Below are 102678 nucleotides of genomic sequence, written 5' to 3'. Positions count from 1 at the left end.
TGATGCTAAAATTCTAGTCATTTTACAGGTTAAGTTTCAACTAAGTCACATATGCATGCATGCTTTTTTTTAACAACACTATCGTCGTCTTGTCCTCCTCATCCTTCTCATCGTCCTTCTCCTTTTTCTTTGTGCTTCTTCTGCGCGCTTTTTCTTCAACAACGTTATTATTATTGTTATCATCGTCTTCTTTTTCGTGCTTTTCTTTCAACAGCGTTGTTGTCATCACCATCTCCTTCTTATTCTTCTTTTATTGTTCTTCTTCAACGTCGTCGTTTTCTTCTTCGTTTTTCTCCTCATCCTCTTTTATTATCGTCGTTCTTCATCTTCTTCTTTTATATATGTTCAAAAAATTAGAATTCAAAAATTTTAATTTCATTGCACATAAATTTCGATGCATAACACAAATTTTTTAAGGACAACATGTCCAAAACATTAATACTCAACCAACAAAATACATACAGGACATAAATTTTAGTATATGACACAATTTTTAAAGATCTGCATATGAAAAACATTAACACTACCCAACTAATAAAATACATACAACATAAAAAATTTTAAAGGGCCACAATTGACTCTCCAAGCTAAAAAAAATATATTTCCAACAAAAATTTATGTACCGCGGATAAAATTTTATGTATTATATGTAAAAAATTTTATGTTATAGATAAATTTGTGCTATATACAACTTTTTTGTGTTTTGTATAAGATTTGATGTGTTATGTCAATAAAATTTCATACTCTACATAAATTTTTTGTGCTGAAAGTGTGGAGAAGGAGAAATGATATGTATATGCGTGCCTTTTTTTGTTGGACTTAGAGTATGTTTGAATAGGTTTATAAATTATTATTTTTTTACTTTTAACTTATAAAAAAGTATAATATTAATATCGGGTACAAGTTTTAAAATTAAATTATAACTTTCTAAAAAATTATTTTAGCGCTTATGGAGAAGTTAAAAAAATGACTTCTCTCATAATAAAAAGTATTTTATCATTTTTTTTTAAATAAGCACTTTTAGAATTAAAAAATCAAATATAAAATAATTTATTTATAAGTTACTTTTGTAACATCCTACTACACAGAACTTTACGCTTAAGTCGTAGAACAGATGTAGTGTGGTGTTACAAACCTCTAAAATAAAATATATACGTATAATAATGGAAAAATATAATATATTATGAGTCTTGAAAAACGGGTAAAGCAAAATCGCAAAATAAAAAGCGCAACGCTCAAGAAACGGAATTATTTGCGTGCTAAGAAACATAAAGGTTATAGATATGAATAAGCGAAAGAGTGAATAGATAGCCAAGAATACAGCATAACTAGTCCCTGACTCAGCCTGCGAAGCCAAGGCTGGCCGGAGAATATTTACATACATATACAAGTATCCCAAAATACCCAAATTAAAATACAGAAATAAAGCCTTAACTCTCCTTAAAACTCATAAAAGGGGACAAAATAAACAAGTTTCTTGGAGAGAAAGCTAAGCACATATGTATATATACTGATAATCAAAAGAACCCAAGGACCACTCCGCTTCAGGAATCCAGACGCCTAGCGAGGAGCTTCTCGACCTGCATCTGAAAACAACAACACAGTATGGGGTGAGAACTGGAGGTTTTCAGCATGGTAAAGGTACCACGCATATAATATATAAAGTCCTCGGAATACCAAAGACAATCCTAGAATGCCAATACTCAGTTATAAAACTTACACTCTAAGCAGAAGCCATAAAAAGGGTAGGTGTTCTAATAAATTCTAAACTTATTTACTTAAACCTAACATTATCACCAAATCGATCCACCTTTCCTCCGCTCCTCCATCACCAATGATTTAGCAGAGACAAACAAGCAAACAATTTCATGCATAAGTAGGAAACAGGTAGTGCAGGTAGCAGATATAACAATTAGCAAAATATATATTCAGTTAGGCAATCCCAAGTAATGCATAGCAAACAAAACAAACAGAATACACATGATGTATGCATGTTCTATAACTGATGAGGCTCATCTTCGGTTATCCAGCCAACCCAACAAGTCCGAAACCCTTAGACTGTCCCTCGTCGCGCATCCCTATGAGTCTATGCATAGATTTCTCATTCATTCATTCATTTATATCTCACTCAATGAGGGATATCCATTTCCGAGAATTTATACTTGCCCGGTCACCCTTACGACGTAGGGTCAACAGAGTATCGAGTTTCAACATAGAACACGTAGTGGCAAGCCATGGTTCTGTTACCCAGGAAAACTCGTATTTCATATATCATTAAATTCATAAGCCGCATAATATTCAAAACCATTCACATTCATCATATAATCATTCATCTTAGCTATAGCAATATGTATTCATTTAGCTTTCACATCATTCTCTCATAATTCATCATGTTTACCATTTTTTTCATCTCCAAGTTACCACAATTTTCTACCTTCAACTAATTACTAAGTTTACTAATAATATCTAGGTTTAAAAGAATAAAAATAGAGGTTTAGAGGTTCAAAACCTTGTTTGAATCATAAAAATATACGTGCTGGAAAAATAGAGTGTGTGCAGACGCACACAAGTGTGCGTGCGCACAGTTTGTGAAAGGCAGAGCGTGTGTGTGCGCACACCAACTAGGAACTACGTAGTGTGCGTGCACCTCACCTATGCGAGCGCCACCAGCAGTAAGCATACCCCGGTGCGTGCGTGCGCACCATGGCGTGCGTACGCACGTTTTCTGTAAAACACAAGGTGTGCATGCGCACAAAGGCGTGCGTACACACAAGTAAAGTTGTTGATATTGTTGGGTTGCATGCGCACATCAGTGTGCGTAGACACACACAAGAAATTCTGATTCTGCTGTATTTTAAAAATTTTTAGTTTTTGCACCAGATTTTCGGTGTCCACAACTTCCTTTATAGAATTCGATTTTCCACAAAATTTATACTGTTCTCAAACTTATAAAACCCTCTTTGATTTGAAACAAATATCATCTTCTTCCAAAATTTGAGGTTCGAGTTATGAACTGCCAAAATTCGTAAAAATCAAGTTTTCATTCAAAACCCCAAACCTCCATTTTCTTTAAATTCAACTTACCATCAGCATAACCTATCTATATCATTACCACCACAGCCACCGTAATAACCATACCTTAAATCAACAACAACATACACACACTTCCCAAATGCATCAACCAAAATTATAATTCACCAATTCTAAGCTCATATGCTCATGTACTCAAGTCATTAGTTATCAATTCATCAAATCACCAACTAGTTAACAAGCACCAAAATCAACACAACCTCACTTTACCATTACCACAATAATTATTCCATAACTATCATAACCCAATTCCACAAGATCATATATCAACTTTGTAAATACATCAACAAATTGTCATCCACCTATCCAAGACATTCACATATCCCTTCAACAAGTTCTTATTCATAAATTCATCAATTCACATCTTGTTATCATTATCCACAACAATAACCTAGTACACAACTCATAGTACAATTCAACAACAAGGATACCAAACATTAAACGTTCATTTACATTCCAACTTATTCTAGGGTCGTCTATCCTAAATTTTCACAGAGTATTATATATTAAATACGCGAAATCTAAACCATACTTTGGCCATACACACAGCCCCACAATTCACAAAACCACCAAGACCTTGGCGCCAATCCTTCACCAAGCATTCAAATGTCCACAATTCAATCCCAATACATGTATATATATACCTAGTTCGTACCTATCATACATATATGATTCAAAATTCAGAATTCACATACTCAAAACCAAGAATTGACCAAGGCAAGAAACCTCACCGTACACACGGACCAAGAGAGCTAAAACCAACAAGCTCCACAAGCTAATTTGAACCTAGAGAATCAAAATGAACAAATTCTCAACCTGGGCACACATAATTTTTGAAAATTGAGGGGAAGGAGAGGCTGGAGTGCTAGAGTGACTTACCAAAAAAATTGTTCTGATAGAAGTGTAGAGCTCGACGCGCTAAACACGTAGCCGTAAACGGTGCGGCGATCTGAACTCGGATGAGGAAGTTATAGTGGTTTGATTATATGAATGAGGGTTAGGTTTGCTCTTGTTCTTCCCCCTCCTTGAAATGTTTCCCAATGTAAATGAGGAAGAGAAGGGAAAGAGAAGCTGGGTTCTCACTTAATGGATGGGCTCGGTTGGACTTTGGATCAATTTTGGATCTGGTTCAACCGATTTAGTCTCTCTGTCCAATTTTGTGCCAAATTATTTGAAATTAGTGTCAAAATTCTCGTTTTGAAGAGATCTATCCTATTTTAATATTAGATTTATATTTCTAATTTTTCTAATTAAAATTTAATTTATTAACTAATTATTTATTAATTTTAGCAGAATTTACAACTTTTAATATAAGTATTTATTATTTAAACTATTTTTTTTAAAATTTGATTAAACTGTTTATCCAAAACGATATTATAAAAACACTTAGGGTGTGTTTGGGAAACTCGTTGGAAGGGAAGAAGCACGCTTAAATTTCTTAAAAGCTTCAACTTTTGGTTTGGCAAATTTTTTTCTCATGAACGCAGAAGTGATTTTGTTGCCAAAACCACGTTTACAAGAAGCAACTATTTGTAACTTCTGCGTTTTCTTAACTAGCTTTTAGCCATAGATACTAACAATTTATTTACCTTTTACCAACTTTATCCTTTATATATGTTATTGTATTATTTATAAAATTCTTGTTATTTCTATTTATATGAGTTCTATTTTCTATTATTTATTTTTTTTCAACTATTTGTTTGACATTATACACTTTTATAATTGTGATTTTTGTGTATTATGTTTGTTATTATATTTTTATAATATAATTTATTAATTCTGTTAGGTAAAGTAAATTAAACAAAAAATTAATTGTAAATAATAATAATAGTAAAAAATTATAACATGCTAAAAAAAGAGTACCAAAATACTAAAAATATATTATATAAAAATATATTATTTTTGTTCATATAAATTCTTTTTTTTCTATCTTTTCCTGTAGTGTATTTATGTTGTGTATGAAATTTTTTATTTTTTAATTTGATTTTATTGTATTTTTTTGTTCATATGATATATATTGTTGATTTTATGAAATTTTTATTATTTTTTATCATTTTTTTATTCTTTGATGTACTCTATTATTGTTTTGTATTAAATTTATCTATTTATTCTTACTTTGTGTTCATACCCTGGCCCAATATCAAAGGCCCAGGTCCAAATAAAATGCCTAATCTGAAGGATTAAGCCTAGCTAAGTACCGACCTTCACGTAAGAAGTCGGTATCAACTACGACTTGCACTAAAGGAGTCGGACATGAGATTAGCTGGCAGATAAACACTCATTCAAATGAGTAACCTCCCCTAAAATCTCTCTAACCGCTTCATAAAGCCATATCTTAACCTCCCAAAGATAATGGGCGGTTAATACCCTAAAGATACGGCACTACTCCAACGGTGGTTATTGGCTCACCACTATAAATACACTGACACCCCTCAGGTATCTCTAAGCCCAATACTCTTTAGACCTGCTCACACTCTTGCTAACTTAGGCATCGGAGTGTCTTTGCAGGTACCACCCCCCATTCACTTACGAACACAAGTCAGACGGAGTCTCCCGAGTTGCCTACTCACACGAAAACCTCCTCCTCCACATATTTGGGCCAGCCAACGCCATCCATTCAGACAATCTCCGGTTACCCACCGTAACATTGGCGCCGTTGCCGGGGACCCGAGAGATCATCCATTGATGGCGGACAGATCCCACGAAGAAGGCCATGTGGAAACAGATTCCGAACAAGAGAATCTGGACATGAGTAATAACGATGCGGATCTAGCCCTACACCAGGAAGTTAACAATCAACACAGAGAGGGCACCTCCGGGGTAAAAAACCCGAAGGTAAATTCCTCAGATGGGCGCAAATCAGAAAAAGGCGGACCATCCCACGTAACTGAACTAATGGGGTTAGTCCACAGCCGCCTGGAACAGTTAGAACAAGAGCGGGAGAGGCAAAAAGAAACTGAAAAGTACCTCAAAGAGGAGATGGAACGGCGAAAAGAGTTAGAAAGAAAACTCTTAAAGCTAGAATCTTCCCTCAAGAGTCACAACTCCCGCGACGAACAAGAAGAACAACTATCGGGTGGAGAGGATCCTTTCAGCGAGGACATAATGAGGGCAAAGGTTCCGAGAAACTTCAAAAGCCCGGATATGGACCTCTACGATGGAACCACGGATCCAAAGCATCATCTGAGCAACTTCAAAAGTCGGATGTACCTAGCCGATGCTTCCGACGCGACGCGATGCAAAGCTTTTCCGACCACTTTATCGAAAGCAGCAATGAAGTGGTTCGATAGCCTTCCACCGAGATCGATCACCAGCTTTGAAGACCTCTCAAGGAAATTTTTGATGAGGTTCTCAATTCAGAAAGACAAGGTAAAACATGCGCCGAGCCTCCTGGGAATAAAACAGGAGGTCGGAGAGTCTTTGCGAGCCTATATGGAAAGGTTCAACAAAGCATGTCTGGAGATCCAAGACCTGCCCACAGAGGCAGTCATAATGGGGCTAGTCAATGGGCTCAGAGAAGGTCCCTTCTCACAGTCCATATCTAAAAGACACCCCGTTTCTCTAAGTGATGTACAAGAAAGAGCTGAAAAGTACATCAATATGGAGGAAAATGCCAAATTAAGGGACCTGAGTTGGCGACCTGGACCCCCTCCCTCAACTAAAGAGAAGGAAAGGGAAGCCAGGAAAAAGGAAGAACTCGGTCTCGAGAGGCCAAGAAAATATCACTCTTATACTCCCCTGAAAGTTTCTATAGTGGATGTATACAGAGAGATTTGCAACACTGAAAGACTGCCACCCCCTAGACCCATTAAAAACAAAAAAGGGGGAAGCCGCAGCGATTACTGCGAGTACCATAAAATATATGGTCACTCCACAAACGACTGCTACGACCTCAAGAATGTGATAGAAAAGCTGGCTAGAGAAGGTCGGCTTGATAGATATCTCATAGAAAGGTCGGACAGTCATGGAAAGAGAAAGCGAGACGATATGGATAGAAGAGACCCACCGCCGCAGACTCCAGAGAGGCATATCCATATGATCTCAGGAGGATTTGCGGGAGGGGGGCTTACTAAATCCTCTCGCAAAAGACATCTCAAAAGAGTCTACCAAGTCGGGGAAGAGTCACCCGACCTTCCTACTATTTCGTTCACAAAAGAAGATGGGCAAGGAATAACCCCTGGGCATGACGATCCAGTGGTAATAACTATGATCCTAGCAAACGCCCATCTCCACAGAACCCTAGTAGACCAAGGAAGCTCGGCGGATATTCTTTTCAAACCAGCTTTCGACAAGCTAGGGTTAGACGAGAAAGAGTTAAGAGCCTATCCCGACACCCTATACGGATTAGGGAACACGCCAATAAAACCACTATGATTTTTGCCCCTTCACACCACTTTCGGAAAAGGGGAAAAATCAAAGACTTTGAGTATAGACTTCATAGTCATTGATGAGGGGTCAGCTTATAATGCCTTAATCGGCAGAACTACCCTTAATCGGCTCGGAGCAGTGGTATCCACTCCCCACCTCTGCATGAAATTCCCGACCTCAGCGGGAATAGCAACGATGAGGGGAGATCAAAAATTGGCGAGAAAATGCTACAACGAAAGCCTAAATCTGAGAGGAAAGGGTAGAGAAGTTCATACAATAGAGCTCGGTGGCGCAAGGGCCAGAGAAGAGCTGCGACCACAACCGGGAGGAAAGACTGAGGAGATACAGATTGGTAAAGAGGAAGGAAAAAATACTTACATAGGAGCCAACCTAGGGGAAACTCTAAAACAAGGGTTGGCTGAGCTCCTAAGAGATAATTCCGACCTCTTCGCCTGGAAGGCCTCTGACATGCCTGGGATTGATCCCGAGCTCATGTCCCACAAACTCTCGGTCTATCCAGGGTCCCGACCTGTACAACAAAGAAGACGCAAGCTCGGCACGGAACGAGCCCTAATAGTAGAAGAGCAAGTACAGGCGCTCCTGGAAGCCAGCTTTATTAGAGAGGTCAAGTACCCAACATGGCTAGCCAATGTAGTGCTAGTCAAAAAACAGAATGGTAAATGGAGAATGTGCGTCGACTATACCGACTTAAATAAGGCATGTCCTAAGGACCCTTATCCCCTACCAAGTATTGATACCCTAGTGGACTCCAGCTCGGGGTACCAATACTTGTCATTCATGGACGCCTACTCGGGATATAATCAAATCCCGATGTATGAGCCCGACCAGGAGAAAACATCATTCATCACACCCAGAGCCAACTATTGCTACGTGGTCATGCCATTCGGATTGAAGAATGCAGGAGCCACATATCAAAGGTTGATGAATAAAGTGTTTTCCCCCCACCTGGGGAGCCTAATGGAAGTATACGTCGACGACATGCTAGTAAAAACCAAGAAGGAAGTCGACCTCTTGTCCGACCTCTCACAAGTCTTTGACACCATAAGGTTGCATGGGATGAGACTAAATCCTGCAAAATGCGCCTTCGCGGTAGAAGCAGGAAAATTTCTAGGAATTATGCTAACACAAAGAGGGATTGAGGCCAATCCCGACAAATGTAGAGCCATCCTAGAAATGAAAAGTCCGACTTGTTTGAGAGAAGTCCAGCAGCTCAATGGCCGACATGCAGCCCTCTCCAGATTTTTGGCAGGATCGGCACTAAAATCCCTTCCGCTATTTTCCTTATTAAGAAAGGGATGCCCATTCGAATGGACTCCGGAATGCGAGGAGGCGTTCCAAGAATTCAAAAAGTTTTTAAGCCAATCTCCTATCCTAGCCCGACCAGCACCAGGAAAGGACCTCGTCCTGTACTTATCCGTAGCAAACAGGGCTGTCTCGTCGGCCCTGATAAATGAAGACGAGGTCGGACAACATCCAGTATACTTCATCAGTAAGGTCCTACAAGGCCCTGAACTAAGGTACCACAAACTAGAAAAGTTTGCCTACTCCTTAGTGATAGCCTCACGAAGGCTACGACCTTACTTTCAAGCTCACACAATAAGAGTCCGTACAAACCAACCCATGAAGCAAATCCTCCAAAAGACGGATGTTGCGGGGAGAATGGTTCAATGGGCAATAGAGCTCTCCGAGTTCGATCTAAGATATGAAACTCGGACAGCAATTAAAGCCCAGTGCCTCGCCGACTTCGTGGCAGAATATGCAGGGGATCAAGAGGATAAGCCAACTACATGGGAACTCTATGTAGACGGATCCTCCAACAAAACAGGGAGCGGCGCAGGCATAATACTAGTAGATGAAAAAGGAACCCAGATAGAGATTTCCTTTAGGGGAAACAACAGAAGCCTGATTCAAGAAACCCTCCAAGAACCCTCGGTAGCAAAAACAGAAGATAAGCAAGAAGTGCTTGAGGTAATCGGTTTAAACCTCGGATGGATGAATCCCCTAGTCGAATACCTGAAATTCGACATCCTCCCTAAGGAGGAAAAAGAAGCCAAAAAGATCCGAAGGGAAGCACAACATTACACCTTGGTGAGAAATGTCCTCTACAGAAGAGGGATATCAACACCACTATTAAAGTGCGTACCGACCTCAAGAACCGCCGAGGTATTGAAGGAGGTACATAGCGGGATCTGCGGAAACCATCTCGGAGCAAGGTCGCTCGCTAGGAAAGTAATCCGAGCAGGATTCTATTGGCCGACCTTGCAGAGAGATGCCACAAAATTTGTGAAGAAATGCCAACAATGTCAGATGCACGCAAATTTCCACGTGGCTCCCCCAGAAGAGCTCATTAGTATCACTTCTCCGTGGCCTTTTGCAAAATGGGGAATGGATTTGTTAGGTTCTTTTTCCCAAGCGCCAGGACAAGTCAAATACTTGATCGTGGGAATAGATTACTTCACAAAGTGGATAGAAGCAGAACCATTAGCCACTATCACAGCTCAAAGAAGTCGCAGGTTCCTCTACAAAAATATCATCACAAGATATGGGATACCTTATTCCATTACTACGGGTAATGGAACCCAATTCACCGACGCTAACTTCAGAAGTTTAGTAGCCAGTATGAGAATTAAACATCAATTCACCTCAGTAGAACACCCACAAGCCAATGGGCAAGCCGAGGCAGCCAATAAAGTCATACTGGCAGGACTAAAGAAGAGACTACAGGAAGCAAAGGGAGCTTGGGCTGAAGAGCTCCCTCAGGTGTTATGGGCTTATAGGACAACCCCCCAATCTGCCACAGGAGAAACATCTTTCCGACTAGTCTATGGTGTAGAAGCCATGATTCCAATAGAAATCAATGAGTAAAGCCCAAGAGTAATTCTCCATGACGAGGTCGGAAATGTACGGGGACATAAAGAGGAGCTCGACTTGCTCCCCGAAGTCCGAGAAGGTGCCCAGATAAGAGAAGCGGCATTGAAACAAAGGATGACTACCAGGTACAACAAGAAAGTCATTCGAAGAACATTTGCCCCGGATGACTTGGTCCTAATCAGAAACGACATTAGAGTCAACAAATCAGGAGAAGGAAAGCTCGCCGCAAATTGGAAGGGACCATACAAAATCAAGGAAGTGTTAGGGAAAGGTTATTATAAAGTAACCGACCTGAACGGCACTGAGCTACCAAGGTCGTGGCATGCTTGTAATATGAAGAGGTACTACAGTTAAAAGCGAACTCTACTCCCTGATGTACTCTTTTCCCAACTTCATGATTTTTTTCCAAAAGGGTTTTTTCTGGAGAGGGGTTTTTAATGAGGCATCATAGTAGAGGCTAAGGGAAAATAGGCTATCAAGACCCTTAGTAGCAAGAAGGTACCTCCCCAATTAATAAAGATCTTTTCTATTTACAATATCTCTTATAATATCCTTCTTTATTTTTTCTAAGTCTTTCTACGAAACGCGCCGACTTAAGCTCGACAAAACGTGAAAATCCCATGAACCGACCTAGATGGTCGTCAGGATAAAACGACGAGGTACAAGTCGGCGTAAAGAGGTTGTATGAGTTGATCGTAAAAAACTCGGGGACAAGCCGACTCCTAAGTCGAAATAAGGACCCGAGTAAAATAAACTCGGAAATACTCCGAGTAGATGAAAAATGCATCATAAAAATAACCTAAGTCATAAAAACTCACTAAAGCAAAGTTGAGTATAAAGGATAACAAAAAGAGATTGGAAAACCTGAGAAAAGTTTAAAGGCTGCATAAAAGCCCTTAAACGAAAAGGCTCGAAAAAACAATACAAGCCAATAGAAAAGGTTTTCAGAAAAAGATCAAGAGGGTTTTGAAATATCGAAATTAGAAAAGCATACGCGCATAAGGTAACTTAAAACCCTTATCCAAAAAAGGGCATTTATTTTGTCAATCTAAACCCTTATTCAAAAAAGGGCACTTGCTGAAATATTTTGTTTGCGGCCTTAAAAGGCCAAAGAAAATTGTTCAAGCATCACCAAACAACATATAAATGAGTTTAAAAAAGGGGGGACTCACAGGCCGAGCCCTCATATAGCCATAAAAAAAAATCATTTTTTCAGAGGAGTAGAAGGATCACCACCACCAGACTCAGGAGGAGCGCCACCGGGACCAGGAAGAGAGGCTGAAGAGGAGGTCGGAAGAACAACAGAAGAACTCGGAGCGTCTTCAGGACGAGGAGGGGACTCAATAACCCTCTGCCCCCGAGTCTTCAACTCTGACTCGGAAACAACCACGGGGACAGGAGGATCCACGATAGCACCATCAATGACGACTTTATCAGGATGTAAAGGAGAAAGATCCAAGTCGGGAGCGATAACTCTGACTTGCTCCAGGAAAATTCTCCAAGACTCCTCGGCACCATCAGCAATAGAGTCCTCCAACTCGGCGTACGCATTCCGAGAATTCAGCAAATCTTTCCTCACAGACACAAGATCCTGAAATAAGCTCTGGTAACTATCCTGTGCTGTCTTCCTCAAGTTCGCCTCCATAGTACATTGGGCCCGCAGCTTGCTCTCCTTCTCCCGGAGGCTATCTCTCTCCTCCCTCAATTTAGCTACCTCCTCCCTCAACTCCCTCTCATGATCCTGGTAAGCAAGGAGCCTCCCCTCCAACTCTTCAACCTTCGAGGTTATCCCCAAAGAGCTGAGAGGAGTCTTCTCGAAGATGTCCAAAAGCTTGCCACAAATGCCCGCCGCCCGAAAACTCTCCTCAGCCAGGATGGTGAGGTGGTTTCGAACAGAAACATCATCCATACTTGTATGAGGATAGATGTTCTTTCGGACGAATGCAAGAGCATCCGCCTTAACCCACCATCAAAAGAAGAGCCAGACTCTAAAGTCTTACGCTTCTTCTTCTCTGGCTCAGAAAGAAGTCGGGCAGAAGGAAGTGGTCGGGACAAGCTGGAAGAAGAAATTACAATGGGCTGAGAGGGAGTCTCCACGTTTTGAGGAGGAGGAGGAGGAGGAGGAGAGACGATTGCCCTGGCACCACCAGCCCTGGCCCGAGATTTTGCCTTAGCCTCCTGAACTCTCTGGTAAGATTCCTGAGCATTCTTCCTTGCCATATCTGCAAAGAAATAATTAGCAAAATTTACAAGTCGAAAAAACTCAAGTCGACAAAAACAAGTCGGAAATAGGAAATGCTTTTACTACCTAGTTGCGACCGAACGAAGGTCGGCGTCCCCTGAAGGAATTTTCTAGTATCCAAGTATGGGGCCCTCCCCCACGCTTCTCGGAAAAACCCCACAATGGCCGCCTCCACCTCGTCCAGGTCATCTAGACCATACTTTTCACAAGGGGAGGCCTCCAGCCAATAAAGGGGAAAGCGGGGGGAAGAATGCTCATCCAGGAAAAAGGGGTGGTGACCCTCTACAGCTTGCACTTTGAAAAAATAATTTTTGAAGTCATGGAAGGATTCGTCAAAAAGAGTGAAAATCCTCCGACCTTGTATGGCTCGGAAGGATACCCATTGCTGTTTGTTGTTTAGCCCACTAAAGGGCTTAGTCATATGGAAAAGAAAGAAGAAAATCCTCAAAGAGGTCGGAAAGTCCAGAGCGTGACTAACAAACTGATAAATCTTCAAAAAACCCCAAGAATTGGGGTGAAGTTGAGTAGGGGCAACTCGACAGTGGTGCAAAACAGATATTTCAAAATCCGAGAAAGGAAGAAAAACACCCAAGCGGGTGATCATACATTCATACATAAAGAAAAAATGAGGGGCCGCCTCATTGACTCTCCCAAAACAAACCCGGTCTTCCGGACCCGGGGTTATCAACTCATATTTTGGCTCGTCCTCCTCCGAAGCACAAAGCCTGTGATGAGTACGAAGATGAGTGATAAACTCAGCGTCGACCAAGGGTTCCTCCCCAAGGACCGTGACATCAACCCACTGAGAAAGAACATCTACAGAAGCCATTTTTTCTTTATATAAAAGGTGACAGAAACCTACAAAAAGAAAAAAGAAAAAAGAAAATAAAAAAACACGGTCCCTAAAGAGAGGGGATACGAAGCCAAAACCTACAGACCAACCTATCCACCCACAAAACAAAGCATGCAAACATAAGGCATGACGTGAAAGAAGTAAAGCTAACCTTTATCCGAAAAGTGAAGGTTGGAAAAAGCAGAAATCTTCGAGCGCAAGAATGCAGCACGAGCAAGGAAAGAAGAAGTTTGAAAGATTGCAGAAACGGAAAAATGAAAGAAAGAGAAAGTATTTATAAACATGCTAAGGGGCATAATTGTAAAAGCGGAGCAGTCATTAATGAGATTGCACTGTTACCAAAGCCCCCAATGATTCCCCAACGGACACGACGCTTGAATTGACGTAACTGTCAGAAACAAAAGGTCGCGAAAATCACGTCGGTTTATAAGACCCATGTTTCCTCCAAACAAGTCGGCTACGAACCCGAGTTAAATACTTGAACCCAAGCTCTAAAGAGACTTTGGGCTCAAGTAGGGGCACTGTTCATACCCTGGCCCAATATCAAAGGCCCAGGTCCAAATAAAAGGCCTAATCTGAAGGATTAAGCCTAGCTAAGTACCGACCTTCACGTAAGAAGTCGGTATCAACTACGACTTGCACTAAAGGAGTCGGACATGAGATTAGCTGGCAGATAAACACTCATTCAAATGAGTAACCTCCCCTAAAATCTCTCTAACCGCTTCATAAAGCCATATCTTAACCTCCCCAAGATAATGGGGCGGTTAATACCCTAAAGATACGGCACTACTCCAACGGTGGTTATTGGCTCACCACTATAAATACACTGACACCCCTCAGGTATCTCTAAGCCCAATACTCTTTAGACCTGTTCACACTCTTGCTAACTTAGGCATCGGAGTGTCTTTGCAGGTACCACCCCCCATTCACTTACGAACACAAGTCGGACGGAGTCTCCCGAGTTGCCTACTCACACGGAAACCTCCTCCTCCACATATTTGGGCCAGCCAACGCCATCCATTCAGACAATCTCCGGTTACCCACCGTAACACTTTGTAATATTTGTAATTGTAATTATTATATACTACGTTTATTATCAAAATTTTGTATAATATAAATTATGATTCTATAAAAAAAGGAAAAATAAATAAAAAATTAATTATAAATAATAATAGAGTCATAAAGTCATAAAAAATAAATATAAATTAATTATTTTTACTTTGTTAATTTTCTGATTTTGCATGTATATAAAAAAATTATTTAGATGAATATCTCTTTTAGTAATTTTATATTTAAAAGTGATTTTTGAGTAGTATAATCTAAACAATATTTATTTTACTATAATCAATTTTGATATAAAGATTACCAAACATAAATCACGTTAACCCAAACTTACTTTTCATCAAAATTAATTTTACAAAATCAATTTGTGCAAACTCCCATTCCAAACACACATTTATATATGTAGCCTTGCCTAAGAATTAAGTTCCTATTTTTTTTTTTTCATCAGTCGTCACGGAAAAACTGCGCTTGGGCCTACAATATTAATATTAAGGTGTCTCTAAAAACTTGTCGATAGAAATGGGCCGAATCAGGCAGCCCAAGCAACAATAACCCAAACGGCACCCACGACCATGGCGGCACGTGCTACCGCCATAGCCATTCAATAAAAATGAATGAACATCTTCCAAGCGTTTTCTACTTCCACTCAGCTCACGCAGCTGTTTGTTCATTTTCTTCCTCCGGATTCGCTGATAAACCCTAGAACCTCGCTCTAGAGCCATCCAAGGCTCTGCGTTCAACTCACAAAGAGCATGAACTGAAACTCTTACAAGAGCTCACTATCCATATTCATTCGTTGAATTGCCTAGGGTTTTAGCTCCGACTACACTCCATTTCAACATGTGGAACAACGGCCAGATTGCCCCGCCCGGAACCACCGTTCCACCCATTCCTCCACCTCCTGCGCCTCAGCCTTCCTACACGGTGCTTCCGCCAGTGCCTCCAGCTCCTGCCCCACCGGAAACCGAGGCCGATGCGGAGGCGCGGCTCGAGGAGAAGGCCAGGAAATGGCAGCAGTTGAATTCGAAGCGCTACAGCGACAAGAGGAAGTTCGGTTTTGTGGAGACGCAGAAAGAGGACATGCCTCCCGAGCATGTCAGGAAAATCATCAGGCAAGTGTTCTTTATGCTAGCATCAGCTTAAATTTTCTTTTTGTGATTTGCTTCAACGGGTAGTGTTTTCTTTAGAATTTGAGTTCTATGGGCGTGGTTGAGCTTGTTTTATTGTACGGGAAAGCTATGAGACGATGTACTTGTCAGGATTGGTTAATTAGAATCTATGCTATTTTTGGATTGATGTAAGCTATGGAAGGAATGATCTTATTTCTGCATCATGTTCGTAGTTGGTTTCTTCTGCTTTTTATTATGAAGAAATGTTTTGTAACTAATATGACTATGGGCATAATTTTATAGGCTTTTGAGTTTTTTGTACATGTTTGAATGGGGTTTAAGGTTAGCCTGAAGAAAGGCGTAATAGAACACTGATGAAACCCTTTACATAAGGTGGCTGAGTACTGTGCGTGTAGTGTAGCATGATTTGTTCTCTTGGTCATCTCTATCTAATTATTCGGTTGTTTGATTGCCTAGAGATGTAATTTTGGTTGCTATTTTTTATTCCAGGGATCATGGTGATATGTCTTCAAAGAAATATCGTCATGATAAACGTGTTTATCTTGGAGCACTCAAATTCATCCCGCATGCCGTTTACAAGCTCCTGGAAAACATGCCTATGCCGTGGGAGCAGGTCCTTTGCATTTTCCATTTTGTTGTATTTGGTTAATTTTACGAAGTTCAATTTCGTCTCTAGCCTTTTTTATTTAATTGAATGTGCGGTGGTCTTCTGAAACCATATAAATAAACTTCTATGATTTCAGGTCCGTGATGTAAGGGTCTTGTATCATATTTCTGGGGCTATCACGTTTGTCAATGAAATACCCTGGGTTGTGGAGCCTATATATCTGGCACAGGTATGTGGTTGCCGGCTGTTCACAAAAGTTGTGTGTGTGATCATGATAGTTATTCTTAACTAAGAAATTTATTTTGCAGTGGGGTACAATGTGGATCATGATGAGAAGAGAGAAAAGGGATCGTCGCCATTTCAAGAGGATGCGGTTTCCCCCATTTGATGATGAAGAGCCTCCGTTAGACTATGCTGATAACATTTTAGATGTTGATCCTTTAGAGCCTATTCAGCTGGAGTTGGATGAAGAAGAAGATTCTGCTGTGTATACTTGGTTTTATGACCATAAGCCTCTTGTGAAAACAAAGCTCATTAATGGTCCTAGTTACCGCAGATGGCATCTTTCCCTTCCTATAATGGCAACCCTGCATCGCTTGGCTGGGCAGCTTCTTTCTGATTTAATTGATCGCAACTATTTCTATTTATTTGACATGGAATCATTCTTCACCGCAAAGGCTTTGAACATGTGCATACCTGGTACTGGATTTCTTTCTTGGATTTATTACTATCCATGTTTCCAAAGTGTTATTTCTTTTCTATGAATATATATATTGAATTTTGGACATTGACAAGCTATGTTTTGTCAATAATTATTTATGAAATTAGTAGCAATGCAGTGTTTAATGAGCTTTAGAAGTTGTAGAAAATTATGTTTCTTTTAATATTAGGCACTAGTAGTCTAATGTTGAAATCTAAAAGACATGCATTTATTTTTGTTGATATCTTACACAGGTGGCCCTAAATTTGAGCCTCTCTATCGTGACATGGAGAAGGGAGATGAGGACTGGAATGAGTTCAATGACATCAATAAACTCATTATAAGGTCCCCTTTGCGGACAGAGTACAGAATCGCCTTTCCTCATCTTTATAACAATAGGCCTCGCAAAGTAAAACTTTGCGTGTATCATACTCCCATGGTGATGTACATAAAAACTGAAGATCCTGATCTACCTGCTTTCTACTATGACCCCTTAATACACCCAATAACAAGTGCCAACAAGGAACGGCGGGACAAGAGAATTTATGATGAGGATGAGGACGATGATTGGACATTGCCAGATGGTGTTGAACCTTTGCTTAAAGATACCCAACTTTATACAGATACCACTGCTGCTGGAATCTCCTTGCTGTTTGCTCCCCGTCCTTTTAACATGAGGTCTGGTCGGATGAGGAGAGCTGAGGATATTCCTCTTGTATCAGATTGGTATAAGGAGCACTGGTGAGTTGTATCCTCCCACCCTGTTAATTTTTTGGACCTAACTTTTACATGTTTACTATGCATATGCCATGTGTCTCATTTCTCAAATAGTCTAATACTAATGATTTCCTGTTTTTCTTTGGACAGTCCTCCATCTTATCCAGTTAAAGTTCGGGTTAGTTATCAGAAGTTACTCAAGTGTTTTGTGTTGAATGAGCTGCATCATAGACCTCCTAAGGCTCAGAAAAAGAAACATTTATTCCGATCTCTTCAAGCAACCAAGTTTTTTCAAACTACGGAACTGGATTGGGTTGAAGCGGGTCTTCAAGTTTGTAGACAGGGGTATAACATGTTGAATCTCTTGATACACAGGAAAAATTTGAACTACCTTCACCTGGACTATAATTTCAATCTTAAGCCTGTCAAAACCTTGACAACAAAGGAAAGGAAGAAGTCACGGTTTGGTAATGCCTTTCATCTTTGTCGTGAGATCCTTCGTTTGACGAAACTTGTGGTTGATGCCAATGTTCAGTTCCGCTTGGGTAATGTTGATGCTTTCCAGCTGGCAGATGGCCTCCAATATACTTTTTCACATGTTGGTCAATTGACTGGTATGTATCGATATAAGTATAGGCTTATGCGACAAATAAGAATGTGCAAAGACTTGAAGCATTTGATCTACTACCGCTTTAACACTGGGCCAGTTGGGAAGGGACCTGGTTGTGGATTTTGGGCACCCATGTGGAGGGTATGGTTGTTCTTTCTTCGTGGTATTGTTCCCCTTCTTGAGAGATGGCTAGGCAATTTACTTGCACGGCAGTTTGAGGGTAGGCACTCAAAAGGTGTAGCGAAGACTGTCACCAAACAGCGTGTTGAGAGCCACTTTGACTTGGAGCTTCGAGCAGCCGTTATGCATGATGTGCTTGATGCCATGCCAGAAGGTATAAAACAAAATAAGGCAAGAACTATATTGCAACATTTGAGCGAGGCATGGCGTTGTTGGAAAGCAAATATTCCTTGGAAGGTAGGTGTCTATTTCGGTATAATTTGATACCTTATGAAAAAGCATGCTTGGTGTTTTGGTAATTTTAGATGTCTAGTCTCTTTGTTTACTATAAGTCTCTGAACATAGTTCAACACAGTTAGTAATATAACTTATTTCCAGATTTGTCTGGAAATGAATTAGAATGCACGTATAGATGGTCTAGTTGTATTCCAAAGTGAAATTATTGTAATAATTTGGAATTGGTTCTTGGACGACTTGTTGATTTCCTATGCATTGTATAGGTTCCTGGTCTGCCTGTTCCTATAGAGAACATGATCCTTCGATATGTGAAATCAAAAGCAGACTGGTGGACAAATGTTGCTCATTATAATCGTGAGCGTATAAGAAGAGGTGCAACTGTTGACAAGACTGTCTGTCGTAAGAATCTAGGAAGATTGACACGTCTCTGGCTTAAAGCAGAGCAGGTATGGTCTATGTTGTGTTCTATATGTAATTTTTTGGCCTCATTATTTTCAAAGAATTATTGTTTGGGTTAACTCTCTGCAGTTCTCTTTTCATTATTATCTATGAAGTCTCTTCCTGATCATTCATCCCTCTTGTAGGAGCGACAACACAATTATTTGAAAGATGGTCCATATGTCACTCCAGAAGAAGCTGTTGCTATATATACAACAACAGTTCATTGGTTGGAATCACGGAAGTTCTCCCCTATTCCATTTCCACCTCTATCATACAAGCATGACACAAAGTTGCTCATTCTTGCACTTGAGAGATTGAAAGAGTCCTATAGTGTTGCAGTGCGACTAAATCAACTGCAAAGAGAGGAGTTGGGGCTCATTGAGCAAGCTTATGACAATCCTCATGAAGCTTTGTCACGAATCAAGCGACACCTTTTGACACAGCGTGCATTCAAAGAAGTATGCCAATATGATCTAAAATTAACTAGCTTATGATCTTCATCCCATCAAAGAACTAATAGTATATATATAATTTTTAATATTTAACATCTATTTTTTTCAGGTTGGTATAGAGTTTATGGATTTATATAGCTACTTGATTCCAGTCTATGAGATAGAGCCTCTGGAGAAGATCACAGATGCATATCTTGATCAGTACCTGTGGTACGAAGGTGATAAGCGTCATCTCTTTCCAAACTGGATCAAGCCAGCAGATTCAGAGCCACCACCTCTTTTGGTTTACAAATGGTGTCAGGGTATAAATAATTTGCAAGGTATATGGGACACCGGTGATGGTCAGTGTGTTGTGATGCTGCAAACCAAGTTTGAGAAGTTCTTTGAAAAGATTGATTTAACAATGCTAAACAGGTACGCAATTTGGAAATCACTGAATATAATTTGTAATTTGAGCTAACTGAATTTCTGGTGTTGCAGACTTCTGCGACTGGTTCTGGACCATAATATTGCTGATTATGTCACTGCAAAGAACAATGTTGTGCTGTCATACAAGGATATGAGCCATACAAATTCATATGGTCTTATACGTGGTCTACAGTTTGCATCCTTTGTTGTCCAATATTATGGGTTGGTATTGGATCTATTGCTTCTTGGACTGACTCGTGCTAGTGAGATTGCTGGCCCACCACAAATGCCAAATGAATTTATAACTTACTGGGACACAAAAGTTGAGACAAGGCATCCCATTAGGCTGTATTCTCGGTACATAGATCGGGTTCATATATTATTTCGCTTTACCCATGAGGAGGCTCGAGATCTTATTCAGCGATATCTCACCGAACACCCTGATCCCAACAATGAGAATATGGTGGGCTACAATAATAAGAAGTGCTGGCCAAGAGATGCAAGAATGAGGCTTATGAAACATGATGGTATATGTTTCTCTGTTAAGTTTGTGTGGTTTTTTGTTCATTTGTGTAATTAATTCTAATAAAATTTTCAATTGTGTGATTCCAGTTAATCTTGGGAGAAGTGTCTTTTGGGATATGAAGAATCGCCTTCCTCGTAGTATCACAACTTTAGAATGGGAGAATAGCTTTGTTTCTGTTTACAGCAAAGACAATCCGAACTTGCTCTTTAGCATGTATGTATTGATTTATTTTTAGATGTTTTATTGATGTCCATTTTTTTGGTTGTATAATGAACCGCTTATATAGTCAGTAATAATCACGTGCTTGTTGGAGGGTCCTGCTTTTTAGTTTTTGTATCATCCTTTGAAGTTTGAATGACTGGATACCTTCATGGCCTGCAGGTGCGGATTCGAAGTACGGATACTCCCAAAAATTAGAATGACACAAGAAGCATTTAGCAACACAAGAGATGGTGTCTGGAATCTACAGAATGAACAGACAAAAGAAAGGACAGCTGTGGCTTTCCTAAGGGTTGATGATGAGCACATGAAAGTGTTTGAGAACCGTGTTAGGCAGATTCTTATGTCTTCTGGTTCGACTACATTCACAAAAATTGTCAATAAGTGGAATACAGCTTTAATAGGTACGTGAATTTTGTATTTTAGGGGATCTCTGCCGAGGGAATTATTGGTTTTCTCATTTGTATTTGGTTTCTTTTAGGGCTCATGACCTACTTCCGAGAAGCTACTGTACATACTCAAGAGCTGTTAGATTTGCTTGTTAAATGTGAAAATAAAATTCAGACTCGTATTAAGATTGGGCTCAATTCAAAGATGCCTAGCAGGTATACTTGGTTATTGTTATTATTATTTCCTAATTTGGGATTTTAAATTTTAATTGCAAAATTCATATACTGCTGTAACTGTTGTCAGGTTTCCACCTGTCATCTTCTATACTCCCAAAGAAATTGGAGGGCTCGGAATGTTGTCCATGGGTCATATTTTGATTCCACAAAGTGACCTTCGGTATAGCCAACAGACAGATGTTGGTGTAACCCACTTCAGGAGTGGGATGAGCCATGAGGAGGACCAGTTGATTCCCAATCTTTATCGCTATATACAGGTGACTCGATTCTTACCCATTATATGTAATGATTTGTGTGTATTTCACACATGATGTAGGTCCTATAGTCCTTCTAGTTCAACTTCTAACATTCTTGTGGATTATGACAGCCTTGGGAGAGTGAATTCATTGATTCTCAGCGAGTCTGGGCAGAATATGCATTGAAAAGGCAGGAAGCACAAGCACAAAACAGACGTCTGACCCTTGAAGATTTGGAAGTGAGTTTCTTCATGTCCCCTTGTTCTGAATATTTGGATTTTGGAGTTTATTGTGTTATTCCTTCAACAAAAGTTTACTGATTTTCATGCAAGATGAACTAATATTCACTGTTGTTTTATTTGGCAGGATTCTTGGGATAGAGGAATACCACGTATTAACACACTGTTTCAGAAGGATAGACACACATTGGCTTATGATAAAGGATGGAGGGTGCGAACAGACTTCAAGCAATACCAAGTTCTGAAACAAAATCCCTTTTGGTGGACGCACCAAAGACATGATGGAAAGTTGTGGAACTTGAACAATTACCGAACCGATGTTATTCAAGCTCTTGGAGGTGTCGAAGGAATTCTCGAACATACTCTGTTCAAAGGAACATAGTAAGTTATATTTCCCTTTGAATCTCTTCTATTTCTTTTCCAAAAAAAAAAATATAAATAAAAATAAAAATTTGGAGCTGAGTTCTTGGTATGACTTTCCTTACCTTAACCACTGTGTAAAGCCCTTTAGGACTTCGTTTGCAATCATTTTGTCATCTGTCATTAGTTTTCGGCCTGTTATTCCCTAGATAGGGGTCTAGCAAGCGTAAAATTCAGTTTCATTTTTTGTATTAAGCATTTAGTTCTTGCTTTTTATCGAGTGGTAGAAGTTGCAATTGACCCCTTTTTCACTTCCAGTTTTCCCACTTGGGAAGGTCTCTTCTGGGAGAAGGCGTCAGGCTTCGAGGAATCTATGAAGTATAAGAAGCTCACCAATGCTCAGAGATCTGGTCTGAATCAAATCCCCAACCGTAGATTCACTCTTTGGTGGTCTCCAACCATAAATCGTGCCAATGTTTATGTGGGTTTCCAAGTGCAGCTAGATCTGACTGGTATTTTCATGCACGGGAAGATTCCTACCCTGAAGATCTCTCTTATTCAGATATTCAGAGCTCACTTGTGGCAGAAGATCCATGAAAGTGTTGTGATGGATCTCTGCCAGGTTTTGGATCAAGAGTTGGATGCTCTAGAGATTGAAACTGTCCAGAAGGAAACAATCCATCCAAGGAAGAGTTACAAAATGAACAGCTCTTGTGCAGACATTCTTCTTTTTGCTGCCCATAGGTGGCCAATGTCAAAGCCCAGCCTTGTGGCTGAATCTAAGGATGTCTTTGATCAGAAGGCAAGCAATAAGTACTGGATTGATGTCCAACTTCGGTGGGGTGATTATGACTCTCATGATATTGAGCGTTACACTCGGGCCAAATTCATGGATTACACGACGGATAATATGTCTATATATCCATCGCCTACTGGTATGTTTCTTATCAATCTTGTATTCTCTTTTTATTTATTTTGATTATGGAGCTGACTGGATCATTTGTTTCAATTCAGGGGTAATGATTGGCATCGATTTGGCATATAACTTGCACTCTGCATTTGGGAACTGGTTCCCTGGGTCGAAACCACTGCTTCAGCAGGCCATGAATAAGATCATGAAGGTAACAAATTATCATGCATAATAAATCTGTTATAAATTATGAATCAAGAAGTTTTTGCCGAGTATGTATGACTTGTTCTTGCCTATATGCCCTTTGCACCAACCATTCTGGTTTATGTCAAATCAAATTTATACTATTTCTTCTATGCAACATAATTCTTCCTCTAATACTAATCTTGTGTTGGTACCAGTCTAATCCTGCACTGTATGTGCTGAGGGAACGTATCAGGAAAGGTCTGCAGTTGTACTCTTCTGAGCCCACTGAACCATATCTGTCTTCTCAAAACTATGGAGAGATATTCAGCAACCAAATAATATGGTTTGTTGATGACACTAATGTGTATCGTGTTACAATCCACAAAACTTTTGAAGGAAATCTTACAACAAAACCTATCAATGGTGCCATATTTATTTTCAATCCGAGGACTGGACAACTGTTTTTGAAGGTTTGTTGGCTTCCTTTCCCTCTTTCCTCCTTTCCTCTTTCCTCTTCCCTTGGTCATCTCAAATCTGTCCAAACATTGATTTTTCACATTATACTTTCGCAGGTTATACATACAAGTGTATGGGCTGGTCAAAAGCGTCTTGGTCAGTTGGCAAAGTGGAAAACTGCGGAAGAAGTTGCTGCTCTTGTAAGGTCATTGCCAGTTGAAGAACAGCCTAAGCAAATCATAGTCACTCGTAAAGGAATGTTGGATCCATTGGAGGTTCATCTGCTGGACTTCCCCAACATTGTCATTAAAGGAAGTGAACTTCAGCTTCCTTTCCAGGCTTGTTTGAAGATCGAGAAATTTGGGGGTCTTATTTTGAAGGCCACAGAACCGCAAATGGTTTTGTTCAACATTTATGATGACTGGCTGAAGAGTATTTCGTCATATACTGCATTCTCCAGGCTGATTCTGATTCTGCGTGCTCTTCATGTGAATAATGAGAAGGCAAAAATGCTACTGAAACCTGACAAAACAATCATCACTGAACCTCATCATATCTGGCCGTCTCTAACTGATGACCAGTGGATGAAGGTAAGTTCAATTTGTGATTTTGTGATATTCTACTACTAGTTAAGTTTGAATTGTAAACTCCACCCCATGTAGGGTTTGTTTGTTAAACTATTGCGTCAAACTTCTTTACAAAAGATTTAGGTATTTGTTGATTTTGCTGTTCTGTTCGATCTTGGTATTTATAACTCGTATATATTGTGTATTGACAGGTGGAGGTTGCATTAAGAGATCTCATACTCTCAGATTATGCTAAGAAAAATAATGTGAATACTTCAGCTCTGACTCAGTCTGAAATCCGGGATATTATACTTGGTGCTGAGATTACCCCACCATCTCAACAGAGGCAACAGATTGCAGAGATTGAAAAACAGGTAATGAACTCAATGCTCTAATGCTTACAGATATCTAACTCAACTTCATTTTCTCTTCCCCATGCTTTGCTTATGTTGTTCTGTATGTACTATTGTGCAGGCACATGAAGCAAACCAGGTTACAGCTGTAACAACGAAGACCACAAATGTTCATGGTGAAGAACTTATAGTGACCACTACTAGTCCATATGAGCAAGCTGCTTTTGGTTCCAAGACTGACTGGCGTGTTAGAGCAATATCAGCCACCAACTTATACCTTCGTGTAAACCATATATATGTGAACTCAGAGGACATAAAGGTTTGCACTATTAATTTCTGGCGATCCTTCATCTTACAACTTGAAACTGCTTTTATATGCTAATACCTGGTTGTAATGCAGGAAACTGGATACACATACATTATGCCAAAGAACATTTTGAAGAAGTTCATATGCATAGCAGATCTTCGGACACAAATTGCTGGGTATCTGTATGGCATAAGTCCTCCAGACAACCCTCAGGTTAAGGAAATCCGTTGTATTGTGATGCCACCACAGTGGGGGACTCATCAACAAGTCCATCTCCCGGCGGCTCTTCCAGAGCACGATTTCTTGAATGACTTGGAGCCGTTGGGATGGATGCATACTCAACCAAATGAACTTCCTCAGCTGTCGCCACAGGATCTTACCTCACATGCTAAGATCCTAGAGAGCAATAAGCAATGGGACGGGGAGAAATGTATTATCTTGACATGCAGTTTTACTCCAGGTTCCTGTTCTTTAACTGCATACAAGCTCACTCCATCTGGTTATGAATGGGGACGTGTCAACAAGGACACAGGAAGCAATCCTCACGGTTACCTTCCCACTCACTATGAGAAGGTTCAGATGCTCCTCAGTGACCGCTTTCTTGGTTTCTACATGGTAAGCTTGCCTACCTGCCCTGAGATGTAATTTTATTATTTGTGCACCTATTTGTTAATTGTATTGACTGTTTTTTTTGGTGAATTGTTTAGACTCCTGATAATGGTCCATGGAATTACAACTTCATGGGGGTCAGACATGCATCCGGGATGAAGTATGGAGTGAAGCTTGGGACACCTAAGGAGTATTATCACGAGGACCACAGACCAACCCATTTCTTAGAGTTCAGTAATATGGAGGAAGGGGAGACAATTGCCGAGGGAGATCGAGAGGACACATTCTCTTAGTTTAAACTTGTCAGAGAATATGTTGTATTTTTTTGTTGGATAATCATTCTAGTTTTTTCTTGTAGAAACGATGTAACAGATTTGTAAATATGTCAACATAATAGCCTGACAGATGTAATCGAGCCTTGTATTTGCTTTCACAATTAGGTTTGAGGTTTTGGATTTAAATACTAAGTTGAGATTTTGTCCAAGCATAAACATCTACCTTAAATCAAAGCTTTTTATTAGGTTTTTGAGGCTGGGGACAACATTTGATAACTTATAGTACTGGATATTTGTGCGTTAATTTACACACACCTCTAAGAAATTAAAATCATTTATAGAGACGATACTTTGAACCGTTAGCCCGTTACAATGTGTTGTTACATGACTCGATCCCATTCCCAATATAAGACTTATTTGGGATTGAAAGTGAATCATTACGCGAACAATGAGTTACACCTCCTATCTTATATGACAAGTATGTATTTTGATTAATAAGGTTTAGTTTGGTAAAGCTTTTGCTTTTTAAAAGTAGTTTATGAAAGCTGTCTTTAAAAGACAGCTTTTTAAAAGCTGCAGCACTTACGTTTGGTAAAATCAAATTAAAAATGGCTTTTAATAAGTACAAGCACCATAATTGTGTTTGGTAAAACAGCTTTTAAAAGTTGAAAAAATTATAATAAACATGTTTATAACAAAAAAATAATTTTTTTTTTCAAATTCTTTAAAATTTTATATAATATTTTAAAATAAAATAATGTTAAAATAAAAAATTCATAATAAACATAAATATAATAAATAAATTCTTCTATTTTTTAACTTTAAAATTTTATATAAGTATCATAAAATTTGTATGTAATCCAATATTAGTACTGGGTACGTCCATTACCCACCTATGTATATTGGCTCACCTTTACAGATCATAAAAAATGGGACACATATCTCAAATAAACTACTCTTATGATTATATATCTATATTTACATATGTATATACATGTTGTTATTATAATTTGGACTAATGCTCATGCAAAAAAAATTTTATGATTGGTTTTCATCAACCTCTTCCCGTTTCAAAGAACAGAAAAAAACAAACAAAGATAATAGATCTACTGAAAAAATACAAAATTAACGCAAAAAAAAAATAATATAAATAGATAGAAATTCATACCTAATATGTGATAGAGATGTATTTGTGTTGAAATTTGTGAAGATTAGGTTGAAAAATAAAAAATATATGAAGATTGTGTTAGATTTTATGAAGGTTAGGAAGAGAAGTTAGAAATATATGAAGATTTTAATGGCAATATAATAGCGGGAAATATGTGCGGGAAAATGAAAAAAATTTGATAAGCATAAGCCAGCTTTGAAAAGCTCTCTCCTAGGTGCTTTCAAAAGCACCCCTAACTTTTAAAAGCCGCAAGCACAAGCACTTGAGCTTTTTAATTTACCAAACGCAAAATGACGTGCTTGTGCTTTTTAAAAGCACAAGCACCTCCTGAAAAAGCTTTACCAAACCCAGCCTAAAACTGGTCCATAGGGATTAGCAAACTACAATCCCATGAAATCCCGAAATTTCCGGAAGTTACAGTTTACAGCCACAAGCCCACAACCATATAAAATATTAAGAGGGTGTAGAAGTACATGGCCCCTGCCGCAGCTCAAATAAATGGGCACCCAGTTTCCAATGCAATATTAGGAGGGGAAAAGAAAAAGAAAAGTCCTGATAACTTTGACAAATCAAAATCCATAATTGTCTCCTATGCACTTTTCATGTGTTCCAATTGATGTTTTGATTGGTTCTCTTCTGAAATGATGTCTGAACTGCTTCCATGGTCATGTCCAACAGTTACAGAGCTGATAAAGAGTTCATTGGCTTCCAACTGAGAAATCTTATCTTTGGAGTCACCCTTGAGTAGCTCCACCACCTCAAGCATGGTTGGTCTTTTCTCAGCTTGACTCTGAGCACATATAAGAGCAATCAAAACAACTCTTCTAAGCTCTTCCTCCACATAGTCCCCATTAAGTCTTGAATCTGCAATTTCCCTGAATTTCTTCTCACAAGCCAAAGGCAGTGCCCAATCACTGATGGTGCGCTTCACCGCATTACTGAGTTTCTCAAGTGGTTTTCTGCCACTGGCAAGTTCTAGAAGAAGAACACCGAAACTATATACATCACAACTCTCATTTGCTTTACCTAACATAGCATATTCTGGTGCTAAGTAGCCAAGAGTGCCTTTAACTCTAGTAGTCACATGCGTTGCCCCATCCGGGATCAACTTGGCGAAACCAAAATCAGCAACCTGTGCTTGGAAATCTGAATCCAACAACACATTGCTTGCTTTGATATCTCTATGAATGATGTGTGGTGTTGCTTGGTGGTGAAGATATCTGAAAGGAAGTTTAATATTTATTACCACAACAACAGGAGATTAGTTCATAAGAAAAGGCCAGATAAGTACTCACGCAATTCCCTCGGCAGCGCCGATTGCAATAATCATCCGTCGCTTCCAATCAAGAAGGCTTTCAGCTGAGTGCTGCCCATGAAGATGAGAGACTAGGCTCAAGTTCGGCATGTAGTCATACACAATTAATCGTTCCTGACCTTCAGCGCAATAGCCACGCAGACTTAGAAGATTCTTGTGTCGAACCCTTGCCAATATCTCAACTTCAACAGCAAATTCCATGTCTGCTTTGCTGCTCCAAACTTTCAATCTTTTCACAGCAATCTGCATCTCACACATAGAATTGCATGGATCAGATGGCTATAATAATTGGCTACAAATCAGTACACAATATCATGTGAGGTTAAATTACCATTAAGAAAAATACATGAATCTAGCAAAAGCTTTAGCAAACATTACCAGAGAAACTGATATGAAAAGATGAAACAGGGAATACAAAAGAGGTGGTATTATCCTACCTGTGATCCATCCCAAAGCTGACCCCAGTAGACACTCCCAAATCCGCCTTCGCCAAGCTTGTTATCATAGTTGAAATTATTGGTAGCTGAATGTAATTCCTTCAGAGAAAACACCCGCCATGGAGGTTGTTTCTTCCCCCGTGCCTTGCTGCATTTGTAGAAGCAGCTCCAACATCAACGATCTGTTAATCAATTGGAACTAAAGTTCGAATCCAAAACTCTACTTCTACCTAAAGTCTCAAAGTATGGGATCAATAAAGTATGCATCTTGGTATATTATGTTAATTAAGTGATCTTCCCTTTCTGTTTTTTCAGTCTTCTAACAGTAACTTAGAGCAGTTTCAGTTATACAAGAAAACTGAGCTAAACCCAGAATCTAAACCTTGCCTATTATTCATTTTTTCCTCCAATTGATATGATCCAAAACAACAAAGTAATAGAACTTGAGACTAATGAAGTGATTGTCGTACCGATCGGAAACATTTCCGCAACAAAACATGGGGCAAAACGCCATAACCTTCTCACCAATCAGAGAAACGTAAACAAAAATCCAAACTTGAAATCGACCCACAAAAGCGAATCAGGTGCTGTTGCTGTTCCTTCACTCCAAGAGCATCAACTTTAAGATATTCTCCTCTCTGCCTGGCTAGCTAGCAGTTCGTTTGTGCTTGGAGCCGAATGAAGAGCTGTAACCGACAGAATAAGAAAAACTGAAGGCATGTTTTTTGGGCGGTGTTGTTGCAAAGTTATGAACTCTGTTGAAACTAAAAATAAAAAAAGAAAAAGAAAAAGGGGTGTTGGAAGTTATTAACGTTATTCGATGGAGCAGATGATGTGTACTGTGTAAGCTAAGTCTTCTTCTCCCTCCTTTCTTCCTCCTCTTTAAACTGAAACTCCAGCTGTTTCCATTTTTTCAAAAGAAAAGAAAAAAAAAAAAGAAGAAAAACACATACCCACACGTGGGGTCCATGATCCTGGTTTTTTTTTTAATAAGAAAATGATAAAAAAAATGTTTTTAGTTTTTGCTCCGTGAGAAATAAATTAATAAATAAATGTCATGTTGTGATAAGTAGTTGTGAATTGTGATGTTTCTTCACGCCAAATTAAAATGAAATCTCAAATCTGTAACCACAAAATTCAGAAGAATAACAAATTGCTTCAAATGATATAGTAAAAGAAAGCTCCTAAGGAAAGATTCTATTGTGTCAAAAGAATCTAGCAGATTAATAACTTAAATTTGCTTTCCATGAAGATGTCACTCAAGTGCAATGTATGTAAAATTAAGAGTTAAAATATAACCATCTGTTTTGAATTTACTATATAAATAAATTTCCAAAAGATTTTGGTGTTTTCTTTCCTTTGAATTTACTTCACCATGTGCATGTGCTGTGTACTGTTTTGCTGCTAAGTACAAACTTTCTATGCCAATCTAGCTTTTAAAGCGTCTGTTATATCTGTCTAAATCATTCTAGTACAAGTGTTAATAAGTACTCACTCATTGTGTGGTTACATATATTGATTGATGCAGAGGGTAGGTAGTTCAAAATCAATTGGTTCTTAGCAGGGTTTCTCTTACTTCTTAGCCTAGTTTTATATATAATAGTTTCTTAAGTTACGACAACACACTGAAACACAAAATTGTGTTTGGCAGAAGAGATATGGACAGAGACAATGTGTTTATAGAGACTGAATTAGTGTATTTTGTGTTAATCCTGACAGGAAGGACACAGAGACACTAATAAGAGACACAACTTATTTTTTATTTTTTCTTTCATTATTCTTGTTAATTTTTCATAATTATATTTTTCCTCTCAAAATTTTTTGAATGAAAAAAATGAGAACACAAGAATACAAAATTTTGTATCTCTATCCATCAATATCTTGTCCTGTCTTATTCTCGAAAATAAACACAGCCTTAGTTACAACAATAATGTCTAAGCGAACAATCATTCCCTTGTAAACTAGTTGAAATTTTTCATAAAATAATAAGGTGAGGTGACGAGAATATATATATATATATCGCGATGTTAGCTTTAAGATTAATTAATTATCACAAGTTGGAGAATAGACCATTGTGGTTTTTCCACTATTGACTGGTGAAGTCAAGTGATATATGATTGTTTTGTTGTGTGTTTTCGTAAAGATTCGTAAGCATAAAGAGACGGAAAATTATGGCAGCTTTATTAACTTCTTGCCACACTGTTTGTTAGTGAAAGAAAAGATTACCTAACATCTGTTTTGGACACACACTTTGGTTGAACATTATAGATTAACTTTTTCAGTCACATGCCACATGGACATGCATCTTCTTCGTAAACCCAAAAGTATAATATAATAAAGTAAAAAGATAGAAAAATTCATTCCTAATACTTTGTGACTAGTTTTCATTTGAGTAAATTATCGTTTTTGTCTTCAACGTTTGGAGTAAATCCTATTTGTATTCCTAACGTTTAAATCGTCCTATTTGTATTTTTAACGTTTGTAAAAGTAATTCAATGTTATCCTACCGTCAATTACACATCATGAACGCTTTAGTTTGAGTTTTAAAAATCTCTTCTTAAAGTTAGAATACAAATGTCTAGAATAGAATCGATGATCCACTTCAAAAAATAGCTCATCAAAAGTTGAAACTAATTCCTACAATATTTACATAATTCACTTTTCTAGGGACATAATTGAATCTAAACACAAATAGTAGGTTTAATATTAAAATCGAACACATTCAAGTGAAACCTAATTGAGAATAAATACAAATAGAACGATTTAAACGTTAGGAATATAAATAGGATTTACCCCAAACGTTGGGATAAAAGTAATACTTTACTCATTTTCATGGAAAAGTCTAGGGGGCCAGTAGTTTTATTGAATTTTGGCCAGCATGTAACCCGCAGAAGAAGGTGAGCCATTGGATGAAATTTTACACCAATCTCACACCAATCTCACACCATCAAATCATCATTGATGGCTAGTTGATGGCTAACAATCACAAAAATTGCTGGCCCCTAGCATTGCTCCGTTTTCATTTTTATGTTATGGGTAATTCAGAAGAAAAGCAAATAGAGGACCACCTTAACTAAAAAGTTTGCAATGATTTGGAATACGATCAGTATTTTAATTTCTAAAAGCCGGTGACAAGAAAAGTAGAAGTTTATCTGGTTAAAACGAAGTTTTGATTTGGTTATGTGTGGGTCTAGTGAAATTGGCATATTTTACTTGAGTATGATACAAAATTTCCTATTAGGTAGTACGGTCTGACAACTCAATGATTGATGTCAGGAGAGACTAGAGTCCTATAATCCTAATAGTTTTTGTCCTTTTAAGGCATATGCTACACTGAGCTGTTCTAAAATTCTTTCTGAGCTGTTTGCCTTCGCTTCTTATATAGAATCATTGCAACAAAAATAATTGTTATCTAAGGATTAGGATCCTGTTTTGTGTTCAATCTCTAACACTTCGCTGTTTGGTATGGAAAAGGAACATCAAAATAAACAATTAACTTGGTCCTTTCTAAAAATGGTTTTTACATATTAGGAAGGCTATGGTCTTAACATTTTGCTGACTACTAAAGCGAGTAATTGATGACAAATTTGTCGCTTTTTAATTTTATTGTAGAGAAGGTAATAGTGTAGGACATTGATATAGAGAAGTAGTGTATTTTATAATGGTATTAGAAAACTACAAATTAGATGGTGTTAGTGTTTCCAAATAAATTGGACGATCCAATTTTCGTTTTATTAAAAAAAACCTTTTTATATAACACGGACGATTCGATTTGTTTCTTCCAAAATTCAAAATGTCTCCCCCCATAATATTTTCTTTCCAAAACAACTCGCATGATCTGACTTGTTTATAGTACAAATCAAAAAAGACTACCCCACATCTTGGTCTAGCACCATTGTACCTATAATGCAACACATCACATACATGCCTCGAATAACAAAAAAAAATGAGGCCTCTCTTATTTACTTGCGTTTATGAATAATATTTATATTAGATTTACATACCACTACTATAAAAAGAAAAATAATAAACTAAAGAAGAGAGAGTAATACAAAGACAACTAATCGCAATGTGGTTGTAAGTGGCAGAGCAGTGTTAGCAGCATCCGATAATTGCACATTATTATTCATAGTAGTTGGCATATGCTTCTCGTTGGTTGAAAGATGCTCCACGCTCTTATCCAAACCCGGACTCGAAATCTCACACAGACTAATACCAAAATCAAAGGTGGAATCCGCACAATCAGAATCACAACAAAGCCCCGAATTGTTATAAAGCCTTAGCTTCCTTTTCATCCTCCAAATAATTTCCTTCCCAAATGGGACTTTCCCACTTAGCCTATTATCATTCAGCCTCATTTCACTAAGGTTTCTTAAATCTTTGAAGCTTTTGGGGATTGACCCATTAAGCTGGTTCCCATCAAGATGAACCACACGAAGGTTCGTTAATCTGCCTAGTGATTCTGGCACCGGACCATGCAAATTCATATTTGACATTATTAATATCATTAATCCAATCGTGCCTTCAAACACCTCATTGGGTATAATTGCTGGGCCCATTGGGTTTCCTTTCAAGATCAAGGCCTGAAGAGAAATCAGGCTTCTAAGTGAAACAGGAAATGGGCCTTGAATTCTATTGTAGCTCAAATCTAAAAGCATTAGATCTTTTAGGCCCTTGATTTTTTCCGGAATTGGGCCAACAAGCCTGTTTCGACTTAAATCCAATTTGATAATAGAGTGGCAGTCTCCAATAGTAGAAGGGATTGGGCCCATTAGAAGGTTCTGGCTGAGGTCCAAAACATTCAGACGGGGAAGAACTAAGCCTGGTATGGGACCGGTTAGTTTGTTGCCGCTCAAATCTAACGACCTCAGACCGGAGATCCGGCCCAATGAAACCGGAATAGAACCGTTGAGATTGTTTCTGTGAAGATCGAGGACTCTCAAACGGGTGAGGTTGCCCAAGTCGTTAGGTATTGGGCCGATATGGCCGTTATCCCTGAGCACCAATGTTTGAAGAGATGGGCCCAATAGGCCCAAGAAGGAGGGAATGGGTTGGGGGTTGTAACTGAAACAACGGTAAAAGAAGAGGGTCCTGAGGTGAGGGAGGTTGGTGATGGAAGGGGAAATGGAAGAGTTGGTTGGGTCGCAGGTTGGGAAAGCGGTGTCGTCGGAGAGAGCGCCGAAGGAGAGGGAGACAACGTGGTAGACATTGTCCTTGTCGGGCATGCACTCAATGCCGTGCCAGCGGCCGCGGCAGACGTCGGGGATGTCGGTGGCCCAGTGGTTTCCGGTGGCACGCATGATGTTGTAAACTGCCTCTTGTTCACGGGAATCGGTTCGAACAGCGTCTTGCTTCATGGAGAAGGCGGTTTGGGGGCCGTCTACTAGGGTTGATGGCACGGCAGAGTCAGACATGATGACTGTGTATGGCGCTGCATGTTGCAATAACAAGAACGTACACCATAGAAATAGAAGATGATGGAGCTTCATTGTGAAGTTTTTGGTTTGAAATTTGAATAATGATGGGGGTTGGGTTAATATAGCGGCTTGCATGCATTTAATGGATGGACCCATTTAGATTTAGTATTTGTTGTTGCTGCATGTGGGGATAGTCAGCTTATTTATGTATGCTCACGAGAATGGCCGGATTTTTATTTATTAATTCGGAATTGTGAGCTGAGGGGACCGGAACACGCATTTTTGCGCATTTATTTCTATCACGGGATTTACACCCGCCACTCTTTATCACTCATCTTTGGGCCACTCTCGCATGGGCTTTACTACTAACTTTCTTAACCATACTAAAGAAGGGAAACCCAAGATCAAAATACTCAAGGAGTCGATATGCATGATCAAAATACTTATCTCTGTGTGCCTCTACAGTCGAGGGATTAGTAATTGGCTTTTGGCCTGATGGATACCTAGTACAAACCAAAAAAAATATTTAAGAAAATATAAAGAGCCATCACAATTTAATATTTTTGATGAGAAATTATTTATTAATATTTAAAATTTTAAATTAAAATATATTGTTAAATTTATTAAATTAAAAAATTTATTAAAAATAATAATAAAAAATAATAAATTCTCTTCTTTAAGAAATTAATATAGCCTTTTGATATAAATTCTGCAAATGGATAAACATACAAGCATATTTAATATTGAGTATGTATCCTGACAAATGAAAGTAGAAATGGGGAATGGGGATGTTGCGCTAAGTGTCGCGGCACGGGGTGGTGTTTGGTGAGTCATCAGCTGCAGATAAAAACGCTTGTAAAGAGAAGAACGTGCATGCACAATATGGCAACACGTACTGTAAAACAGGGCATACATATCCAAAGGAAAAAGAAAATAAAAAAAGATTGTGTACTATCCTAATTAATAAATCGATTTTGATGCTAGCTCTGTATTTTCCAGCTACTAGTTGCAGCGGGAATAAGCACTTGTTGTTGTTAGTTTCATTGAGAGCAAGGAAAGATATTCAAGTTGAAAAGATGAAGCAGCAATCGAAGTCCGGTGGAGGGGGAGCCAGCATGCAACGCAGCGAAAGCATGAGACTACAAGAGAGGAAGGTGAAGGATCTGATGGTGGATAAGAGGCGGCTGGTGGAGGTGCCATACACGGCGTCCCTGGCTGACACCATGAACACGCTGGTGGCAAACAGGGTGTTGGCTGTGCCAGTGGCAGCCCCGCCGGGGCAGTGGATCGGCGCGGGGGGTTCGATGATCGTGGAGTCTGACAAACAAACAGGAGTGGTGAGAAAGCACTACATCGGGATGGTGACGATGCTTGATATAGTGGCCCACATAGCCGGCGAGGACCACTTGGATTTTGGTGGCGGCGGCGTTGAGATGACAAACAACCTCCATGAAAGGATGTCTGTCCCTATTTCTTCCATCATAGGCCACTCTTTTGAAGGGCTTAGCCTGTGGACTCTTAATCCCTACACCAGGTAGGTAACAAAAGGAAGAGTATTAAGGGCAGTAACTTTTGTGATTTGTAGTTATTAAGTAGTTATTAATGATAGATTTTAATTGTACGAGATTTTCATCTAATAGTATAAAATTATTCATTTTTTTTTCCTAATTAGATTACCAAAATTTAATAAAATTACTCGATTTTATTTTAAAAAATTATTAGATGATTTAATATACACTAATATTATTAGTATTATGTTATTGTAGCCTATTAGATTGCATGGAAGTGTTTAGCAAAGGAGTTCATCGTGCGATGGTGCCGGTGGACAGCCAGATGGAGAGTGGATGGTCACCAGGCGGTGGTGTTGAACTGGTGGAGTCTGCTTCCGGCTACCAAATGCTGACTCAGCTGGATGTTGTTAGGTTCTTGAGAGATCACGCATCTGATGAGTTACAGGCCATTCTGGCGCGCTCTGTTCAAGACTTGGGTGCCGACACGGAACAGATCTATGCCATCACTGACCGCACTATTCTCTTGGATGCCATCAAGTGCTTAAAGTCTGCCATGTTGAACGCTGTACCTATTGTTCAATCCTCTGATGACGTCATCGCTGATGATCTCAGGCAGCTCATAAATGGGAGATTTAGGAAGCTTCTTGGGACATTCTCTGCAACTGATTTAAGGGGATGTTACATAAACACGCTCAAGTCATGGTTCGGGATAAGCGCACTTGAATTCACCCAAAACATTTCGGCCAGTCCTTTGTTCGCGGCACCGGAATCACCCATCTCATGGAAGGAACTTGTGACTTGTCATCTTGAATCTCCTTTGTCGGAGGTGATTGACAAGGCGGTTACCAAGCATGTGCATCGAGTGTGGGTGGTGGATCAGCAGTGTTTGCTCGTTGGTGTTGTGTCTCTCACCGATGTAATTAGAGTTATAAGGCTTGCTCTCATCTCACCTCCCTCTTCACACCAATGATATATGCCACTAAATTTCAGTTCAAGATAGGTGATAGCTCTCTAAGCATGCATGTGTTTCATTTCATCATCATCATGTGTAAATGGGAATAATGTATGTTTATCCTTTTTTTTTTCCCTATCAAGTTTAAATCTCTACATTTCATTACTTTTTATATTATTGAGCTAATTAACCGCATAGACTATGTAGTAGCTAGCTTGTCTGGCTCTCAATGAGACAGAAAATTCTGACAGATTCTCATGAGAACAAAAGGAAAAGAAGGAAGAAGAATAATAATTAACAGACCCAACTAATAAGTTAAAAATGGAATAACATAATTAATTATAATTAATTTTATTAATTTAATTAATTATAATTAATTTTATTAATTTATAATTTAATTCGTTTGTTAAATTATTGTTGATTATGTTTAAAATATAAGAAAAAATACGTTAGTGTTAGGAAAGAATTATGGAATAGATATTTTGATTATTCATTAGTTGGTTTTATATAATTAATTATGTTTTATTAATGCGTAACATATAAAATATAGAAATTATATCCAAAATTATCTAATTTATAAGAAAAAGAAACATCCGTGTGTCTTTACAAGAAAAAGAAATATCTGTGTGTCTATCAGTAGTAACATTCGGTTAATCAGTTGACTGATTCTTAACTTATATAGAGTTAAGTTCTTAACATTGTTGTATTTATTAATGAAAAGTATCTATATATAGAGTATAGTAACCATGAAAAACCCAATAATGATGACCTCGTAGTTTTGCCAGTATTTGAAAATGAACACAATAAAATGGAAGAATAGGATGGCTTCTAAGTTCTAGCTAGCCATGTGAAAACCACAAAGCTCCAATATACTAATCTAGAAAAAAACAAATTATTTAGTATTACTTAGGAACTCATTGTATTCATCCCAGCCTTATCATTCGGAATTTCGAAGTCATACGAGGAGAAGACGAGAGAAATAAAGGCATTGTTTTTTGCAAAGGACGGAATGGAATAATGGCACGGCCAGCCACGATTTTGAACTCCACAAATTTGTTTAATATAATCATATAATAATTTCTTATATGTATTAACCACATTGCAGAATTGGTGTGGTCATCCAAAAGTGTTTTGAGTTTATCTTGAAAAGTGCTTTCTTTCAAATGCTTACGTCAATACAAAGCATGCTTCCTTTCTCTTTATTCTTTTGCTCTTTGCTCCGTCCCATTATAGAACACACACTTGTTATTAATAAAATTAAGAAGAGTGTTAAGAGTCAGTAACTTTTGTGATTTGTAGTCATTAAGTAGTCATTAATAATATTTTAAATGGTGTAAAATTTTATTCAATGATATAAAATTACTTATTTTTTTAATAGTTATATGTTAGACAGAATTTAATAAAGTTACCCTATACTTTTTCTAAAATTAAACTTAGATGTATAGTTATAGGATTTTCACCAATAAAAAGAAATATATTAGTCTGTCAGTAATAGTTATTACCATCATATTGTTATATATAATTAACACTTTTAGCAATATAATTAAACAGTTTGCTTACGTCAGTATATACTACTCTGTACAAAGCATGCCTTTGAAGCAAGGTTTTTAATTTAATTATTTACAAATTTAAAAATGCATGCTTCCCCTTTTTTTGAATAAAGTAAAGTAAAGTATACATTAACCCATGCTGTTGGGTTTGCATATTCACTGTACGGTTTAAAATGCGCATTTTAACGCTTATATATTATTGAATGTGTGTCAGACCAAAAAAAATTAACGACTACGTATACATGTAAGGGTGAGAATAATACACACATGAAAGTGTGCAATGCCTCTACCTCCGAGTGGATGATGGTGATGACTTAATTACCGGAGACGAGTGTGAATTTTTCTTCTTAAAGTCTCCCATTATCTTCTGATTTCTTACCTCCTTTTTGTTTTCCTCTTTTCTGTGAATAAAATCATGGTATAAAAAGTATGCATTTTCGATTATATCATAATGAGAAATGCTATTTGTACACTAAAATCAGTTACTAAAATCAACTACCAATATATTTATGTATAAATATATGTGTGGTTTAATTTATTTTCACTGTGTATTTGTATTTCAACATGTATTTTATACTGGTGGCTGACTTTAGTGAATAATTTTGGTGTACACGTAACATAACCCTACTATAATATATATTGTGTAATAATATATATACTGGCATATTCTCGCATGGGATTCACCCAAACTAATTTTAATGTAGGAAGAAGCACTAGATAGCAAGAGGCCAATGAAATTTAATTAATACGTGTGGTCTTAAGTTTAGCGCTCAAAAGTGGATGCTAAGTTTTAAGTGAGGAGTCCATTTTGTTGTTTGTGCCATCCCCAATTGAAAATGATACCCATCGTCACGTTCTGCAGTTTGTTTCTTGGTTTAATTAAAATTGCACAAAGAGACAAATGAACAATCTCCTCGTATTTTGCCATACTCTAAAGTCTAAACGTTTTCGTCACGGCCTGTTACTCAACTAACACTTGTCTTTTAAAAATAATCATGTTATAATAATATATGTGAAAAGAAGAATGATCATAAAAAATAAATATTTTAGGTTCATGCTTTCGTGCGTGCAGAATGTTTTTTGTTACAAGAGCATGTTGATAGTTAATTATGATAAAATGAGATTACACTCAACTCTAAAACTAAATAGCGACAATGGGAACATGAAAAAAGTTATTTCCTCACTCAAGGTTTGTTTAAGAATTACCCTTATATATTACCACAACCAGACTTCAATGCAGCATCAGAGTGAGTCCACAGAGATGTTGGTTCGAGGGTTTCTTTACCTTACCTATTTACTTTAATTTCCCCGAGAAAGTGAAAAGTTGACAGAAGACAGAGTAAAAAAATGGGGACTGAAAGATAAGAGAAAGGTGAATAAGGGAATGCATTCGGTTGCCAATTTGCCATAGCATACCCTAATAGAGTACTATATACTATACTACTATATGATATGAAATAGTTAGCTAAAAAGGAAGAAGTCAGGATATTTTAGAAAGAAAGATTTAAATTAGCTAGCATGCCTGCTTTTTTAAAACACATGTTTAGATTATTATTAGTAAAATTTTTTAATAAATACATAGAAAGCCACTCGAATAAAGATTAATAAAATGTCTTTTTTTAAATATATTTTTTAATAATTAAAATTTAATACATATAACTGATTAAATTGTGTTATTTTTATTAAAATTTGATCAGACGAATTAATTTAGCTAAAAAATCGATGAATTAAGTGTTAAACCAATCTAAATTAATATTTTTTATAAAAATAACTACAATATTCTAATTATAGAAAATAATTAAAATATTCTTATTATATATATATTTTAAAAATTTTAAATTCTAATAATTTTTTTCTCTCTGTGCCGTCATGTAATTAAGATTTAGGATTTTTAAAATATATATATATATATATATAAAATGAGTATTGTAGTCATTTTTTATATGGATATTTTAGTTATTTTTTATTAAAAAAATTTAGACTAAATTAAACTTTAGTTCATCAATTTTGTTGTCAAATTAGTTTGTCTAATTTAATTATGACAGAAATAATACAGTTAAATCGATTTACACATTAAATTTCAAATGTTAAAAAATATTTAAAAAAAATATTTTAACCATTCTTATTTAAGTGACTCTCATAAATATATTAAAAACTAAATTATATATCTTTTATAAAAAAAATTATAATTAATAACTTTATTTTGTGTCATAAAACTGAATATTAGTTAAACTCTAAGAATATTAAGGTCAGATTTCAACTTTAGAAAAGAAATTTACATTATTAACAAAGATTAATTAATCAAATCTTTTTTAATTTATTGTGGACTATGTTGGTTGATAAATTAACTGAGGTTATTATACTGTATCAGTACTGTTACGGCCTAGCCCACGGTCCGCGCGGGTCGACCCGACCCAAGTTCTACCCGACCCGGACACGCGCCCTCCAACCGACCCGGACACGCGTCTTGTACGGTCGGCACGCGGCTGCAGGACAATGTCCTTGGGGATATGGGCCTGTCCTCTCAAGGGGCCCACTGCTGACATGTATATAAGGGGAAGATTGGCTCTTCCCCCGAGGTACGTCACATCCTTTCACCCTATCATTCTGCCCGCCTGCACATTGCTGACTTGAGCGTCGGAGTGTCTTTGCAGGTGGCACCCCCCCTCATCATCTCTCCACGACCAGTGCTCGGCTACTCGACAACCCGCAAGCAGTGCGACCCAAGTTAAGGCGCCCTCACCCCTACATCCGTCCACCCGATCTGTTCGGAAACCGACTACTGAACATTGGCGCCGTCTGTGGGGAACGTCTAAATGGAAGTCGTACTGGGTCCCGGCGACCAAGCTCGGGCAGCCGGAGCGGAGGGGGCAGCCTCCGTCGCCTCGCAAGGGGGGCGGCGGAGGTCCCCCCATCGACACACGAGGACACGACCATTCGGAGGAACGGGCGGCGATAGCGCCATAATAATGCAAGAGCTACGCCACAGGGGAGGGGAACCGGTCTCTCATCCAAGGCATGACAAGAGAACCAGCAATCACACTGCACGTAACGAGCCTAGGTCCTTCATGGCTAGACCCCATCATCAACATCCTAGAACACGGCCAAGTCCCTGGTGATGAAAAGGATGCGGCGAAGTTAAGGAGAGAAGCGGCCAAATACGCCATCATTCAAGGACAGCTATTCAAGAAAGGGCTCAGCCAACCCCTACTGAAGTGCCTACGCCCCGACCAGACGGACTACGTCCTCAGGGAAGTCCATGAGGGCTGCTGTGGGCACCACATCGAAGGAAAAGCCCTAGCAAGGAAATTAATCCGAGCTGGATACTACTGGCCGTCGATGATGGCAGAATCCAAAGAGTTTGTCAAAAGGTGTGTAAAGTGCCAACAGAACGCCAACTTTGCCAGGGCGCCGGCCTCAGAGTTAAGCTTGCTAACGACCTCCCGGCCATTCGCTCAGTGGGGAGTTGACCTCTTAGGACCCTTCCCGGTCGGCCCTGGGCAGGTCAAATATCTCATAGTGGCAATTGATTACTATACCAAATGGATAGAAGCCGAGCCACTAGCTAGCATATCCTCGGCCAATTGCAGGAAATTCATGTGGAGGCAGGTGATAACACGATTCGGGATACCGGAAGTCGTCATCTCGGACAATGGTACACAGTTTACTGACAAAAAGTTCACAGAATTTCTCAGCGGCCTGGGTATAAGGCAAAGGTTCTCTTCGGTAGAACACCCTCAGACGAACGGACAGGTAGAGTCCGCCAACAAGGTTATCCTTTCAGGGCTAAAAAAGAGGTTGGACAACAAAAAGGGTGCTTGGGCCGACGAGCTAGCATCGGTCCTCTGGTCTTACCGAACAACCGAGCAATCCTCCACCAAGGAAACTCCTTTCCGACTAACGTACGGGGTGGATGCAGTAATACCCGTAGAGATCGGTGAACCGAGTCCGCGGTTGCTTTTGAAAGGAGTAGAGGAAACCGTGGAAAAGGACCTGATAGATGAAGCTCGGGCAATGGCCCATTTGACAGAAACGGCGTTGAAGCAAAGAATGGCTCTGCGCTACAACACCAAAGTGCTCAAAAGGGAGTTCGAGCCAAACGACCTCGTCTTAAGGCGAAATGATATCGGCCTGCCGACCCCCGGAGAGGGCAAGCTAGCGGCAAACTGGGAAGGCCCCTACAGAGTCAAAAAGGTGATGGGAAAAGGGGCCTTTAAGTTAGAAAAGCTTGATGGCAAGGAGGTCCCGAGGACATGGAACGCGGACAACCTTAGAAGATTCTACTCCTAGACGACGGAACGACATGCCGGCTAATCTAGCTAAGTAGTTAATTTGTCGTTTGAACTTTATAATAGCTTTCAAGTCCTTTATGTGGTTACCGAATAAGATATACTTGTGCAAATTCTCCACCCTATTTTATCTCCACTTTTCAGATAAACCATCTCGTCATAACTGACGACGACCTGCGACCCGGGACTGATCACCCCGGGAGATCACCAACTACTGTTGTAACAAATAACTACACGAAAGAACACGATCCGACGAATAAACGACAAACTATAAACCAAAAACGGTTAGAAACGATAACGCGATCAGACGAATAAGAAAAAGTTTATCGCGATAACACGAGCAAGCGACCAAAAAAGGTCATTGTTCACAAGCCAAAATAAAAACGGCAAACATCAAATTGTCCACAAGCCAAAACGGCTAAAATCAAGATTATTTACAAGCCAAAACAAGACGGCTAAACAAGAGCTTTAAAACGAAGAATTCATTTCTTGGGAACATCGACGACTTGGCCATCCTTAATGATTTTGCGAACGCCGATTGCCGATGTATCGAACTCAGGAGCAATGACTTTGACCTGAGCTTTAAGAGCCTCTTCGGTCGCCAGGATCGCACCTTTCCTCTGCTTCAAGACATCTTTATACTTAGCTTTCCACGTCGCCAATTCGGCCTCCACGGCCTGCTTTCCCCTCCCCATCTCGGCCACCCGTTTCTGTGCCGCGCCGACTTGACTCTCCAAAGTCATTTCGCACTCGACAAGACGAGAAACCGTGTCGCCGGACTCTTTCAACTTCTCTTCAGCCGTGGCGGCTTTCTTCTCGGCAGCAGTAGCCTTTTTCTCTGCGGCGTCGAGTTTCTCATTTGATTGAGTCAGCTGCTCCCGGAGAGTATCAACTTCACTTTTCAGTTCATTATTCGCTTTCCCAGCAGTTTCCAACCTCCTGCGGAGGGACTCCATCCCGGATAGCTCAAACTCCGCCTTCCGGGCTATCACGGCGCCGCGCAAGAGGGTACGGTACATCCACCTCGCTTGCCCGGCAAGGGAGGACTCCTGGAAGTGCTCCTCGGTACCAGGGATCAGCTGGGAATCAATAAAGTTCCCGGCGTCAAAGTTCCTCTCCATAACGGTAAGAGCCCCCTCGGGACTGGAGGACATCTTCCTCTTCCTCTTAAGCTTGGGGACCTCTTCCACCTCTTCATCATCATCCGGATTAGGCACAGAGCCTCCAGTTTCAATCACTTCGCGGAAAGGGGAGGCGTGTACTGCTGTGCCGCCTTCAACCGCGGCACCCTGGGCCGAGGTGCCGATGTCGTCGGTAGCGGCCTTCTGCTCGGGAGCATCCTTATCCTCCGGAGGAGCAACAGACCCCTCAGGAGCGGGTTGCTCATCACCCTCCTCGTCATCAGTGCCTAAAAAGGTTTGAAACAAGTCGGGAAGACCCGTAACCGACGCAGATATATCCACTGCAGGAAAACAAAGAAGGTCGGTTAATCGCCACACAATATCAATAAAAGGAAAAAAGGTAAAGGGCAAAGTAAAAAGCTTCTCACAAATATAATTACGGCCGGACTCCCGGTCACCCATGAGGAGGTGGGGATTTACCGGGTTCTTCCCAAAAACCACCATCAATACCTCGGCAATTTGCTTATCCACCTTCGACATACTCCTATAAGCTACCTTAATAAAACTATTGGACCCCGCCCCGAAACTCCAATAAGTCGGGATGAGCCGTACCCCCTCCAAAGACAACCAAAAGGGATGACGACCTTTGACAGGGCGGACCTTAAAATATTTGTCCTTGAACCCATGGTAAGAATCTTCAAACAACCCGAAAATCTTCCGACCCTGGGCAGACCGGAAGGACATGAACCCTTTTTTGTGTTTCCCCTCCTTGGAAGGGTTTGTGAGGGTGAAGAAGAAGAGGTAAACATCCACGGACACCGGCAGGTCGAGATATTCACAGACCATCTCGAAACAGCGGATCGAGGCCCAACTGTTCGGATGCAACTGCGACGGTGACACGGAAATTCGATTCAAAAGCGCCATTTGAAAGGCTGAAAATGGTATACGAACTCCGACTTGAGTGAACATGGCTTTGTAGAACCAGATCCAGTCGGCGACCTGGCGGGGTTGGAAGTTGATTTCGTACAATCGCTCGTGAGGAGCCGGGACGAAGACATCATAATTAGCCTCCTCGTCAGTCCCTCCACATAGGTACCCGGCTTGTCGGAACTCGGTGAGCTCCTCCTCGCCCATTTGATTGGGTGATTCCTTCACGTCGGAAACAACCCAGGCATACGGATCATACGCCGCGGGGTTAACGGAAGCCCGGGAGACCGTGCGAGCCATACCTACACGGGGGGATCATCCAGTTAGTCTAAGAGATCGGTAGATCGGTTGCTCAGTTCAAGCACACCACTACTCCCCAACTAAAGACAAAACACTAGAGGTGGACAGGGAAAAGCCTACCCTGGAATGGCTCCCCCCCTAACCCGTGTAACCGCCATTGGAAGGCCACACAACCGTAACAAAACCAAGCAACAAGCATACGAAAATAATGCATAAAAGGGAGAATGATTAGAAAGTTACCTTAATTGGTGAGAAGAAGATGAAGTTGCGAAACTGTAAAAACGCAAGGCACCACAACAATATACACAGAAATCTCGTAACGGAGGTGAAGAAGGAGAGGAATAGGAAGTGTGAAAAAGCGCAGAAGCACAAAACCAAACATTTAAAAACCGCCCTAGGAAGCGCGAAACGGCTGGGGGCAAGATAGTCTTTTCAAACAGGGTTTTTCACCCCATTATGAGCATTCAATGCTCGACGCAAGAAACGAAGCGATGAAACGGTTGCTTGAGCAACCAAGGGACACGCGCGTTGGGGGCATATCCCACCCACGAGCGGCCGACCAGACGAGATACGAGACGACACGCCACTGGTAGCTCCCACGACTACCATTGGCGCGTGGGGGCACTGTTACGGCCTGGCCCACGGTCCGCGCGGGTCGACCTGACCAAAGTTCTACCCGACCCGGACACGCGCCCTCCAACCGACCCGGACACGCGTCCTGTACGGTCGGCACGCGGCTGCAGGACAATGTCCTTGGGGATATGGGCCTGTCCTCTCAAGGGGCCCACTGCTGACATGTATATAAGGGGAAGATTGGCTCTTCCCCCGAGGTACGTCACATCCTTTCACCCTATCATTCTGCCCGCCTGCACATTGCTGACTTGAGCGTCGGAGTGTCTTTGCAGGTGGCACCCCCCCTCATCATCTCTCCACGACCAGTGCTCGGCTACTCGACAACCCGCAAGCAGTGCGACCCAAGTTAAGGCGCCCTCACCCCTACATCCGTCCACCCGATCTGTTCGGAAACCGACTACTGAACAAGTACAATAAGGTAGTGTTTGTTTGCAGAGACTAGAACTGATACTGGGGGACAGGGTCTTAGTATTGTGTTTGTTGAGGTAGAGACTAGCATTGAAAAATGTGTCTCTGTCTTAATAATTTGAGTATTTCAGTGCTTCAAAAAATTGGGAACACTAGAGACTGGGACAGAGACAGAACTTCAACTAATTATTTTATCACTAAAATACCCCTAATGTAATTATCTAATTCCAACATTACCCTTTCCCAATCTGAAATTAGGGCTTGAGTTTATAACAGCCCCTCGATACATCTTCTCCTTCTTGCTTGAAGGAGGTCCTGCACGGCGTCCATAGCCAAAGGTCCGTCCACCTCGCTGGCCTAACCAGTTGAAGGTAAGCGATTGGCACTTCCAACCTCCTCTTCCGAGGCCTCCATTTCTGACGTCTTCTCGCTTGCTCACAGATTTTGTGGTCCGACGAAGCTACAGGAGAGAACCTGCCGTGTCGGTGTGGAGGCCATCTGAGAGTTGTTGCGAGCACAGTTTCCGTTATCCAAGTTAGTAAAGCTCCCTGTCTGTGATATGGGTTCTTGTGACTTCATTTGGTGTGGGATGCAGTTTGTATGAAGAGGTTTGGGTGTAATTTATTTTGTGGATTATGCTCTGTTTTTGGTTTACTGGGTTTGGGAAGTGGGAGAAGAAAGTTGAAGTGAAATGTATGTTTTAGTTACTGTTAAGGGGTACTGAAAAAAGCAGATTAAGAATTGAACATAGAAGATTATACATTCAAACAAGATGTGTAGAAGGTTAACCACGACAAATTGCATGGTTTATTCGAATTTATTCATTTGTTGATTATTTATTTAATTCATGAATGCAGCTGAAAGACAGTCTACTTTGTGACTTTGTTACAGTTCTATATGACAAACAGAATCCATTTTTTATGTTGTAATTAAGGTATTCATAGTTTGTGACAGTTGATGTAACTGAATCTGATACAATGTTTGTAGTTGTGTCTATGTTTATAATGTGTTTATTTTTTCTGAATCTAATACTATGTTTGTAGTTTGGTACGAAATGAAATTAATTGTTGAATTGACAATGTTACTAAGCTTGAGCTTATGTTTTGTAATTGATACATACAGATTTAGATGATGCCTTGTTTCTGAATCCGCAAAGGGATTGCACGCTTGCATATTTCTGTTAACATTCTTGTCTTGTTATACTTTGCTACCGGAAATCAAATAACCACATCTTTAATTACTCTTTGACTCATTGTTAAATGATAACCTTACTTTTGAAAATGTCAAAATAAAATTTTCTTTTGTCACAGCTAAGTATAAGGATAAGCATAAGGTAAAAGGAGAAGGGAGTTAACCTAATTTAGAGACTTACACTACTTTGTTGTTAACCTTGGTTTTCATAAAAATGCCAAAGTCCAAACTCCATACTCCCTTTAAAGTTTTGTGTGTTTCATATTTTTTAAGTTAATAAAAATATATGGTAAGCATTTGTTTGGATGAAATAACGTTATTAATAAATAAATTGTAATGAAAATTCTGAAGTTGTGTAAGAGTTCTTTGGAAAGTTTATGTTTTTTCTTTTAAATGATTTTGCTAGGAAGAAATGGAGCTGTCGGAAATTATTAAGCGATGCGTATCTTTTTATGAAGAGATGAGATCCAATCATGAAGAAAGAATGTTGTTCTTTGTGCTTACGCTGTTTGTTTACTTTAGGGGTAGAACTAGTGGCCAACTATCGTTAGGCGGAAGAATGAATAGTAGAATTAGACGTGAGACTTTAGAGCGTATTGTTGGTGAGGGTGATAGGAATTGTATCTGGGAGTTGAGAATGAACACAAACGCCTTTGCTAACTTGTGTGAGTTGCTCCAAGTTCAGGGCGGACTTATAGAGGATGGTCATGTAAGCCTGCCGGAGCAGGTTGTGACCTTCTTAATTATTTTAGCGCATCACAAGAAAAACCGTAGTCTACAGGTTAGATTTTGTAGGTCCGGCGAGACAGTTAGTAAGTATTTTAATAAAGTTTTGAAGGCTGTAATACGGATTCAAGGGATGTTGTTCGCGAAGGCTACACCAGTTGCCGAGGACTGTGTTGACCCCACATGGCGAAGGTTTAAGGTAGAGCTTATTCGATGTTCTCTATGATTCACGTTTATCTGATGGATTCTCTATCTGAATATCATAGCTTTCTATGGATGGTAGGGTTGCTTAGGAGCATTAGATGGCACTTATATAGAGGTGACAGTCCCCGAGTCTGAGAAGGCAAGGTACCGCACAAGAAAGGGTAAAATCTGCACGAATGTCTTAGGAGTGTGCAACCGAGAGATGGGTTTTGTCTACGTACTCAGTGGATGGGAGGTTTCAGCATCTGATTCACGGGTACTTCGAGATGCAATAACTTGTCGTAATAGTCTTAAGATACCCCACGGTAATTCTGCCATCTCTAGAGTTAAGTATATACAACTAGATTGAGTTCATGATAGCCATCGTCTTACGTTGTTTGCGCTATTTGTGCATAGGTAATTACTATTTAGTTGTTTTCGGCTACACAAATGGTCCGGGGTTTCTTGCACCGTATAGAGGGACTCGATATCATGTAAGAGAGTGGGCCCAGGGAGCACGCGCACCGTGCAACTACCAAGAATATTTTAACCAGGTACACTCTTCTGCAAGGAATATCATTGAGCGATGCTTTGGTTTGCTGAAGAAGAGGTGGTCCATCTTAAGGAGCCCTAGCTTTTATCCCGTAATGACACAATTTTAGATAATTATTGCCTGTTGTTTGCTGCAAAATTTCATTAGAAAGAGTATGGAGATGGATCCGGAGGAGGAAGGTAGCATATTGGATGAATTTACGCCCGATGGAGACGAGGAACAACATGGATTGATCGAGGTGGTCGAAAACACGAACGAGTGGAGTCACTGGCGTGACAACATAGCAAATGAGATGTATGAAGAGTGGCGTGCAAGTCGTACGGAGTAGTGTTGTGTGGTTTAGGGATGTTGTAATGGCGGCAAGTTAATTTGTATGAATAGTAGAGTGTTGAGACATTATAACAGCACATCATTTAATTTTCGGCTACTGCGTATTTGTGATATTGTTTGCTGTTTTATTTCCATTTGTCGTGGCAACGACCAGTGTTTTAATAATTGAACTACTTGACTATTTTTTCCTTATTTCATCTCTTATGGTAAAGACCAGTTTTACTATATTTTGTTTGTAGTGTAATTCTTTGCTACTCCATTTGTAATTTTTGATGACCTACTTTATTACCTTGGCTAATTAATGTTATTGTAACTTACATCATTAATGTAGGGTTTTTATTATCTTAATGTTGGTAGCGAGAAATGGAGAACAAGCGAATGTGGAGTGATGAAGAGACACTGGCCTTTGTTGGCTTCATGGAGGAGTTTGTCGTTGACGGTCAGAGGGTTGACTGTGGGCAGTTTAAACCGGGAACATTCGAGAAGCTGGCTTTGAAAATGTTGGAGAATTTCCCCGGTTGTACACTAACCGCGAAGCATTGCAAGAATAAGCACAAGCGGCTCAAGGAGAAGTACCAGTACGCCGCTGATATGCTTGCTTGTAGCGGATTTGGATGGAACAACGAGAAAGAATGTGTAGAGGTTGACAGCAAAGACGTCCTTGATGCTTGGTTGAAGGTGCGTGTTTTTGAGGAATTTCATTGGGTGGTTGCCATTTTGTGCTACTTGATAAATCTATTTGAATAATTGGGTTATAATTTAATCAATCATGATTATTTGGGTGAAATTTTTCACCTTTAGGATTGCTTTGTTTTAGCATTTCGCTATTTGAATTGAAATTTGACATGATAGGATCCTAGTTACCAGTGAACTTAAGAGCATTACAATCTAGATTTTTTTTCTTTTTCTTTTAAAAAATGCTTCTTGAGCAATAGCATTGACTACAAAAGAATTAATCAGATAGCAGAACAGCAAGACATGATTATGATTTTTTTTATTCTAACATCGTAGTCTCTAAATAGGTTATGAAGCAAAGACCACTAATGACCACTAATTCAGATTTTTTTATTCTAACTACTCATGTATTGAACATCAAATCACCACTAATTCGGATTCGTTATTACTACGCATGTATTGTTTGACAAGTTTGATTATCTGGAATTGTGTTATTTTCTGAACATTACTGATTCCGTTGTACATGTTTCGCAGGCACATCCGACCAAGTTCTACACTCCTGGCAAGCCATTTCCTTTATTTCACCGGCTGGAAGGTATATTTGGCAGGGATAGAGCCACGGGAGCCGGGGCCGTTAGTGGCTTCGATGCGGAAGAACAGGTTAACGAGGAGACAGACGACACTGCTGCTGAATTTGATCAGTCTGAGATGTCTCCACCTCCAGACCAAGAGGGAGTTTCAGCAATGCAAGAACAAGCATCACATTCTGAGGCCGGTGCGACCGCGGGAGGAAGAGAAAACAAGTTGACGTACTCAAGAGGATGGCCGATCAGATTCAGCAATCATCGGCTGACCAGCGAAAGAATGCCCAGCTGATAGCTGATGCCATTGTTGGTGTGAACGAGAAGTGGAAGGTTGGCGAGAAGCTCACACAGCTTGGATTCGGTGATGACGATGTGGTGAGGACGATTCTAAAGTTTGCCGAGAGTCCTAATGTGTATGCACATTTCTGGGGCTTGTCAGATTCGCAAATGATTGCGCTTGTGCGTTCCATTATATGAAGTTCAAGGCTAGTTAAATTTATTAACATTGGGTTCTGGTATTAAGCTTGGTTAAGGGTGTTAAGTTTTTGGAGGTTGGGTCTTAGGATTTAAGAACATTGTTATGTTTATCACGGTAAAACTTTGGTACCCTCTGTGTGTTGCTATGTTTTGGTTCCTTAACTATGAAATTTCCTTTGTTTTGATCTTTTTTGGATGAATACTTTGGTGGTTGATTATCAAGCTTAACAAGTTCCTCCATTTTTTGGTTATATTAATTTGTATTATGATTTAACTTACAAAGATTTCTTCCTAGTAAGTCTAATAATTCTGTTTCAATTCTTTTTAACAAAAATAGTGTTTTATAACACACACATAGGCAACATGTTGATACATTTGGCAGCCAAATGACTTCATCAGAACTACATCATGAGTGTAAACATACATATCCACTTATACAAACAAAGGTGAAATTTCTCTCACAGGCAAAAATGGCCTTGAGACAATATTGGTTCAAAATATGAATTCCTTCCATCTTTTATACCAAATATGTGCTATTGTTATTCACATCTTGTTCAAAGGCCATACTACAACTTACACAACACAACAATGATCAACAAAACACAAAAAACGGAGACAACAAGTTGACCGCACATTAGAAACTTCAGATACACAACATCAGAATGAAATTTTTCCACTCGTTCGCTCGTCTTAAAATTAAAGTTAAGCTGAGAAGATCGATCATCTCCGGAGTCAGAAGGCTGGATATTTGGGCCTGCCCATCTAAACCATCCACATCGCCTTGTTGGACACGCATAATACTTTCTACCCGGGTTGGCCACGCTATTCGAAACTTATAACGGTGCTCTTAACCCACACTCACAAAAACAGTCTCCCATTATGTTCCCGCTGCCGTACGTACCACTTGTTGATCTTCGACTTGAGGAAGCCATTGTTAACCACCCTACAAATTTAACAGTAACTTAAACAATTTTAATGTAGTACACACAACACATAAAAGAAGAAGAGGATTCATATATGAAACAACCAATGATGATTCAACCGAAACAAATGCAGAAATGTAAAAAAAAATTTTGGTTGCAATCATGTCTCTGTACCAGTTCTTCTCATTTTTTTTAAAACAAAAGGAAAGTTTCTTAGAATAGTTTGAGCATCTAGACATAGTATATCATCAAGACTGCTGTAGACTTGTATTGCAGGTTACACTGATTCAGAAATTGTTAACTCATTCGCCATTCACAAACAGGAGGTTACATTATAACAATATTATAAACGGTCAACTAGTTAGGATGAATATCAGATAAGAAGAAATGAACAATTTCTGTGTAGGAGGATATGTCATTATTCCCCAAAAGATTTCCACTTTGCGCAATTACAACGTATATACATTTTGTATATATAATAGTTTGCATAAACCCTCTTAACCATATACAATAACAAATTAATACACAGGCAGACACAAAAAGCCTGTTTCTAACAACTGCACTACAAACCATTGTTAGGAAGCAAAATGGACAAATTCATTGAAACCACAAATTAGTTGATGCAGAGAGAAAATCAAGTGTGCTTAGTGCATTTGCTAGATAATAAAGTGTGCTTAGTGCATTTTCTAGGAACAAGTGTGCTTAGTGCATTTGCTAGCTAAATTAGTTGCTACTACACTTAGCAGTAGAGTATGGTCACAAAACAGCTCCTAATCTGAATTGCATTAAATTGCAAGACAATAAAATGAACCTAGAGAACTAACTATAGGATACATCTTAGGAGGATCTTTCAACTACAGCAAAACGGCCTTACAGCTAGTTTCGTGACAAACATCTCGCAAACAATTACCAGGAAAATTCTATGATAACTTGCATATCAAGTGTTAACTGTGTCACCTCTTATTTGACAAAGTTCAAATAACAAAATTTGAGTACATATAAACACTTTATTATGAGTGATTAAAGCAGAAAGATGGTTAAGTGGACAAATAAATGGATAACTCAAATTGAATAGGTTATTTAATTGATAAAAGGTTAAATTTTAGATAGTTGCTGGAACAGATACCTGCTTAATTAAGCTCACTTCTCTTTTCAGCAGAGCAAATATTCGTCAGCAAAATTACAATTTCACAATTGAACATACATAAACGAAATACCATTGGAAGACAAATATGAGCAATTATTGACAGCAATTCCTGAGAAATGCCTTCACTCAATATTTTAAATTCTAAATTCAATTCTATGTTCGGCAAACGGTTGAGAGGTCTGAACAGAGAAGCCGGAATTAAAGATGAACTAATTAAAGTTTTTGAGAAAGGAGCAAAACAAAAAAGACAGCAATGCAAACAAACGCTACCTCATAAACGGCGACGAACAGAGGCACAGATCCGGCACCGTGGCGACGCACACCCACAAAGATCGATTCCGCAGCAGCGTCACAAAACAGGGGTCACTAACGGGTCCACCAAGTCGAACCAGGGATCACTGCCGAGGGGCCTTCGTCGATCCGACCAAAAAAGACTGAAAACCTGAGGTCCAAGCGGCCGCGGGTCAGGCTCCAACCTACGTTGCCGGAAGAGGACAGCAGGAACGGTGGCTGAGAGGAGAAAGGGGGTGAGGGTTTGCCACTATCGAAAATAAAATTGTTTTTGGGGGGGTTAGGGTTCTTTGCTGAAATTAAAGGGGCATTTTAGTAAGTTCATAAATTTAGTCTTCATCTTTTACTTCAAACTAAACACGATACTGAGACATAACTCAGTCTTGTACACCATCACACCAAACACAATACTATACTTATTTCTGTCTCTGTCTCTTGGTCTCTGTCTCTCTATCTCTGTCTCTTGGTCTTTATCTCACAAACAAACGTTACCTAAAAAACTAAAGGAAAGCATAGCTTAATTAAGATGGTAAATTTTTCGCATAAAAGAAACCACTTTTGCTATAACTCAAATGATGGAGTATTCACATACTCACCTAAAAGTTTCGAATATTATTTCTAACTTAAAAAGGGAACACCTTTGCTACGAAATGTTATTGTAAGAGAGTTGTATATCTCATGAATTAAACTACGTGGCTACTTTACTATAAAGTATATGAAGGGGAAAGTGTGAACAGTGCAAAAGGGGGGCGAGGGGTGACTGACAAGTTACCGGGTGGAAGGAGTTGTGGGGGGCGGGGGTGAGGAAGGTGGAAAGGAGAGGCGCACGCGAAGTGACCGGGAACGGGAGGAAAAGGTGATGACCTGGCCTGGGGGTATGTAGTAGGTCTCTCTAGCATGGTCCGGTAGATACCCCACATTGATCTCGGTATTCCCCCTTCAATTTGCACGCCTTCCATTCATGCACAAGAGGAACCCTTCCCTTTCCTTTTGGAATATATAGCATGCTCCCCCGTGAATATTAGAGGCCAAAACAAAAGACAAGAAAAGGAAGTAGTAATTAATTAAGAGCGAGTCAAAACGGGTGTGCCAGTGTGGATGCTTGGTCTGGGTGCGGACCTCTTGTGGGCCGACATGAACCGCCTACTGGGCTTCCTCTTCCACCAGGGAGTGCTGGACGAGCACTTCTTGCAGCTTCACCACCTCCAGGACGAGTCCTCCCCAAGCTTCGTCTCCGAGGTGCTCAACATCTACTTCCACGAGTCTGAGAAGCTTCTCAACAATCTCAGATCATTGCTCATGGACAGGGACTTCTCCGACTACAACAAAATGGCAATTCATTTGAATCAATTCATGGGAAGCAGCTCCAGCATTGGTGCCAAGAGACTCACCACTGTCTGCCTTGCCTTTCGTGCCGCTACTCAACACAGTAACCGTCCTGGATGCCTTCGAGCCTTGGAGATGCTGCAACATGAATATTGCTATCTCAAGAACAAACTGCATGAACTATTCCAAGTAATTCAACTACTCTTCATTATTACATTATTCATTATTACATCATCATCAATTCATCATAATATAATGTTTGTGCAGATAGAGCAGCAACGTGCTTTGGCAGCAGCAGCCAGATACCCACTGCAGAATAACCAATAAAAAAAATCCATCTCCATCTGCATGGATTAATTGTTTTAACATATTCCTAATTAAGCTGGCTGGCGGTCATCGCCATTTTGAATTCTAATATATTAATTAATGTAAATATATAGAAGCCAGCGCTCATGCATGCTCGCTCGCGCTCTTCTAATCAAGTCTCTATTTCATTCAATATAATCTTCTTTCCAAGACAACTGCATGCCTGGGCATGAAACTCAGATTAACTATATACTCTTGTCAATACCTACTCAATCACTTCCACGATTTTAAAGCTACGCTTTATGTTTCCTAATTCCATTAACTAAAAGAGACACGCACCTAGGGAAAAAAATGAACCCGCTTGAAAATATTAGAATAGAAACAGTGATAAAGTTTGACTCTGACTAAATCTTGCACAACAAGTAAATTTTGTTAGGAGCCAATTGAAATATTTGTATAATTTATATAATGTGTATAATGTACGATTTATTTGATTCAATATGAGTTAAAACATCAATATTCAAGATAAAATATTACTAATTTTTCAAACACAATATACACATACTATCCAAAATAACCATCCGAATACCAGAAATAATAAATATTTAATATCCTCCTAAATCGAACATATTTATACCTGAATGTATAGATACTCCATTAATTTCTTATACTTTCTCAACATTTATACATTGTTTATAATTGTACGTATTTATGAAGAAAATAACGTATAAACAAGGAAAAAGGCTTTTTGGCACCCAACAATGACCCAATAGGAAGTAGAAGTAGGCCCATCTTTCACCATCTACTCCGCGTCTGGATTAAATCGCACATCTTATTTGGGTTCTGACTCTTTGGCACTTGCAGAGTTACCCCACCCAACCTTGCCAAAAATCATTATCGATGTATACCAAAAATAGAAAATCATTATCAATAAACCAACGTTCAACACTTAATCAGGCTCTAAACAGTAATATCTATTGATGTGTCAAAACATCCTCCACAACATAATCAAACATCTGGAATACTGAATACCACATAGCACTATTATTATCCTTTGAAGCGGACCAATGACATGTTCTCAATTAATTGAAATACAAAAGTTGGGTTATTCTGTCTTGTAAGGTAAGTTGGTGAAGAGATTGATCTCCGGAGCCAGCATGGGCGGTGAGGGTGGGTCAACATAAAAAAATAAATAAATAAATAATCAAAGTCCGTTATCTACTCTATCCACACCAATATTATTATTGACTAATTTATCCTCAACCCCAAGTAGGCAAGTACAAGTAAACTATAACAATGAACTCAAGTCAAAGATTGAATTCATTATTATATTACTTAAACTAGAAGCTACTTTTCTTATCTCTCCTTATTATCATCAAACTTTTTTCAATTAGACGTATATTTGCAGATGGGATTCTCGTGCGTTATATAGTTGTTGGAGTTGCACGAAAAATCATGAGATAGTGACACATCTGGTCAATTTGTGAGGTATGGACAGTATGGTGTATGGTGGTAGGAAATTGATGACCCCTCCACATTTCGTGGCTTTTGACTTTTACAAGTTTAATTTTTGTAGCCATACATATACAAGGAGCCATATTCCATGATGGTATATACTACTGTAGCCTCTATATATGTATGGAAGCATTTGAATTTGATTGGGACGGTACGGTACGGTGGGGTCTAAATATATGGGCAGAGTCTGGCATACAATCATGCATACAATAATCTTCTATTCCCCCTTCCACTCCATTCCAGTTGCTCTCACTCATTTTAGCTGGCAACTTCCAACATTCTTACGGTTGTTATTAGTTATATCATAATTTGATGATTTGGTTTTTAGTTTTGGAAAGTATGAGTTATTATTAGACAAATTCTGGGATGGGAGAATGGAGCCAAAACAAAAATAAATTGGGATATTTAATTTGTGGAGGAAATGGAGCAAGTGGCAGCGAAACCATATCTGAACTCTGCCACACCCTGCAAACTTATATATTCCAAGTCATCCATCCATAACCACACATGTATTTCACTAGTCATGAATAAGCCAAGTCTTTGAAGGAAAGTGATTGGCTATAACGTGTAGAAACTTTCGGCACAGATTTGAAAATTTTAAAAATAAACTATGAATAAATTATTATTTGTATCTGGATCAAACTTTTGACTTTTTAGATCTAGAATTTTAATATTATATCATGATACTATTTATTTCAAAAGTTTTAGCTGATAAAAAAAGATAACACTAATGATTATATTTCTAATACTCCATAAACTTCCATGGTGGCTCGTCATACTTTCCCTTATTACATGAATATATTTGTCCATCCGTAGAGTCACATCAGGTTCCTAGATATTTTAATTTTAAATTGTTGGTGTAGAAAGTAGAAACTATATATGATACCCCACAGGCCAGGCGAGACACACACTGACACCGCCATCTAATACACTCTGAATCTGTTCCTCCTCCCTTTACTTTCTTCCACATTATCAGTATAATATCAAGCTATCTAATTGCTCTCATCTCTCCAACTAACAATAATGAGCGACGTCGTCTTGAAGGAAGACACAGACACGGAGACGGAGACGCAGCTGACGGTGCTGAAGACGTCTCTGTTTTTCGCGGGAGATGGCTTCACCGTCTACGATTGCAAGGGTCAACTAGTATTCCGCGTTGACTCTTACGGACCCGACGCCCGCGACAGAGACGAGCTCGTTCTTATGGATGCAGACGGCCGTTGTCTCCTCACAGTTCGCCGGAAGAGGCCCAGTCTGCATCAACGGTGGGAAGGATTCAAAGGGGAGAGAAGGGAGGGGGACAAGCCCATCTTCAGCGTGAAGAGATCATCCATCATCGGACGCTCAAGCGTGACGGTGGAGGTCTACGATAACCCAGGTGAGGAGTACCACATCGAGGGATGCTTCTCCCACCGCTCCTGCACCGTCTTCAACGCTTCCAAGGAACCAGTTGCCGAGATCAGACGCAAGGTGGACCCCACCACAAGCGTTATGCTTGGCAAGGAAGTCTTCTCCCTCTGCGTCAAACCTCCTTTTGATTCCGCTTTCGCCATGGCCTTTGTTCTCGTTCTCGATCAGATCAACGGCGACGATCACGATCTTCTTAACACTGCTCCGGCCGACCACCCTGCTGTGCACCCTCTCCCTCAACACCAGCATTAATTAATTGCTCCATCTTTCTTTATTAATTACTTAACCAGACATTAATCGTCCTTTAATTTGGGTGTCACCCTCCAAGGGAACCTCTGCCCCGTCTTTTATGCTCCATCCCCTGCATTCTAAGATTATTAATAATAACGTCTCTCTTTTATGTGCTTCTGTAAATTTTATATTATTATCATTCATAATATATAAATATCAGCGATGAGTTGCAACGTACCTTTTGTTTATTTGTGGTTAATTAATTCAAGTCTCAGATTTGCCTTGCTAGCTGAAGAATTCAATTTGTTCACAATATTCGACGTATTCTATGGTCTTCTGGATACGTCATGGCTATGTAGCTATGGTGCCATTGCTACTTCGCTTTTAAAATGTTGATGTTTCTGAAAAAACAGAAGAGTAAAATCAACGTGTATAATCTTGAGAAACCATGTTGATGATGCACATTTCATGTTTCAATATTTTAATTAAGACCATCGTTATTGAACCTTTTCCATTCATATATACTAATCATAATTACTAACCTTGTACTTTCCTCTAGATTTTTGGTGTTGATATAAGGTCATTGGTAACAAGATAAGCTAAGATCCCAGCTAGTTCCTAGTCTTTAGTCTTTCACTATTTGCAACGGAATAAGGTTGATGTACGCACTATTGACTATATACACATTCAAATATTCAAAACGGTGTCGACCTCACATCTGGAGCTTCAAATATTCTCTTGATGAGTTGTACTTCCGTCTCTCGTATTGCCATTTTTATGATCCACAGATTCCATGAATAAATTCTACAGAGACTATATGATTGCGTCCCACACCGTTTTGACCTCAAAACAATCAATAAGGAATAGCTTGGTCATACTAATATATGTGGCCAAGAGTAAGGAATAACAGCCAATATAAAGATACTAGCTAGGACAACACCGGGAAGCAAAAAAAAAAAAAAAAAAAAAAAGCAACAAAAGAAAAAGTGGAAATTAAAAAAAGATGTGGAAAAGCTTTTTCACATGCATCAACCGTTGTTGCTGGCTCAATCAACTTAACTCGAATAATGAGAAAGGGTATTAGAATTTATTATTTTTAGTTATTAATTAGTTATTAATATTTAAAAATGTGAGTTTAAATATGTTATTGAATTATTAAACTAAAGGAATTGAGTTATGACTAAAAATAATGACAAATAAACAATAAAATTTTAATAATTCTCTGACATCTTTTTAAATAAAATAACGTGGGACCAAATTATAGCGACAAAATAGAGAAAAAAAATGATAATATCTTCTGAGTTCTGACCGCATGAACTAAATTACGACGGAATCGGATTCCACATTGCAAATCCTCATAAGCTGGGTGGACACTAAAAAATATTTAGCAATGTCTACAAATTAAAGCTCGGTTTTTAATTGTCGTATTTTACCTTTCTATCGTGTCTAAATCATTGTCGTCGGTCACATAGATTATAATATAGCGATTAGGTTGAGCATTAGTTGGCAAATCTATCTTCATCTTGATTTTGACAGTTACCCGAATTCAACATCATATATATTGAATTTTTAATACTTACTCGTCATCATATTCATAAATGTCTCATATTCATGCAACAAAATTAGTTAAAGTTTATTCATAAAAAAAAAGAATTAAAGCTTATCACACTTTATCTATGTTTAAGAGTTTAGTTGAACCTTTCACTTTTGTCGTGTGCATATAATTTATTTATTTGAATGGTCATATAAAATTGATTTCGATTTGGCTTATTTTAGCACTACCTAGCTACAAAGTAGAAGCACTAGATAGAAATCCTAAAGAAGATTAATTGGGGACAATAACGAGGACCAACTTTTTTTTTTTTTTGACGGAAACGAAGACCAACTTAAGGTTTATTATATAAAGGATAGTGACTCAAAAATAATAGTCTAATTAAGGTGATTAAGAACCGCGCATATCATAAATACGTTATATATTAAGAGTCGTTAATATCATTATTGGTCACTTAAAAGATCTGTACTCAAAGTATTGTCTCTTTTGTAGGACAAGAATTTTTAATAATGTGAACACTTATTTATTAAAAGAGTAAATTATGGTTTTTATTCCAACGATTTGGAATAACTTTTAAAGTTGTTTCTAACGTTTCAATCGTTTTATTTAAATCCTTAATGTTTTAAAATTGGCTCAATATTGTCCCGCCGTTAGGATCCGTTAACAGAATTGACGGTAGGACAAAATTAAAATGATTTTGAAACGTTTGAGACTTAAATAGAACGAAAACATTGAGAGTAAAAACGGTATATAGAAATAAATTTTAATTTTATCTTTCAATAATATCAATTTTTCACCGTATATAATATTCAATTATTTTTTCATCATATATAAGTAAACTTACTTAATCACACTACTTTCAATCTTTCATCCTAAAAAAATTAATATTATTGAAAAATAAAACTAAAATTGATTTTTATGAATCGTTTTTGTCCCCAACATTTTCGTCCTATTTGAGTTCTAACGTTTTAAAATCGTCTTAATTTTGTCCCGCCGTCAATTTTGTTAACGATCCCTAACGGCAGGATAACATTGAGTCAATTTTAAACGTTAGGGAGTTAAATAGAACGATTGAAACGTTAGGACTTACCCAAACGTTGAGTACAAAAACCATACTTTACTCTTATTAAAAAAAAATAACTTGATTTCGAAAAATGAACGAGTTCTAGATTGTGAGTATGTAACACTACCACTCCATCATATAGTGACAATATACAAATCCTGGAAGGAAGAAGTTGCTCTGTTTTTACATAGATATTCTGACATACATGTTGCACAAAACATGCTTTACACCGCTGAAACGTTGACAAAAACAACAAGTCAACAGCAATATATAGACAAGATTCAATGCCTAATCATCAAGCATATGACACATTTGTTGAGTGTTAATATAAGAAGAATACAAGGTTAAGTAGTCAGCTACAGATTTCTTCTTGTGATGAAAACTGTTAGAGGATCCAAAGAATCGCCAAATTTGCATGTCAATCACAATGCTAGAAGAAGAAGAATAGCAGCACAAGTTGTGAAAACCATTACGAAGAAAGATCCACTACCCTGCATGAGATCATAGTTAGTTAGAAACATGGAAATGGAATAAAGATTACAAGGAAAGCATGATGATGAAGATCCATATATACCTTATGTAAAGAAGTTGCGGAAGAAGGTTTGAGTCCGGTAAAGCCAATATCATATGCAATGCTTCCATCAGGCTTAAACAAGCCAAAGTTTCTCTCAGAGGTTGGGCCAGGCTTCAAATTCTCGTTGAACAAAGCAAATATATAAGCCCTCACCACCATCTTTGGCCTATAAGGAGTGCCCTTTTTCTTGAGCAGGCGCTTCCTCAAATTCTTGTTGTAAGTCCTGGCATTCTTCAGGGTTGCACCAGCCTCGTTCTCGTCGCCGCGAGAAGCCCAGCCGGTCTCAGAAACAATGACCTCCATCTTGGTATAGCCAACCTTCTCCAAAGCAGCATAAGCCGCATCAACTTGAGCATCAAACATGTTATCATAGTGCAGCTTTGTCTTAGCATCATAAATTCCGGGGCTCTTTTGGAATAGAGCATAGTTGATATCAATATGCTGAGGATCATTCTTGTAGGCCAAGAAAGGGTATGCATTTATGAAGAATGGGGAACCAATCTGCGAGAAGAATTGCAAGAGAGGCCTCATATATGGCATCACATCATCCTTGAAAGTGCAAGAAGATGGAGGGTATGAATTAGCAAACACTGCTTCTGAGTGTGGACTTGAAACTTGAATGTCTTTGGCTAAACCAAGCTTTTGAAGGGAACTATACACATTTCTAGCTGCTGGAAGCAGAGCTTCCCAGAGCTCAATATCTGTGCCTCCAAGGATTTCATTTCCCACCGCTATTCCACGGATTTTAGTCCCCGGAATGAATGGCTCTACATTTTCTTTGATCCAACTCATGGCGCGATCCTCGGCCACGCTCATGTCTTTAAGGAACTCATTGGGAAGTCCAACCACGATTTCAATTCCGGAACCTTTGAATGCAGTGAGGACTTGATGATCAGAATCATATATCCTTATGTTCTTGATCTTGGCGGCTTTGAGCAGCGTCACTACACTCTCCGGGGGAGGCAGATTGTCTGCTATCCTACCGTAGTTCACTCCGTATGTTCCTGTAAATGCTTTATCCGCTAATGCTGCATCAAAATGAATTAACACACTGTCAAAACTTGCTAAGAAATTCAACATAACAATGCATGTTTTGGAAAGGGATATACATTACCATGGGAAAATAATGCACTTGACAAGAGAAGCAGCCAGAGAAAGAATGGTGAAGAGAAGTTGGTGATCATATTTAGAAAGATGAAGGGATTCCAATTGTAGAAAAAACATGTAGGTGGATCCTTGTATTATATAATAACTGAATAAGGGAAACGAGGAATAGGGAAAAACCACAAAACTCCTGGGGGATGATTCAAAACTTTTCCCGCAGGCATTGCCATAAACACGAGATTCTTGGCCTTAAACCAAAGATGATTGGGGGCAGAGAGGTTGTTTTCCCCAGATAAGAATAGATTCTTCCTTTTCCTCATTCTTAAAGTAATCTTTTGCACTTCATGTTTTATGGTTTCCACTTGCTCTATGTATGTCATTGTCTCTATGGAGTTACGTGAAATATGTTATTGGTAATACCTTACGTGTCATCATAGGTAAGTGTGTTCAGAAACCTTGAGTCACAGTCACACCACCAGCGAATGAAAAATGCTCCACACTTTTTGGCCCCCAAAGGCAGCTCCATTTACCTTTTACTTGTAATTTTTTACAAGATTAAACGAATAAATTTGTTAAATTCGCAAGGAATCTTGCCTAAGGTTTTGTAGTGAAAAATTCACGTGGCTTGAGGAAGGATTTGAGTAAAAGGGTACAATAATATTGACTTTAATCCTACAAGAATTTCAGAAATACGGGGAAATGTAGAATTTAACTGACTACTAACACGATTTCGAGACAAGAGTCTACAATAATCTACATACTACTAAAACGAAGCAGAGACTAGAGTAGAGACTAGAGTCTACAATAATCTACATGGATGGACTAGGGAAAATAATAAGTCCTAATCTAAGATTAAAGATAGTTCTCCTACATAGCTACCACCAAATCATATATAGAATACTACAGTCATCCATTGAGGTCACAAAATAACTAAACAACTTCGACAGTATCACAGAAGTCACGGTCGCCTAAGGCAAAATAATACACAACATTTCAGCAGCTAACATGAATGGTTGCTTCACTGTGCACAGTTCCAAATAACATTTCCATTGTCAACTAGCTCGCCCTCCTTCTTCAGTTGCTCCTCGGCTTGAACGGGGTTACTTCTTTCATCAGTTACCGCGATATCTTGCTTTGCATTATTGATCTCTTCAGCAGATGCAGGTGGCACAGCAATCGGATCCTCCTCTTTCTCGGCACTGCCATTTGCATCAAGAATCACAGCATCTGATTTATCCTGCTTATTCTCAGTTGCACCATTTTCTTGGGATGCTTCAGTAACCATTTCTTGGTTTTGACCTTCTTCAACTGGAGGCTTGTCAGCAGTTACATTTCCACCTTCCGCATGACTATTCCCAATCTTCTCTGCATCATTCTCATTGTTCAGACCAGTCTCTTCCTTATCTACCTCTGCATCCTTGGTTTGTTCATTTTTTTCATTCTCATCTCCATTCTCAAGTTGCTTTTCTCCTTTAGCTTCTGGATCCTGGGGTTCTTCAGTAGTTACCTTCCCCTTGCCTTCCTCTGAAGCAGGTTCAGTTTCTTTGTTCTCCTTCTTTGATCCTGAAGATTTTCTAGATCTTTTCTTTGCAGGCTCGCTGTCTGTAGGTGGACTTGATTTCACCTTTTCGCTAATCCTTGCTGATCGTCGGGGGGTCTCACCAGTTCCCCAGTCAAACTCAGAGATTGCAGGGTTGCCTGGATGTGCCTTAAGGTATTGTTCCAATTGTTTTCTAGAACTGATCTCCTCCCCAGTTGGTGCAATGAATACAATTTCGCTTTTTCTTGGTGAGCCCACTTTCTTAGGGAAGTACTGTCCAATGGAACCAAAAATGGATTAGAGCAGTTTCCAAGCAGCATACAAGCAATCCACTGAGATTTGTTGTACAGCTCAGCAATGTAAGGTGGGTCATAGAGAAAGGAAATGGAGGCTACATGATAATAAAGTCTTGTAGAATAGTCTATTGATAATAACACAAAGGCCCACATCATCAACAAACCGTTAAGCATTAGGATACAATAGTTTAAAAAACAAGTATGTGTATGCGCAAGTGTGTGTGTGTTGGGGCGGGGGGAGAAGAGAGAGAGAGAGAATAAAACAAAGACCCACATCATGAATAAACCATTAAGCATTTTGGAACAGAACTGTGAAAACTCCTAGTGAAATTATATTGGTTTGCATATCATGCCAATCCATTACAAATAGTCTGCAACTTCGACAAAGGTAGAACAGCAAATGGCAAATCAAATCCATAGCTCAAATTATTCCAACAATGTTCTTCCATTGCAGCTATTCCAAATTTCACCTATACAGTGACTATAAACTCAACAAGGCAAAAAAAAAAAAAAAAGCAAAAGAATGCAACAACTCAAGACAAGATAGACAAAGGAAGGTAGTCCTGTTTGGAATATATATAATAGATATTACAACCATAAATGTTAACTGTATATAGTTCATTTGGTACATCCATAAATACATTCATAACTTGCACAGAATTTAATGTTAGGTGTGTTATGGGTTTGGTTTTGGATGATTTTAGAGGGGAGGGGAACAATAATGTTAGGGAGACAATAAAAATTCAGCCAAAATAGCCCAAACTTGCCTTATTTATATTTTTTGTCTTCCTAGCATTACCAAGAGAGAAAGCCTTTAGAGGGTTAAATCCTATTCACAAGTTTTATTATTAGAAAGTGCGAGGGTTTTGAAGGTTTTTGTTAATCTTTCAAACCCCTCATTTTCAAGTTCCCTCAAATTGGGAGTTTTATGAAATTTAAATTTAAATTACCTTTTTATTTTTATTCCTAATAAACTATTGTATTACAAGTTATTAGCATTTACTTTTTCTATTCCTAATAGTATAGTAAAACAAAAAAATTGCAAAAATAGATAATAAGACCTCCAAAGCCCTCTCCTCCCTTTCTTATTTCAAACTCAGAGAACACTGAACAAGATTATCTTAGGCCCGCCCTTCCCTTCTCTCCCCCTCCAAAACCTTCCCTTTCCTTTCCCTCCCTCCCAACTTGCGAACACACCTATATACTAAAGTCTAACTAATTTTCTTTCATTCCTTGAATATTTCCAACCCTAAAGAAACTGCAGAGTAAGCCAGAGTTTCCTACTAGTGAACTCCATTTCTACTACAATGAACAAAATTCTCCCCCTCTTTTCACAGTCAAGCACCAATGAAGAACAACCATTTATTGCAGAAATTCTTTCCGCATAAACATAACCTTCAGTTTTTAGCTGGTTATATCAAGTTGTAAATCACCTAGAGTCAAAGTCCTATGAAAAAATGTTAGCAGATAGTAAACAAAGAGAAGCTATAAATTCATTAAATTGTATCCTCCCTAATACTGATACGCATTCCACATGCACGAACGATAAACCAAAGCCTGAAAGATTCCACAATAGTCGGTTGAAAAAACTGAAAATCATAACATACTAAAGATTTGGTGTGAAATATTGCACCATTGCAACACGCTATGCAGAGTAAGACCTAACAAGCTTGTATGAAGAGCATAAATTTGAAATAATTTTGCAGAAACAGAGTCCAGAAACTGCATTTAGTGGGCTGAAAAACCTAATGAAGTAAGACAATCATCAAAGGAAGTGGGAAAATGGAAAACTGGAACCAGACAAAAACCCTAGAAAGGAATTGAGCAGTAAAGAAAGCAGAAGAAGAAAATTGGTATAGTAACAGAAATCCAGTAGGAGACATAAACAAGGGTAAGGTATCCTGTAAATTTAATTGTACAAGTAATTAACATATAACACAAGATAAGATACCGTAGATAATAGAAGATAAGAAATAAGATAAGGAGAAGAAAGAAACCATCTTGTTCCAAGAAGGGGGAGCTGGAAGCTCAACGGAGACAACCTCCTCCTGCAACTCCTTGGAAGCGTTGTTGGTGTCCATGAGTATGTTGTTGAAAAGGAGTTCCACCGACTTGGAAGGGGGAAAGAAAACCGTTGGTGCTGTGTTGTTTCTCTTTTGTCTCAAGTCTCTCAAACTCGACCCTCCACAGAGAATTTAAGTTGGGGGGGAAGTGGGATGTGATAAACTCACCTACCCACGACCCACCCTCAAGCTGCCACTTGTCCGTTAAACCCACACGACTCACACAACTTATCACCACTTCCATTTTAAAATCCAAATCTGAAATATCTTATCTTATTTTATTGATACAACAACAAGTACGTCTATGGGAAGCATTTTATCCAGTTAAAATAGGCACGTGCGACATGGAGATGCATCCGCGATCCGCCAATGGTGGCCTTCCTACTCCTAGTAACCACTATAGTAATTTGTTAGGTTAGTGGTGCTAATACCGAGGCCTGATTAGTGATTAGTGTGAATTAAGGTAAATGGAATCCAAGTCCATGGGAATACGGTAGAGACGCTCCATCCATGGACCATGGGGATGGGAAAGGACTCTTTGGGGTTGAGTGAGACTTCAGACACAGAGCGCCACCTGTCGCTCACAGGTATAAAGTTACTGGATAACGTTCCGTTTATAATTAACTGGATTTAAATCTGAGTTTCGGGTCCGATCCATGACCCTCACCGCTACCCAACGCTCCCCCTTGTTTCTTCTAACTTTCAAGTTCAACTGTATTATTGTATACTAATCGGTTTGGAAATTAATTTTTATTTTCTTTTTCTTTTTTGTATATATTTTTTTTCTTTTTATAATATAAAATATAAATTTATTTTTTTAGTTGTTATCGATTGTTTTCATTTTAAGCACCTTATTAATGAATGTCTTAAATATATTTATCATAGAAATATTTAATTAAAAGTTAAAACCATCTGGGATAGCAAAGTTACATGCTTTATGTTAAGGAGTTCAAAGTGTGTGTTTGGATTGTGTTGGTCAAATTGAAGTTTGAATAAGAGTGATTTTATAAAATTAATTTTGGGTAGAAGTAAATTTATGTCAACATAATTAATGTTTGGCAATTCTATACTAAAATTGATTTTGATAAAATAAATATTGTTTGGATAATATTAGTTAAAATCACTTTTAGATAGATAATTACTAAAAAGGACGTGACATTAAATTATAATATTATTTTTTATATATATTTAATTTTTTTATATTTTTTTATATGCTTTTATATAGTATATTTTTAATATTCTTAGTACTTTTTTTTAGTACACTATAATTTTTTACTATTGTTATTATTTATGGTTAATTTTTTTGTTTAATTTATTTTATCTAATGGAATCAATAAATTATATTATAAAAATATAATAATAAATATAATACACAAAAATTATCATTATAAAAATATATAATGTCAAATAAAAAATTAATAAAAATATAAATAATAAATAATAAAAAAAATTTATATAAAAAGAAATAATACAATATTATGTATAAAAGATAAAGTTGGTAAAAAAAATAATAGTTAAATGTGTTAAAAACTAGTTAGTGCAACACAAAAATTAAAAATTATTGCTTTTTATAAACGTAATTTTATAACTAAAATCACTTCTTAATAGATAGAAAAATTAGCCAAAAAACAAATTGAAGCGTTTAAGAACCTGTAACGTTCAAACACTATTATCTTTAAGTCCAGATTCAATCCAGTCATGTCTTTTGTTTTTTTTTTTTTTTAATTGCATCACGGTGTTCACGCATGTGGGAAGTCATACTGAAGAGTCGTGTCACGTGTGCACTGCCCTAGTAGTAGAAGTAGAACACAAGAGTTGAGAGGAATGGATTTCTACACACCCAATAGTTATGGGCTTTTTGAATCAAAACTGGCCAGAAGAATATGGGCTGAATTGGATCATAAACAGCCCAACATATGCAGAAAAATTCAAATTGGTACCAGGCCCGTTTTGACTTTGACCTTGAACTCCTTTTGGAGCTTATTCACATTCATAGCACTTGTTTTCACATTACTTTTTGCAGATTTGAAAAGCTTTCATGAACTCCACGCTGGCGCATTCATGATCTCGGACTTAAATGGATACAAATAAATAAGCCATGACTAATGCTTCACCATAATCAGCGCTTGTGCCTGCTGAATTCATGTGTCACTTCACACCTTTTGCTTAACTTTACTTCTCGCCAGAATCTTCCAAGTTTCCACACTACCTTAACCAACTTTAATTTGTCTAATATGTGCAGTCAATTGCTAAAAATAACAAGTCAATAAAGGATTCCACTATTTTGATTTCTTCTTTTCTGAGATAAAAACTAATCAAGTCACCATTAGTCCATAACTTTAGTGGTTATGACTTTTAAATCAAACGTTGACTTCCCGTCCCCCCACTCCGTTTATGAATAATGATATTTGCTTTCCTTCTTGTTTGAGTTAGTTGTGTGTAGTAAATAAAATAGTAAGTGAACCATGTAGTAATTGTATCAGTCTAAAATGTACTCTACTATAGTCCGTAGTCTGTAGTAGTAATTGAGAATGGGAGTAATTGATAATAAATATAGTTGGTGGAAAAAGGAAACTATTGTGACAGCTAGCATGATGAGAACCCCATATATAATGTCTAACTCAGACTTTTCATTTTTTTTTTTTCAGGTAGAACCATTTTTTATTTATCAAGATGAGAAGACATCACATCTAACTCAAAACCTTAAATGTAAAGTTAACGATCTTTCATTTTATAAATTTCTCACTTTTTCTTATTTTCTTTGATGTGAGAATAATTTCATACACTCCTCACACTCGCAACATTAACAATGTGGTTAAGACTTACGAGTGAATTTGCTAAAACATAACTGGACTTTAAAAGGTAGTTAATAAGACCCGAAAGAGACATGTTAATGTTAGTTACTTTGATTTTACCTCAAAAGCAGGGAAATTAAAGTCTTGCACCGTAATGCAACTATAGCGACCCTACTATCTTGATAACCATCACCTCACATGAACATATCAAGTCCTATACAACTTGTTCGGTCTCCTCCTTACAACTTCCATAACCTGTCAAGATCCACAAACCTTTCTTCCTTCATCCCCTTTGGTTTCATCCTGCTACAACAACTCTTCTTAAGGTAAGCATGCCTGCTTCATCGTTTCTGCCAGCTACTGCAAAATAAGGTTTGTCTTAGTCTCTCATTTTACGTGTATGCTAGTACTGCCAATGTAACGTATCTATGGCTTCCTGGATTGTTGTAGTGATTAAATTAAAACTAGTGTTTATTATTACAGCGATCAAATCATGGGGCTGTTGAAATGTGGAGCCTTGTTTTTGTGTGTGCTGCTTCTGTCCACAACCTGCTTGAGTAAAGAACAGCACATTCAGAAGATATATCCTGGCTTCAGTGCATCTAAGCTGGATTGGGACGATTATAATGGAATGTTCTTACTATCCAACAACTCGGCTTTCGCCTTCGGATTCTTTGGTACCCTTGATGTTTCCTTGTTTGTTCTAGTAGTCCTTCACCTGAGTAGCTACAAAGTGGTTTGGACTGCCAACAGAGGCTTACTTGTTAGGAATTCTAATAGATTTGTGTTAGAACATAGCGGGAATGCATATTTGGAGGGTGGGAACGGTGTGGTTTGGTCAACAAACACAACAGGACAAAGAGTAAGATCCATGGAGTTGCAGGATTCAGGGAATTTGGTGTTGATTGGGGAAAATGGGACATCCATTTGGCAGAGTTTTGACCATCCCACTGATACTCTTTTGCCTGGTCAAGCCTTTGTGGAAGGAATGACACTAAAAACCTTTCCCAACCGCAACAACTTGTTCCATTTTCTTGCTTACAAGGCAGGTGATTTGGTTCTCTATGCAGGATTTGAGCCTCCGCAACAATACTGGTCAAGCCAAAAGAATTTCAGTGGCAAGATTCATTCTGCTTCTCTGGTGTCCAATTCATGGAATTTCTATGACAAGAATGGGGATTTGCTGGGGAGAACTGTTTTCTCTGACTATTCAGATCCTGACTCATTTTGGGTTGCTATTTTGGACCCTACAGGTGCCATCTCTTTCTATGATCTTAGCAAAGGGAAGGGTGCTACATCTGAGGCAACAAAAATACCACAAGACCCTTGTGGCATTCCTGAGCCTTGTGATCCTTACAATGTTTGTTTCTTTGAGAACTGGTGTGAATGCCCTGCACTTCTCAAATCTCGCTTTAACTGCAAGCCTCCGAATGTCTCAACTTGTTCTAGGACTTCTACGGAACTTCTATATGTTGGTGAGAAGCTTGACTATTTTGCACTTGATTATGTTGCACCGGTTTCAAAATCAAACCTGAATGCCTGCAAAGAAGCTTGTTTGGGAAACTGCTCTTGCCTTGTGCTTTTCTTTGAAAACACCACCGGGAGATGCTTTCATTTTGATCAGACTGGAAGCTTCCAACGATTCAAGGGGGGTCCCGGCGGTTTTACTTCATATATGAAGGTGTCCATTGATGATGGAAATGACCACAAAAAGCAAAAGAATGGGATACTGCTAATTGTTGCCATAGTAGTCTTCACAGTTCTGGTCATTGTTAGTCTTGTGGCAGGGTTCTGGTACTATAACAAGAAGATGAATCTTGTTAAGCATGAACAGGACACATTGGAGGAGGATGATTTCTTGGATGGTCTCTCCGGAATGCCTACTCGGTTTACTTATGGTGCTCTCTCTACTGTGACAAAGAACTTCTCCACCAAAATTGGTGAAGGAGGTTTTGGCTCTGTGTATCTTGGTGTGCTTGAAGATGGAACTCAGTTGGCTGTGAAAAAATTGGAAGGTCTTGGACAAGGGACAAAAGAGTTCAAGGCTGAAGTGTCTATAATTGGAAGCATTCATCATGTTCATCTGGTGAAGCTTAAAGGCTTCTGCGCTGAGGGTCCTCATCGCCTTCTCGTCTATGAATACATGGGGAGGGGCTCTCTGGACAAATGGATCTTCAAGAACAGTGAAAACACTTTCTTGTTGACTTGGGATACAAGGTTCAACATTGCAATAGGCACAGCCAAGGGATTGGCCTATCTTCATGAAGAGTGTGAGGTGAAGATTGTTCATTGTGATATTAAGCCGCAGAATGTTCTTCTTGATGATAATTTCACTGCTAAAGTTTCAGATTTCGGACTGGCTAAGCTAATGAACCGCGAACAAAGCCATGTGGTTACAACTCTAAGGGGCACAAGAGGGTATCTAGCACCAGAATGGATCACTAACTATGCAATTTCTGAGAAGAGTGATGTGTTCAGCTATGGCATGGTCTTGCTGGAGATTATTGGAGGAAGGAAGAACTATGATCAGTGGGAAGGCCCGGAGAAAGTGCATTTTCCTTCTTATGTCTTCAGAATGATGGAGGAAGGGAGACTGAGAGAAGTTATTGACAAAAGGATAGACATTGATGATAAGGATGAAAGGGCTATGATTGCTCTCAAAGTTGCTCTATGGTGTATACAAGATGATGTCAGTTTGAGACCTTCCATGACAAAGGTAGTTCAAATGCTTGAAGGTCTCTGCCCTGTACCTGATCCACCATTATCTCAGTCTAGTTCTTTCACAGCCTTCCTGAAAATGAGTAGTGGAGAAGCTTCTTCTTCAGGACAGGGAAGCTTCTATAGTAACGTGCCACTTTCTTGTGTTCAATTATCTGGACCAAGATGATGATAAAGATGAGATGAATAGATACACTTTTCTTTTCTTTTTTTTTGGTAACACCATCATATTCAAGTCAACTTGCACTTTTGCTTGTTACTTTTGGCCTAGTAAGTAGCATCTTTTATGATGACAATGTTATTATATTGTAGCTTGGATTGCAAAGCCATCAATTTTGTTAAACTAGAATGCATTTTGTTGTATATAGACTATTGTGTTGCTTATTTCCTGCTTCGGATGAGAAATTTATTTGAGACAAACACAAATCTCAGTCTTGTTAGTTACAAACGTTGTTCTGCTTTGTTCTGTACTATAGTGTCCTCAAGATTTTTTGTCTCCATGGAGCATGTGTTTTTTTTTGTGTGTCTGTGGTCAGAAAGTAAACAATATCATATATGCCAGAAAAAGAAGGAAAATGAATAATGAAGGTGCAGATACACTAAAATATCATAAATGGAAAGAGACAAATCAGAGAGTAGTGTTGGAATCAGCATAGATTGCCGGCATTGAACAAATTGTAGCTGAATAATGAATTGTGAATGATACTATTTCTCATCACGTCCATGCCAAATGGTGAGAATAGACATTCTGAAAAGGACTCAGTCTCAAACAAGATGTCACCTCACCTTATCATTTTATCAATGAGCCTGACATGTGAAATAAATAAATAATACTAACAATGATAAAAAGGAAATTATGGAGGACTATTATTCATTATAGATAAACAAGCACCTAATACATTTGGAGCCGTTGTTTTATGCCATTATTAAAACCTGTCACCTATATTGGAAGAGTATCTTGTTGACTTTTATGTTTCTTTGTTTCCCTTTCTTTAGTTTTATCACTTGTTTTCATAGAATCAGACCAATGGATGTTCTTGATCAAAAGAACATTATCCATGGACTGTTCTTTATTCCTTAGCATCCACCAAAATTTCATATTACCAAAGGATACAAATTACAACAGTGCAAGCCTCATTGTCACATACACATAAAAAGTTGCCTTCTCTTATTTATGCCATAAGGTATTTACAACCAGACACTCATCTCAGCAAAGTCAACCCCACTTAGGTACTACATAGTATAATAGGAACATCACTCAGAGACAGAGAGGTATGCATTAAAATGAGGCTGGCCATTAGCTCCGTGAAAGACATTGCTGTGATCAGTTTGATGTTGGTGGTCTTTATCTTCCTCCTCTTCAGCATCCCAAAGGAATTTAGCATAAGAAGCCAGGACATAGCTGAAAAAAAGTTAAGGTTTACACATCAGATTCATCAACATATAAGAAATATCAGCATAAAAATGAAAACCATATAATATCTAACACTTTGCTAACAAAAGAAACAAAAACCAAATCTTGATCTGAGGAATTAGAAGAAAAACCATGATCCATGAATATATATTATATATCTTACCAATCATCAGGGGCGCTTTTAACAGCTTGATCAAAATATCCCTCAGCACGATCAGCATCCTTCTCTATTTGCCAAATTAAATCCGCATAGAGTGACAAAACAGTTGCATCACCAGGATTAGCCAAAATGGCTCTTTCAAGATATTCTTCGGCTTTAGGATAATCTCCACGAACCTATATTTGCAAATTGAATATCAGTAAACCATTCATAGAAACAGAGAAGACAGAGCACAATAGTTTTCTTAGATCTTCCATGTATTGATAAGTTTCAAAAAACAAGCTTTACCTCTTTTAAGAACTTAGCATAATTTCCAAGCAGAAGCGCATTGTTGGGGTTAGCTTGAATCATGGTTTGGTAATAAGCATCAGTCTTATCTGATTCCCAGCCACTTCCATCTGGGACTCTTCCACTGCCACCACATATCTTGCCACCATCACTCCCCATCCCACCACCAACAACTAAAGTCTGCAATCCCCTATTACCTCTCTTCTTCTCTTCACCACCATCTTCATCATATTCTACTAGGACTTGCCTATCTAAACCTGAGACTGAGAAGAGTTCTCTGATTGAAGGTTTCCCTTTTGTTGTGTGAATCACTTGGTCGCTTTCTTTGATCTTGGTACCATGCTGACTCTTGAGCACGTTACTACGTGGTATGCAACTCTTGTTGTCGTTGTGCTTTGTTGGGCTTTGATGATCTGATGAGTCAGGCAAGTTTTGTCTTGGACTGGCAAATGATCTTGTTCTAGAAAATTGAAGAAGCCTTTCTGCTTCAGGGGAGGATGGTTCCCTAGAATGGGGTATGAACGAGGTTGGTATTGGTGCGGAGGAGCTTCTTAGTAACATTGTTTTGCTGTTTAGAGAAACAAACACAGAAGACAATGAGAGAAAGAAGAAGTAGTTCAAGGTATATAATTGGAAGAGTGGAAGTGAGTGACAGAAATGAAGCATTACAAAAGCAGAATCATGCAGCATATATATTATTAGAAAAGTTTTAAGTATATCGAAAATATCGCTGTTCCAGTTGTTTTAACCGTTGATTTGAATTATAAAAAATATATATAATATATGGAAAAGTATAGGGAGTCAATGGTTTAAGCGTACAATGTGTACAATGGAGGTTTAGGAAGTATTAGAAATATGACCATTAGTTACATTATCCTGTCAAGTTATGTTTTTGGAATGAGTGGGTTCATGACATGGTATATGAAATGTTTATTTAGGCTATTGGCTCCCTAGCACTACCCATAATATATATTAATTAAAATCGATGATTAAAATTACTGAAATATCGGTATTTAGAGATACACTTAAAATTTTTCCTATATTATTAGCATAGGACAATACTAGTTGGAGAGCACAAACCTGTAAGAGAAGAACACGTTGAGAACAAGTTGTTGGGACCCTGTTCCCATGTACTGTGTTTTGTTTGAAGGCTGCTGAATTCTACGGCCAAGAATTGTTGTTGCATGTGACAGAAATGGAGTCAACATCATCACTCAATTCATTCCAATAGTGAATAACCATGCGGCAAAATCTGCTTGGCTATGCTCAAGTAACTGCATATATTTTGTTTGTATACGGCATTTGCTTATGATTGCAACATTCCACAGCTTTGATAGCCAAAGAGGCAAAGTGGAAACAGACACATGCGATATTTTTATATCTTATATATTGTTGTCTTGTCACTACTCACTAAGCGTGAATGCACGATCAACTCAGACTCAATGATAATAAATCCATGATTCTCTAGTTTGTATTGTTCATAATTCTGCATTGATGAATATATTATATAGTGGTGCCAATAAAGTAACACAATAACATTTCATTGTGTTGGTATTGAGTATTGATGGACACACTTTTACACTGGAGCGGAGTTATTATTATGATAATGATGAGTAATGAAAGAAAAGATAAGATAACAAGAACAGAACAAAACAAAACTCAAAAGAAAAATTAGAGGACAAAAGAAGCGTCTGGAGAAAAATAACGCGACAGAGACAGAGGCGTGGCACTAGCAAGTAAAATAAATATCTCAAGAGCAACATGGTGAGTTACCCACGTCAATCCCATAACGATGTTTTTTAATTACCAAAACTAAGAATAGAAAACACTGCGAATTTTTATTGATTGTTGATTGATTGAATTATGAAGGTAAAACTAAATATATATAGGAAAAGTATGAGGAATTAATGGAATTTTTATACAAATAGAGATTTATGGAGTATTAGAGATATAATCATTATTGTTACCTTTTTCCATTAGTTGAAGTTTTTGGGATAAATGGTATCATGACATGGTATTAGAGTGTTAGATTCGAAAACTCAAGAATTCGATCCTTAGTGAACTCCAAAATCGATTTAATTTTTCGGGAAGATGTTTACTATCCTTAGTATTCGGATGGTTATTGATGTTCATTTTGTAACTCTAGGATCTATATATATATATAGAGCATTAGCCTAAAAAAGATAAAAATAAATAAGCAACTAGAATTTATGTATGTTAAATTTGTAGGATACGAAATTTTTTATTGTTTTCATGAGTTAAGGTGAAAGAATAATTTAATAGTTACCATGTCATGTGACATCGTATAAATCCTTGTGTTCATGTGTTGGAGCAGTACTGTCTAAGAAAAAAAGGTGAGTGGTATATTCAATATTCATTGATAGGAATTGGTAGCTCCTGAGAGAAGTGACAGCCATGAAAATGATGGACTTCGAAATGGGAACCGTTCTCTTGGCACTCTCCCATCCTTATTTCTTCTTAAAAGCGTGAATGTTTTTTCACCAAACAAAAAATATCATTCCGATCCTTACGGTTTCAAAGCCCAGACAATACATAAACAAATAAAAGTTCGTACTTAACTATATTCACTAATAAGAAAGAGACATTTGACTGTCCATAAGCAACTAGATCTAGAAAATCATAAATATCAAATGTGCTTCATGCATGAATCAAATTCGCCACGTAGGACTCCACTAAATGGGTTCACCGAACCCAAGTTTATAATTGGGCCTCCATTAGCTTTCCATCTAGTGATCTAGCCCAATATCATCCACAATTACGTAAAAAGTGAAACAAAAATATACCCAAAAATAAAATGAAAAGAAAAAAAAAAAAGAGAAAAAGATGATTCAGACAAAAAAAATTCTGCGTGTTCTTTTGGATTAAATAAGTATCTTTGTCCTATATTATTTTTTAGAAAAAGTATAGGTAGAGAATAAAAATATTAAATAATATGAATAATAGATATATTTTAATATTAAAATTTAGATGAATAATTTAAAAGTATAGTATGTTTTTATTTGATTGGTGGTTGTTTATATTGTTTAAGAAAGTCATTCATTATCTAGTATAATATTTTTTATTCTATTTTAATGATATGAACTAAATTGACTTATTGAGATTAATTTTTATTTTATTATTTTTTAAATATAAATTAAAAATAATAATCAATTTAAAATAAAAACTAATTAAAGGATCAGGAAAAAAAAACCTCAGATACTCATAACACCTAAAAAATTTCTGGATTCTGACAATAGATAGTGGCATAAGAGGTATCACTGCATCATTAAGTATGGACTCACTCGGAATTGGATCAAACTCTATTCTCGATATGTAAATTAAATCATTAGTCTCAAATACAATTAAATCAAATAAACCTGCGAAATTACATCTAATCTAGACTTGAAACAGTGATGCAACATGCATGCATGCGAGTAGTGGAAATGAGAGTTGCTGAATCAGCTAGCTGGAATGAAGATATAGAAAACTAAGTAGCGCAGCATGAGTAACAAACTGGTGTAATTAGTTGACTAATCAAAATCATCATCACATTAATTTAATTGATTATATGGTCATGATATTCATATACACACACACAAGACATAGAGAGTGAGAGATGAGAGATGGATGAAGTGTGCGTAAGCAAGAACTAGTATTATATAGAATGAAGGTGCAGGAAATGGGGATTATTAAGGGTGAAAGAGCTTATTGCCGCATGTGCATCGCCATGAAAGGAGGTAATAGCTGTCATCCTTATTATCGTCGTGTTTGAAGAGACCCTTACTCCTTCTGTGGTTGGGAACGATGACCGTAGCCATGCATGGCCTGCACTTCATGCACTTGTCTACACATGCCGGAGGCCTTGACCCTATCACCGCCTTATTATTGCTTTCCTCCCCGCCCAACAATGATCTACCTCCTGCATCACCTGAATCAATGTAGAGACGCATGCACTAATATACATAATCATCAAATCAAAGGCTAGCTAGTTACATTTTCCATATATGGGTAGCTGGCTTTGAGGGAGGTTTTTTACCTGATATGGGAAGTAGAAGAGTGAGGGAAAGAATGAAAGCCACAGTGAAGAATATTGCAAGTTTGAATCCATGTGGAGCCATGTATTATGGAAGGGAATTGAAGGGAAGAGTGAGTGATGTAAGTCACAGTGGAAGGAAGGAGTATAGTGTGTGTATTTTAATTTGTGTTTGAGAAAGGAATAGAAAGTGATTCCTTTGGTTGAAAATAATAATAATTTTGGGGAGGGGCTTACTAGTATTAGGAGAGATGTTTCCTGTGAGAGAGACAATGATCTGCCTTCATAGTTTGTCAAACCAATAAAAATGGAATTCCACACACACAGTGAAATATGTGCTATTTTCTTTTATTTGCTTTCATTTTGGGGAATTGGTGAATCTGACTTTGGATTGTTGGTGAATAGTAGTGGTTCTGACTGGGGACACACCAAACCAGAGTATGTGATCCCAACCATCCCTATTTCCTTGGGAATCTCAGCCTATTGTTCTCATCCATAACCATTGCCCATCTTTAACTTTCCCTTTGCTTAATTAATTGCTGCATTCAATGCTTACAAACACTCTTTTCATTTTTGCTTTGCTCCGGTCAAATGAAGCCCAACATTTTACCATTTCATAGTACTGTACTTTGTTAGCAAAACTCTGCTGCACTCTGTAGCTAAATATATAACTTCCATAATAATACATCTTTCTCTATAATTGCATATCTATATCCTTGTTTTACCAGATTTCTAATTCTCATTTATAACTTTTATTCCGTTCACTACACTAATATTTAAGAAACATAACATCATTTTGCTTAAGAAATCGCATGGTCCGACTTATGGTTGGACAAATATGAATTTCGGAAGCTAAAAAACGGACCCTCCGAGTTATTTGTTGTTTTCAATTTTTTTACTAATGGAGAATTCGCATGGTCCGAGTTCTGTTCCACTAACACCACATGATTGTGAAGCACCTGTATTCCCTGTATTCGAGTCCAACACCACTTTTATTTCCATATTCAAATTAAAAAATGGCAATTTGCATGTACTTAGTTAAATATGAGAATAGTTTGATAGTAATAGAAAATGTGCTTCTAGATGTAACATGGTGATGAGATTCACTGTTGATCTGCGCTGACACAGGAAGGCTTTTCAGCAGATTAAGCCTTCAAAGTTAGCTTACTCTATCTACGCCATAACGCCAAGCCGAAAAGTTGAATCCATTTGCAGTTTTTAACTTCAACTTTTACCTAATTTCTCTTTATCATCACATGGGAAGGACATGCATCAGCACCACTCTTTTAGTCTTTTATTTTGTAGGTTTTTGGCTAAATAAATATAATTAGAGAAATTGCATTGCAATATGATGTTATGAGATGTATACTATTTTTGAATTTGGAGAATGTGGCAAAAGAGGGAGAGGGGGCCAATGTGACTGTGGTTTTCACCTTGGAGAGTTGATTACTATTTTGGTGAGATGCAAGATGCGCATGCATGGGGGGATGTACGGGAAAATAGAAATGGGCAATGATAAGACGTTAGCTTGGATTAGGAGAGATAAGAGAGTGCAGAGGAACGTAACTGTTTATATCATTACGGCAACGTCATCTGAGCCGTACACTTTTCAGATCTGAGATTGTCACTGATCTTCTCATTGTCCAGTCCATTTCCCCACCACCTACTGATAGTAAGTAGATCGAGTCTCATTCATATCTCTCACAACGAGGACGCTGTCTACCTTAGTGGGTCCCTTCCTTGTAAACTTTGCAAACAGTACACTCCACCTCTCATGTGGACAAACCCTACCTTTATTATCAATTGGGACAAACACTTTTAGTATACGTATTTAAATACAAGTTCTAATACTTCCTCTCCTTCTCAACACTTTGTAACTGCTATCTCCAATCGATGTTAGAATCATCTTATAGCCTTAAATCATTTCATTATACTTGCTCCTACGTTTAACTAACGCATTTCAAACATTCATTTTTGTTGAGCTTATTTCAACCATAATTTTGGTTGAACCAAACAACTACTTACGTCCGATTATTTTGCCGCTTAGCCAATTATATTTCAAGAGGTTCTGGTTCCAAGCAAATGTTGTTGCGGCAATTAATAAATATTACATAAAATAAATTTTGGTTGCTAAAATTTTTTGGTTACCAAATCTTTCCTTTTTTGTTGGGAGTATCAAAAGTCCTACTAGAATGAGCCTAAAATTCTTGGATCCCGGCTTCAAATTGCATCATGCTAATTTAGAAATAGATTCTCTTCATTTTTTTTCACTAGAGAAAATAAAGTGTGATATCTCACTTTTAATTCTATAAGTAGAACCAGAAATTAATAAGAGAGAGAGAACAATGAATAGTGAAATCAAACATTAGACACTATCTAGTTTTTTTTCCACCGGAGAAGATCCAATCCCTGCTAATTTCTAAATGAACTGCCAGTCCAAACACGTTAAAAAAAAGGTATTAAATATAAGCGAAAAAAAGAAGGCAGTATTTTCCCATTGAATAAATAATCGATAATACCCCGACAAGGCTTTGTTGCAGTACTTCTCTAAGCATGATTGAAATGAATGATCATACCCAAACATACGTGAAATCCCAAGTTTCATCATTTCTCAAGAAAAATAAAATAAAATTTGGCAAAACTAGCTTCTAGAGAGAAAGGGCCATCAATAAAATAAAATAAAATTATAATACAATTATGTCAAGGCTAGGCCTGCCGAGAGAAACTTTTCCTTCATTGTCAAGTGACACAAATAACGTTATAAATGATATACAAAGTGCAGTATGCCCAATCTTCTTCCTCTTACCAGAGAAGCAAGAACTAAAATTATTTCCGGTATCTAAGCAAATAGCAATCCTTCATCAACCTTGTAGGGGTCAGTCATAGAGGCCCTCTTGTTCCCAAATGTCCACAAGAAAATCTACCATTTCCTAACAACATTTTTTTAATATAAACAAATAATCAGATAACATGTTTTTCATCCGGACATGATCATATAACTATTTTTCGCTTCAACTTTGTGATGACCAGGAACTAAATGCTTACCGCAAGAGGGATAGGCTGGGGGAACGGCTTGTTACTCCCCAATAAACTTTCATACGTTGCATTCCAACTGTAACCCATGAATGGATATTCTCATCAGCAACAGATGGAAATGCATTGATCAGTTGATCAAACTCTACTAGTTTTCAGTCTAAAGAACCAAGATAAGAAGAAAACAAACCTTGGAACAAAACTAATCAAACAAGATAATTTACCTCAATTTGGGTTCTCGCAATTGTTGTGCTTGGTTCTCAGATTTCTTATTTCCAATCCAACGTTGTCGAGTCTGATTCCAGAGAATAAGACCTGCAAAATATTTCTCATATTAATTTCTTTTTCTTTCCCTTCTTAGCCAATTTGAGAATCACAGCTCCCACATCTTTCAAAACCCGATGTACTACAACTTAATATAGGGACTAGGGAGATGGAAAATCAAAATGAAAAAACCCAATGAAAAACTGGCCAAAATATCCATGAAGACCAGTTGCAGATGCAAAGACGACCCATCTATACCAGATAGAAGATTGGATTACCCAAAGAATCGCATCGAGAACATGCATAGAACCAGAAATCTGAGAGATTACTTCAAATTAAGTAAAAAATGTGTTATCTAATAATAAAATCCCCAAAAGGAAAGCGACCAAGGCATCTCAATAAAGTCAGAACAAGGAGAGAGCTCAACTGAATCACCATGAGCCTTGGTACTAAAAATGGCTCATATATTAGCTTCAAGATGGAGCAGATACAACTTGGCAACACCCAGGAGGATCAGCAAAATATAACAAAAAAGTGAGAAGTATGCAGTAGCTACTTACAGAGACATAGTTTTATATTACCATCATTATAGCCCCGTAAAGAGAGAACCACCCCTAAAATCATGTCGTGTTGTAAAGAAGGCCAATCAATCAACCCAGAATGCTTTAATTTTTTATTGTCCAAAGTCATATTATTCGTCTTAAATTTCAAATTCATAGTTAATCCAAAAAAAAAGTTTTCTGTTAATTATCTAAATACACAGTTTAAAAATAGAAGATACCATGATTCACAAATTCAGCAGGGTTGCCAGGATCTGCAGCTTGGTTTGTTACACTGGTTGATGAGATGCTTCCTTGTGACTGAACAGCACTGTTGTCCATATCATACGTGCTGGTGGTCCAGAAATCTTCTGATGTGCTAGGTTTCTTCACCGGCTTACCTTGCTTTGTCAATCCTTTTGGTGGCACATCCACAGAACTGATTAATGTGGGCTGCTTATATCGTCCAAGACAAGCACTGCTCTGTTACAATCGCATTAAATTCGATTATGCATCACAATATAATCATATGATTGTTAAACCAGCAACCGTGGATTCATATACAACAAATCAGTACCAACAAATAGATTGACGCACGCTTCAGCTGTAAGTTTTTGTTACATGATTAATTGGTTATCACACAATTTCTCCCCCAACAGATAAGCAACATAAACTACGGATATATCCAAGCTAACAAAAATGAAGTAACAATATTTTCCACTCGTAACATCAATTGCTATGCAATAATTAAATGAATCAGCCATGGACCCTTTTGATGTATTCCTCACTCCACTCCAGCAGAAAACTATGATTTCTAAATTTCAACAAATGACAAAAAGTAGTTTCGTTGTCACAACACTAGCAGAATGTAGCTCAAAGTGAGGAATGCCAATCAACACCAGGTCCAAGAGATTTTTTCCCCCAAGAACTAGCTAGAAGCAGAGTATACACGTCACCTCAATTTAGATTTTAGAAGATTAAGATAGTTGTATAATGATCGAATCTATTGGGGTAAAGAAAAGGAATATGAAGCGCTCCTCATATGCAACCTCACGGATATAGAGTAATGCTGTGCTCAATCCTGGTGATTCCTTTTTATCAATTTATTTTTTGCAGACAACAATATAGTATAAAACAAAGACAAATCACTGGGAAAAAGAAAGAAAGAAAGAAAGAAAGAAAGCTCAAAAACATTAATTTCAAAATTATCCTAAGTACCAAACTATCACCATACATGATTATGACTTATCGGTCCAAAAAAGCGAAATAAATCGCAAATATGCTAAAAAGTTAGAAATAGAAGGAGCTAAATTTCAGTGGATAGGATTGGATTCAGAAACATACCCCATATGCGTGCAGTGTCTTAAAGACCCCTCAAAAACCCTAGTGAGATCAGCTCAGCTGTGAAGAATTCGGCGGGAAATGGAGAAGTCGAACCCGAATAACTTTCAGGTAGCGAAAATCCGGAGAGCGATACTGAAAACTACGAAGGCAAAAGGTAAAACTAATATTAAAAAGAACGATCAACGATGAGGTAGAATCAAAGCAAGAGTGAAGAGAGAGGGAGAGAGAGAAGAAAAAGAATTGAACCTTTTTTTGTTTTGGTATATGTGTTCCCTTGTTTGCTGAAATTGATAGCCTCCTTTTCTGAAGTGGCGATTGGCGAAGGCGATAGCGTTTTGGATTCTTCTTTCTTCTCTCTTCTCTGCCAACGACGAAGAATTATTTGCCCATGCTCCGTCATTATTTATCCACCACCATCTAATAATTTTCAATTACTTCAATTTTCTTTTCCTTATTTTTTGTTGTTTAATATTTTTTTACTTGTATCATCTGTTTTACAGTTCCTAGCTTCCTTGCTTTTCTTTTCTTTTTGGGATGAAAATTTCTTTTGGTTATTTACTCTTTTTTTTAACAGTAGAGTATTCTTTTAAGCTAATGGATGTTAATTAATAATTATGATTCCACTTGACAAGTTGTGATCTAATTTCTGATTTTATTAGGTACAAGGCTTATAGGTGCTTATTGTGTATATCTGTTATTCTTAGAATTAAGTCAATTATTCTAGTTTTTATTAAGTTCCTAATATTATAGCATAGCATGAATATGCATGATTACATGTCACTTAGTAATTAGTAGAATGAACTAATAAATCGCATTAAAAAAAGCAGCCGAAATATAAAAAAAAAATTGATTAGCTAAGAGACTTGCTTGCTTCAGAGATGAGTAGGTAAGTCAAAATTGGTATGAAGATTATCTTATAAAAGTCAAAACTAAAGAAAATTTGGGAACCTTGTGTATTTGTGATGTTCATTAGATTTGGGCTTTGGTTTATACGGCCCATTGTAGCAACAGGGATTTAAAAGCCCGTGATGCCTAATCAATATGAAATGGGCCCATCAAACCCGACCCAATATTTCTCATCCCTTCTTTCGGGTCTACCACCACCTCCTTTGCCCTCGAAGAAGCAGTTGCCCTCGACGTCGTTCTGGTAAAAGGAAAGCCAAAACCCTAATCTGCTTAGTGAACGTCTCCTTCCTCTTCCTCTCGTCACGCTCTCACTGTCGCTCTCGCACTCAAGCTCTCTCGTCTCCGGTCTCGAGCTCCAGCTCGTCGTCGCTCTCTGTCTCGTCACCGTCTCGCAGTCAGCGCGCGCCTTCCCTGCTCTCGTCGTCGCCGGCGGCAGAAGCATCAGGTACCGGGGCACTCAGTCGCGTGCGTCGCCGGCGGCAGAAGCAGCAGGTCCGGGGGCACTAAGTCGCGTGCTTCGCCGGTGGAAGAAGCAGCACGTTCCGGGGCTGATCGTCGTTGTCGTCTGCTTGCTTCGAGCCTCGCGGTCAGCTTCCTCCTCGACGTCAGCAGCTGGTCCCCGATTTGGTGAGTTACAACAAATTCCCTGTTCTTTCTTGCTCAATTTTGTTCTGTAATTCATCTCTGCACCTTGATTTTGTTGCTGAAAGAAGTTAAATTTGTTGCCGAAAATATCACTGAGCTAGTTTTTTTTTTTTTTTGTTGCTGAAAATCATCACTGAGTTGAATTGTTTACTGATTATAACCTTGAATCTGTTGCTGGCTTGTTGAAAAAATCACCTAGCTAAATTTTTTGTTGCTGTAATTCATCACTGCACCTTGATTTTGTTGCTAAAAGTTGAATTTGTTGCTGAAAATATTACTGAACTAATTCTTTTGTTGCTGAAAATCATCAGGATTGAATTTGTTACTGATTATCATCACCGGAGTTTGAATCTGTTGTTGTCTTGCTGAAATAACCACTTAGCTAAATTTTTTGTTGCTGTGTTTATCTGTAAATCATCTTTTGAGCTAAATCTTTTGTTGCTAAAAACTATCATTGTTGAATTTGTTGTTGAACATGAGGTTCATGTTCCCTGTTCAGTTAAATTGTTGTTTCCATGCTCTTTTTTTTTTGTTTTGCTAGAATTTTAAAGATGTCTTTATCACAACTCAGTTGCTATTATGAATTATTCTTGGTATTGATTTGTGAAAAATAGACAAATGTAGATATAGATGCAAATCAAAATGAAGGAAATGTTGATCAAGCTTCAAATTTGTCCTAGGAAGATATAGATGCCGACTTTGAGATCACTCCTTGAATTTTATTTATTGATTGTGTTATTTTTTGCTCTCTCTCTTGTTCATCTAAATTGAGAAAGTATTTTGTACTAGTGACTAGTTTATTATCTCTTTTTGCATAATTAGTTATGTCTAAAAATTGATACTTGATTATTATTAATGTTTGTGAAGACATGCATTTTAAGTTTTAACTTTTGATTTTAATTTTATTTTTATAATTTTACATTTTTATTTAATTATGACCGGGTCAAGTGGCTGAATCAGTAATCCACTGGTTGAACCAATGACCCAATTGACTGTGTCAATTACCAGTTCGGTTATGATAACTACGGTTATAGAGCTAACAAAATCAGCTCATTCATTCACTACACCAATTTCCACTCATCAAATCCAACACAAAACCTAAAAGAGTTGCTTACTTGCTTTTTGGCATATTTTGTAGCAGTTACTGCCTCAATTATTAATTCTGCTGCAGAGCAGGAAAGGTAAGACCTTGTTATTTGGGTGGTTTTGGTGTATGCCATGGATTTTGAATCCAAGTATGATATTGCTGCCACTGCCAACTTCATTCACATTCACAACTTCACCAGAGTTGCTTTACAAGTAAGATTCTCTTCCTGACTTTTTCACTTACTTTGAGTTTCTTTTATACTCTACAGTTTAGACTCCACAACTGAGAAACCAGAAAATAGAACAATTATTTGAGTAGCTATAAAATTCAAAAGTTACTATGTAGTTTTCCATGCAAAACAACTGAAAATATTGCTTTTTGTTCTTAGGTTATTTATGAAAACTAACCCGCTCCCCGACAGAATTTGAAGTTTTATGTGTAACTGACTAACAGTCCTTTATGAACTTTAGTTTCCAGATCATCTCCTAAAAGATTCAACAAAAGTGGTCGCGGCTCTACGCAAGAGACTACAATCGTTTACCCAACCTATTGGCACAGGAAATTGGGATGAGACAAACATTGGACTGTTTGTGATGGCAGATACCACCTATGGCAGCTGTTGTGTTGATGAAGTTGGAGCATCACACATCAACGCTGATGTTGTCATACATTATGGACATACATGTTTTAGTCCGTGAGTACTTCTAAAACAGGCTTTTTGAAAGGAAAAAGAATCGGGCATGTTACATGAATCCTTTATATTTTTTCATCTTTAATTGTAGTGATGAATCTGATATGATTATAAGTTTATAACCATTTTTTATGATACATCCAAGTCATCTAATCTGTTATACAGAGTGTTATGCCAAATGCATAATTCCCAGTTGCTATGTTTCTGTGATTCTAAATGTTTCTGGAGTACTTATGGTCACTATAGCAAGGGGTTTCATAATTTAATTCTTCATGCTGCTATAAAGATTGAGATTCTACTTGTGTGCTTCCATTTAATTCCTACTTTTTTCTGCAGGACAACAACTTTACCGGCATATTTTGTTTATGGAAAGGCTTCCATTTCCACAGCTGATTGTGCTGAAAGTATTTCAAAATATGCCATGACCAATAGCAAGCCTGTCTTGGTATAAGTAATTTAACATTTATGGTTTCTTTCACTAAAAAAAAATAAATAAGAAAAGAAAAAGAGAGAGAATAACTGATTTGTAATGTATGGAAAATGAAATAGATGTAAACTTGCTCCAATGATATATGATCATTTATAAGTTGGACTTCCAGTATAATTTCTTCCAGAATAACTTTCAGACATTTATACATATGCATTTAACCATTTTGTCCCATTTGAAATGCAGGTTCTATATGGGCTGGAATATGCACATTCAATACAACAGATAAGACAGTCACTGCAAGAATCATCAATTTTAAAAGTTCACTTTGCAGATGTTCCATCTTCTTTTATGCTTCCATCAAAAGATATTACAAAAATAAATGGGGTCTTGGAACCAGCTAGTGGTTGTAGTAATACCTCTACAATCAATGGGGCTAGTGGGACTACATATAGCATGGGAGGATTGATTTGGAAACTACCTGATGGACAAAGCATAGATGACTACTTGCTCTTTTGGATTGGAATTGATAATTCAGCTTTTGCAAATATTGTGCTCACATTCAATGTCTGTGAAATAGGTAAATAACTTACTCTATCACGCATCTAGCTTGCATAAAATTTGAATCCAGCTTGACTTCTTGTCTACTATAAGTTCTTGGGCTTCTTCCCCCCGCCCTCTCTCTCTCTCTCTCTCTCTCTCTCTCTCTCTCTCTCTCTCTCTAAGTTTCATGCTATTGTTTTTAGTCAGATATGATGCAACAGAAAACCAAGTGATGACAGACTTGTCACAACAAAGGAGGATTCTTAAGCGTAGGTATGTATCTCAACATAAACAAACCAGTCATTTGGGTATACCTCCTTGAGTCTTTCAAAAGTTACCAAGTTCAGGTGATGACCATGCAGATACTACCTGGTTGAGAGGTCTAAGGATGCTAATATTGTTGGGATTTTGGTTGGAACTCTTGCTGTTGGTATGTTTACTGTTTAAACTTTGGTTTTTCTTGCATGGTTATTGCTAATATGATTGGATAGAAGAGTAATACATTTGTATCTAGTTAAGATAGAAGATTAATATATTTGTATCTAGTTAATTAAAATTCCAAATTGTCAAGTAAACCTTGAATAAAATGAGAAGAATATGATCCTGCATTGAGTTACATTATTTTTCTTGAACATTGATGCAGCTGGCTATCTACACATAATAAATCAGATGATGGAGCTCATTACTGGGGCAGGAAAAAGAGCCTATACTTTGGTTATGGGAAGACCAAACCCTGCCAAACTAGCCAACTTTCCTGAGGTGAAGTTTGATTCACTATTACCATGTACTGCAGTCTGACTTTTTGGCTCAGAACTTGCTGACAGAGCTTGAAATTTTTATCAGTGTGATGTTTTCGTATACGTCTCTTGTGCTCAAACGGCTCTGCTGGATAGCAAAGAGTATCTAGCACCAGTTATTACTCCGTTCGAAGCAACAATAGCTTTCAGCAGGTAGCCCCATCATCGTATATCTTAATCCGCTTAAATATCAGAAATTCCCACTTAAAAAGAAAAACGATATCACTCATTTTACAATCCACTTATATTGATGGATGCATATTAATATTATTTTTCTTCAAGCTTTACATGTATGACATACATTTCTTATTTTTTATGTTACTGTGTTATTCTGTTTTCAGGGGAAGTCAGTGGACAGGAGCTTATGTGATGGAATTTGGCAATCTGATTAATTTGCCTCACGTAGAAGTCCAAAACCAGGAGAAAGAAGAAGCACGATTTTCATTCTTTCAGGGTGGCTACGTGGAAGACTTGGATAATCAAGGTAGTTTTCATTCCTTATTACATCTAAGCACCTTGGGATTTTTGTGGTTTCATGACATTCAAATTATCATCTTCCATTCATAGCCCACTGATGATAACACAAACCCAGCTGCTTGATTGTACAGACTAATGTCTTGTTTGAAAATTTGCTTATAATTTAAAACTCCAGCTGGTAAAGTGCCTCATGTTTTCTACTTCCAATGAAGAGAGAAAAAATGTAGAAGTTTTATGGGTTTTTTCATTTTTCTTATTCCCTTTTTTTTGTTTGCATTATGTTGGTAAGTTAGAAAAGTAATTTTCAGACTAGACCCTACATGCTCATTTTTTTTCCCTAACCATCCAATGTTATTTCACTAGAACATGTTGAGGAAGAAAGAGAAAGAGAGGCTCTTGCTTTAGTTAATTCGACTGAGAAGGCGCTGCAATTGCGTGATAATTGTAATTCTCTAGTCCATAGTGGTGCTAGATCAGGGGCAGAGTTTTTAGCAAAGCGATCATATCAGGGTTTGAATATGCCCAATGAGAACACCTCCCCAGAAGCATTTGTAATAGGACGAAGGGGAAGGGCATCTGTGTACGAGGATGAGAAGAACAAACGTGAACTTCCGTGACATTCAAAATTTTGTTACAACCTGCTAATAGTGAATGTAAAGGCACAAATATGGTAGGAATGGCTGAGGGGATTTTGTCATATGCAGTAGATTATTGTAAGCAGGGTAGAGAGTCACCTAAACTCCTGTAGCTTGGGGAAAGTTGAATTGTAAAACTCAACCCTGTAGACACAAACAATTGTAACAACTTGTGAATTAACTTACAGTTTGATCATTTTGAATTGATTCATGCTGAATCTTGACCAAATATTGAGGGAATTAGAAATGCTGAAGTATTTTTATTTGCAAGTGTTAACGATATTATTGATATAATAATAGTTCACAATAATATATGAATTCCTTTTGACGTCTTGAGCATAACTTAGTTTGCAAGTTGTAGTCGTATGGATCAGAAACTCGAGACTTCCATGGATCTGTTCAACACGTTAATATGGTCGACTGAGTCATAAGTCCAAAAATGGTATATATTTATGGCTGCATCACGCATGGAAACAGCTGTAGACTGAGAAACAATCCAGTTTGCAAGTTTGACAAAATCAAAGGCCATAACCATAAGCAAAACATGAAATTTCATTAGGAATAGGATGTCTGATTTGGGAGCTTCTAATCAAGTTCTTAATTGTGTGTTTAGAATCTTATATTACCTGTTTGATATATTTAAAAAAAACTTTACATGATATTGTATTATTTTAGTATTTTATTTATGTGTAGGTGGCCTTGATATTTATTCTTATATTATTATTGTTGAAGGACTCTAAATATAAAATTCAATAGTCAACCACGTTGATTTTCATTTTCTTTTTTTTTTTCTTTAGGTTAGACGTTTGATCATTCTAGAATTTTTACATGCAATTAGAAGACATAGTCAGTCTTAAAATTCAAATAAAGTAGTAGCATCTATTTGCAAAGTATAAGGTCTAAAAGTTTAATAAATGTGTCATAAAAACTCAGTAATAAATGGAGAATCTGAATTCAAGAAAATCTTGAGGATGATATTTCAGAAATGGGATTGTGCTTTTGTTAATTTATATCATGAGAATGTCCCTACTATTTTTAAATCTTTCCCTGAATTGCTGTAATGCTACTTGTATTGTGCTTGTTTCCTCCTTAAATTATGCATTGGTTGGGCTCCGAAGTATTTTCTTTCACATTTGTGGTTTTGGTTCTTATTACATTGATTAGGACTAAGGCACACTCAAATTATCCCTGTCCACTTTCATAGTTTCATTGATGCACTTAACTTGTTATGTACTTATGTTATATGGCCCATTTCTTTCCGTTGGTTCATCTACCTCCATGTGAAAAAAATAATATTGTGAATCATTAGATGAGTCAACTAATTATATTCAATTAAATATATTAAATCATTTCATAATTTACAATATCATTTTTAGATGAAGACGTCATTATGAAAATAAAAAATAAAAAAAGGGAAAATTTTTGTAGCACCATGCGGCTACACGTGCATGGAAGGTTAAATTAATTAATGACATTTATCATAATCTACTTTGTTCTTTAACAATCCAAAAAGTGTTGCTTTTTGAGTTTATACATATGACTCACTTCACTTTTTTTCACATTATCAGCTTCTTTTTTGACACACAGCTGTAATTGAAATCTGTTTCACATTCCCATTTTCAATTTAACGGTGAAACAGTAAAAGATGGATAATGAAAATGACTCATTTTGGAATTTGGAGCATTGAACTGAAATATTTAAAGGCGGAAAAATAATGAATGGCCCCACACTTCCACACAGAAAAATAGTAAGAATGGAGAAAACAACGAGTTCTAATTACTATAACAAATAAAAAAAATGAACAATCTTAAACTATTTGATTCATTACCGTTAGATGATTTAATTGATTTGATTAAATTTTTATTTATTGACTCTCAGTTATCAACTTTACGTGAAATCAACTACACGTAAATTTTCACCATATTTTATAGAAACAAAGGTATAAATTGTAAGCTACTCATAAGTAATCATATTTATCTTTTACGTTTAATAAACATTAGAATGAAATAACAAAAAGCAGAAATATAAATTTTTGTATCAATACGACATAAGCGAGAAAGAAAACACTTTGGCCATTAATTTAGAACTCATTGTAAAACAGAGTTGGTGAAAATCCAGTATGTATCTACAGCCACAAGAATACCCCAGATTTTTTTTAATATAACTCCTTTGACGTTAACACCCTCACCACAAAACTAAAATAAGAAAAAAAAAAGAAAAAAAAAACAGAGGAGGGGCAGAGTAATAGGCATGTTAGTACAATTTTGGTGAATAATTTCAAAATTCCATCATAAATGTACAAGATTGTTCTTGAATCTAGAAGCATCAGTAAGAACATTCCATTCTGTGAACTCTGTCCCTCAGAATTCCATTATACAAAGCGATTCTGTTAGCTGGCATTTCACGAAGGTTTCTGCAGTTGCTTGATCTTGATGATACTCTGTTCTGCTTCCTCTGTTCTTCTTCACTCCTTTCTATTCTCTCTTTGACGTTCTCAGCAAATTGAACTCTCTTCTTCTTCTTCTTGCTCAGCTTCCTCTCCCTCTTCTTTTCTTCTGGAAATTAAACAAAGAGAGCAAAATCATGTGAGTGGATGACTTGAGAAGAAGGAAGTGAAGAAGAGAAGCAGGGGAAGTGAATGATTGTAATTTACCTGAAGACAAGCAAGAGCGTAAGATTTGGTTGTTGGATTGAGGAGAATGATGATGAATCTTGTGGCGGGAGAAAGCAAGGTAAAGCACAGTGCTAGAGAGAACCATAGCTGTGGTGAAAACAATACCCTGTGAGATAGAAGCCATGGAGATGGAGGACTTGTGTGTTGACCAGAGCAAGGGGAAGAAGGGATGATGCTGTTGACAATAAATAGAAAGAGAGAGAGAGAGAGAGAGAAAAGGAGGTGGTTGAGACTATGAATATGATTGTGAAGGTGTAGAAGAAGCTTCACGGGTAGATGGTGCCAAATAATATAAAATATGAGAAAAGAAAAGAAAAAAGGAAGTGGAAATTAAATGTTGGGATTGTGGTCAATATAAGAAAAAGGAATGGCAGTAGTTAATTGGTTGTTAGAGACGAGAGTATCTAGATTTCTCTCATCAGAAATGAAGAGAAAGAGAAAGAAAAGAGGAGGAAATTTCAGGTTTGGTCGGGCGGGGCGGTGTGTCTCTAACTTGTAATTGCCTCTCTGCTTTGTCTTTGGCTTTTTCTTTGCTTTTATCCAAATCAGCCATCACAAATTTTACTCCTATTAGGATATGAGAAAGTATAGGGAGCTAATAATCTAAATGTACAATATGTACAATGAAAGTTTAGAAAATATTAGAGATATGATTATTAGTGTTACATTATTCTATTAGGTTATGCTTTTGGGATAAGTTGTTTCAAGACATGGTATTAGAGTTCCAGATTCGAAAGGTCAAGAGTTCAAACCTTGGTGAATCCAAAATTAATTTTTTATAATATGAGATGTTTATTATCCCTAGTATCCAGATGGTAGATTTAGCACATTGTACGCATTGTACGTTTAGGCCATTAGTTCCCTAGCACTGCTCATTAATATTTAATATATATTCTATATTGACCCAGACCTCGCTTAGGCCATTAATCTTGGTGAAGTTAACAATTTTATTATACTGACATAGTTTTGATTTATCAATCTTGACGAGGTTAGTAACCTCACTATAGTGAAAATAGCCATAAACTTACTTTAATTGGCTAAGTTAAATATGCACCTCTTATTCTCAAAGAGCCTAAAAAAAATAAATACACAGTTTATTTCATATTCAAAAATAAACTTTAACTCTATTTCATAAATAAAAGGTACATAAGTTATTTATATTAGTAGAGGGAGAAAAATCTTTATGACTCGGACAATATGAAACTAAAATATAACATAAAATTTATTATCGTAAACAATATGAGACTTATATTTTCTTGTTAAAATTAACTAACATAATTAATCTACTAATTCTACTTGCTCCTGTGTCGTATATATTACCAACCAAGTTAGCTAAAAAGTGTATTTGTTAAGAAAATATAAAAAAAAAGAATTTTTTTATCAAAATTTATTAGTAATTTTCAAGACATTTATTAGTAAGACTAATTGAGAACAAATTGGAGAGAAATTCATAAAACGGAGAGGATGCTAAATGCGGTTGCGGTTTGCGTTGGGTCCTTGTGTTCCTCAGGTGGGGTCACTCCTCCACAAACTTCTCCTTCAACAGAATTGAGATTTGACTGCTAAAAAGACATCAAATTTTTCTTCTAAAACGAATATCAATTAAGAATACTTCTGAAAGAAATATCAATTAAGAATAGTTTAACAACCATGTCAATTATAAGCTTTATCTCACCTAATACTTATAATTATTAGTGTTTAAAGTGAATGTTATACATAATCTTATCCTACAAAAAATGAAGTGATAAGTTTTATGCAAGTATATAAAAATTAAATAAAAATGACAAAAATATTTCTCTTCCGACTCTTGATATAAACATAACAAATTTATCTACTTTAAGAAAAGAAAAGAAATCTATCACACTATTGTCCTGTCATACATTTCCTACACAGACATAACCTTTTCTCTTTGATGAAAATCAATCTCTCTTAGTTTGACATTTGTTGATTGTTCTCTCCGTTTATTCCTATTTTGTTTGTGTATCAGATATTTCATTCACGCGGCACTTGCGTGACTTGTTTCGCAAATGATGTTAACATTCTTCAGAAAAGAATCGTAACGGACCTGGAAACAACGAACGCCTTCAGTTCTAACACCGTATTTATTTCCATTCACCAATTGATCGAAAGGAGTCAACAAAATATTTGTACTATAATGGACTATTTATTTGATCTGATATGAGTTAAAAAATGAATATTCAAATCAAATATTATCAATTTTTTAAATACAATATATTTATATTATTCAAAATAACTATTCAGATACCTGAGATAATAAACTTTTGATATTCTGTTAAATCAAACATCCATAAATTCTCAGTGTACACATACAGATAGACTCCCTATACTTCCTCTACGTAAATTTATTACACTGAATCATAAATTGAGTTGTCCCACGTGAGGGAGTGTGAACTTGTTACATGTGTGAGGTGTGATTCCAATTCAATCTATGTAAGCATGCAATGCCATTCAGCGCTTTCATCATCATCATCATCATTCATCGTATTCATACTCCATAATCCATACTTCAATCTAGTCTAATCTATACGATAGTGGCAGCACTTCGGTTGGATGATTTGTGACCTGTTACTTTGACGCGTGTTGTGCTCTGCAATTATTCATCAACAACAGATTATCTCAACTGTACAACCGACTGTAACACGTGTCCGTCTTAGGATCATCACATATCCAAGATATAATAAGTCTTGCGTTTTATATGGATGATCAAACATCATCTTTTTTCTTATGTTAACTATAAATTATGGAAAAGTATACGAAACTAACTCTAAATCAACTAAAAATAAAATAATTTAGTTAATTATAAATATAATAATTAGTTTTATTTATTTATGATTTAAAATATTAGTTATTAAATATTTTACCACATTTAAATTAGGAGAAAATATATTTAATATCATTGCAACATGAATGACAGAAACTGATTTAATTAATTTTCTTTTTTTACTCTCTTTTTCTTTTTAAATGTCTAAAATATGATAGATCAGAAGACAAATTTAAAACCATTTAATTTACAAAAAAAAATATCCTAATACCTAATATAAATACAATTCACATAAAAATTTTAAATTCACCTAAAAATATTTGGTTGATTTTTTGTTGAAATCATATTAATTTCCTAGCATTATTGTAAATTTATTGGTTATAAGCTCTTTTTAGCGTTGTGCAGCAGTGAATTACGATAAGAGTAACAGTTATCTTACAAATAATATAGTTGGTTTAAATGAACTATTATTCATGTACAAGTTGAGGATCAAAATATAAAAAAAAAAAAAAATAGGGATAAAATAAAAGTCATTTTAACGAGAAAAAGAAAAGAAAAGGAAAAGGAAAACATATTTCAAGTACACGTGCTGAGCTGCTAGTATATTCTTTTAATTTGGATTAGGTGCAAGCCAATGAAAAGAGTCCACTTAGATTGGTAGTAAAGTTAATTTGGAATTCTCTGAAACCCTTCTTGCTATCTCACCACCAAGGTGGACTTGGGGTAACCATATATAATCCACAGCATCAACTCAAGGTTGATTTACTCATCACTCACCACTTCACTGGAATTTTATCAATTTAATTGAAGGGATGTTTTTCATTGTCTGCAGAAATTGTGAGTTGGATGAAATGCAACTCACCTCTTTGTATTTAATTTCAACAAGTGAAATATAAGTATTCTAAAAGAGACTGATTGAATTATGTTAAAATATTTAGTCGTAGTAATTACTAATTATTTTGTGTCCATTGATATATGTTATTTTATACGCTTTTAATTTATATTTTATATTTTAATATATATTTTATGTAAATAATTAATTTAATATTAATATTTGACGTATTATTTGTTAGAAGTTTTAAGGGGAAAATGGTAACTGGCAATAGCTGCATTTGTTTACGAATAACCTGCTTGCATTCTTCATTTTCAGTGCATATAGCAGTTGTCATATGACAACAAATTGAGCTCCCATTTTCAATGTCACACACTTCGTAGATAGAATAGGTGAAACCATGTACCATAAATGGACCATTGTTACGCAAAAACCAAATATGGGAACAAAAGAAACCCTGTTTAAGAAAACCAGAGACATTACATCTCACATTATATAACTGAAGTCATACAAGCCGACAACAACCATAACATCAGATGGTTAACATCTAGCAATCCATCTCTAAAAGACATTAAAATTATTCCTCACTTTAATTAAAAAACCACAAGTACTAAAAAAGTACTACATAATATAATATAATGTAACATAGTATATGAACAAATCAAAGTACAAAATGAGATGAGTTAAGTAGTAAGGATAGGGGGCAAGTAGTCAGTTTTGGTTCCAAGAACACGACCCTTTGTGTCAGGGAAGAACTCAAATCCTGGAAGCTCGGTGACAGTTCCATCACCGGAAATGCCAACGGGGTAGCGCAGAAGGTGGCCGGGGAGGTCATGGTCAAGGGACTCACTGGAATACAGATCCCAATACTTGTCAGCAACCTGGTTCACCATCTTGATACATTCTTCACTCTCAGGCTGGAGGAAGGATTCTCTGATCATGCCAAGGTGCTCATACCACAGCGCAAGGCGGAAACCATGGATCTGTCCCCTTGCTAGCTCCCTTGCACTCAAATAGTATGGCTGATAAGCTCCCATGGCTATTTCCGAGTCTCTTGCACCATCCATTGATCTCTGGTTGATGTTTGCGGATCCAATGATTATGTATTCATCATCAACTGCACAAAGAATATAACAAAACAAAAGAGTTTCCATCACTCACTCAAACCTTTTATCATCAAAAGAAATGTCGATGATTCCAAATGTATGTTACCTATCATCATCTTGGCATGGACATAAATCATGAATCGACGGTTCTCCTGGGCTTTTATGTAATCAGAATCAGGGTCTGGTCTCTCTGAAGGCTCATATTCTCCTGGCTTCTTGACCTCCCGGTTGCCGAGGCAGAAGAATGTCAAATAGTTTCTGGGATCTTCCACAATTCCCTTGGCATTGAGTGCCTCAACTATATCCTTGTACATCATCTCCATTGTCCTCCTCTGCCAATCCAATATGGCTTGAACTGAACCACTCTCTGGGAACCCTTCTGGCCACATTGGAACCACAATGTACACAGTGAACCTCTCCCCGGCTTCGATTTTGCTTACAATCTTAAGTGAAAGCTCCTTTGGAATTAGATGCAAAGCACCAATGTCCTCAGGCTTAATGTCATCAGGGCTCCATCCAAAACAGCTTCCGAGGAAATACTGATTCTCGATATAGATGAAATTCTTTGCGCGCCTAATTGCATGGATATAAGCATCTTGGATGCTACGGTCTATGATGTTATCCTTTCCACTAACAAGGCCAGCTCTGGCAGCATCTTCAGGAGTCTCTGGGAAGCCAAAAGCAGCTCCACCATCAATTGATCTGAATAATTGAACATTCCATGTCTCGTGATCTTCCGCGAATGTTACTGGAGATGGCGGGATGATGACATCTTCAAGCTCTCTCAGCGGAATGAGCAAGTCCTTTCCACCTTGCTTCCTCCATCTCTGCTCGAAGTTGAACAGAACATCCCATGCAATAGGCCCTTCAAGGCGAGAGTGGATGTCATGCCAAGGCTCTCTAGGACCACCTTTCATGATGGAAGCACCAGCAAAGTTTGGCTGATGAAAATCATCATGGTGTGCGGTGTCCAAGGTTCTGAAAAGTGAGTGGAATTGAGTGTCATATCTTCCATCACAGAGATCAATACCCCCAACAAAGCTCACTATCCTTCTCTTACCCGAATCTCCGCTAGGCATGTCACTATCCACCACCACAATCTTCTGGTGATGAGTAAACATTGTAGAGATTTGCAAATCCTGAATAATGCTTCCACCATCATCAGGATTCCGAGGGCACAAAATACAATGCACTTCAGTTCCTTGGAAGTACTTCTCAGTTTCTTCATCATGAGTAGCCATCAACCCATCTTTTTTCAACAAGGGAACAGATGTTCTGTCATCCCAAACAAGCATCAAGACTCTGACACCCTCATTCGCCTTCTTCTTGAGAAGCTCACCAATCGTTAAGTCTCCACCAGGCTTTGGCCTCCTTGAATCCCTCACCAATGTTATCTCAGTGTAAACAGACCAACCGGTTATGTATATCAAGTGCCTCGCTTTGTCGATTGCATCAAACACATCCTCCCAGCACCTATGAGGCTGGTAAGTCTGGCCTCCAGCAAGGGGTATTTTGGGGACAAAATTATCAGGGACATGAGCATCCTGGTAAAGAGAAACCTTGCAGCCTCTTCTTTGCGAGAAGAAGGTGTAAGGAACACCAGGGAATTTAGCACTCCTAACACCACGTGCCCAGTTCTTGTCTTTTGTGACATCAAAGTATTGCAGCTTCACATGAATCTTTGAGTTCCCATGAATTGGGTTCTTATCCTCATCCAATATCTCAACCCATCTATCTACTTCCTCACCATCCAAGACATCCTCAACAGGCACGTATGCTCTTCCGATTAAGGTTGCTCCAATGGGATTGTCATCTTTCACAGTGAATATGATGTTTGATGCCATGTGGGCACAGTAAATGTGAAAAGATTCGTACCATCTGGGATTACTATGGTCTTTTTCTATAATCCTGGTCCTTCCAACTCGTGCTTTTTCCAGATCAATGGTTGCATACAGTTTCGTAACTCCTTTTCCAAAACCAACTGTCTCCTCGATGTTTTGCACCAGCTGAATCAGAGCAATGGATATGCAATTAGCATTACAATTTATATGAGTCTCCAGCATTCTTGAGTTTTACGTTTCTCCTTTTTGGATAAAATACAGCATGTGTGAAATAAAGGATAGAGGATCATAATAAAGTAACGGTTATTGGGGTTGGAAAAATAAAAATAGCAGAATCAACAAAATGTCAGTATTTTTATTCATGCTAAGGAACAAGTTAAATTACAATTTGAGAATTCTCTCAAAGCAGGATCATTGACTGTAACAACCATCCATTCAAACCTTACAATCAACAAATCAACATTTTGGAGTAGCAAAATATTGTATACAATTTATTCTGTGGGACTGAATAATAAAGTATCAAAATGAGGCCTTAAGAGAAATTAGGAACTCTGCTATACGCATATACCCGAACAAGTCGCATCGTCAATAGAATCTGTTTTTTTTTTCATTTTTTTAGGACTATGTGCATAAGCAAACCTACATAGATCACAGTTGGTTTAACGGTCGATTTCAACGAGTAGTGTTATAAACTTATAATCACAATATCTTTCCCCAACAAAACTGATGAATGAACAATTGGCATCGTATCTGTCTAGTTGATCCAAAATTCTAAAGATCGCAATCGCATTATTATTTAATAATCTTGATAGCATTTTTTTCTCACCAAAAATTAATATACCTCCGTGGATAACGTCGTGATGTGTATATATAGTATTTTTGGTTGAAAAAAGAAAGAAAATATCAGAATTCACACGTCATCCGCAAAATCTAAGTAACACCGAGAACTTTAGCCGAAACATGTGGCATGGCTTTATCCTACAAGACTACAACAAAACCTCCTTCCGCTTCTTCTTTATTTGTGAAGGCAATTAAAGAAACGGTTTATGAAATCAATGAGAGGCTCAAGGGAGGGAGAAGATTAGCTACCTTGGTGAAAACATTGCCACCACTTGTCTTGAGCTTATCGACCTCATAGATGGTGACATGGAGAGTCCCGTGCAGGAGAATTTGCGCCATCACACTCAACCTACAATCACAGATCAGATCAGATCAGATTAGATCAGATCACAGTCACAGTGAAGATCGAAAACCAGTTGAAAGCAGGTGTGCTTAATTAGCAGAGTAGATTGAGTTGAAATGAAAGAGTAAAGATTAGATCGTAGCTGATTAAACACCAAATCTAAGCACGAAGAAGAAGAATAGGAGGGAAAAGAGACTAACCGGTATCAGTGCAGAGAGAGGGGAGAAAGTGAAGAGAGAGATGTTGGAGAAAAGAAGAAAAGCAGTCACTATATAAATATTAAATGTAAATTAATAATTTGATTATAATAGCAGCTTGCATTGATGTGGGCAATGAGAGGGTAATGGGCTCCATCCCTTGATGTTGCTGCCAATTGTCAATTGCCATGTGCCTCCCTCTCATTCTCATTTCAACAAGGCTGATTAAAATTAAAAAAATAAAAAATTAATTGGTATTAAGAGAGTCAAATCTATTACTCTTTCATAATTTAGGCAGAAATTGAAGCCATTTAAAGTGAAAACTCGAGTGAAATTGATACCGAGGGTAATTGTATAAAAATTTAGTTAAATTAATAAAATTATTTAACAACTTTTAAATATTAATTTTATATAAAATCGACTTCACCTGAATTTTCAGGTCATTTAATTTAGCGACTAAAGTTCTTTGGTGTGTTTTGGTTTGAAAGCAGTAGTTGTAGATGGACGTGGCTGTCGGCACAGCACATCTGCTCGGAAAAATGAAGTAAGATGGGATGACTCCCTAACACGCAAATGCTCCCATTAATTATTTATTTATTCTTTATATTCATCTAATCTCAACACGTTACGCCGTGGATTCCTAATCATAAGCCAAGTGTATCCCTCATTTTAAGGTCAATTTTTATAAACTACAATTGATAATGGACAAGTTTTAATTTAGCCTATATAATTTATTAAAGATTCTAATTTTATTTTATATTTTTGGTAAGGAAGATATCATACTATTTACTAGGGGTATTATTGGTTCAGTTTGGTTCGATTTTGGACCAAAAACTAATCGAACCGATATGTAACCATTTAATTTGTTATTTTTATAACAATCGAATCGAATCGAATCGAATCAACAGTAGTTTAGTTCGGTCGGTTTTTTTGTTTTTAATTTTTAATTAACAAAATATGAATCACAATAATTAGATGTTTAAAATAGTCAATAAATTAAAATAATAAAAATAAAATATTGAAATGATTAGAAGTTAAAAATTTTCGTTGTTAGTTTAAAGATTAAAATGGTTAAAACATTAAAATAAATACATATGTTTAGTTCGATTTGATTTAGTTCGATTTTTATCGAATTAACCGAAAACTGAAACGAACCGATCGGTTTTATCAAAAAAACCAAAAAATTCGATTTTTTTTGTTTTTAAATCGGTTGTTATAATTTTTAATTCGATTTACAGTAATTTTCGGTTCGATTCGGACTTTCCTACTATTTACACCTTGTTGGTTTATGAACTTAGGGGAAAAATCGTTTCCCAAAAGAGAAATCGCCGATATGATAATAAGATGCATATACACGTGTTGCTTTACTTTATCTATCAATTAGAATAGCACCGACCATACAGACATAAGATTCCTTGATCCAAGATTATTGAAACTGTATATAATTTTAATCCTTTTTAACTAATAATCTTCTCTCAATACTATTGTAGACTGCTGTGGTATTGGTGCAATTATGTATGCAATGCACAAAGAGTGGTGGGTTAATATGAGATGATGCAGAATTGACAGCACTAATAAGCAATAATAGCATGTATTGTAAATTTGTAATTTGTAACACTTTAATTTTCTCAATCGTACATCGGGTAATTAGAACTGTTACGGTAGGTAACCGGAGATTAGTCCAATGGATGGCGTTCGGTGGCCCAAGTGTATAACAGAGGAGGACTCCAGGTAGGTCCGCAATTCGGGAGGCTCCGTCCGACTTGTGCTCGTGTGTGAATGGGGGGTGGTACCTGCAAAGACACTCCGATGCCTAAGTTAGCAAGGGTGTAAGCAGGTCTTAGAGAGTATTGGACTTAGAGATACCTGAGGGATGTCAGTGTATTTATAGTGGTGAGCCAATAACCACCGTTGGTGTAGTGCCGTATCTTTAGGGTAGTAACCGTCCCTATTATCTTGGGGAGGTTAAGATATGGCTTTATGAGGCGGTTAGAGAGATTTTAGAGGCGGTTACTCATTTGAATGAGTGTTTATCTGCCAGCCAATCTCACATCCGACCTCTTCAAATCAAGTCGTGAATGACACCGACTTCTTATGTAAAAGGCGGCGCTTAGCTAGGCTTAATCCTTTAGATTAGGCCTTTTAGTTGGATCTGGGCCTTAGTATTGGGCCAGGGTATGAACAGTGCCCCTACTTGAGCCCAAATTTTCTTTAAAGTTTGGGTTCAAGTATTCAACTCGGGTGCGTAGTCGACTTGTTTGAAAGAACACGGATCTTGGAAACCGACGTGATTTTCGCGACTTTTAGTTTCTGACAGTTACGTCAATTCAAGCGTCGTGTCCGTTGAGAAGGCGTTTAGGGATTGAGGGCTTTGGTAACGGTGCAGTCGCATTAATGGCTGCCTCGTTTTTACCATTATGCCCCTTAGCCTATTTTATAAATACTTTCCCTCTCTTTCCATTTTCCGTTTCCGCGATCTTTCAAGCTTCTCCTTATCCTGTTCGTGTTGCATCCTTGCGTTCAAAGATTTCTGTTCTTCCCCAACCCTCATTTTCGGATAAAGGTTAGCTTTGCCTTTTTCATGTCATGCTTTTTGTTTGCATGTTTTGTTTTGCAAGTAGATAGGTTGACCTGTAGATTCTAGTTTCGAATCTTTCTCCTTAGAGGCCGTGTTTTTTTATTTTCCCTTTTCTTTTCCCTTTTTGTAGGTTTCTGCCACTTTTCTTTATATAAAAAATGGCTTCCGTAGACGTTCTTTCTCAATGGGTAGATGTTACGGTCCTTGGGGAGGAACCGTTGGTCGACGCTGAGTTCATCACTCATCTTCGCACTCATCACAGGCTCTGTACTTCAGAGGAGGACGAGCCCAAATACGAACTGATAATCCCGGGTCCTGAAGACCGGGTCTGTTTTGGGAGAGAAAATGAGGATGCCCCTCATTTTTTCTTTATGTATGAGTGCATGATCACCCGTTTGGGTGTTTTTCTTCCTTTCTCAGATTTTGAGATATCTGTTTTGCATCATTGTAATGTCGCCCCTACTCAACTTCACCTCAATTCTTGGGGTTTTTTGAAGATTTATCAGTTTATAAGCCATGCTCTGGACTTTCCGACCTCTCTAAAGATTTTCTTCTTTCTCTTCCATGTGACCAAACCCTTTAGTGGGCTCAACAATAAACAGCAATGGGTATCCTTCCGAGCCATTCAAGGTCGGAGGATTTTCACCCTTTTTGATGAATCTTTCCACGACTTTAAAAACTTCTTTTTCAAAGTTCAAGCCGTAGAGGGTCACCACCCTTTTTTTCTGGATGAGCATTCCTCTC

At 37.7% G+C, this 102678-nt stretch overlaps 16 protein-coding genes across 23 annotated transcripts; 7 read left to right on the top strand and 9 right to left on the bottom strand.

The window, feature by feature from the left end:
* The first annotated feature begins 15133 nt into the window (after positions 1-15133).
* On the top strand, positions 15134-26123 carry LOC130940654 (pre-mRNA-processing-splicing factor 8A). The gene is made up of 24 exons (XM_057868859.1): positions 15134-15619; positions 16127-16250; positions 16381-16473; positions 16553-16943; positions 17199-17685; positions 17812-18688; positions 18952-19134; positions 19273-19587; positions 19691-19995; positions 20062-20516; positions 20602-20728; positions 20897-21138; positions 21216-21339; positions 21428-21617; positions 21728-21835; positions 21963-22216; positions 22514-23130; positions 23210-23316; positions 23507-23761; positions 23864-24337; positions 24526-24687; positions 24788-24985; positions 25067-25588; positions 25681-26123. The coding sequence occupies exons 1-24, from the start codon at positions 15348-15350 to the stop codon at positions 25873-25875; spliced, it is 7077 nt and encodes a 2358-aa protein (XP_057724842.1). The 5' UTR covers positions 15134-15347; the 3' UTR covers positions 25876-26123.
* A 1055-nt stretch (positions 26124-27178) lies between these two features.
* On the bottom strand, positions 27179-29799 carry LOC130940655 (PTI1-like tyrosine-protein kinase At3g15890). Of its 2 annotated transcripts, XM_057868861.1 has the most exons (5): positions 29590-29799; positions 29248-29463; positions 28778-28925; positions 28321-28583; positions 27179-28245 (listed from the first exon to the last, which is right to left on the bottom strand). In XM_057868861.1, the coding sequence occupies exons 2-5, from the start codon at positions 29289-29291 to the stop codon at positions 27615-27617; spliced, it is 1086 nt and encodes a 361-aa protein (XP_057724844.1). In that variant the 5' UTR covers positions 29292-29463; positions 29590-29799; the 3' UTR covers positions 27179-27614. The 2 variants fall into 2 exon arrangements, with proteins under 2 accessions (XP_057724844.1, XP_057724843.1); XM_057868860.1 differs by having other exon boundaries at positions 29248-29693.
* Positions 29800-32808: 3009 nt separating this feature from the next.
* Positions 32809-34266, bottom strand: LOC130940136 (protein TOO MANY MOUTHS-like). Its single transcript, XM_057868185.1, has one exon. It carries the CDS (start codon positions 34264-34266, stop codon positions 32809-32811), a length of 1458 nt encoding a protein of 485 aa, XP_057724168.1.
* A 1040-nt stretch (positions 34267-35306) lies between these two features.
* Positions 35307-36707, top strand: LOC130940657 (SNF1-related protein kinase regulatory subunit gamma-like PV42a). Its single transcript, XM_057868862.1, has 2 exons — positions 35307-35728; positions 35961-36707. The coding sequence occupies exons 1-2, from the start codon at positions 35310-35312 to the stop codon at positions 36673-36675; spliced, it is 1134 nt and encodes a 377-aa protein (XP_057724845.1). The 5' UTR covers positions 35307-35309; the 3' UTR covers positions 36676-36707.
* An 8263-nt stretch (positions 36708-44970) lies between these two features.
* LOC130940135 (uncharacterized) lies at positions 44971-48866 on the top strand. Its single transcript, XM_057868184.1, has 6 exons — positions 44971-45019; positions 45750-45895; positions 47483-48001; positions 48086-48311; positions 48403-48457; positions 48686-48866. Exons 1-6 carry the CDS (start codon positions 44971-44973, stop codon positions 48864-48866), a joined length of 1176 nt encoding a protein of 391 aa, XP_057724167.1.
* Positions 48867-54048: 5182 nt separating this feature from the next.
* Positions 54049-54618, top strand: LOC130940238 (pseudo histidine-containing phosphotransfer protein 6-like). Its single transcript, XM_057868327.1, has 2 exons — positions 54049-54480; positions 54559-54618. The coding sequence occupies exons 1-2, from the start codon at positions 54064-54066 to the stop codon at positions 54616-54618; spliced, it is 477 nt and encodes a 158-aa protein (XP_057724310.1). The 5' UTR covers positions 54049-54063.
* A 2385-nt stretch (positions 54619-57003) lies between these two features.
* On the top strand, positions 57004-58017 carry LOC130940449 (protein LURP-one-related 12-like). Its single transcript, XM_057868577.1, has one exon. The coding sequence runs from the start codon at positions 57136-57138 to the stop codon at positions 57772-57774; it is 639 nt and encodes a 212-aa protein (XP_057724560.1). The 5' UTR covers positions 57004-57135; the 3' UTR covers positions 57775-58017.
* Positions 58018-60538: 2521 nt separating this feature from the next.
* LOC130942047 (glucan endo-1,3-beta-glucosidase 14) lies at positions 60539-62234 on the bottom strand. The gene is made up of 3 exons (XM_057870725.1): positions 62057-62234; positions 60943-61970; positions 60539-60859 (listed from the first exon to the last, which is right to left on the bottom strand). The coding sequence occupies exons 1-3, from the start codon at positions 62124-62126 to the stop codon at positions 60791-60793; spliced, it is 1167 nt and encodes a 388-aa protein (XP_057726708.1). The 5' UTR covers positions 62127-62234; the 3' UTR covers positions 60539-60790.
* Positions 62235-62727: 493 nt separating this feature from the next.
* On the bottom strand, positions 62728-66134 carry LOC130941104 (methyl-CpG-binding domain-containing protein 11-like). The gene is made up of 2 exons (XM_057869495.1): positions 65880-66134; positions 62728-63859 (listed from the first exon to the last, which is right to left on the bottom strand). Exons 1-2 carry the CDS (start codon positions 65961-65963, stop codon positions 63065-63067), a joined length of 879 nt encoding a protein of 292 aa, XP_057725478.1. The 5' UTR covers positions 65964-66134; the 3' UTR covers positions 62728-63064.
* Positions 66135-68875: 2741 nt separating this feature from the next.
* Positions 68876-71884, top strand: LOC130941298 (G-type lectin S-receptor-like serine/threonine-protein kinase SD2-5). 2 transcript variants are annotated; one of them, XM_057869748.1, is made up of 2 exons: positions 68876-69066; positions 69224-71884. In XM_057869748.1, exons 1-2 carry the CDS (start codon positions 68939-68941, stop codon positions 71625-71627), a joined length of 2532 nt encoding a protein of 843 aa, XP_057725731.1. In that variant the 5' UTR covers positions 68876-68938; the 3' UTR covers positions 71628-71884. The 2 variants fall into 2 exon arrangements, with proteins under 2 accessions (XP_057725731.1, XP_057725732.1); XM_057869749.1 differs by having other exon boundaries at positions 68915-69112.
* A 719-nt stretch (positions 71885-72603) lies between these two features.
* LOC130941299 (uncharacterized) lies at positions 72604-73977 on the bottom strand. Its single transcript, XM_057869751.1, has 3 exons — positions 73321-73977; positions 73036-73208; positions 72604-72860 (listed from the first exon to the last, which is right to left on the bottom strand). The coding sequence occupies exons 1-3, from the start codon at positions 73879-73881 to the stop codon at positions 72713-72715; spliced, it is 882 nt and encodes a 293-aa protein (XP_057725734.1). The 5' UTR covers positions 73882-73977; the 3' UTR covers positions 72604-72712.
* Positions 73978-76935: 2958 nt separating this feature from the next.
* Positions 76936-77438, bottom strand: LOC130940890 (EPIDERMAL PATTERNING FACTOR-like protein 8). Its single transcript, XM_057869168.1, has 2 exons — positions 77357-77438; positions 76936-77236 (listed from the first exon to the last, which is right to left on the bottom strand). Exons 1-2 carry the CDS (start codon positions 77436-77438, stop codon positions 77010-77012), a joined length of 309 nt encoding a protein of 102 aa, XP_057725151.1. The 3' UTR covers positions 76936-77009.
* A 2498-nt stretch (positions 77439-79936) lies between these two features.
* On the bottom strand, positions 79937-82984 carry LOC130941765 (uncharacterized). 5 transcript variants are annotated; one of them, XM_057870348.1, is made up of 6 exons: positions 82780-82984; positions 82534-82672; positions 81432-81667; positions 80611-80701; positions 80399-80465; positions 79937-80283 (listed from the first exon to the last, which is right to left on the bottom strand). In XM_057870348.1, exons 2-6 carry the CDS (start codon positions 82536-82538, stop codon positions 80230-80232), a joined length of 453 nt encoding a protein of 150 aa, XP_057726331.1. In that variant the 5' UTR covers positions 82539-82672; positions 82780-82984; the 3' UTR covers positions 79937-80229. The 5 variants fall into 5 exon arrangements, with proteins under 5 accessions (XP_057726331.1, XP_057726332.1, XP_057726335.1 ...); XM_057870349.1 differs by having other exon boundaries at positions 82534-82665; positions 82780-82925; XM_057870352.1 differs by having other exon boundaries at positions 81432-81672; positions 82534-82665; positions 82780-82924.
* Positions 82985-83636: 652 nt separating this feature from the next.
* On the top strand, positions 83637-88946 carry LOC130941251 (uncharacterized). Of its 2 annotated transcripts, none has more exons than XM_057869683.1 (11): positions 83637-84066; positions 85226-85383; positions 85642-85865; positions 86199-86307; positions 86536-86869; positions 87036-87105; positions 87195-87262; positions 87476-87591; positions 87676-87782; positions 87971-88113; positions 88470-88946. In XM_057869683.1, exons 2-11 carry the CDS (start codon positions 85303-85305, stop codon positions 88721-88723), a joined length of 1506 nt encoding a protein of 501 aa, XP_057725666.1. In that variant the 5' UTR covers positions 83637-84066; positions 85226-85302; the 3' UTR covers positions 88724-88946. The 2 variants fall into 2 exon arrangements, with proteins under 2 accessions (XP_057725666.1, XP_057725665.1); XM_057869682.1 differs by having other exon boundaries at positions 85223-85383.
* A 1843-nt stretch (positions 88947-90789) lies between these two features.
* LOC130940570 (uncharacterized) lies at positions 90790-91840 on the bottom strand. The gene is made up of 2 exons (XM_057868745.1): positions 91395-91840; positions 90790-91296 (listed from the first exon to the last, which is right to left on the bottom strand). Exons 1-2 carry the CDS (start codon positions 91537-91539, stop codon positions 91067-91069), a joined length of 375 nt encoding a protein of 124 aa, XP_057724728.1. The 5' UTR covers positions 91540-91840; the 3' UTR covers positions 90790-91066.
* A 3649-nt stretch (positions 91841-95489) lies between these two features.
* On the bottom strand, positions 95490-99522 carry LOC130942005 (phospholipase D alpha 1). Its single transcript, XM_057870668.1, has 4 exons — positions 99360-99522; positions 99066-99165; positions 96242-98141; positions 95490-96146 (listed from the first exon to the last, which is right to left on the bottom strand). The coding sequence occupies exons 2-4, from the start codon at positions 99153-99155 to the stop codon at positions 95713-95715; spliced, it is 2424 nt and encodes an 807-aa protein (XP_057726651.1). The 5' UTR covers positions 99156-99165; positions 99360-99522; the 3' UTR covers positions 95490-95712.
* Positions 99523-102678: the final 3156 nt, after the last annotated feature.

The sequence above is a fragment of the Arachis stenosperma genome, chromosome 7 (genome assembly GCF_014773155.1).
Source record: "Arachis stenosperma cultivar V10309 chromosome 7, arast.V10309.gnm1.PFL2, whole genome shotgun sequence".
Classification (NCBI taxonomy): domain Eukaryota; kingdom Viridiplantae; phylum Streptophyta; class Magnoliopsida; order Fabales; family Fabaceae; genus Arachis; species Arachis stenosperma.
Note: the sequence above shows the minus strand (reverse complement) of the source record. Positions and strands in the feature narration are given on the sequence as shown.

Bases quoted from the DNA above. Each gene is read 5' to 3' on its own strand.
- LOC130940136 (XM_057868185.1), bottom strand. From the start codon at position 34,266: ATGAAGCTCCATCATCTTCTATTTCTATGGTGTACGTTCTTGTTATTG.
- LOC130941298 (XM_057869748.1), top strand. From the start codon at position 68,939: ATGAACATATCAAGTCCTATACAACTTGTTCGGTCTCCTCCTTACAAC. The intron at 69,067-69,223 runs GTAAGCATGCCT...TTATTATTACAG, and splicing joins CTACAACAACTCTTCTTAAG to CGATCAAATCATGGGGCTGT.
- LOC130941251 (XM_057869683.1), top strand. From the start codon at position 85,303: ATGGATTTTGAATCCAAGTATGATATTGCTGCCACTGCCAACTTCATT. The intron at 85,866-86,198 runs GTGAGTACTTCT...TTTTTTCTGCAG, and splicing joins GGACATACATGTTTTAGTCC to GACAACAACTTTACCGGCAT. The intron at 87,106-87,194 runs GTATGTATCTCA...ATGACCATGCAG, and splicing joins AGGAGGATTCTTAAGCGTAG to ATACTACCTGGTTGAGAGGT.
- LOC130941104 (XM_057869495.1), bottom strand. From the start codon at position 65,963: ATGGACACCAACAACGCTTCCAAGGAGTTGCAGGAGGAGGTTGTCTCC. The intron at 63,860-65,879 runs GTTTCTTTCTTC...TCCATTGGACAG, and splicing joins CCCCTTCTTGGAACAAGATG to TACTTCCCTAAGAAAGTGGG.
- LOC130940657 (XM_057868862.1), top strand. From the start codon at position 35,310: ATGCAACGCAGCGAAAGCATGAGACTACAAGAGAGGAAGGTGAAGGAT. The intron at 35,729-35,960 runs GTAGGTAACAAA...ATGTTATTGTAG, and splicing joins ACTCTTAATCCCTACACCAG to CCTATTAGATTGCATGGAAG.
- LOC130941765 (XM_057870348.1), bottom strand. The intron at 80,702-81,431 runs GTATCTTCTATT...AATATTTTGCAG, and splicing joins TGCTGAATTTGTGAATCATG to GTCTTATTCTCTGGAATCAG. The intron at 80,284-80,398 runs GTAAGCATTTAG...AAATGTTGTTAG, and splicing joins CCCAGCCTATCCCTCTTGCG to GAAATGGTAGATTTTCTTGT.
- LOC130940655 (XM_057868861.1), bottom strand. From the start codon at position 29,291: ATGGCGTTTTGCCCCATGTTTTGTTGCGGAAATGTTTCCGATCG. The intron at 28,584-28,777 runs GTAGGATAATAC...TGTGAGATGCAG, and splicing joins AGCTTTGGGATGGATCACAG to ATTGCTGTGAAAAGATTGAA. The intron at 28,246-28,320 runs GTGAGTACTTAT...ACTTCCTTTCAG, and splicing joins GGCGCTGCCGAGGGAATTGC to ATATCTTCACCACCAAGCAA.
- LOC130940570 (XM_057868745.1), bottom strand. From the start codon at position 91,539: ATGGCTTCTATCTCACAGGGTATTGTTTTCACCACAGCTATGGTTCTC. The intron at 91,297-91,394 runs GTAAATTACAAT...TTTAATTTCCAG, and splicing joins ACGCTCTTGCTTGTCTTCAG to AAGAAAAGAAGAGGGAGAGG.
- LOC130942047 (XM_057870725.1), bottom strand. From the start codon at position 62,126: ATGATCACCAACTTCTCTTCACCATTCTTTCTCTGGCTGCTTCTCTTG. The intron at 61,971-62,056 runs GTAATGTATATC...ATTTTGATGCAG, and splicing joins AAGTGCATTATTTTCCCATG to CATTAGCGGATAAAGCATTT. The intron at 60,860-60,942 runs GTATATATGGAT...GATCTCATGCAG, and splicing joins CCGCAACTTCTTTACATAAG to GGTAGTGGATCTTTCTTCGT.
- LOC130941299 (XM_057869751.1), bottom strand. From the start codon at position 73,881: ATGTTACTAAGAAGCTCCTCCGCACCAATACCAACCTCGTTCATACCC. The intron at 73,209-73,320 runs GTAAAGCTTGTT...TTGCAAATATAG, and splicing joins ATGCTAAGTTCTTAAAAGAG to GTTCGTGGAGATTATCCTAA. The intron at 72,861-73,035 runs GTAAGATATATA...ACTTTTTTTCAG, and splicing joins AAAAGCGCCCCTGATGATTG to CTATGTCCTGGCTTCTTATG.
- LOC130940654 (XM_057868859.1), top strand. From the start codon at position 15,348: ATGTGGAACAACGGCCAGATTGCCCCGCCCGGAACCACCGTTCCACCC. The intron at 19,996-20,061 runs GTACGCAATTTG...CTGGTGTTGCAG, and splicing joins GATTTAACAATGCTAAACAG to ACTTCTGCGACTGGTTCTGG. The intron at 20,517-20,601 runs GTATATGTTTCT...GTGTGATTCCAG, and splicing joins GAGGCTTATGAAACATGATG to TTAATCTTGGGAGAAGTGTC.
- LOC130940135 (XM_057868184.1), top strand. From the start codon at position 44,971: ATGGCTCCCCCCCTAACCCGTGTAACCGCCATTGGAAGGCCACACAAC. The intron at 48,002-48,085 runs GTAGAGCTTATT...TATGGATGGTAG, and splicing joins CCACATGGCGAAGGTTTAAG to GGTTGCTTAGGAGCATTAGA. The intron at 48,458-48,685 runs GTATAGAGGGAC...AAATTTCATTAG, and splicing joins GGTCCGGGGTTTCTTGCACC to AAAGAGTATGGAGATGGATC.
- LOC130940890 (XM_057869168.1), bottom strand. From the start codon at position 77,438: ATGGCTCCACATGGATTCAAACTTGCAATATTCTTCACTGTGGCTTTC. The intron at 77,237-77,356 runs GTAAAAAACCTC...GTGATGCAGGAG, and splicing joins TCTTCTACTTCCCATATCAG to GTAGATCATTGTTGGGCGGG.
- LOC130940449 (XM_057868577.1), top strand. From the start codon at position 57,136: ATGAGCGACGTCGTCTTGAAGGAAGACACAGACACGGAGACGGAGACG.
- LOC130940238 (XM_057868327.1), top strand. From the start codon at position 54,064: ATGCTTGGTCTGGGTGCGGACCTCTTGTGGGCCGACATGAACCGCCTA. The intron at 54,481-54,558 runs GTAATTCAACTA...ATGTTTGTGCAG, and splicing joins AACTGCATGAACTATTCCAA to ATAGAGCAGCAACGTGCTTT.
- LOC130942005 (XM_057870668.1), bottom strand. From the start codon at position 99,155: ATGGCGCAAATTCTCCTGCACGGGACTCTCCATGTCACCATCTATGAG. The intron at 98,142-99,065 runs GTAGCTAATCTT...GCTCTGATTCAG, and splicing joins GTGGCAATGTTTTCACCAAG to CTGGTGCAAAACATCGAGGA. The intron at 96,147-96,241 runs GTAACATACATT...TTCTTTGTGCAG, and splicing joins CCATGCCAAGATGATGATAG to TTGATGATGAATACATAATC.